The sequence below is a fragment of the Nipponia nippon genome, unplaced genomic scaffold, assembly GCF_047370975.1.
Source record: "Nipponia nippon isolate SJK-2023a ecotype South Korea unplaced genomic scaffold, ASM4737097v1 scaffold_1, whole genome shotgun sequence".
NCBI lineage: Eukaryota > Metazoa > Chordata > Aves > Pelecaniformes > Threskiornithidae > Nipponia > Nipponia nippon.
Window position 1 is genome coordinate 165,043,137 of NW_028262290.1, and position 144,179 is coordinate 165,187,315.

A 144,179-nucleotide genomic window follows, 5' to 3' on the forward strand; every position below is an offset into this window, starting at 1 on the left:
TGACACAGAAAAAAGCTCTTCTCTACCTCTTTTTTTTGTTCAGGGTTAATTTTCTATGGGATTAGTGCGTTGCATCGGTTCATGGGAGAGAGGAGGGAATGCCATGAGTGCTACAGGCATTGCAGGGGGAATTTCCTTTCCCGTCCCTGCAGCTGTGAGCTTTCAAATGTTCATTCTTGAAAACACAAGCCTGAAGAATCATAGCAAAAGCCTGAAACTGCAATAGTGAGGACTGGCACAACATGCTCCAATGGCAAAAGCCATCTGCAGAACAGTTTCCCTCCTGTGATGGGAAGGGAGTTGGGAGAGATGTAGGGATTCACCAAATAGACCCAACAAATCACAGCCACTCCAGGGAAGAGGATTCATACAGAAAAGCGTAATTTGATTTTGAACAAGTCTTGCACAAGTTAAAATTGTTCAGTGAGTAGAGTGTGATGGGGCAGATTGAGTTTTCTTCTAAACTGAGTGGGGAGGTTGGATAGAGGTGTCCTACAAGGACACTTGAACAGGTCAGTGTCAGATAGGAGTGCAGGAGATGTCCTTCTGTCTCTTTGAGCACCTCTTGGTTGGATAAATGTTTGTCTGCATCCTGTATTTCACATGATATCTGAACCTCATGCTCACTGATATCCAAGGTTTCTTTTTCTATATGATTTGATGGCAGCTGCAATAAACCTGCTGGAGAAAGCAACATGAAAGTCTCATACCTCATTCTGAGACATAACATTTGTTTGGTATGAAAGTCCCCAAGAGAGGAAAGTACCCCAGCTAGAGGAAGAAAAAGATGCTGGATGTTCTCTCCCTGAGTGCAGACAGCATTTTCTCGTGCTGTAGCCAGCTAGGACCTTCCCATGTCAGTCTTGTTATTGCTCTTGGCGGGCAGGTCAGATTTCCACAAGACAGTGGAAACGGTCTGTCAGAGCAAAAGGGCAGCTGAGTGTGTGTGTGTGTTTGCAGCTCTTGTCTCCTGAAAGCACATCCCTGACGCACCAGGGAGGCAGAGGAGTGAAGGAGGAATCAGGAATTTGATCTGGCTATGGTTGACGTGGGTCTGGTCCATGCAAGGGGGAAAAGCACCTGTGATTGCCTTGGAAGAGACACCAGTCCCCAGGCAGGGAACAGAGGAAATGAAATTACCGTTAGATCCAAGCTTCCAGGAAGGAAAAGATACAGAATCTGTTATTTCTCTAAGTCAAGCTCTTCCTTTTTTTTGCATTCTTTATGTTTTCTTCTTCTTCCTCCTTCCCTCACCCTATGGCATATGAGTAATTTCTCCCTCTTCTGCTTTTCATTTCTTTTGAAAGAATTTTCAGGCTGAGACTAATTTCTGTGTGAATAGACAAGATCTTGAGAGAGATGCCATACACTCCTCCCTCTTGTCCACCCACAGGAGGAAAGGGACAGATTCCCAACAGCTGGGTTCTGATGTCTGTTGAGGTCTTTTTGCATCAAAGAGATGTAGCATCATGTGCAAAACAGCATCAGGAGCAAGGTCTGGCACCCAGGTGTCCTCTGTCACGCACTGCAATATCAGTCCCCTTTTCACTTGCTCTCTTTCTGGCCCTGTGAGTCCTGGATCCCTGTCTATACATTGTGCCAGCACAGATGCATTTGGATCCTTCTGCAAGAGAGGTGGAGCACAGTCCTATCCCAGTCCATTGTTTGATTATGTTCTCCTAGGAATTCAGGCACGGAGCTGCTTAAATCAGGAAAATGATAAACTTAGGCTCATATCAATGGAGCTAGAAATGATTCAACCCATCAAATATCTAATTTATCCCCTGGAGGTAACTGTTGAATGGAGAAGGCAAAGGGGTAACTTTGCTGCCAGTTAAGGGCTAAACTGGATCAAATGGCTAGAGCTGACCTAGTGGCTCAAGACTACCAAACAGGGTGACCCTGCAGGCCTACTTTGCTCCACTATGCAAAACGTAGATGCCTCCGCACATGGAGATGGGGAATAGAGGCCCTAAAATCTCTTAAAGGTGCAGCTCCAGAAGGGAGACACAGCTTATCTGGGAGAGTGGGAAGCCCACGCACTCGTTTGTTTTCCTGGAAGCCTGTGGAGACCTGATGGTCTAAAGACTTTGGCGTGCTGTGCCACCAGTGGAGACAAACACCACTGAAGTCCCAAAGGATTTTTGCCATCTAATCTTAATAATGAATCACTCCTGGAGGTGCTGATTTTTCTCCACCAAATGCAATTGAAGCTGGAGTTTACTAATCCACATAGAGTTTGCAGACCCCCAGAGCAACCTGCCTGCTTTCTTTTCATACGGTGATGTCAGAAATTAGCTCTCCTGGCCTAAGGCAAAGCAGACATGTAAGTCTTGAACATCTCATTCTGGACAGAGCCCAGTGATAGCTGCCAGCTGCACACACTCTAGCAGAAAGATCACAGAAGAGATGCTGTTTCACTATATCCTGCAAGAAAAAAAACAGTTCTGCACTGGGTCTACACCCAGCCAGTATTTGTAATTTCATGGTTTTATATCCAGTTGTCAGCTTTCAGGCAGCATGACCTTCCCTGCTTCCAAGAGGGGGACCTCAAAGCCATTCCCTATCTTACACAGCTCGTTGCAAACTGGTCTGCTGAATGCAGAAGACATGACTTGGAGAAACCATGCCAATAGCTAGTGTCCTCAGGAAACATTTGTGAATGTCCCAATGAGCTCTGCTCTTTGCATATATGCTGCTGTACCTTGCTGGATAATTCCAGGGCCTGTTCCAAAGACGTCTCGCTCTGGAAACAATTAACAGTCACTCTTCCTCCAAAAAAAAAAAAAAAGTCAGGGATTCCTTGTACCTTACCATGAAACCAAGAGAGAGAAAAATATTTCCTGTCTTTATAACAGCTGGTCACACTACTCCAGACCATCCAGTGAAGCAAGGCCTCCACAATTTACTTTCCTCAACAAGCAGTTGCTAGAGGTTTAAGCAGGGCTTAAACTCCAAGCCCCTTCACATGGAAGCTGATTAATTTAGCTAGGCAAGACCTGTATGGATATAGGCTTTCAATAATTTTTTATTAAGTCAGTGACAGAGCTAGGAGAACAGAAAAGCTTAGAGGCAGGCAAACCCTTCTGCAGGTCTGAAACAGAAGCAGTACACTTCAAGCTAAGTAAGTGCTGGGAACAATTGTTCTGAGTGTAACTTAATTATGTTAACCACTTACAGAATGGATATATGAGGAGCAGGAGGATGTGTTAGCAAGGAAGAGGTGATAAGGTCATTAGTCCCTTAGGGACAGGGAAGGAATGATATGGATAATTATCCCTTGTGAAACAGTGAAAGGTTAGTACAAGGTCAACAGTGAGGAAAATTGTGCTGTGCTATAAAATCACTATCTAGAATCTATGATTTTTAGCATGCAGTGGAGCAATGAGTTGTACTTGTCAGGGTCATCGCTGAATATCCTGGTAGATATTTTTAAGGACTGGGACAGAGCTAGAGAGAATGTGTGAAGGAAAATTTTCTCCCCAATAAATAAAATGTTTCTGACCTTCCCTACTTTCTGCAATAGCAGAACTCTTTCCATTGCCTCATGGGCCTTAGTTAGTGAATCTCCGGTTTGCACAAGTTGGTGTCTCACTCCTGCCTCTAAGTCCTATGAAAGCTGCTTTCTCCTCTTGGCACTGTCCTAAGAACGTGTCTAAGTCACTTCAGTCATCTGTGCTTGACTCACCCCCAGTGGAAAAATGAGATAGAAAATGATTAATCTCCTTCCGAGGAGCATCAGGATGATGTATGGAAAGGGAAAAGCATGTGTGGTTAAGGTAGAAGCGTGGCATGAAGGATGTCAGGATTCTGTTCTCACTTCTGCACCTAATACAGCTTGTGAGCCTGGGACATGTCCTGCTGCCTTATGCCTGGCTGTAGTGTAAGCTTTTCTGGGTTACATCTGCATTGGAAACCATGACTGCTGTTGAGTCACCTAAGCAGCACAATAATACTAAGCCACTTTATGAAATACTTTGATATCCTACGGTGGAAAAGGGCTTCCACTTCAAATAGCTAAGCATCAAAAATGAATCAAATCTAGTCCTGTGGCTGCATTTCTTAAGAGGTTGTGCTCAGAGCATAAGAAACCCCAGTGCAAGAGTCTGCTAATGCAGCTCTTGGCTTTTAGAACATATTCCACTGACAAAGCTGAGTGCATAGTGGGAGAGTCTGTGTTGAAAAGGAGCAGAGGCTAACAGTCTGCATATTGACGGTGATCCAGACTATCCTATTTTAGTTGGCCTCATGCTTCATCAGAGCCAGTTTCTCTACATTGATTAGAAAGGCAGCCTATGTCAATTAGTTCAGACTCAGCTAAGCTTTAGTTAGTTAACTTTAGGCAGATGAAGCTTGTAGTTATTTAGGCTGAGGAAGCAATCTTTTAGTTCTTTTTTCAAAATATATGTGCTGTGTCATGGTTGTTCCCTTGAATAGCACACCTCATATCTGTTATGTATCTGCTTCTTTCCATGGTGTTATCGAGTGTCCACCTCATTAAAATGATCCTCACACTGTACCATTAGGAAGTGGAAGGGCAGCATGTTATGTCCAGCCCTCACAGAGCAGCTGGTGTCATAGATCACACATGGGATATCACATATTTTGGACATCTACAGTACAGACACGTAGAGTCGGTCTGGTCATCATGGGCCCTGTTTATAAAAACGTGTACTTTTAAAGGTTTATGAAAGGATAAAAGACATCCTACCCTAGACTCCATAGACGATGCAAGTGATGTACCTTGCACGTTGTCTAGGATTATCCCCTAGTTCTTCAGTCTAGATATAATATTCTAAGGGAGGCCTGTTCATTTCTGAAGCAGCTTAGCTGAGCTGTCTTTCTTGGAGAGGAGTTGTGTAGACATATGCAAATCAAGGCGAAACCTGTATGGAACATGCCAGGATACACAGCAGCTAATTTCTATCACTTTCTCAGATTAAGCTTGCTGTAGGTTTTGCTGCACTGAAAAAAAAGAAAAGAAAACAAAAAAAAAAAAAAGAAAATGCAGCATTCCACATTAGCAAAACAAGTTTCTCCGGTTAAATGTAAAAATATGGTTCCCTAGAGCAACTTGCAGGTCTGGGTCTTATGATCCCTAAGGGTACATTTTCTAAAGCCATATGCATGAGCTTAATGCTGCTGTATTGTACCTCCAGTAAAAAAACCCTGATGATTCTCAAAATGCGGTTCCAGTAGCATTATTTTTCTCCTGCTGCATTGTGGGTAATCCTTCAGGTTATTAAAACTGAAGGAAGACTGTGTTTTCCACTTTCAAAGGTATTCATCATGACCTGTTCCTCCACTGTATTTTTGCCCCTTTCAGCCTCAGTGAAATCAGTCCTGATACTGGCAACCATCCTCATCTGCTGCAAGTATGTGCTGCATGATGTATGTCCAATAGTACAGGGGGGCATTATTTTGGTCACAAGGAAACCTCCATTTTTCTCCTTTTACTTGAATCAAGAACCACAGGAGTCCAAACAGTCCTACGGAGGATCTCAAAGACACTGCATCATCGATGTAGGGCACCAGGATCTGAGTGGTGCTTACCAAGTTGCTTGCCTGCAATTAGATCCTGCCGTTCATAGCCAGGCTGAGAAAGCAGGCAAAAAGAGGTAAAATGTGTAAATTTAAATTACCGCATGAAGCTGGTTGGCTGGCTGGTTCTCTGAAAAGCATGGTGGATCACCAGATGTCAAGGGGAAGTATCCTTACTTTCTCAGCTGGAAAATGTGACTTCATAAAGCAGAATGAGAAACGAGCAGTAGGCCCTTGTTAGCACTAATTCCCTTGAAAAAATGTGAATTATATTTAAAAAAAAACCCAACACGTGCTGAAGAATCACAGATATGTCTGTGGGAGAGCCAGGAAAAGCCTGAATGTAGCAGTATCCAGTTGTCATATAGCTGCAGACAGCTTGGAAAGAGAAGAATGCACCTGCTCAGTTATTAGGTCCAGGAAGATAATCAAGTTCCAGTACCAAGCCCAAGCCCTGTTCAATTTAATACAGATATAACCAAAACCTCCTGTTTCAACACTGGGGTGGAATGGACACAGCTCCTCTTAATGCTCAGTTTTTTGCATTTAAGAACTTTTTGGATCTGGAAGTTGAGTATGTGAATGGAAAATGGATTGTGTATATATATGTGTGTATATACATATATAAATAAAAATATATGCATGTATGTGTTAAGAAGGCATAAGGAAAGAGGAGGTCCAGTACTGTGTTAAATCTTGGAATACTTTTCCCCACTGTGATATTTTCTACTTTATTTAAATACCTGGAATGTTCTGAAATACAGGACAATTTTATGTCAGAAGGTGCTTAGCCAAGGAGTCAAGTCAAATCTCACCTGCTCCTCTTGTCATACTTTCTCTCAAACAGCCTTCATTGACACATCCATGGTAGCTCTTCTTGAGGGTCAGAGCTGGATTAAAGCTTTTGATTTGACCTAGAGTTAAAAATGAACACTGCATTTGTGGACCTGCAGCAAACAGAGCTTCACGAGCACCAAAGAAATCCATTTCACAAGAGACCAAGGTGGAAGCAAAAGCTGTTGTCAGTCAGGTGCAGGAGAATATCCAAATATCCACAGCAGCCCTTTGACTTTGAAGGAGATATGTCAGTTCAGTCCAGAGACAGACCTAGCCTAGGGACAAACACTGTCCTCCTAACACCATTCCCATGACAACCTTCCTCCCACAGTAATCCTACCTGATTCACTCATGATACATTCATATGCATATATATAAACCTATAGAAAGACAATTCACAGCTCTTTCCTGTCACTGATGTTGTGGTGTTGGGATGTAGTAGTGGGGGGCACAGGGGATGCAATGAACCCACGGTATGGACCAAAAAGAGTTGCTTTTCATTTATTGTCCACCTTAAGTAGTCATCTGCATGTGTGCAAAGGACTCATGAAAACTCACTCTTTATGAGGAGAGGGGCTTTTACACCATCTTTTTATTCCTGGTTAAACTTAAGGTAAAGCAATCTGCTGTCAGGCATTAGGACTTTATCCAGGCAAGCTGACCTTTTTCAGGAGGAACATTTTACCAAGTGGAAAACATTGCCAATTAATAGTATTAAATTTGTGTGCAGACAATAATTTTCCTTGAATTTCTTGATTTTTTTGCCCTTAAACCTGTCTCTGAACTTAGCTGTTATCTTTTTGAAATCAGAGGTGAGACCTCTCTCTTCTTCTCTTTCCATAGCCTAGAGGAATAAAATAATAATAATAAAATCCTCATCAAATCATCTGTTTAGTCTCATCTCCTTGGTTTTGTTGCTGGTCAGTCTGGTGAAGTATTGAGCTGGGAATGTGAGTCTGTAGTGTCAGTGTTCATTAACGTAAATACGAGGAAATGGAAAAACATTCCAAGAGCTGGATTCACACTTACACTAAGGTCCCTTTTTACTGCTTTGGCAGTGGAAAGAGACCAAGAAGTGGGTGGGCATGTCATTTAGTAGTATGTTCCCATGTTTACAGCACAAGTACTTTCTCACCTTTCAACAGCTCTACTTAAATTTGCTAAGATGGACCACTGGAGCTATTACTGCAAAACTTTATTCATCAAATGGCTCCTACTTTGTTGAGTAGCCATATTTAAATACCTACCAGTAGCAGAGGAACAACTGGACTCATGGAAATAGGGAAATCTTGGGTCATGCACTACTTAATTGTCTCTAGACGAAGACCAGGGCTGGGGTTCCTTTCACATAACTTTAGATGCTGTAGCATCTTTTTTAAGTTGGCTTCTCCTTTTGTAATCACTGGAGGCGTAGAGAACCCACTCAGCAGAGATCATCATCTCTTCCTAAAATACTTGGTAAAATAGGTCAGACTGTCTGTGCCCAAGAAGTTTATTTCTCTCCATTGAGAACGTGGGGATCCAAGTGTGACTGGGTTATTTCCAACCAAATGAGATGACTCACCACCATCCATTGGATTTCCCTAAAGTTTGACTAATAACACCATATTGACAGCCTTGACCAGACCTTGGGAGGTCCCCTGAGACTGTTGTGTCCTAGCTGAGTCTGTCCAGCAGACATGCTGCAGGGCAGTTGGCTTGCCAAAAAGCGGTGAGCATGTGTTCCGTTGAACTAGGGATTGCCTTTGGAGAATACCTTTTCCAAGAGGAGTTTAAATCTCATTGGGCTTTTCACTGGACAGGAGCAAAGGAGGAGTTTGCACACAACCAGTTACTTGTCTCAGCAGGGCGGTGGCAAATAAAGGTAAAGATGAGGGGTCAGCTCCAGGGTCCCCTGCTCAGGGAAGGGAAAGGTAATCTTGTGAGAAAGGTCTCTGAGAGCCAGTTACTGTCCGTGCTGTTGCTGGAGGGATGGAGGGATGTGCTTCAAGGACAGCCAGCCCTCAGCCCAGCCTGGCTGCTGTCTCACAGCAGACAGGCAGAGTTTCCAGTGCACTATCATAAGCAGTGGGTTCATGTCTCCCTTGGTGTCCTCTGCAGTCTGCTGCCCGAGTGAGTGGCCTCCTCTGTACCTCAAGCCAAAGCTGCTGCTGGTTCTGAGTGGTAAGCTTCCTTAGGCTCAGCATAACAAACAAATTGTGTGGTAGACCACAGGCAAGTTGGAAAAGATGAAGCTCCACTTTAGCTGTGCTGTCATCAGTGGCCCCTGGAGAATTTGACTCTCCTGCAGATCTGATTCGTGGACAAAATCTGTGATTCCCAATCTTCTGTGGCCAACAGAAATCTGAAATCCTTCCATGTTTCTCCGAGGCCACCAGGGACTCTCGTTATCAAATTTGAGACTGAAAATGCCAGAGAAGTCTTCCAGGGAGCAGCTGTAAGGACCACCAACGCTCTGCAGCCAGTGAACAGATGCCACTCTTCCATTACAACATCACATGTCCTGTTTCATATGCAGCATCCGGATGCTACTAGCTATGTTTTAACCATATGCAGTTCTTTCCCTTACCTGTCATCATCTCCAAGTGCTTGGCAACTTTGACACAAGCAGCTGACTTGTGTGACAGAAGGAACTGGATGGAAATCATGTGATTGGTTTACATTGGAGATGGTTCTAAATAATCCAAAAAGCCCTTGGCCTTAAAATGCAGAAATCCTCTTCTTTTTTTCCTTCCCTTGTGGCTTGCAAGAGTTTAAAGACCACACAAATCCTCTGCTAAAACACTTTGGACCAACTCTAGACTCTAGAGCAACTGCAAATAGACCTTAATTCCAAAAATAGAGAATGAGCATATTGTCTCTTTTGGTTTTTCTGGACAGAAATCAAATTCAGAGCATAGGACAAGTAGGACTTCTTCAGGTCCTCTAAGTCCAGTCTCCTACCATCTCAAACTTCCAAATGTATCAGTAGGAAATCCACACTATGTCCAGTACATATCACAAGCCACAAAATGCTTCCCTACAGCCTGCCACATCTCTGCTACACAGACCGAAAGGCTCCTAGATTCAAAGAGAGAAGGAGGGGGAGATAACAGACAGCACTGAGGCTAGGCCCCTGCAATTGCAAAACAATTGTTATGAGAAGTTATTATTCCCTCTTTATGTTCACATAGTTGAAGAGTAAATCTAAAAAAAAAAAAAAAAAACAAAAACACGCCAAAACCCAAAACCCTCCAGGAAAGCAGGATGATGCTATCATAGAAGAAACAGTGAGGAAGGGGCATATTGATATCTCCAAGGGTCAGTTCATTGTAAAGGGCAAACTCCTGAACTTTAACATCCTTTTTTTTTTTTCCTGATTATTTTCTCTATGCTTACCTTCACTGCAGTCTTGTCTCCTCCAAAACAAGAATTCCCCAGAGCCCTTGTGGGACAAGTCAGTAACTCTAAGAGGCCTTTTTTCCATCAGAGATTTTCCATGGGTATTTGAAGATGTATTCAGGTCTTCATGCATTAAAATTCTGTGTACTAAAAGATGATGCTGAATGGAAAAAAACAGTCTACCCCTTGCAGAGATGCCATCTGTAGTGACTGTACTATGAGTTTTACATTTTTTTTTCTCTTTTAAGTTCCAGCTGCTGGAATTGTGTGAGTTTCTAAATTTTAGATTATGAACTAAACCAAACCATGTTTTCATTTTTTGTAATTATGGACAAAAAGGTCAACTTGCATGATAGAGGACAGACAAAAACAATCTTCCTTTTATTACTTCTAAAAAGAAAATTTTCTTGATTTGTAGGTCAGTCTTTTCATTTTCAGCAACCTTTGACCTGTGACTTTTGAGTGCTGGGGATGCTTGATTGCTTAGCAGTGCCCAAGGTTCCCACAGCACTCTCTGCATAGAGAAAGTCCTGTGCAAGAGTGTGTATCAGAGTCCTGGTTGCAGACTGCAGACAATTTCAAATTCATGTAAAATCTTATTAAATCTGTCCAAATTTCCAGAAGAAAATTAAAAGGATGTGTTTGAGAAACAACTTCTTTTCACTGTCCTAAACCACTGTGTTTTCAATTACTTAAGGTTCTCCTGCTCACTGTGGCATAGAAACTTGTGGCAATGCGACAGGACTCATTTCAAATCCTCATTTGAACTAGTGAGGTTTTGTGCTTACAGGACAGAGAACTGTATTGAATTAGATCAATTTTCTAATAATGATCTTATTTCTAATGTTCCTCATTTCTGAAAGGTATTTGGTCGAACATTCATGCCCACAAAAAGTATTAACAAAAGGATTTTTAAATTTCCAAGCATTTTTTCTACAGAAAAAAATGGAATAAGTGATGCAAAAAAAAGGAAAGAATTAAATCTTCTCCTTATTCTCAGTTTGTTTGGCTGGTTTTTTTAGGTATTTGAGTTATCTCCATATAGCATTTACATAGAATTACATAGAATTTACATAGAATTACATAGAATTTACATAGAATTACATGGAATCATAGAGAAATGTTGCAAAGCTTGGAAGGAGAAAGAGACTCAAAAGGGGAAGAAAGGAAAAATTAGAAGGAAAAATGAATGAAAATCTCTTAAACAATCCCTTATCATCAATCAGTTAAATTAAATTAGCTGCAAATCAAAAACATTCATAGGTGAAAGAGTATAAAATGTACAGGTACTACAAAATTAGTTGAAAAAGTAAAATTATGTCTTTTCTTGCTGCAGTACTAATTATCTTATGGCATTAATGAACTGTAGGAGATATTGTATTTCAAATGCTTGGAATTATTTTGTTTTCTTTTCTATCAGAATGACAAGAGTATTGCAATGCATAAGGCCAAGAAACTCACTTTTCTTTTACTTTGAGGTTCTTCTGTTTCCATTGCCTGTGAAGGGACAAAGTGGTGGGGGTTTGGGATGGTGTTTACGTGTGGTACTCTGTGGTTGAGTTGGAGATGAAAATACCACTGAGTTTGAATTCTCATTTATTTTGATCTTGTTGATCAACAACTAACCAGTGTCATCTGGAAAGGAAAGAGGAAAGTGAAATGAAGCTGGAGGGGAGAGCACAGAGCAGTCCTCTAATCTAAACTACAAATAGACCCAGATTTGATACATTATGATCAGGTAGAGGCAACTGCTGGGAAGATTTTCCTTAAGGGGTTCAGATAATATAATCCAGAGCAGAATTTAGTTCTCTTGCCAAAAAAATTTTTGCTCCGGTCTTATTAGAAAAAGCATGAAGAAAAAAAAATCAATTCTTTCCCCTGAAATACCACAAGGGTAGAACTTTATGCAGCATTTCAGAGTCAGGACCATGAGGTTTTTATTTGGAAATGCCACGAGAAGCAATGTTTCTGTGTGATACTTCCAAATGAAGAACACATGGTTGCAGGAAGTGCCTGGAATGGTGTTATCCTCTATAAACACTCCCGTTAAAGACAGCTAACAGCGTGTTTCAGAGGAAGATGGCCGAGGGGAAGAACAGAAACCTGTCAGCTGATTTACATCATATGACCTGCAAGAGTGATTATAGGTGGTTAAATGCTTCCCAGGGACTTGGATGTCTGCTAAGGTTTTCATACCTTCTGCAAAATTCATAGGGTGGAAGGAAAAGAAATAAAAACCCTGAGGGAAAAAAAAAAAAAAAAGCGGTCTGCAGTTTAGAAGATGGGTGTGACATTTTGTTGGACAATTTCATTAAAGAGGGGAAAACCTGGTCAGGGCATGTCCTCTTCCTGGTTTTGTTCTGTTGCCTTTCCCAGGCCTCTGGCTGTCCTCACCCTTGTCTCTGCTCCGTTAGCAGTTACCCTGCACGTCATACCGCAGAGGAAACGTGCGTGAGATGCTTTCTCCGCTGTTTCCCGGCTGTGACTCTCTCAGCTGGAATGAACAGATAAAGTAAATCAGGGCAGAATTTGGTGTTATTTCTCTGCAGTTACTCAGACAGTGAATTGTGTCGGTTGAGTTGTGTGAGTGTATGTGGAAAAGGCAGCGACCTCTCTGTTGACAGCCTAAGGGAAGACTTTGATTACTGCTGTTGTAAATTGAACAAGCACATTCTCCAGCCCCGTGGCTGGAGTGGCCCGTGCCTGTAGATCTACGCTCAGGGCAGGATAGTGCCTGTCATCTGGACATGTCCTTGGCCTGCGCTTACCCTCATTTGGAAGAATTCTAGTGATTCTGGACAAAAACCACACCAGGAACCTTGCTAACAATGCAATGCTAATGTGTTCATGTTTCAGCGATTGAGACCATTCCCTGGTGCTGCTTAATTTAGCAAAGTGTAGCCTTGAGGTCTGATCCTGATGCCACTGTCACACAGGTTTAACTCCCCTGAACAGAAAGAGACAGAGGTTCTTCTTTAGCAGAGGAACTCTGCTCCAGGAAGGTGCACCAGCCTTTGTGGAAGTACTTGCTGCCATAATTCATGCTAGGAGACCATAACTAGAGCAGGTCAGATTTGGAATTAAGGGTTATAAAAAGTTTTGCTTGGGCTTTCTTCTGCTTCTCCCCAGGGTGGCTACATTATGTGTGTGTGATGGTATTAAAGAGAATAGACTAAGGCTTCTGTGGTCTGGGAAGATATTATCATCATCAGGGTAGGGGAGCCAACAGGATTAGCAATAAACAGTGAGGATGAGAGACTAACACAGAGCAGTGAAGACAACTTGGACACACAGGGGAGAAACTGCATGAGAGTGGAGTTGGAAAAGGCAGTTTATACAGCTCTTCTGGGCATGGAAATAGTCTGAAACAAACCTTCTCACCAACAGGTAGAAGCAGCTATGCTGACAAAGATACCAGGGTGAGCATGGACAGCTAGCAGAGCTGTGATATTGCAGGGTGCTGTGGAAGCTGAACCATCATTGTGAAGTTGGGCTGGAGACCCAGAGGAGTGATGTCAGGGAGCAGAAAGGTGAGCTTCATTCACTTGATGGGCCTGGGGAGACTGCACCTGGAATGCTGCACTCACTTCTGGGCACCTCATTACCAGAAAGATACAGATGAGCCAGAGAAGGTATGTTGGGGGAAACCCAACTTCATGATTAATTGGCTGAAGAAAATAACTTATGAGTCATGTGCAAAGATGAATGTCTTGGCTCTGACACCACAGCATGGGGAACCTAGTAACAGTCTACAAACATTTGAGGAGAGGTTACCGGAAAGCAAAGAGATAACTTACTTAGCATGAAGCAAGGGGCTGATATTTGGACAGGGAAATGATGAAAACCAAATTGCTGGAGCAACAGCCACTCAGTGCTGGAGCAGGCTGTTGGTGGGGATGGTGGACACAGCAGGATTTTAGCTGCTGTGTCACCATTACTTGGTAAAGCTTAGAAACATGAGAAACAATTATTTTGTGTTCTGGGAAGTGAGGGAAGACTGTTGTTTATTGGGGTCATAAACCTTACTTGTGTGAATGAGTTGATGCAGCAGGGCTCTGGGAAGAACAAACAGGGAAGCAATACAATGACTTCCCAGATAAGAAGATCTGGGTACACAGTTGAAAGATGGTGGAGAAAGCCATTAGCTCTCAACAGTCTGTCCCTTTTTTGTGCTTTGTCAGACTGGGGTGTTGCCAGATCAAAGTGCTATAAAAAGACAAAGAGTGGCTTAATTCCCTCTTTGGGGAGTTACAGGGATGTCAATGACAAAGAATTTCTGCCATCTCAACATAGGTGATCACTAGATGACTGGCGAGTAAACATGCGCATTGGCTTTTATAAATATTGTGGTTTATTTCTTAAAATATGTTTCCTCTTGGATGCCTTTGCTCCAAGTAACCAGTCTTTCACCTTCACTTTTGGGAAGCCGTTAGTTGTTAAATATTAGTTATAATTTAGACTGTCACCACAAAGAGAGCAGGAAGGTCGTCTCTGAGACAAGCTGAGATAATTTTGCTTGTTATCAGGCAGGCGAGATAACATGATAGGAGAAAACAGCACAGTCTTGCCGCTGGAGCCAGAGGGCAGGTGGAAGCCTGGGCATATGGTTGTGTATGAGGAAGTCCCTTGGTTGGTCTTTGGAAATCCTGGAGTAATTGTAGCTGAGCGTCAGTAATGTAGAAGCCCCAGTATGAGAGCCATTTAAAACCAGCACCAGAAGATGGGCTGTAAGGAGTAAGATGGACAAAATATATAGGCCATGTGCTGTAGTTTTGGGGTATCTTTATTCTCAGTAGCAGCACACTTACCAAATAAGGTACTGAGGGCTCTGAGCTGTTGGGCCAAATTTTAACAGCATTTGAGATCCCACTGGAGCTCCCACTGGGCTTCATCAGCTCCCACTGATGCCAAAATTGTGAATATGGAAATTTTTTATTTTATGGATAGCAGATGTAAGTCTCAGCAAGACTTTAACCCCAGTGTGTTATGCACCTTGCACACACGCACAAAACAAGGGTCAGCCCTTTCCATGGAGAGCTGACAACACTGGGAAAAGAAAAGCCTCTGTTCCTACTGGGCAGATAAAGAACTGGGGCTTGAGAGCTTAAGTGACTTTCTAAGGTTACAAAAACTTGTCTGTGTCAAAACCATGTACCATAAGGTGTGTGTCTCCTCTTTTACAAACATTATTGCATGCTGAAAAAGTATTGCTGAGATGGGAACCCATGTCCAGCCCAACTTTCACTCACGCACTTTGGGAGAAGGTCTGTGTAGCAGTTAGTTTGTTAGGGCTCCAGGATAACTGTCTTTGAAGCCTACACCTCTAGCCATTTCAAAAAGGCCTTCTTCCGTGGAGTTCCGTTAGGCAAACTCTTAGAGACCCTGGTATGTGGCTGTCAGCCAAGGAGCATCAATGGACAAAACACACCAAAGTGTCCTTCTGTGGATATACCTGGGTGACTGAAGATGGCCTCACTCTTCATTTCTGTTCATTTGCTGCTACACTTTTATTGACTCAGCTGATGATACAGGCTCCACTGTGAAAGTGATATAGCCTGGTAAAGGGGAGCTAGTAGTGCACTGGAAAATGCTCTTGTTGCATTGACTGCCACAGCTCTTCCAGTGCGTGTAGTTTCATGCTGTTCAAGTCAGCCTCTGGCTCTAAGAGCTGCATGTTCTAAGCCTGACTGCAGATGAGACCGTCATGTCATCAGCAGAGAAATGTGGTAACACTGCGACTGTTTCGGAGGTGATGATTTCCATAAATCTCTTTTCTGTTTGCTGCATAGTGGGATTAGCCTGTGTTCAGTAACCTGCATCTTTTTAACTTCTTGTGCCTCTCAAACATCTCCTCTTCAGCAATGCATATCTATGTTGCTTTCCAGGGGAAAAAGAAAAAAAAACAAAACGAAAACGAAAACCAAAACAAAAATGAAAACCAAAACGAAAACCAAAACCAAAACCAAAACCAAAAGAGAGTCATGCCATTGTCAGAGCTTGCATTAGGGTTATTCATAGATTGAAAGGTATGTTGGAACACGGACAGGTCTGGACTATTGTTGCAGTGTGTGAACATGTTTCTGCTTATCAGCACACATGTGTGAACATGTGGGAGGGCAGTATATGACTGTGCATGTATGTGTGATATCCATTTGAAGCCACAGACCCTGGAATCTAACAAGGACGACTGCCAAATAGCACTCATCGCCAGTTCATAAGACCTGATCTTCCAGTTCCTTCTGATTTGGGTTGTGGGTAAGAAGCTGGCAGCACTAGGTTTCAGGAGCAAACCACAGAGAGAAAGCAGAATAAAAATGCAGCAAGAATTCCGTGAGGAAGGAGATGCTGCTTGATGTTGCTCACTGTCAACACAGCAAATAATAATAATTTTAAAAGTTCAAATTAAACTGAGTTTATTAATACCCATTGCTCCAGATTGTATATAATGGAGTTGTGGGAAGGGGATAGAGTGGGCTGAATGAGCAAAGTCTTAGGCCAGGGCTGCAATGCTGGAAAAAAGCAATTCAAATTCCCTCAAGTGAATTTGATGCTTGTGGAGTTCATTAAAATAAAGATGTGCCTCCTAATTTTCACAAGTAAGGAGCAGAGGTACTGCCTTCAAATTGTCATGTAGGAGAGCTCCTATAAATACAGATGAGAATGTGGCAGGGACGGGGGAAAGACATTTTTTCCTTTTTTCATTATAAAAGACCAGAGATTATTTTCATCAATACTTAAGCCCTGGAAAAAGTTTTAAAGAAATATATTAATTTCCTATGAATTTTAGCTGGAATTTGCTAAGTATTTCCCGAGTGGTTCTTCCTGTTGTCTGAGTATTTTATTGAGATCCAGACTGAAGGGGGAGAAAAAAAAACAAACACACACACACACACACACCCAGTTGTCACTTTCCATATTCACAGTCAATCTTATTAGGAGTTTAAAAGAAGAAAAATGGAGAGAGAATGAAAATCTGTCTTCCAGTAGTTGCTAGAGCATCTGGTGTTACAGAATTTTTCTCTCTAATTTGGACTGAGGCAAGAACATGTAAACAAGTAAGTACATGAACACGTGTAAACAAATCTAAAGCTCCTTGAAAAACTTGTTCTTAAGTATGGATTACACATGGTAGAAGATTGTGTCTATTTCTAGAGTTGATTCAGAAAGGGCAATGAAAAAATGTTATGTCAAAATATGTTGTTACACTGAAACTGAAAGACTTTAGAGAAAATTATTGATTCCTCAATACAATTAGGGTGGTAGTGGGGAACAGAGAGAAACAGGTAATGGTGAATGCAGTCACTTGAGAACTAATAAACTCAGTTCCAATCCATAGTGTGCCTGTGAGCTTTTCACATTTATGATGAATGCCATTGGTTGGGATGCTACAGATTATCCTGACCTACCTTGCTCTTTTTTAATGGAAAGTTTTTGCTAGGTGTTGTTTCATTCTGCGTCAGAATGAAAGTGCATTTGGAAACCTCAAATTCTTTTCTGAGGTAAAATAGCTGCTTTGCTCAGCAGTTCCCATGGTTGAACTCCAAAGCAATATTTGCTATGTTCGGAGATTATATATGAAAATTCTGCCTCTGACTGCAGCAAAACCAGTGCCAGAGCCCTTTACGCACAAGCTACATCCATGCTGGTAAATTAGACTGTGCCAGGACCCGTGTTCTGGCATTACGGTGAATTGTCATAGTTTTTAATCTCTCGTATCCTCCAGAACTGGTTGGCTAGATCTTGCTGCTTGTTGAGAATACTCCTTGGCTAGTAGTATTAATCCTGAACCATACAGGAGTGCTTTGGGATCCTCCTAGCTTCTGTGGGCCAAAATCATGCAAGGGAACATATTAGCAATTTAGCAGTATCACAACTAAATCCTAGTGCTATTAAATTACCAGTGGAGATGAAGCACACCGGAGCTAACGGCCAGTGTACTTTTCTAAATATTTACATTCAAAGTGATTGCCAACTGGAAGGGTAAAATTAATCACATATAAAACTGTTTGGCTGAAAGCTGGAGAGCCAGTGCGACCAAACAAGTCACTTCTGGCCTCCTCTGGCTATGGGGAGGGACAGAGCCCTTCAAAAGACAGGCTCACTCTGTCCTGAGAGTGTTGTCCAAGATGGGCGGGATGAATCACTCAATGGAGATGTCTCTTGAATGGCTTAGACAAGAGTCACACTTCCCAGCTGAGATTTAGCACCAACATCTGAGAGTGGAGCTGAGTGGGACTATCCACACTCTTTCTTCCATAAACACATCCTTAAAAACATCAAAATTGCTCAGTTAAGGAGGGTAGCTCATGATTCTTTTATACTTTCACGTCACCTGTAAAAGGACCACTAACAAAATGTAACATCCAGTTTTCATTTCCAACCCCAGCACTTGCTCTACATAATGCATTTCTCTCAAGATCAAAGTGATGCTAAAAACAAAAAACCTTACAGTGACCTTAAAAGCTTTTCTAGAAATTAGATCAACGCATCTGATTGATATCTGCTCTTTGCTAAGAAAATTACTTTTCAAATGTACTTTGTAATGGCAATTTGACTCTTAAAGTATATTAAAAATATTTTAAAAGTAAGGAAATTGAAAAAATAAAGAATTTTTCAGGTCATCAAGTTCTTTCTCATGATTCATTGTTTAGAAGAGCCTTTTTTTTTCTTTATGTTACATAGCAGTCATTTAAAATAGCAAATGTTGCCATCATTCAGTTATTTTATTATCACAATTTAAGAATGTAAGTGGGCGATTGTACATGAGCGGTCAAGATGAGATCTTTTACTACAGATTTTGGTAGAGTTATGAACTTTGAGGAACACAAGCTCTTTTTTGAATTAAGACCAGGAGAGATTTCAGAAAATGTTTCTAAGTATTTGTTCTTAGCAAATTTTAAGTTGAAAAAAATCCCCTTGAAATAAATCCTTTCAAATCTCTCACTCTGACTTTGTAATTTCATTATTATTAATTTTACATTTAGTGTCATACACATGTAACAGTAACATTATGCTATAACGTGTCAAACAGAGAAAGTAGAAATAAAACATTTTTCGTGACTGAAACAGATGTTTTTCTTTTGATAAATATTTTGTGCTGGCAGTGTCAAAAAGTGACAATTCCACATTAATGAAATGAAATATTTCTCTAGTCCTGAACAGTATTTTCCCTAAATTAATATTGTTTTCATATGACATCTTGGAATTCTCATGTTCATTGCTGGTTTAATAACAGCTCTTGGGACTTAAGTGAGACTCATCTCACCTGATGAGGACATCTGGTCTCTGAAGACGTGGTCTGTGTAGTCAAGAGTCTAAATTTCCCAGCTGAATTCAGCTAATCCTAAAGAAAGTAACTGTAACATGTCAAGTAAATCTAATCTAAAAGTACTTATTTCTATCTATAGGTAAATTTTATTATTAATAGATAGATAGATATTGAGATCAGATGTATCCAGTATGATCTACTTCAGGTAAACCTACATTCATTTTTATTTTTTTCTTGCTTGCTTTTGTCATTGTGTCTTTAATGATGTCTTTTCTTTGAAATAACTTCTGGAGTGTTAGATACTACTGAAGTGAAACTCAGTGGTTGCTATTTACTCACTGAATACAAGCTCTTCTCAAATCATCTCGCACTAACCCAATTTTGAGGAACTCACTAGCAAACAAACATGTTTCCAGACATGATATTTCTGTCTGGGATAGACACAATCTTGTTTTCCCTTCACAGACATTTCAGCTAATTCATTTTGCTATGTGATTAGAGTGGACTAAAAGCGTGTAGGGGGATAATTAAAAAGCAACTGTTGACTGGTTATAAATCTAGCAGTTACCAGCATTTAAATGCATTTGATTTTGTGCCATAGCAGAATTTTTGTATGTAAACGAGCCCATGCTCAGTAAAAGGTAGAAAACTCATTTTCTTCCTTGACCTCCCCACTGCAAAGAGCATCACATAGTCATGACGGGTCTGATTCACATACACTGAAATCTTTCTATGGATTTCAACAGGCTTTTGACCCAGTCTGAAATGGCTCCCATATGTGATGGGAACACCTCTCCTCTGTTGCAGCATGGTGCCTTACCCAAGACCTCCCTTCCTCTCCTATTGTCTGAAGAAGGGTTTCAAACAATCACTTGAAGAACTTCTCAGACCAATGGAAACAATAAATAATAATAATAAAAAGCTCCTTGTGAAACAGGCCTCCCAGCTGAACCGAGGGAGATGGCCCAAAATGCAGGAGTTTCCTATGCGATACAGGAGATTTGGCAGCAGGATTGGAATTATATCTCATTCCAGACAGTGAAAATAACCAAAACCATGAGGTTTTTCATGGAACAAATGCAAACCATGTGACCCGTCACAATGGAAAAAGTGTAGCTGCTTTCAGCTCCCTAAGCCCTGACACTTCTTTTTGATTTAACCACAATAATCTAAGTGGAAAATGAATAAATGTCAAGGTTTTTTTCAATAAATCTGTGCACGAGTGAGAATAGGAACCAGAATAAAAGCTTTTCATGACATAAAGTTCATATGTTTGGATCCCTGACAACATTTTCTTTCTCTAATTTTTTATTATTATTATTAGGCCTGGTTGTACCATTTATTTCAAAAAAACAAAATATTGTAAGACAGGGAACCTGCTAGCAGTTACTAAGCCTGGAGTGAAAGCCCAATTCATAACAAGATGACCTGAATCAAGATACATCTGTCTATTTTTATGACTTTAAAAAAAATATTTTAGAAATAAGTATGAGATTTACCCAGTGCTCACTTGGGCAAGATTTCTGCATGTTGAAATGAGATTGGTTGAACACGAAATCTCAAACATATGCTAGCACAAGAAATTAAATGGTCGAAGACTGTATCTCATACTTGTCTTTTTGGGGGAAATTAATGTCACGTTGTTCAGAGTCAGGAATAACACACTCAGCATCATACAACTAACAATCTGTGCAAGCAGTGGCTCAAGCACCCAGCCTTAGAAGATTGCCTTCACTGTGCTTTATGTTTCCACTTGAAACAGGTAACAAAACAAACTTGCCATGAGTATCCACACCTGAGATGACCTCAGTCTGAAGTAATGAGGTAGTTCCTGATTGGGTGAATGTATTCCCCAGAGGTCAGAATTAGACTGATTTGCCTAGCATTGCATAACAGGATGAAAAGACAGAAGTGGTGTGTTCTTCATCTGATGCCACGATGAAATCCATGCGGTTACTCTGAAAATAAATTTGTCATGTTCTTATGTACCTGACAGAATAAGAGCCTCAAGGAAGATTACTTCACCTGACAATGATGCTGAATGAATGTTATCTTTTAGATAACCTCTCCTTAGCCAAGAAAGAGTAACTTCTGGATCGCTGACACTTACAGCAGGGACTGATGACACTTTGTGACTTTGTAATTATATGGAAAAGAGACATTTCTCTGAGCGTCTGTTTCTAGAGAAAAGGTAGTCTGACATATTTCTAGAGAGGGTTAATATTCAGATAGTGTAATAAAACGTATTTAACACTACAAATCTTGCCTTGCTTATGACCTTAACCTATCAAAGCTATAAAAACACTACTGTTATATAATATCTATTTTGCCTCCCAATGCTAGCTTATTTCCTAAATCTGAGTGTCTTTGCTGAGCTGTGAATAGCCCTCCAAAGACGTATATTGGCTTTCTTCTGATGGTACGTGCAAAATAACCCACATGCACAAGTAGAAAGCCACATACATAAATTAAAATGCTGTAACAGACACAATCTTCTTGAGGTGGAGGAGAAAGCTCTGAAGTTCAGCACACTCCAGCCTCCACTCCCTGCCAAACACTAAGCTACCTTTACTGGAAAGGATCCCCACCAGGTTCCCACTAGCAGGGTTGCTGATAGAAATGCCACAGATGAGGGTCTCTGTTGCATGGGTAATATCCAGTATTTTCGGTCAGTCTCATGGTACCCAGTCATCCTGGTGGCACCTGTCCTGAGCTTTCTAGTGTCTTCTACAGGTGGTTAGTCAGTTCAAGATAAACCATTGCTGATGTGGGAAACACGAAGCTCAGAGGGTCAAGATGAAACTAATGCAAAGAAGCAACAGTCACCAGAAACAGCAAGGTAGATGGTAACCTGAAGCCTGATACATTTAGGATCCAATGCTTAGTCAGTCATTGTTATAGTCATCCAGTCACCTCACTAGAGCAGCTACCAACTTGTACCACTATCCCTTCTCCATTGCGGTTTTACACACTTATTATTTTTAATTTTATGAGTCTTCCTCAGACCAGTCAACTTTTCTCCATCTTGCTTCATCTAGTACAGTCTTGTAATACTATCTGCTGACTAGTGGATTAAGGATGTCTTGTAAAGTCTGGTCCAGCATTTTTCAGAAGGACTGCTCTGCTGTCCGACTCTCCTAAGAATAATCCAAAGCGTTTTGCTGTGTACCTATAACTAGAAAAGAAACAGACACTTGAAGGGGAATTATTTCACTGAAAGCAGACCAGTGTAGTACTGTGATAATAGCCTCTTGACCAATATATGACCAAACACTGGCACCCAAATGTGGCACTGTGTTATGTCACTAGTCTTGCAGGAACAGTAATGACATAATTAGCTCCAGCAGAGAGAAATTCTGCTTTCTTTGGTTATCAACCAGCCATTAGAGGACTTTTATGTGCTGGCACCAGGAACCAAGAAAAGAGATGAAGGCTAAACTTAAGGAAAAAAACTTAGGTTTGCATAAAGAAGAGGTGCTAGTGGGGTTGTTCACTTACTCAGACTGGGAAAAACTGGGAAGACAAAGAATCCTCCACAAGAGAAAGGAATTTTAGACAAAATATTTTCCCCATCACCTGGAAGACAATAAAACATCTGGAAAGTGTTACCAGCCAATTCGTGCGGGAACCCAGCACAGGAATGAGATTTGGAGACCAGTCAAGTGTGCTGGGAAGTGATGGAGGAGTGATGAATAGGTAAATCAAGGTGAGATAAGTGACAAGGAGAAGCACAGCAAGTAGAAAGCACATTGCCGCATTCTCTTCGCTATATGTCGGTGGTGGGTTGGAATGACTTTTTCCCTCACCTTGCTTCGCCAGGTTCTGAGGATATGTTCACTGCTAAAGGCCAACAGAATTCTCTTCAGGGGATGTTGCTGTAGGGTATAAAAGAGATTTATAGCCTTTATCAGTTTGCAGACATTCTGACATTTTGCTGTGGAGATGTAGATCCCTGTATACACATTTACACTAAATGACAGCAGGCTTGGTCTCTTCTTCTGGCTATCTGTCATAGGTGCCTCAGCAGCACTCCATAGACCTCCCTCAACCTTACAGGAGTCTGCAGACTGGAAAAAAGATATGCACACACTAGAGATAGTAGAGCTAGGAAATACCTTTTACATACATACATGCATGTTCTGAGATCTTAGCCAACAGAAAGAAAATTGATGTGAACCAGGAGAGCTTGCTTCCTTGGTTTCACGGACTGGGGTGAGGTGGGCGGTTGTAGTGTATGACAGCTGAGATCTAGGTTCTGATATTTCAGTGGAATAATTCTTACTTAACAAGCAGACGATTTCTCTTAGATGATTTCTGTGGAATATTCCCATTTACATAAATTGAAAACAGACTTAGACAATTTAGAGGGGGACTAGCCTTTCCTCACTGCCTGTCAATGTGACCTATTCTCCAACAACCATGATCAGTCTAATTATCAGAACTGGAGTTTGCTCTTCGAATGTTTTACTGTTGAAACTGATGATTCTTGGAAGACGGAAGACTTTTCCTTATCAATGAGATATCAAGATTTTTTTCCAAATGCCAAGGTTTGTCATAACTCCTAACAGTTAGTAATGGAGTAAAGAAGCTTTGACTCCTGGCCTCTTGCTCCAAAGGCAAACCAAATATCTCATAATTACTTATGTCAGAGGTGAAGTTTGGTTGGTGAATACTGGGCAAGCCAAGATTTACTTTGTCCCTCAAACAGCAGTTTCACAAAACCTGTAACATCTGAGCTGTCCAATAGGTACAGGGGAAGCTCCAGCTCCTTGTAAGTTAAGACAGAGTTACATATCCTAACTTTGCTCATTGTAAAACATCAAGAGAAAACTAGGAGAGAAAAGCAAGTAGCAAGCTGCTGTCCCTGCTCTGGGAGGAGGGGAATGCAGCAGCCAAGTAAGAGAGCAGCCTTAAAGTGTCACAAATATATTTATTATATTCAAGAGGTTGTCTTCTGCTTATACCAGATCCATCTTTTTGCCATGTTTTCACAGAAGTTAACAGGGAAGAAAATTCCCATGGACTGGACTGGTAAGATAAAATGTCACATTCATTTCTAAATGCTTAATTGTTACCATTGTGTCAAATGAAGCTTTGTTTCTGCCATACTACTCTCCATGAAATTTGTACTTCATTCACATTAAGATTAGGAAGAATTCAGCATGAAATTTTAATATAGACCTAGTGTTTGAGTGCAGGACAGAGATTTATGTAGAATTTGCTGGCCTAAATTCCTTCCTAAGTGTCCTCAGAATTGTCAGACTAGATCAGACCCAGTCCATTTGGCCAATACTTGTCTCCAACATAGGTGCTACTGGATTCAGGGGGAAGTTCAAGCCTAAATTTTTTGACAGTGTATGTGATATCGCTCCCTCTATGACTAGTTTATGAAAAATACTCATTTGTCATAACACCTGTTAGAAATTTTCCTCATTTTAACTCAGGTTGTAGCAATTCATTCTTTCTAATTTAAAGAAGTTCTTAGCTGAATATATGTGGAATTGACCAAGATGGCAGTCATCAGATGGACAAGCAAATGTGACCTAAACCGCTGCCCATGAAAACCTTATCCTAATGACTAATAGAAGCTGGCTCCAATTTATGTTCTCAAATGGCTTCACCAAGCTTGGATCAGAAGCTTTCTCCTGGAGAGCATATTGCAGCTTGGTCCCACACATGGGAACTCAACAAAAATGTCCATCCTTCCACACAGTAATTGTGGCCACAGCCACTGCAGGCACAAAGGCTGACATGGCTCCAGTGCAGAACGAGTGCATTCCCTAGGGCCGTTAGCATGCGGTTGACTTGTGGAGAAGTGACACAAAGTGTAAACAGCAGCCTTCATCAAGGCAAAATGAAAAACGAATGTGTTTCCCAGTGCACCCTTCACATCAAAGAGCCAAGACTTGAAGACTACCAGACTCCAGGACAGCGTGCGTTCAACTCCAGCATAAAAACATAATTAGCACGTTAAACTGTTACATAAACATGTTTGCATCGTTATTTACTAAGTATTACAGGAATGCTTTGTAACAGTTAATCAACTCAAGGGAGTGAGGAGAGGGAGGAAATGGCTTTGCAGGGAATAATGAAAGACAAGGATTCCAGATCAAACTTATTAGAATGGAAAAAAAAGAACAACTCCCCCCCGAAACAATAATCAAAAAAATCCCTCCAAAAACCCATACAAAAAATTGCAATCCCAAAACAACTGTCTAGAAATGAAACTTGACAAACTTATAATTCCAGTATATCACTTCTTTGGAATTACATCTACATTTTAATTGTTATATTTTAATTATTATTTGAAGGAAGGAATTACCAAACATGTTTTCAGGTCATAAATGTGAATCACCAAGGGTCCTGGAGCTTCTGGCAGAAACTCCATATCATATAGAGGTCTGGAAATAAATTTCTTTGTCAGGACTTGTCGTTGGAAGACTGTAAAATTCCTAATAGTAAAGACAATATAAAATTATGGGTTATACCAATGTGAAAGAGTATGTGGGCATGATTCTGAAAGTAAGGAGAAAAAAAGAGTATTATTTTGTAAAAAGAGATTTGCTTATTTAATTATGAGTGGATGACAGGCAAGACCCTTGAATAACATGTCATCCAAAGCTTACATGGGCTGTTTTCATTTAGAGGAGGAAAATTACTAGAACAAGGCTGTTTTTGACCAAATTTAATATAACCTATTTTAAACACCTATTTTAGAGCAAGGTGAAGTTTCAAAGACAGCTGTCCCCACAATGCTCTGTTGCTGAGAGCTAAGGTGAGGTGAGATTAATGCCAACTGCGGTGTCTCCATGAACCTCCTATCATCTCCTTAAGGGCATGCCACAATTTCTGTCCTCAGCAGCTGTTCCTGGAAGCATGGAGGGACACTCCATAGCTTGGAGGAAATGACCTTAGAAAATATCCTTTTTCTGGTTCACCTGAGGAACACAGTGGTGGCCGTATGCCTCCACTGCCAGTCAGGACAAGTTCTGCTCCATTGCAGTACAGCACAGAACATTCAGGTCAGGGAAGTGAGGAGATTTGAGCAAAGAAGATCATTTTGTCAGGTAGATCTAGTTGTGAAAAACAATGCCTTATCCTTGGATCTCACAGTGCTTGGCAACCTGCTTTGAACCTCTCTCTTAACCTGCCTGCTCTCTTTCAACACATCATGGAGCAGATTTGCCTTACAGTGGCGTTACCCATTGCTAGGATGGCTGATCTGGTGAAGTACTGAACTGCAGTACAATAAATACATGAACTCACAACTGAGATTAATGTGGTCCTTTCATATGGTTTCTGCCACTGAAAATACCAGAGAGAGTCACCTAGTAATTCTGCACTAGCCTAGAAAGGAGTCAGAGCTAGGATAAATTTCTGCTTCTGGTTTGACATGAAGACCTGGGACTGTGTCAGAGATGGGCTGACCCAGAACACAGCCCTGCAGGTAGGATACAGACATCAGTCCTCATGCAGGACTGTGGAGGGTCTCCTTTGCTGCAGTTTCCCATGTGTTTCAGAGACACTGATACTTAGTGCAGTCTGCACTGCATCATGAAGACTACAGTAAACCCATCCTCAAAACTATGTTTTCCTGAGGAGAGAGTCGGCTTGGCCACAGCAAGGTCAAAGACTACCCTTTGGAGCTTATGAGAACCACATGCCTAAACAGATAAGGTACATTAACATGTCCAGTCTGAGAGTCATTGAGAAGAAGGAGGATTCCCAAGCTCTGCTTCTAGTATACCTAATGGACCAAGACATTTTGTTCCTTGCAATTGTTTTGGGAATTTACCCCTTTCCTTCGTTCCATGGAGTTTAGGATTCGGAGCTACTATATTTCTTCCTCATCAATCAGACAGAGAAAGTGGCTGCATTTACAGACATAAGGGCAAAAGGACCTGCATGTGAAGGGTCTAGAGAACAAGTCATATGAGGAGCGGCTGAGGGAGCTGCAGTTGTTCAGTCTGGAGAAGAGAAGGCTGAGGGGAGACCTTATCGCTCTCTACAACTGCCTGAAAGGAGGTTGTAGCGAGGTGGGGGTCGGTCTCTTCTCCCTAGTAACAAGTGACAGGACAAGAGGAAACGGCCTCAAGCTGCGCCAGGGGAGGTTTAGGTTGGATATTAGAGAAAAACTTCTTCACTGACAGCGTAGTCAAGCATTGGAAGAGGCTGCCCAGGGAAGTGGTTGATTCTCCATCCCTGGAGGTATTTAAAAGACAGGTAGACGTGGTGCTCGAGGACATGGTGGACTTGGCAGTGATAAGTTAATGGTTGGACTTGATGATCTTAAGGGTCTTTTCCAACCTTAATGATTCTATGATTCTATGATGTCCCCTCTCAGCAGCCTCCTTTTGTGTGAGAGCTGGTAAAGGGTCAACAACTTTGCTGGTAAATCAAAGAATCTGTTGAAGAGCATCCCTGCTGTAAGCAAAAGCTTTTAAACGTCATTCAACCATTTGCTTGGCTTCCTGTTTTCTTACCCAAAGCAACAAGTGCTCAAATTTGACTAAGACTTAAAAGGTAACTGTGAATTAATTCCCACCCAACAGACTTGATTCAGTTAATATGAAGTTGGCACAGGGTATCCCACTCAACTGCTCCAGAAAGGCACAGATTTCCCATAGGTCCTGTAATATTCTATCCCATTTCGGCGTCCCAGATATCCATGGCATCTCCTGTTAGCAGGTCTATGTTTAGGCAATTGAATCTTAGCTGAGCTGTCAGTTGAGCTGTTGTATCTTTCTGTCTGTGCACCATCCTCTTCGCAAATTTGAGGTAGTTCAGACTGGTTTATTTGGCATTAAAAGTGGGTCAGGCTAAGGCAGATTCCATTGCATTTTCAGGGGGATAGAACACACCTATGGACAATAACCCCATTTTGGCTGGTGTAATGATCTGTCAAGCCGTGGTGAGTCTAAGCTTTTTGAGGGAAGGTCAGGTAGAACATCTGAAAAAACAAATTTCTGTTCCCTTCTCTCAACACTTCTGTGATTCAAACTGGGTATAATCTCTAAAGGAAGGTATCATGAGCAGCCATGGCTAAGAGTGTTATCTGGAACCTAATGTTCACCAAATTGCACATACATTAATTTTTTGGTTCAAAAAAGGTCCCACTATCTTTCTTGGTTTGCTCTAGGTATTTCTTTGTGCCTCCTCATTTAAGTTACGACCAGAACACAGTAGATTGTGATTCGCTGGGACTAAGCTTCATATTGTATAAATCAGTATTCACTGGAAGTCAGAAAAGTGGCTTATATTTACATCAGCTGTGAAATCATTGTGATACATGTAAACAAGCAAAAATAAAGTCAGATTTCAGAAGCGAAACTGTTCTCTTAAGACTTTGAAAACATGAAGGTGTGAATAGATTGAGATAAGTTTACAGCTGCTTCTGTGGTATGGATGCATTGACAGGGGTAGCTGCAATTGTGGAAAACAGATCCTTTCCTCCTTTAAATAATCCCAGGAAGCAAGCTGCTTCCAACTGAACATGTCCAAAGATCTTGAGAAGTTGACAAAGTCTATGACCAGATTCTTACCTGGGCTTTTTGGACTGATACCACTGGAGGATCTATGTTTAGTATGACCAGCGTGTATTTCACAGACATCACAGCTCAGGTCTGGAGGGCTGCCCATTGCCACGGGCAGAGTTGAGTTTTTAAGCACAGAATCCAGTCACTCCATTCTCCTGTGTGGGGATTGTCCTGCTCTGCCTTTGCCCTCACTCCCAGATGAAGAGTCAGTAGGTATGAAGACTTGTCCTCCTTCCGCCCATGGTTGCTGCTGGTAAATAATATTCATATAATAAATATTCAAGTGACCATTCGCCCTTCTGTCCACACACCTGATAGCGATCTAAGCTCAGAGTGGTTAAAATAACACAATGTCCTCCAAACACACACATACAGGCACGCATGCATGTACAGATGTCTTTGAAGTACTCTAGGCTTGACACAGAGCATGAGGCTGATTTCTTCTCTGTGTTTTGATTTGGTTTTGTTGCTACTATTTTGTTTAAGCATACCTTTTCTAGTGACTATGTTCTTTGTTATTCCCACAGGGAGGGACAGTTGTTTTTTTACCCCTTCCCTGGCATTTTTTTTTTTCCAGATGCTCCCCTGATATGGAATTTGCACATGTTCAAAGCAGAAATAAACAGTTAAAATTTTTTTTTTATTCTGCTTTTTTTTTCCTTTCTTGGAGCTGGATGAAGGCAAGGCTGTAAGAACACGGCATGCTTTCCTACAGCAATCATGTGAAAGCCATTACAAAGCTGCCCTTAACTTGTACCATATCCCCAGTCAGCCTTAATAAAAAAGACACAAGAAATATGTATGTGCCACTAGATTCTTGTATGGAATCAATCCCTCCTGTGTTGTGAAAACAGTAAAGGAAATTTGGTGTTGAAGGAATGTGCATTTTGAAACAAGGCCACTAGATAGATCGGGGCCTAACACCAGCAAAGATACATACTTACTCTAGATAAAAGCCTGCCTTTTCAGAAATGCTGCCCCTATTTTATAGAGTTGTTGGTCGTTACGTTAGTTTGTGAAGATCTCAGCTAACTCCAAGCTAGACAATGGTAGTTGCTTTAAATAAATATTCAAATATTCGAAAGGGGTCTTTGACCTGGAAACCTTGGAGTCTGAATGGACAAGTTGCCCAAAGGAAGGAGTAAGCTCAGTTTCAAGGTGAGGAGCTGGTGTACTGTGAAAGGAAGGGTAGGACGGATTTCAGCTCACTTTATCTGCGTGGAATTTACATGCCAAATTTTTCTGTGTAGCTGCCCCCTAAAATCATTGTAGAGGAATAAATACATTCAGAAAGAGATTCATTCTCCCTGTCTTAGTTACCCCTCTCAGGATGGGAGATACCCTCACTCTCTCTTCGACTCCAAAGTCAAGCTGGATGATTAAAGTTTAAATAGCTGAAATCAGGTGAAAACAGTTGCATACCTATAGATATCTGATATTACATAGCCCATGCAACAGAGCCAAGATCTATTCCTAGGCTCTTTTCTCAGTCAAAGCTCAGATGATCTGCAAACATCTCTGGAAATTTTCCTGTTAACACTGAACAAAAATTATTATTATTATTTTAAATCCTAAAACTCAGTCTATGCAGTCAAATTAAGAAGTTTATCCTTGCTGACTTACCAAGGATTTAATTTATTTGTATAATTTGTATCTTTTCACAATATATTTCCATGAACACTTTCAGGGTTTGCCCAGAACGACAGTGGTCTTCCCTGAGATTTACTTTTGCTTGTTAATTTTTTTCCATTTAGGGAATGACTTTCTGATAGTTTACTGGTGGTGTATCATAGAATCATAGAATGGTTTGGATTGGAACGGATCTTTAAAGGTCATCTAGTCCAACGCCCTCTGCAATGAACAAGGACATCTGCAACTAGATCAGGTTGCTCAGAGCCCTGTCCAACTTGACCTTGAATATTTCCAGTGATGGGGCATCTACCACCTCTTTGGGCAACCTGTGCCAGTGTTTCACCACCCTCATCATAAAAAATTTCTTCCTTATATCTAGTCTAAACCTACTCTCTTTTAGTTTAAAACCATTACTCCTTGTGCTGTTACTACAGGCCCTACTAAAAAGTCTGTCCACATCTTTCTTATAAGCCCCCTTTAAGTACTGAAAGGCTGCAATAAAACCCCCCAACTCTCTCAGCCTTTCCTCACAGGAGGGGTGTTCCATCCCTGTGATCATTTTTGTGGTCCTCCTCTGGACCCACTCCAACAGGTCCGTGTCTTTTCTGTGATGATAACTCCAGATCTGAACACAGCACTCCAGGTAGGGTCTCACCAGAGTGGAGTAAAGGGGCAGAATCACCTCCCTCGACCTGCTGTTCATGCTTCTTCTCATGCAGCCCAGGATACAGTTGGCTTTCTGGGCTGTGAGCACACATTGTCGGCTCATGTCCAGTTTTTCATCCACCAGTACTCCCAAGTCCTTCCCTGCAGTTCTTCTCAGTATAAACTGATCTTTTTGACTCTCAGCAGTTTTTGACTCTGTGGTGGCTTTTTATATCACCTGAAAGCACCCTGCAAAAATTACAGATAGCAACAACTGACTTAACTGAAAGGGACATTTCTATGAAAGGAGCTACTGTGCTACAGGGAACCTCAGAATTACAAGTGGTTGTATGACTATACAACAAGCATTTTAGGAAGAATATCCCAGCCATGCACCATAGGATGCATCTGACATGTGGGAAGGACAGTGAGACATTAGTTGTGACATTTAGATTTGGATAAGTGAGGGTGCTCCAGCACTGACTGACTGTGAACAGAATATTTAGTAACCATTCCTATTCAGTCAACCCTGCTTCCCCATCCCAGAATAGGAGGATATCTGAAGTAGGTACAGGAAAAAAACCCTGTAATAAGGGATGGGATCATAGCATTATTTTATTTTCCTTTCTAACCTAACTGGCAAAATGGTTTCCTAAGATCTGTTAAGCACATCTTTTTGGTTAACTGCATCTCTAGTGGCTCCTGAGATGAGAGGGATCAGAAGTTCCCAGTTGGATCCAAGAAAGTTTCTAACTAGAAGTTTGAGTTGAAATGAACTATTCCTTTTGCATTTTTGGGGGCATAGATATAGGCGTTTTATACAAACTGTTGTTTTCCAGAAGCATTACTAGTATCACTGACATGTTGATTGAAGATTGTTGAAAAGACTGAAGAGAATAGGCCATGGTGGACATCAAAGAACTCAATTCTTGTATAACCTACATTTGGTTATGAATTCACATATATTTGTAAATTTCTGTTGGTCAGAATTCTCATCTTCCCAGAACTACAGAAAGCGGAATATACAGAAAATTCCTTCCTGAAGAAACTTACTTTGGTCTGCAGCTCCTTTTTTTCAGGGTAAACAACTGTTTTTGCCAGTCTGGCTCTGCTGATCAGTCTGTTTCAGCTGTAAACAATTTCAGCCACATGATGGAGAGGAGACTAAATGTGCAAAGCATAAAGTCACTTGTGGACTAAAACTGAGTGACATTCCCTTCAAATTAGTGGCCTTGGAGGATGGAGCTCCTAGTTTATGATGACCTGAAGGATTTTCATTTCCATGCTCACGCACTGTAGTAATGAAGAACAAAGAAAAGTAGATAGCACAGTTTATATGAGAACAGTATTTTTTGTAAGTAAAATGGATTTCAGATTTTCACTGGAAGGTGTCACAAAATATATATATATATATTTCAACAGTTGAGATTAAAGATTTGAAACCCTGAAGGCAGATATGGTGAGGTTTTCTCATTCACTGTGCTATTCTTCTGCTTTTCCGTCCTGCACAGCTTCATTCTCATCAACATCTGGTAACAACATTGTTCCTGGAATCCAGGCTTGTGCCTATTCTTCCTTCTAGTTCAAACATTCTGACTTTTGATAGTAAAATTAACCACAAATTTTTTCAAGTATTCCTAAAGGGAAAACATCCCTTAATCAGCCAGTCAAATTGTTTTCATGTAGTCAAAATTAATTGTTCTTGAATGTTTTTCAAGTTTATTCAAGAGAAAAGGCAAATAAAAGCAGGCAGAGAGGATAGGGAACAAGGATGGAAAAATGTTCTTTGTTGAAGTGAGTTATTTTTGTCAAGACCTGAAGCCACAGAAGTATGGCTAATGAGTCAGTTTTGATAGCTGGGATAAGGAACAAAGTCACTGAAGAGGGTATGGGAGCAGACTCAGCAGCAAATTTTAGTTCTTTGCTGCAGAGCATGAAGGACTGAACATGTATGGATGATGCTGGGAAAGCTCAGCTGAACTAGAGTTGAGGCTTTCAAGGGGTGTCAAGGGTAGAGTAGAGCTTTTCATTCCACATTAAAAATAGAAGGATGACCAAGGAAAACTTGTGCCTGTTTCTGTGTAGGATTTAGTGACAGCAGACACAGATAAGGCTGAGATCATAGAATCATGGAATGTCCTGAGTTGGAAAGGACCCACAAGGATCATCGAGTCCAACTCCTGTCACACCATATGTCTGAGGGCATTGTCCAAATGCTTCTTAAATATTGTCAGGCTTGGCGTCGTGACTACCTCCCGGCGGAGCCTATTCCAGTGCTCCACCACCCTCTGGGTGAAGAACCTTTTTCTAATGTCCAACCTAAAGCTCCCCTGCCGTAGCTTCCTGCCATTCCCTTGGGTTCTATCTTTGGTTACCAGGGAGAAGAGATCAGCGCCTGCCCCTCCTCCTTCCCTTGTGAGGAAACTGTAGACCACGATGAGGTGTCCCCTCAGTCTCCTCTTCTCCAGGCTGAACAGACCAAGTGACTTCAGCCGCTCCTCATATGGCTTCACCTCTAAACCCTTCACCATCTCCGTGGCTCTCCTCTGGACACTCTCCAGTAGCTTTGTATCCTTTTTGTACTGTGGCACCCAGAACTGCACACAGTGCTCAAGATGAGGCCGCACCAGTGCAGAGTAGAGCGGGACAATCACCTCCGTTGACCAGCTGGCAATACAGTGCTTGATGCACCCCAAGACACGGTTGGCCCTCTTGGCTGCCAGTTCAGCTGAAGTGTGAGCTGGTTTCCCCAGCCAAGGTAGATCTCAGTGCTATCTTGTACGCCAGAAGAAAAATGCCACAAATCCTGTGCCGACTGAAGCTAGAATTGTAGCTGTCTAGTGATGTACAAATTTTCTTTCTGAGATGGTCAAATCAGCACTGAATTCATGGTCCTGCATGGTTTCTGGCATCTCTTGGAAGAAAGTTGTGTGCTAACTAAAGTCACTGAACATGTTAAAACTTCTTAAATATCCATCTGCTGCAATAGTAAGGCTTATATACATCATATAACATTCGTTTTGCTTTATATAGCTTGCAGAAAATGGGAATAAAGAGGTATTTTTAACCAGGGCATGCTGTTGGTGCATGTTCAACTTGCCGTCAACCAGAACCCCCAGATCCCTCCCCGTGGGGCTGCTCTCCAGCCTCTGCTTCCCCAGTCTGTATGTTCATCCTGGGTTACCATGTCCCAGGTGCAAAATCCGGCACTTGCCTTTGTTAAACCTCATATGGTTGGTGTTTTCCCAGCTCTCTAATTTGTCCAGATCTCTCTGCAGGGCCTCTCTGCCCTCAAGAGTGTCAACGGCTCCTCCTATTTTTGCGTCATCGGCAAACTCTGATAGTAGTCCTTCAAGTCCTGCATCCAAGTCATTTATGAAGACATTAAGGAGCATTGGCCCTAAGATGGATCCCTGCGGAACCCCGCTAGTGACTGGTTGCCAGCCCGATGTAACCCCATTTACTATAACCCTTTGAGCCTGACCCGTCAGCCAAACACTCACCCATGGCATTATGTGTTTCTCCAGCTGTATGCTGGACATTTGGTCCAGGAGGATACTGTGAGAGACAGTATCGAAAGCTTTACTGAAATCCAAAAAGATTTCATTGACTGACTTCCCTTGGTCAACTCGGTGGGTAACCTTGTGATAGAAAGAAATAAAGTTTGTTAAGCAGGAAGACACTCAAGGAGATACTCAATGTCTTCCTTGCCTTAATCTTCCAGCAGGTCTCCCAGGCCTTTCTGACTAGTGGTGGGATTCAATGAGGAGAATTACCAGCAGTGGGTCAGGGTCCAGTCGGGGATTACTTGAAGGAACTTCCTATACGAGTCTATGGGCTGCATCATAAGGTGCTGAGAGAACTTATGTCCTTGAAAGCATGTTATCATCTCTGAAAGGTTATGGAGAATCCCTTGGAGGTGAGGTCCCTGACACCTGGAGAAAGGCAAATGTTGCATCTGTCTTCCAGCTAGGCCAAAAGGATGACCTGGGGAACTCCAGGCCAGTTAGCCTCACATTGGTCCCAGGAAAAATCATGGAGCAAGTCCTCTTGTAAGATTTCTGGGCACATGGAGGAGAAGAAGGGGATTGGGAACAGTCAGCATGGATTTACCAAAAGTTATTAATGATTGACCTCATTGCCTTCTAAGATGGAATGACTGGATTTCTGGAAAAAAGGAGTGCAGGGGAGGACATTTATTTCAGCCTTAGCAAGGCTTTCAGTATGGTATCCCACAAGAAAGAATCTAGATCTGTGTTCTTCACAGCAGTGTATGACTGGAGGACGAGAGGCAACAGGATAACTTGAAAGAAGAGCTATTCAGACTGGAGCAACCTCTACAGATAAGGAGAAACTTCTTCCCAATGACAACAGTCAAACACATTGGAGTAGGTTGCCCAGACAGGTTATGCAGTGTCCATCCTTGGAGGTTTTCAAGACCTGGATAAAGGAAGACAAAGCCCTGAGCAACCTGGTCTGACAGCATTGTAGATCCAGTTGAGCAGGAGGTGGGACTAGATACCTCCTGAGGTCCATTCCAACCTGCACTATCCTATAATACTACGCGGCCATGAATTGGAATTATTATGGTGGAACCAAGTTTAGTCGGAAAATGTCAGTCTATTAAATCGGCAAGCAAAGCAAGCATAAAGCAAGCAAAGAAGAAAAAATCTCTAGTAAACAAAAACCTGGTTTTGCCTTCCTGTAGCAAATTCTTGTTGTAGAAAAAAATAGCAGGCTCGCATTCATTATTAGTTTGGAGATTCATTATGAACTTGGTAAGTCCCTCAGAAACACAAGTCCTGTTGTGCTTGGTTCTGTACAGCTGTAAATTTTATGTCTTGTTTTCTAATTCAACAGGAACAACAAAGGATGAGGCAGAGGAGACAGATAATTTTCCCAAGGCCATGCAGTTAAACAATATTCGAGATACTATCCCAAATGAGTTCGTCCTATACAGTTTTCAAAAAAAGGCTGTGATTAAACGGATTTAAAGCATTAACCAGCTGACTCCTGACATATACCTAAAGAGGTGTCCCTTCTAGCTTTGAGGTTAATGGAAACCCATTGGAAGATTAGGTTTGCCTTAGGACCTCAGTAGGATGGAGTTAAAGAACCTTTCACAGATAACTGGCCTGCTTGAGCAACAGTGTTTGACCAGCTGACCTCCAGAGGTCCCTTCCAACCTCAACCGTTCTGTGATTCCGTGATAACATGAAAGAGTTTAGCCTTTTCATTGCTTTTGTTACACAGAGTTGGTTTTGATTGTTCTGTAAATACTATGCAAACAGCTGTTTCTTGCTCTAGTGATGGCCACTGCACTTTGATCTTGGAACAAACCAGAAACCACAGAGAAGGGAAGAAAAACACTAAGTGTTCTGATTAAGATTTGGGACAAGGAAAGATTTTTTTTTTATTTGTTTGTTTGTTTTTTTATTTCTAAGCATACATATTTCCTTAGTGCATGAGTCATGAGACCTAGGCCTGGGACCCTCAGTTTAAATATTCACCATGCTGGGCAGCTTCTCTAGGGTGAAACAGAGTCTTTTCTCATGTGTGTGTGATGCAAATTTACACAGGATTATATGGTACTTGGTCTGCAGAATATTAGGCCAGCTGCATTAATAGAGTCATATTCAGCCCCATCAGATCTCTCAGTGTTTGTACACATCATTTGAAATCTAAGCATAGAGGAAGATTTTCTTGGTTTACAACTGACCCTCAATAAAAACAAAATAAACCTACTCACTGCACATACAAACATACCTCAACAGACCACTGAGAACGCTATCCATACCCTCAAACCAGGTTCATGTTGCCTCTGCTAGCAGCAATGTGCATCCTTCTGATCAGTTCCTAATCCATTGCAGTCCAAATGTTCTTAAATAGGTTACATAATGTGGATCATTGTGAATGATGAGGATCTGAAAGCTTCAGTTTAGTACACTGGTCAGGAGGTGGTGGTTGCCTTTAGAAGGGGAAGCTGATACTAGTGGTGACATTTGCTCCCAGGGCAGATGGATCAGGAAGACAATGTGCGAACATAGTCCAAGTCTTTTGGTCTGACTGAGGTGTTCAGGACCATCAGCAGTTTACTGGGAGAACAAAATTTACTCTTACCCAGTGGAGTGAAAGAAGTTGTTTGCACCATCTGAAACAGGTCTTCAGCTGGACTGCAAGTCATAATCTGGGTTGGTGCTACAATTTGCTGAGTTTCACCCTGCATGATCTCACTGTATAAGCTGTGATTTATCTTCCCAAAATTCACAGCTCCTCTGCTGCCACATCATATTGCAAACATATCTAATTAGTTCGCTGCTGTTATTCAACTTTCAAGTTTTCTTTTTGGCATCACAGAAGTGTATTTTGGATGGGAGCTGAGTGATGTTTTTGATGGGCAATAAATCTGCTAAAATTCAGTGTCTGAGATGCATAGGAGGGGACAAAATATATTTGTAAAATTAATTTTAAATTTGGCAAAATGTTTCAGCCAAGAAAAAAAGGGAAGACATTTCAAAGATGTTCACTTTCATATTTTCAGAAGAAAACTTCTAGATTTTTCATAGTGCCTGGCATCCGGTCTATAAAACATCTTCAATCTTAGATGGGTAAAAGTAGTTAAACCAGAAGTGTCTATGTAAGCCCCAGACAAATCCAAGTGCTTCTTTTTTAATCCTCCTACCTGAAAACCTGTAATAAGTCTGCCTTGATTCCACCAAAAAATCTTTTGAACCTCTTGAGTAACCTGTTTCACTTATGTTCTGATATTTTCTCCAAGGACTGGTGGTCTAAAATATTTTTTTTCTTTCTTTTCTTTCTTTTTTCTTTTTTTCCCCTTCAGCTTTGTGGGGTATTTGCCTTAAACTATGCACTGTCCTGAGAGAGACCTCCATATTGAACCAGGCTTCTTTCCTCAGCTCACAGCTGTGCAGAAACACCAGCCTGGTCCTTGCAGCAGCAGAGCTGTGTCAGCACAGGGATCCCTGGGGAGCACAGACTTCTCCTGAAAGGAGCATGGCGTCATTTCCCGAGGTAGCTCATTGCACCCTCACTACTCACTGCAGCTTTGTCAGGCCTGCTGGGGCCCATACTTTTCTGTATAGCTTGGGTCAGCTTTTAAGAGTTAACCGTGTTTATATTTAGGATGCCGTTAAATACAATGGCTGGGAAAACCTAACTGCTCATCACCACCTCTCTCTTCTGTTCCTTCCCCCACACACACCTTTTTCTTTCTCAGCCATACACTTTTCCTTCCTCTTTTTCATTGGTTCTGACATTCACTCGACCCCTCTGCAGGCTAATACAGTTCACTAACATATTTGAAAACCATCTTTTTTAAATTTTTTTTTCCCCTTGCTAAGTCAAATTTTTGCCCGTTCACTAAGCTTGTTCTGCTTGCTGAGGGGTTAAATTAGCACCAAAGTTAGCATAAAGGAGGGATGAGTCGAAATGACCAGAATGACAAAGTAGGAGGAGGAATCAAGGAGAAAGGAATGTCAGGAAGGGTTTGGTCACAATGAGCTCTTAGGTAATCTCAATAGCTTTGTCTGACTCATTCTTAACCATCATTAGGGTTCAGAGTTAGCATCTCATTAACTCACCTCTATACCTCATCTCATCAATGGAACCACTGTGCTATATCTGTTGTGTTTTGTGCCTTACAGTATGCATTTGTATCTCCACCCCACTCTACTATTGATCTTCTCTTGGAGCTGAAAAGATATGAGGCTAGTATTCTACATTATGAATTGAAGAATATACAAATGAAGGGAGTCAATAAACACTTTTGCATCTTTCTAAAACATTTCTTAAGTAGTATTTTTTGAGGTGAAAATGTGCAGCACAACACTTAACACTGCTATAAGAAGACGTAAAGGGTTTATTGGCATGTCTTCATGCATGACTAATAAAATTCATCCAGCTGATGATGAAACCATCTGTATCCTGTCTTGTTGCCCTTGCATCAGCATTGGTTAGAAAAATGAGTCATAGGCTTTAGGATCCACAAGCCAGATCTTCCTTATTCTGTGGCATCATCTTCATTGCTGTTAACATCATATGTGCTTCTGTACTTGCTGAGCTCCAGGCTGATCAAGGAACATAGAGTGCCTGTGTCTCCTTATGGTATTATACACCAGTTTAGATCCATATGGGTTAATGTTGCATTTCTTGCAGATTGTGATACCCAGACAGGCTACTGATAGCAAGAGATTTGTTTTAAAAGAAGAGCTGGAGAATTCAAGACCTGATGCCCTGGGTCTGCAGTTTGGAAGATGACCACGTTATAGACTTTGCAAGTCTCCCACAACAGGCTTCCATGTCCTGTTGTCCCTTATCATCTCCTGTCTCTCTATTTGGATCTGTATTATCACCATTTATAAATTAATGCCATAACTTAATGGATATCTTTTCAGTTCTGGGTCCAATGTGTTGGACATGGCTTGTTAATCTATTTTGGGTTTTGCTGCAGTGGGGATTACAGAGGGCAGAAGGGTTGTGTTACCTCATGGCTTCTCATGCTGAAAAGAAAGCCAATGTCTCCAGTTTGGATAAGTGCTGTGGCCTCGTTCTACCTGCTAATTGATCTATCTGGGCTGCAGCATCCTCATCCCATGGCATCTCCACCCACTGAAAGAACAAGAAGTTGAGTGGTTCACTCCAGCCTGCAGAAAGCCTCTCTGATGAGAACATGGTTTCACATAAGCCTTAGTGCTAGGGCTGGGGTAATGCTCAGGACCTCCCAGGACAACAGGAGGGAGGGATAAAGGCAGCCAAAGAAAACAGCAATAGGAGAAGGAGCACCATGTTTGTATACAAACAAGGCATATGATTTATTGTGGGTCTGCAGCACCTTAGTGATTCTGTGGTAGAATCATCTCATTGAGGGCTGTAAACCAAGCTTACCATTAAAGTATTTGTGCAATTTATACAAGAGAACTGAAGGTCTCAGACGTTACATGTAAAAAAATTAATCACACAAAGCTCAATGGGATGGTCCAGTCAGGTTGCTGTATTGGGATGCTGACTTCTGGTAGGTAATGATCCCTGCTAGTGTGTAGCCTTCAAGAGACACTAGAAGACCTAGCATGTGCAACTGAAAAGGGATACTACAATATATGGGCCAGATGTGTTACAGAAGGGTCAGTGAGGGTCCCTCATCTCCTTCCCCTGTACATACACACATCCTCCCCTCACCCTCTCACAGTCTGTTTTACTATAGAAATTATTAGTGTTGTTTGACCCAACAGTGAACAAGATCATGAACTCTTCACATATTCTCCAGAATATCCCATGTCTCAGGCTGCCACTGCTTGACACGGTAAAATAAGGAAGATGTGTCTTTTGGAAGGGAAAGGCAGGAGGAGGCTGTTGTAGGGGACAGGATAAAGGGCAGAAACAGAGGGTATTAGGAAAGCACTTGTAACTGAGATGTGCTGTGTGCTTCAGCCACCTATGCAGCCCTGGGGCATGTTTTCCTGTTGGTTGAGTTACAAGACTGTTACCCCCACCCCCTGCATGCACACGGAGCTCCTGTCTAGGGATCACCTCAGAAGAGAAACCACTAAGGAAAGATTTTGAAAGAGAATGGGAAGAAAAAGGGAGGAGTGGGCTATAATCTTTTGCTTGAAAAGTCCAACCCAGTTTTCTCAAGATCAGATTGCCATTTTGATGAGTGAAGTAGAAGAGACATACAAAACCTCAGCTATCACCAGAGCCTTCAGCCCACCCACCCTCAAGATGTGTATTGTAGGGCAACACAGAAATGCTCTGCATTAAAAGGCTGTGCTGGAGATTATGACAAGAGGAGGCACTTCCAGAATCACAGGATTCATAGACTGCCACTTAACTCCATTACCTCAGTTTCCCCATTTGTGAAGTGGAGGCAGTCATCCTTCAAAGCTCACTTTCCCAAAAGAGACTGGGACAGACTTAGGGCTGGTATCTTCTGGGCCTAGAAAAGAGAAAGAGCTTTTAATATTCAGAAGTGGGCAGTGCCCAGGCAGCATCCTCATGTAATGGACAGTGTGCATTCCCAGTCTGCCCCTCCACCTGGCCTAAGAAAGAGGCACATCTCCTGTAATTTCACCTGGGAAGATACAGCTCAGATTTCACTTGCACCTTTAGTACAAGACATAGAATCATAACATCATTTAGGTTGGAAAAGACCTTTAATATCATCAAGTCCAAACTAACACTGCCAAGTCCACCAGATTCCTTCTTTGGTTAGTCTATAGGATGGCTGGTTACAGAGAAAACACAGTCTTCGAGCAAGAAGATGAATAAAAAGGGTTTGAAATGGCTGAGCTGAGAGTTGAGCTGAGCTACCTGCTATGCCAGCTGAGAGTAAGTGTCCATTATCTACTGGAGCACCAGCAGCAGATGGGTTGAGAAGGATTTTCTGAAGCCAGACAGCTGTCTGAGAATGAGTTTCCTTTACTCTCACCTTTCCTACATGTGTAGAGACACTATATTCACTGATGTCATGAAAGAGGAATATAGATCCCTTCCAGTAATAAGCACTTTAAATTTAAAAGTGAGATGAGGTATCCCATAGGAATTTGGTTCTGAAATATATTTGAAGCTAAATATCTTTGTTCTAATAAACAAAAGTGATACACTTAAATCCTATGATACTGGGTAAAGACTGATGAGACATCCCATAACAAGCCATTGAAAGCCATGTAACACAGAGACTATGAGAAGGACAGAGTTAAGGTTATTGGGTTTTGAAGATTTCATTTCATAGCTTCTATATAACTGCATAGGTGTTTTAGACACATTTATTTCCCTGCTTTCCATACAGGTGGCAAAGATGAAGAAACTGAGGAAGGGCCTAATGGTGTAATGAAGGCTTAAGACAGAAAAGCCCTTAAAGTCATTGATTGATTAAGCTGCTCTAAGTCCTGAAAGCTGCTGAAGAACTTAAAGCCACGTTATATCAGAATTAATTGAAGGAATCAGAATGAATGAATATCTGACCGCTGAGGAAATGAGATAACAGGTGAGACAGGTACCTGCGGAGTCTTCAGCTGGGATAGAAACCACAGCACCCAGGAGACAGAGAAAATCTTTAACTTAGTTTGCTTATCTTAATTGCCAGCACTACTCTGATACAAGGACCTAAGTCTCCTTAACTGCTTCTGAACTCTTTTCTTAAGCCATGTTGCTTTCTTTTTTTTTCTTTACCACCCCCAGACAACTTCCCCCAAAAGACAGACAATAAAATCCCCAAAGAAATGCTGGAAACTAGACCTAGGGAGATATGTGGAGGTAGGTGGAGGCAAGTGGTATGTCACAGCCTTTTCCAGTATCAATAATTCCCACTCCACATGGGCAAGCCACCTGGAGGGTGTGTGGATATTTGGTGCTCTCTAGTGACTGCTCTACAAAGGCATTTGCCGCTCCTGTACGGCTGCTGGTGATAAGGGTTAAGCTCTTCAGCTTCATTAGTTTTATTTCAGTTGAAAACCACGAAAAGCCCTCTGTTCAATACTTGTGGCCAGCAAAAGTGTAGCTGGTCAAGCAGGTTCTGAAGAGGTTACTAAATTGACCTTTTCAATTGTTTTCATTTTCTCCCCTCAAATATAGGTTCCAGGCTGCTCTTGTGTAGCAAATATGTTGTCTTGGGATTCAGCCATCCTGGGAAGATCTCGCCTATTCTCTTACAAGGTAGCAGGACAATCTGCCATACATAGGCAAGAAAGCATAACAATCCACCATGGTTTTGTTTACCACTAAGCAACACTCTCTTGCAGTTCAAGAGCAGCCAAGAGGATTTGTGTGAGATCTTCTAGCACGAGAAGTCCATGATCAAGCACAGAATATTTGAGCCCAAGGGGCTCCTCCGTGGGGAATATGAATAAAACTGCTCTGAAAGTTGAAGGTGTTCTGCTGTGAGTATTGGCGCTGAGTCAATCCCTAGAGAGGGTTACAGGCTTTGGGAAATTATAATACTAGGTGTCTACTGCAGTCGATGAAAATGTCAAGTTCAGAACGGGACTGCTAGACAGTGGAGCCAAAACAAAGATGGAAGTTGGTTTTAGTGAAAGAAGAGAGTCTGAGAATAGAAAAAAAAAACCAAACAGTAAATACAATCAGGGTTTCCCAGTGTCGAAGAGTGGATGAGCTCACCTTGTCTGTCTTCACTTACTCTCTTCTATCCCTCCTGGCTTTTTAGTTCTGCTGTAATTTCATCCAAATTTGACACATGGATAGAAGTCAGAAAGACATGTTTAATAAGCACAGGCCAAGAATGCAATCCCATAAGACATGAAAAAGGCCGAACAGGAGCACCGCTGCTATAAAACCCCTAACCTTCAGGGAGAAATCTGTGCATGGAGGATCCAGGCATCTGACACAAACCTGTAGGAAAGAAAGGCTCACCATTTCTGCTATTCATGGAACAATATCCAGAAAGACCATTGTCTCACCACAGTGAGTGCATTAACAATCTGCATGACCACCTTGACTTTTCTCTGTCTTGCTGTTTATCCTCTCGGTTTATTTGAACTCTTAAGTGACACATCAGTCTGATCCTTGGGGATGGGAAGAGTTCTCCTGCGATGAGCGAAGTTAGAATCATAGAATCGTTAAGGTTGGAAAAGACCCTTAAGATCATCAAGTCCAACTGTTAACCTAACACTGCCAAGTCCACCACTAAACCATGTCCCTAAGCACCACATCTACCCATCTTTTAAATACCTCCAGGGATGGAGACTCAACCACATCCCTAGGCAGCCTGTTTAAAGTCCAAATTATGTTCTCACAATGGAGCTGATCTTGACTCAAGTAAACTATTTCATCTTTGTCCATGACTTAGGAAAAGGTATTGATCCAAGTGGCAGTCTTTCCACCTGGCCCACTGCTGTGAGCCCCATAGTAGAGAAAGCCTGACTGCGTCTAGAGCCATGTCCCATTGCTTTGGTCCTTAGGAAGGCACTAGATTTTTGGCAGCTCTTTTCTGAAGAAAGGCATTTTTCTGTTCCTGTAAAGAGGTGCAACTTTTCCTTCTAATAGCAATCTGCTATCCAAACAGTTCTTTTCATCCAAACTACAGGACTTCAATTTTCCAGATCCACAGATCTCACATGTCTGTCAAATTTGGTTCAAATTGGCTTATGGATTAAAAAAGAGACCTAAAAGTAGGCACACTACTTGATTGCATAAGCTTAATTTCCTTAGGAAAGCAGACCAGAAACCTCTCTCCTGACATGCTTTCTGAAAAATCTGGAGGGGAAAGGAAGGAAAGCCCCACCTCCCATTTGGGTCAGATGTTGATTCTCTTTCATACTGTCACCTGCATTTAAACAGAATGCAGTCTTTTTCCTTTTTTTCCCTCTTATTTTTGCTTTTTTTTTTTTTTCTCTAATTTATTTTGGCCAGATGTTAATTGCTTTAATGTAAGGGAAGAAACAAAAATTCAGCAGTGAAGATCTGGCCTGAGCCCTCTGCTTGGAAGATTTATGGGAGATGTAGGCTTCAAATGTCTGAGCCTGGAAATATTCCTTCCTTTTTGGCCCCCTCCCTCTTTCCCATCACCCCCTCGCCCCCGGGTTGCATATGCTTGTGTGTGCATAAAAGAGCTTCTCACACATCTGTCTTTATTATTGATAGACATGCTGGCATCTGATAGCGTTTAGATTTATTGCTGTGTGAGCCATGGGCTTTTTAAAGTGCTAATATTTTACCATCTTTCATGCTGAAAGAATGCCAACTTCTAAGAGGCCCAGTAGCCTTCAGGATAAACCTCTGGCTACTCACCTCCACAGCCTGAGACGGCAGCTCCTTGGAGACCATCCTTCTTGCCTGAGCTGCCAAGAAATGAAATCTGGGGTCTCTCAATCTTTAAGCATCAGCAGTCTTCAGAGTACACTGGAACTTTGCTGAGCTTGTGTACTTTTTTTTTCTCCCCCCCTCATCTTTCTCTCTCTTTCCCCCTGTGATCCAGCTGTTTATTTTAAATTTACAAGTTTAAAATGGGTTAGGCTCCCCCTCCACCCAGCTATTCCACCCTCCTCCTTTTCATGTCCACAATGGCAAGTTATTGTTGCTGGCTTAGAGCTGAATATTCTCCCTGTATCACTGAAAAACAACAAAAAATTCTAATAAAATTAGGAAACCACACATGACTGCAGACCAAACTTTCCACCAGTGTAAGTCAGCATCGTGCCATTGAAATCAACGTCAGTAAAGGCGCTTGGCCCTGTAACCAGGAGACAAAAGGGGCAGTTGCAACAAAAAAGTATTAACTTTGCAGCCCTGGGATCTCTCTCTGATCAGCCGTTTGTTAGCTCAGAAAGCATCACCAGCCAGGTTATTTTCTACCTTTTTCAGCAGGGTGATAAAGATATTTATTCCCTTGTCTCTTGTTTCCACCCACCCCCAAGCAGCAGTTTCTCTGCTTTGGAAAACACCAGCAAGTGAACATATTTGCTTGTGAAAGCAAGGCACCAATTATGCCGGCGTCAGCCAGGCATAGCATGAAACAAGTTTTATTTGCAAACCATCACAGTGTACAAACTCACCTATCATAGCAAAATGCAAAAGCTGCCTGATAACAAGGATGGCCAGAGCAGTCTCTTTTCTTAAGTGCCTGTATAAAAACACACACGTACCATATGTGTGTGTGTATGTATAAAAATATACTAATTTTCTTAGGAACTCTGTTTCCTAGTCGCAAGTCTGCACATTCGTGACTGAAACAAATAGTAGATTAATCTCCTATTACTTGCCAAGCAAGCCATGCCCAGAAGAATTGTGTTATATGCTGTATCTTTGGAAAACATGTCAATCTGCAATAAAAGCAAGCAGTCATTTGTAATGGCTCCTGATCTGCTTGGTTTGTAAGTATAACTTTATGAAGCAGGGCAGCATCAGGTCTAGCAGAGTGCTGGTGCTCAGGAGGTTTTGGGGTGGCTTGGAACATTTCCACGTGCTCAATTCCTCATCCCAGAAGGTCTCCAAATGCAGCCAGACCTCTCTGGTCTGGAGGACTAGGGCAGGAAACCTCAGAAGATCAGGCTTCCTCAGCTTCTTGCACTTCCTATGCATGGCATATAAATAACATATGGACAAACTGTTTTGATATTTCTTGCCTTACTTGCAATATTAGGCAGAGATGCTACTACTCTGCATAGCAATGGGGTCTCATGGTCTATTCTGTTAAGGCTTTTACTGTTGCCATGTGACAGAAGAGAAAATTCAGCAGTCTGCATTGGGGAAAGCCACTTTGATTTCATACCTCTCTGCCTGTGTGTGCAGGGAAAGTGGTCATTTTATCTAGTTGTATGTGTGATGTGATTGATGTTGCAATGCTTCACGTGTTCTATAGACCTTTAAGAATTCCTTATGTCATGCCTCTCAAGATGTGACACCATCTCTTAACTTCTGGGAAGGCAGTGGGATGCTTAACTTCCCACTTTCTGTCCATATTTTGGCAGATCTTGTTGGGTCAGCAGACTCGCAGTCATCTTCTGTTCTCAGTATGATGAGGGCTGTGCATGCTTTTATATGTAGCCTTGAAGATACACATGGAGGGCGGAGAAAGGCAGCACGATATTGTTCAGACCCCTGTCTTGACTCTATTCTGGATCTAGCTGGGAGAGATGCCTCTCTTCTCCCTTGTGAGTGGCTGGTCTTTCCTGCTGTGCTAAAGATTCTCTGTACCTTCTGTGTACTCAAAACAGGGCACTGTTTTCAACGAGGCACTGTTGTGCAGGGGTCCAAAGTCACAAGCCAGGGACCGGTGTATCCAGAGTGAGCACCCTGAGACTCCGGCTATCCTGCTGAAGATGGGTGCTGGTGCTCACACACCCTGTGTGACCAGTTTCATGCTTTTTGCAGTTATCTTCTCCTCCCTGTCCATTCTGGTGCAATGGCTGCTCCTGCCAACACTCCAGAAGTGTCCATGCAGAGGTAAGAATGGGTAAGGCTGCAGTTTCCTCAAGCATCACTTCAGTCAATATTAAAAGAAGGGAAAACACTGGTGGCTTCTGGCAGGAGACAGGTATCTGAGCTCAGTTCAGCCAATATGGTTCTTCACATAATATCTCAAAAAAGTGCTTGGGTGCCTAATGGAGGAGTAAGGATATCTGCCGCAAACAAACATCTCTGAAATCCACTCTGATTGAGTGGATCTATTAAGAAGCTCAGTTCTGGGCTGAGGTAGTAACTGGGAGCCCATGCTCTATTTTAGTGCACCGAAGGCTTGCTGGGGATATGAGATCGCAGGACATTAGCAAACCTTTTTCAAGCACAAAGGCAGAAAAATGCACACCCAGATGTAACCACAAGGCCATTACGCTAGATGGGTCTCTGTAACCATCTTCCTGGTTATCTCACTCTCAGGAATCCAGAGTAATGAAGCCCAAATCCTGCTCTGAGGTTTCTGAGCTCTGTGGTCATCACTGGTTTTCTCTGGACGTATACAGGGTTCAGGCTGTAGAATGCTGGAGACTTTACCTCATACTATATTTGCTGATAAGAAAAATGATAAATACCCACCCAGCAAAACCTGAATACAGTATTTCAAATAAATGAATGGCAGGGACTGAGAATTAAGCCAGACAATAAAAATGAAATTCTTAAGCTTGGAGGAACTGATTGAAAATCTTCTATTGGTCACAATTTTTGCTCCGTCAGCTTCTCTGGCCCTGAATTTTGTCATGGAATTACTCTATTACTTTAGGCTCCAAAACAAGGCAAACAATTGCAGAGGAAAGGATGGCTCAGCTGCCTTCCTGACCCACAGTCACTTCTGCTACAAGCAATTTCGAGTTTGCAGCTTCAGCTGTATGAGAAAGTGAGTGTCCTTGCCTTAACTCATTGCTCTTTCTGGGTCTCATCCAAAGCATGTGGAAATCAAAAGTTCTTTTCCTGCTGACTTCAATGGCCTTTGGAGCATACCTAGCATGTCCCCTTATTACAAGTCATTGCACTTTAAGAGTGACTGGGCTGTTATCAGGCTGCTCTTACTGCACAAACAGTCTCTGCTCTCTCACAAGCCCTGATGTCACTGGTGCTGTAATTGTTCATGGGGTCAGAGCCCCCTCATGCCTTCTGCATTACCTCAGCAAACACAGGTTTCAGCAGTGGCTGAGGGGGTTTCAGAGAAGAGGTTGGTCAGGGAGAGGTGGCAGGGCTATGGGTAGCTCAGGAGGCAAGGAGTGAGGCAGGGAGCTTTCAGGGATTCTGTGTGGTGGCAGTGGTCTGGGGGTGAATTTCACCTGGGTCCTGGGTGGGGGTAAAAGAGAGGACCAGGCTACCATCCGTCTTTCAGTAGCAGCAATAGAGACCTACACTGGAAAGAGATGAGTCTCAGCTAGAATTCACATTCTCTTTCCCTTCAGCATAGGCAAAGAAGACAGTTTGTCACCTCTTAGATACTGATCCTTTTCCTGTGCCTTCAGATGATTCTTTATTCATTGAAGGCTGTGACACCCCCCTGAGGACTTTCCTTTTATTTATAATTCTGTGTAATCTGGACTGGATCAGATAAGTGACCTCAGGAACGCCTGGTTTGAGTCTTGCCCTTACACATGGAATTTGTGTCACCATTGTTTTCTGCTCTTCACTAGCTACAGCTCTTGGTTCACACCGTCAGTTAGATCTGCCTTAAAGTGCTTTACATTGACCCACAAAACAGAGGAAACCCCTGAACGGCAGAACTAATCAAAGCGGACATGGTGGTGGGACGAGTTGGTGGCAGAAACTGATCCTTTATGTTTGTATTTTTGCTAATTTGAAATGTCAAAGGCAACATTTTCTCTCATTTTCAGTAACGCAAAACATTTCTATCAGCTTCTGAAGTTGAGTGTAAAGCCTGAGAAAGGCTAGGAGAGCCACTTGGCCAGTGTGCCCACATCCTTAGGGCTGCAAGCCTCGGTTTCTCCTCCTAATTTGTTGTTTTAAGGTGCTGATCTGCATCTTCTTTCATCCTTTCACAGGGGCCAAGCCAACTACTGGGAAATAAAATGGCTTTCTACAGACTTGTATAAAGAATACTGGGATGTGACCTTCCACACTTTTTATCTGCTTAGATTTCAACACGTGTTTCAATCTTTGTGTTTGGAAACATAGTCTGATGAACAAGGAGTCTGTTTCTGGAACCAGGGTTAGTTAGGTCCCTGGTAATATTTCTTTCATGGCACTTCTTTTTGGAGCCATCTAAGATGAGGAGCTTTTGTGGAGGCAAAACCCTAATTTATGGCTGATCATAATAAAAAAAAATCTGAGAAAAACCAAGATGAAGTCTCCGGATCTCAACATTGTGAAACTGAGCTGGAGCTCTCTGATAGTATTACCTGTACACCATACTCCTGCTCAGGCTGGAAATTCCCTATTCTGGCACTTCTGCTTCCTATCCTGACCAGAAAGAAAAAAATATTGATTTGTTATGATTATATTTTAAAAAAAGCACAATTTTCAGAACCTCAAGCACATTTCTCCAAGATTGAATGACATTTTCCATGAGGAGCCAGGTTACTTCATCTATGACTGAGATGATCAGCTGTATGGATTTTGTACAATATGAATCGGATACTTACCCAGTAGCAAGAAAGACTAGAATTTGCATTAGCGAGGAACTGTAAGGTAGGACCACATAATGGGTTTCCTACTTGATCACCTAGGGAAAGCAGGCAGACCTGAAGACATCATTCCTTGTGTGAGGTTAGCTATAGAAACCAGTGGGTATTTTAGCCACTTTAACTCACTGGACTAATTTGTCTGAAAGAGATCATTGAGTCTCATTTATTTCTCATCTGATGTTTCAGCCTCTACAGGGGTAAGAGATGTATGGTCTTGGGGAAGAAGAATTTATTATCAGCTGGATTTGAACTGAGTTGCAAACAAGCAGGTTGAAGATAGTACGACAACATTGTTGTTTTGGGAAGCAATGCAGTTCCATGTCTCTGCTCTTCCAACAGTATTCCAGTGGCACTATATAATTTGGTAACTCCATCAAGGCCAAAAGAATTATCTGGGGCACTTGCTGCCAGCAGTTATGTAGAAACAGCTTTGTTGACAACTCTTGTAAGTTTATCCTAACTTCTGAGATTGTGGATGGTACACAAACAAGATAAAAGCACACAGCTTACAAGGCCCAGACTCGCAAAGGCATGTAGAGGTCTGAACTGTGATGAAATCAATGACAAGAATAGGTGGGATGAAGCTCACTATCTTTAGATGTATGAAAGGAAGATCATAAAGTGCAAGCTAGTCATCATAGACTGCATTTACAACCAGTGAGGAAAAATACACCTAAAAAAGAAAATTAATCTGAGGTTTTTTAGATGCCTACCTTGGAATGAAATTAATTAACAGTTGGACTTGATGATCTTAAAGGTCTTTTCCAACCTAAACAATTCTATGATTCTATTGTACTGAGTTTTGAAGTGATTACAGAGGACAACCTAGGGTGCTGCCTGGGCTTTAAGATCTAACTTTAAAATTAGGTGAGATCTATTCTTCCCTAGACAATGTCTTTTTTTGTAACAGGCATCCAGTCCTCATAATCCTCACATCAATCACTATCTCATTATCATCTGGGATCTACTTTCCTAATGAACTATTGACAGTCATTAATTATTATTTTGTTCTAGGTTCTGAATTAATACATTGTGGGGAAAAAAACAATCCTATCTCAAAGTGTTTCTGAGGGTTTCATTGTGCATGTAGCCTGGTGAGCAGTACATTTGTCCCAATTGGAGACAGGGTGGTGGAAGGGATGGGCTCTTTTCTTCTTCCAAGGCAGCATCTCTTGTGCCTTTTCAGTAAGAGAGCGCTGGCTCCGATCCTAGTGACACCAGTGAATTATCACCTCTCAGGAAACAGATATCTGCACTCCAATCAAAGTTCCTTCAAAAAAGATTAGACTCAGCAGTATGAGGCTGAGAAGCGGGGAGCAGGACAGTAAGCTGTCAAACCATCTGAAGCAGGCTCCATCCATAGATGCTCAACAAGACGGAGGAACCATGAACCCCTCTAAATCATAAGTTTGCTCCGAGTCTGGGATCCTGACCATGCTCGTAAACACAGACCTGACACTTAATAATGCGTAACTACCATGCTGACTCGAATGGCATGTTTACGAGAGCAAACCCAGCAAGTACAGGAAACAATAAAACCCTTTGCCAGCATTGTATTCTGGCTCTGACTCCGTAAATGACCACGGAGCCTGACAACATCAACCTTAGCTGCATTTTAATGACCCAGCATGTATTGTTCTGCAAGCTATGGATCTCTCCCTCAGCTAAAAAAAAAAATACCTCACATGTACCTATATTTTCTTTCTGTTACTTCGCCCTTACTGTTTCCTTCTTCCTCCCTTCTTATATAGGTAAATTCCCACAATTGCAGATCCAAGTCCAACAGCTATTGTGGCTAATGTTGCTGAGAGCCCTGTGGTTTAGGGGCTGGACTAAGAGTGACTGGAATTATTCAAATTCCAGCTATGCCACAGGGTTCATCGGCAATCTTGAACAAAGTATCTAACCTGTCTTCGTGAGCATATTTCCAGTCTTCTCCCAAAGGCTGAGAAGATGCAGTCCTGAATGACCTTGAGGAAAGTTAGGAAAACAGATGAAATTCTTTCCATTTGAATATAATTTTGAGGGTCTTTTTACTGTGCTGCTCCCAACCAGCTTTCAGGATCTTGGGGCTGTTTTCTTACAAGTTAAGCTTTTTGGCTACTGTTTCTCTCCCTAAATCATACAAATTTTCAAGCTTTAAATGTACTGTTACGTTTGTAATCCAGTCAAGAAGAGAGGAGAACGCAGTTTTAGAAAGAAAATTTCACATATCAATGAGGAGATACTTTCTTAATCATCTGCTGTCTTTAAGTCTCTCTGACAGTGTTTGATTACTACCAATGTCAGGGACTCTTCCATTGTGCTGGTTGCTGTACAAAACAGAGTAAATGAAAACCTCTACTGCAGAACATTTCAGAAAGAAACTAAGCATGAGATCTCATTCTGTCACCTCAAGTGAAACAGAAATATTTTTATTTCGGGCAAAAGTGAGCCTGAACTTCAGTTGTCTTAAACTATTCAGACTCTAGTTACAATCAGTACAACAACAGTCATTTACACCAGATGAAGAGCTGGCCCAGATGTCTACAAGGAATCACTGGAAGCCAAAATAGCCACTCAGCTCCCCAAATCAAATACATAGTTAAGTGGTTACTTATTCAGTCTGACTACAACCTATTCAATTGGTGTGAAATTTATCTCATACTACTTCTGCTTGTACTCTTACATGGGAGCTGAACAATGCAACTAGAATACATGGGTGGGATTTGCTTTGCAGATTAAGATGCCAAGACTTATATGTATACATATCAGTGTTTCCATGTGAGCAGGCATCCGAGCTCCCATGACAATTAGTGGCATCAATGAGGTCTGGTTGGTGGAGCTGAAAAATGATCCAGCCGAGCAAATGTAGGTGCCTGCAGCAGGGTAAGAAGAACGCCTCTCTTTAATTTGGTCAGAGCAAGAGACATTTTACTCAACATTTATTATAATCTGAGGTACAACAGGGTATCTGACATCCACAGGAGGATGGCAAATATGACACAGGATGGAGAGGAGACGTGTTTGCAGCGACATGAGACAGGATGCCCTCAGCCACCTCAAAGGGCAGAAGATACCTTAGTCTGAGAAACCGAATCACAACCTTAAAATGAAGCAAGGCTGTCCTCTGATCAGGACTATCTTAATTTCAATAGAAAGATAGGCATGAAGCAAAAAATATAAAGTGTTAATTCCTTTCTTTACAAGCAACTTTTTAGATGCTTTTTTCTGGCTCAAAAAAGAAATTTACACCTAGTGTGAATTTCAGAGAAGATGCCAACTAAGTACTTCACATGGCAGAGTTTATTTTGTTTATGCTGTTAGTTTTGCAAAAAAAAAAAAAAAGTATACATACACTGACCAAAAATAATGGGAAATTGTATGAAAACAGACCACAGATTCTCAAGAGACAGCTTACAATTATATGGGACATGACAGAATTTAAAAAACAACACAGAGAGCATGTAGAATAAACAAGAAAAAACTATCCCTCAGGTCTTACAGATTCTGAGGGGCCATAAATATAAGATAATGATATTTAGGTAAGAGGGGGAGGTAACACGTAGGCTCTCACTACTATTAATTTTCAGGCTCAATATTTTGTGACTGGCGTAACATTGTATTTGGATGCCTTTACTCGTACAGAAGAAAATTCAAAGGACAACAGAAACACTATATACCATATAGCTGTTGCTAGCGTGAAACGGAACTTCACTGATCTCTAAAGAGCAACGTTACCTTTGTTTCTGAGGTGCTAAAAAAAAAAAAAAAAAAAAAAAAAGCAAGGATCTAATAGGGAATAAATTGGCTACCGAGAAGTGGAAGGTCCTCTTGTTTCTGACATTATAGCAGGAGAAAGATCCATTCTGAAATGGCAGCAAGGAGGTCCATACCTGTGAATATCATCTTTCCTTTAGCTACAATGGAGAGAGTCTGTTTTATTAAACTCAATTCCTGCCTATGTAGGAGTAAATAGTTGCCACCTATGTACTTCCCTGCCCTCAAACATTTTGGGGGTATTATATTCTCCTTCCCCTATCACCAAAATATCTGGATCCCATTTTTGCCTTGTCCTTGACACTTCCCAAACACACAGTAAGCTTGCTACCCTGCCATTGCAAAATATCCTAAAGTGTTCCTTATTAATTTATAAACCAAACATGGCTTCAGTCTGAGCACAACTTTCTTTGTAAGGAAGGGACAAACATAAACATTGGATGGGTAAAATTGATGTTATGAACAGGACCTCATGAAAGTCACAAGGTTGCCCAGAGCTGTGAGTGGGTGCAAACACCAATGCAGAGAAAGTGGGGTGGGAACTACTGTGTTGCAATATGGACTAAATCCTCCTATTCCTTGTGGGGTACGCACAGTACACACTCAACAGAATTTCGTGAATCCTCTAGAAAGCAGAACTGTATGTAAAAATGTACAGGGAGACCCAAGTCAGAGGCTAGCATTACTCAATCAGGTGGAGATATTTAAAACTGAGTAACAGAATTCTTACAGCCTGAGCTAAAGCAAAACCTTCTGGGAACAGCAGTTATAGGAGACCTTTGTCTTTTGTACATCCATAGAATTTGGAAATTTGGGAATTAATACCTTCTTCCTCTAGCAAGTTGGATGTACTTATTGCACTGAAGAATGAAATTCAGCATTCAAAGCCTCCAAAATCAGGCATGTGTTGACAGTAGTTGTGAGTCAGAGGACAGGATAAAATTCAATAGGATTGTGAATACTGGAGAAACCCTGTGGGAAAACTTGGATGCAATTCAATGTCAAATGGATTTCTACATTGTTCAGGAGACTTTCATTGCATCTAACTTTAGGTATCTGAAAATTAGGTGTCCGGTTTAGCCATCAGGTAGGGCTCTCTGGATGTGGGGTGGATACTTTCAGTTGATGACACATCCCACCTATTTTTTGATGGCAGGAAATTCTGGAGATCCTGATCTTTTTTCCATTGAGTCAATCTAGCTGATAAGTTTAAACTGGAAATTTTCTGATGGCTAACATTAGCCAGATAATTATTAGGCAGGGTTAATTAACTGCATAGATAGAGATGTTGAATCAGAGATTAGTTGTCAGTTCTTCAGAGACATATCTGAGTAGACCATAAGTCGCTCATTTGCCAGTTATGATGCACTATTACAAGGTTTTACAACATCTCAATCTGCTCTGTCACTAGCAGCCAGGAACCAACCTTTGTAAGGCTTCATCTGGAGAAAAAGTATTCAAACTGAGATATTGCATTTCAGGAGCAACAAGGACCCAGTCCTTCCTTTGCCTGAAAAGAACCGTCATCCACTTGGCTGTATTTAACGAAAGCAAACCAGGTCCTGTCCTATAGACCAAGAAGCACAAAATGGTCTCTATTTACGCAGCTGAAGTCTCTCCTCCCTGGAGGTGGTAGGTTATCCTGCCTATCGGGAATTACAGTAGGGATGACATTGTACGAGCTTGAACCAGGGCTCTGGTTCTCTTAGTTCACTTAGCCTAAAGTGCCCTAACCACCAAAATACAGGCTGTAGCAGAGAGTGAAAAGCCAAGTCAATGCTTCTGGTTTTAGCCTGGAAGGTCAGGTCAAACTGACATTTAAAGATGGGTCAGGATGGAGAAGCAGTTGAATGGAAAGCATAACTCATCAGCACAGTCTTTTCAGATCCCCCTCAAAAGAGGGAGGTCTTAGTTCCAGGTCTTATTTCAAGGGCTTCTTACACCACTTTTGTGAAGAATCCTTAGTACGTCTGGGCCAAACTGACCTGCCCAGCAGCCCCAAAAACATATGTAGAGAATCATGGGCTTAAATATGAATAAAATGCCCTCCAAAGCTGCCTACTTCTTCATGAACTACAGAAGGAAGTGCAAAAGATTATATAAAGCAAGGACTTAATTTGTAGACATCTCAAAAAAGAGAAGACTCCCTCTGTAAAGTGTTAGAGACAGGGAACATTTCCTATTATGCATATTTGTAACACCAATGACAGTGTGGTGACCACCTTGATGGGATTCCCACGAGCTACTATATTTCACATAATGATGAAAAAAACAAGTTAGAAAAAAACCCTAATGCCAGCAACTTCAGGTAAAATCAGCAGAGCTTTTTAAGAGCACTCACTGCCCGTGTATCCGGTGCAGGACACATTTGTTGTTCGCCATCCGAAAAATATTAACTGCTTCTTCCTTGTAAAATATTTACTTCATAATGACAGGCAAACCATTATGTAGCAGAAGTGAAAATCCATAAGGTTTGCGTTTAATAAAAAGCCATTTATTCTCTCCAGCTGACCTTTTTAAAAGCATGGCATTTCCCAGAGTAGGGGAAACAGGGTTTTGGGAACAGATAATATTAATAAAAAGCATAATGCAAACGGCAGTCTCTAAGAGGCTAAACCTTTATATCAGGTTTAGTGTCTTTAGTAACCTGGCAGTTTCTAATTAAATTAGACAGGGACATAATACAATTGAAAAGTGACGTAGTAAAGTGGCTATTACTATTATTATCATTATTAAAACATTTTAGAGTGATACTCTAAAACTCTTTACAGAGCAGACTGTCAAAATACTATGCCCCAGCAAATGATTTGTTTCACCAGAACCTTTATTTCTTCCAGCAAAAATTTTACTGGATGGATTTTAACAGCTGAACATTTGGAAAAATGTCTTTAGAGGATTAGGTGGCTGGAGCTGCTTAAATGTTCTTATGCAAGCTGGGAAAGCCATTGCTTAAAGGGCAAAATACAACACACAGCATGTCGTTTGGGCAAATTATTTCCAGGCAAAAAGTGATAACCTGAGCTGGCATTCATGATAGTGGATTCTGTGATATTGTCCCTCAGGGCTTTATCCAATATTAAAAGCCAAAGGGAAGAGATTTCCCACCCTTTCCTTTGGGAAACTCTCAGTCATCTGGTAGTTGTGATTTTCAGGAAATATATCCTAATCATCAGCCTTATTTTTCCTTCTGTCATTTTTCATCTTCCCCCACTTAGTTCTGCTTCAAACAGTATTTCTTTCGCTGTGCCTATCTAGTACATGTGTGTAGTGTATTTTCCAAGCTTGATCTCCTATTAACTCATAAATTTGTGAAAATACAAATGATATTTGGTATTTTTCATTAAGTTTCAGTTCCTAGAATCATGTGATTTTTTTTTTAAATATGTTTAGGATTCATTTGTTGTGAGAAAACCTTGAAAATGCTTCCTGTAAAATATTGTAAATCAGAAGGAAAAATACAAGATATTCAAATGGTATTGCTGTGTTAATTATAAGCCAATGTCATAATTTCTGGGATCCTTTGTGAAGACTTCTTGCAACCTGGGTGTAGTGACTCTGTACCCACTGCTTACCTGGAGCATGCACGCATCATGTCATGTTAAATCTCTATTCCTTGTGCTGGTTCTCACTCAAAGTGATCACTGAGGTCAGTAGGACCATATATACAATCCACTCTTCACAACTCTCTTGGGTCAAAAGGATGGATTAGATGATCCCTAGAGATCCATTTCAGCCTTTCTTCCCATTATTTTATCAGTCCATAAATATGAATAAGCTGTGGAAAATCTTCGTCACAGTATTGTCTACACTTCACATGACTAATGTTGATGGTCTAGATGAATCAGGTTCTTCAGTGCTAGAGCCACCTGAGATGCTTTTCTTTCTCTATCCCTTCTTGCATATTATCAATATAATTTAAATATTCATTTCTAGGATGCTCCCATTTGAGCACAATTTTCTCTCTCACTCCTCCAGAAGTTCAAGTCTTTCTCTGCATCTGAAATGCCTGCAAGTATTGCTGTGTGGTGTGGGATCATCTACCCATAGAAAGTACATCTTTGCAGCATAACACAGCACTGGACAGAAATATCTAAGCTAAACTGGCAGCAAATCAGCTACCTGAGGTCCCAAAATTTTATAACTGGATAAACACGAGAGCTAGCTGAAATACTTTCGCACTGCTGTACCCTCTGGTACAAGCATGGGGAGAAAGCAAGGTCTAGATGACCTCGAGGATATTTCCCCCTCTATTTTTGCCAGTTCCAATTTCAAAAAGACATGACAAGGTCTGGAGTTGACCTAATCCCCTGGGATTCTCACATGATAAACACATTTCACGGTTTTGTGGGAATGGGAAAAAAAGAAAATGTATGGGACTATCCAGCCTATTTAGAAAGACACAAAATTCCCTGGCTTTCAGTCAGAGCCTGAGATAAGCCACAAGTCTTTATTTAGCTCAGGGTTGTGCCTATATTAGCAACCTCCACATGCCTGCCAATATGCAAGTAGTCTATCCTGAAGTGTCTCAAAGCGCGGTCAAGACATGCGGCAGATAGCATATCCAAGTACAGATTTGTTTCTTTGATTTTTTTTTTTTTACAAACAAATGTAGAAAACCATCTTCCTATCACCAATGAAGAGCCCAGGTTCATCTCACTTAATCAAGACACTCAAGCCAATAGTCTGATCAAACTCATCTCCATCAACAGTTGGACAGGCTTTGATTGACAGAAGGACACCTGACTTACTTTTACACCTCTCAGGAGAGGATGCAGCACACTTTGGAAGTGCTTATTTCTCTCCCCTGTGTGTACAGGGACCATAGAGTGACCAACTTATGACCTTACTGGCCATCTTTCAGAGGATTTGCACTGTTGGTGTTTGGGGCCCCCCATTCTGCCCAGCCTGTGTGGGAGGGTATGTGTGTGTGGCATAGGGTTAACAAGCATCAGCCTGGCTCAGGTTTGTGGTGAGAACCACAGAAGGATCCCGTGTGCAGGAAAAAGTCTGAACAGCTTTGTATGCGCTGCTGGAGATGTGAGCCACGTTCACATCACACCATGTCACTTCTCAGCCACACCATTTGCTGTTCTCAGAATACTTTTTGTGATCATCAGACTGTGATTGTTCCTGCTCCCACTTTCTTGCTGCCTTCTCCATGTTCACAACAGGCCCAGCTCTGCAATATTCAGCTAACTCGTATTATGCTCCAGCATCCTGTCGTGGTTTAACCCCGGCCAGGGACTAAGCACCACACAGCCACTCGCTCACTCCCTGCCGGTGGGATGGGGGAGAGAATCAGAAGAGTAGAAGTGAGAAAACTCGTAGGTTGAGATAAAGGCAGTTTAACAGGTAAAGCAAAAGCAATGCGCACAAGCAAAGCAAAGCAAGGAATTCATTCACTACTTCCCATTGACAGGCAGGGGTTCAGCCATCCTCAGGAAAGCAAGGTTCCATCACGCGTAATGGTTACTTGGGAAGACAAACGCTATCACTCCGAATGTGCCCCCCTTCCTTCTTCTTCCCCCAGTTTCTGTACTGAGCATGACATCATATGATATGGAATAACCCTTTGGCCAGTCTGGGTCAGCTGTCCTGGCTGTGCCCCCTCCCAGCTTCTTATGCACCTGGCAGAGCACGGGAAGCTAAAAGTCCTTCACTGGTGTAAGCTCTACTCAGCAAGAACCAAAACATCAGTGCGTTATCAACACTATTCTCATCCTAAATCCAAAACACAGCACTATACCAGCTACTAAGAAGAAAACTAACTCTATCCCAGCTGAAACCAGGACACATCCTCTTAAGGACTGCCCTTTGCAGTTTTTTTCTTATTATTGCACACTCTTTCTTTTTTCCCTTTACCTCCTGTTATTCTCTGCAAGTCTCTAGTTTTAGAGGATATGATGTCATCTGAGGTATTTATGTTTGTTCTCTGAGTTGAAATGTATGAGCAGATGTCCTGAGGTAATGCTGTCTGTGGTTACAGCAGGACAGGGGCAAGAAAGTTGCTTTGCCTGAGATATGAAATCATATATAAAATCAAATCCTTGCAAAAATTACCTGGAAGGGTGGACTTTGGTTTGCAGGGCTGAACACGGCTCCCAGATGCAAAGAGGAAAGGACATATTCTGCCTTCACATTGAGAAGTAGGACTGTGCACACATCAGGTCATAACAAGCTGCGATCTCGCAGCAGCAATGCTTCCCAGCTGCATCAGCTACAGGTTTCAGGCCCCTGAAGTCCAAACTCACCTACTTTCTTTTCTATGAGCCTGCAAGTGTGGTGTCCTGCATGCCTCAAATCCTGTGCAGAGCAGGCGTATTGCAGGCAGCCCGACATGTGGGTAGGTGACGGGCAGGAGAGACAGCTCTGCCTGCTTCTGACTGTTCTGGGGACAGGTTCCCCAGGGCTAGGTAGACATATCTACTCTGTTTAAGGACAGAAAACTCTGTAACTGCCTCCTCCTGCCTAGTGTTATACATTCGGCCATTAACTATGTCATCCTCCTGAATTAAGTGATAGGTTTCTTTTCAGATCCCTTCTGAAAGCCCTCCAAGCTCATGAGCTTGTGAAAGTCTCTCAGGAACTTCAGTTGCAAAGATTGTTATTTGGTGATGGCTCCTCTTTGACACCTGGTTTTTGAAATGTGTCCTCCAGCAAGTTAGGTACTTTATACAGAGTTTACTTTTCTGATATTCCTGTAAGTTAAAATGCAAATAAAAATATCCTAGAAAACAAGGCTCAAGGGAATCTCAAGAAGCCATTTACTTTGTCTCCTGAGAAGGCAAAAGTTAAGTTAGCATTGGCAATCAATAAAAGTCCACAGACCTGCTCCTGACTATGTGTTCCACTGTTTCATTATTTTTATGATTAAAAAAAAATCAATTAGCAAAATCTAACCCCCACCTCCCAATTTCTAAATTGACTTTCCCTTACTAAAGTTTAAGACCAAGGTTTCTTATTCTGTGCTTAATGGGTAGGGAGGTTGGTTTGTTGTCTTTGTATGCTACTGTCTCCAGATTAGAAAAGTGGTATTATGTTTCCGTTCTGTTTATTTTTCTCTGGACTTTAAAAAAAATCTGGTCACTGGAAAGGGAAGGTATCAATCCCAGAGGGAAAACACTTGCACTTTTCCTCCTACTGAGAAACCATTTCTCAAATAATAAACAGTCTATGAAGCACTAAGTCAAAGGTCTCTTTCATCCAATCTGAAATTTCCTCAATGAATGAAACTGATTTTTGATGATCTGAGGTTGTGTCTATAAAATCATATTTACCCATATCAGGCACATTCTTACCCTCAGTTTCTTTTGATTGAATTTTATCAGTTCCTGTCTTCTTCTGGCGCTGATATTACACTTGTTCCCCACAGGCTACTTATGTTACTGCCTTCTCCACTGCTAAACATGCCACAGTAGCAATAGCAGTCTCATGGTTTTCTAGGATTTAGCATCATCCCGTTTTCAACACTGCTTAAGTATATATTGACACAATGTGTAATAAGAAAATAGTCATCACACTTCTCTTGAAAAATGAATACTGAAAAACTATTTCAAAGTGACTGCTTCTATTGAAAAATGAATACTGAAAAACTGTTTTAAAGTGGTGTTCATATTTTTGACATGAAAAAGAAAGATAACAGAAATTATCTCAAAAATGACCATTTTAAGCTGTGTTACAATAAATTTATCAGAAGTGTATAAAAAGATTGTACTGAGATGAATCAGAGTTAGAATTCACGTGCATGTTAAATTTTTGTAATAATTTATTCCTGTCTAGGAGAACTAGATTTCACCAATCCCTGTCCATTTTTGTTGAATAACAAATATTCTGAGGCAAGAACTCTGAAAAATCATTTTTTAATCTCAAAAGCTCCCAATGTTACTTAACCCTTATACGATTCTTCTCTTCTTTCTGCTCTTCCTTGTTCAAAATTAGCAGCTTTTAAAGTCTTTTGCCTACATTCATGTGCCTATGCCAGGCTGTCAGGAAAATGATCTTATACCCCACTGGTATGTTGTCCATGTACCATGCATCTTCACTTGTCCAAATGATTGTCTTGTCGTTGCTCTTCTGTCCTTGGACTTTTGCCTGATATTCCCATGCAAATGGATTTGGCCTCCCTCCACTTGTTTTCACAAGCTGTATTGGGCCATTACATTTTCTTATCCTGTTTTCTGCTGCCTCACCTTATAATATACGGAATGTGCCTACTCTAAAATATGTATTTATCAAGTCTAGATTAAAGATGACCTTTGAAAATTGAAAGGTTCTTTGAATTAAATTTGTTCCACTCATAAAGCATATAGATTCCCAGCATGGCGAACAAAAGTTTTTTAAACCTGAATGAGAACATACCATTTTGCACAAAGGTCAGGCTAAGAATAGATCCTGAGTCTCGCTTGATCAAGAATGGTTAAAAGGATTTGATTTTTTTTGCTTCATATGGGGTAGGATTAGCTTCACCTAAACCCAGAAATTCAGCTCATAGCTAAATGAAGCTAAATGTTGGGATTTGCATGTAGATGCCTTGGGGAGATTTCATCTGGCCTTCAGCTGCTGCTCCAACAGGCACAGTTCTCCCAAAAGCCCTTTGTCATGTTAGCCATATGGATGGCTCAGATTACTCAGGTTTTTCAACTGGCACTAGAGATCTATGACTACCCATTTGAGTCCAGCCCTACTTTGCGTTTAAGCTCCAAGAAAATCATGGTTTTGATTTAGCAGCCCAAACATAGCTGACTAGTGCCATCGCAAATGCCAACGGTGTCCTGTGAAGTTTTCAGATACTGCTGCAGAAAGGCACAGGTTTCATCCTGAAGTACAATTCTGTATTTTAGCTACAAAATAGTGTTCTAAATTGCTTTGACTGAGCTCTCCCATGATGTGCACCATAAGCTGGTGGTGTTTACTTCTCTTGTAATCAAGAGATGTGCCCCTTCAGAGTGCAGTCAATCTTGCCCATATAAATATGTCTTAGGTTAGATAAATCATCCCATAGGAGTGCTTGTCCCAAAGCTTAAAACAGTGGTTTTGACAGATCTTTCAGGTCAAAGCTTATCAGAAACACTTTCTACTATAGGCACTGTGTAAAGAGCAGGTGATGAAGGGAGGCAAATATCAGCACTAATGGTGCAATCATTGATGAACTGACATCAAAAAAATATAGGATTGGCAATGTTGATAAAAAAGAGCCCTAAACTATGGAGAAAGATTGTGGTCACAAGCTTTAACTCTCTTTTTATTTTTATTTTTTTCTTTTTTACTTTCAATACCCTTCCCATTTTGGTGAAATGATATGATTTTTCTTTTTAAATATTGAGCTAAATAGAGGTAGGTCGGATTTCTGTTCCTGGTATCTCAGCAACAGAATGCCTGGGAAGTGCAATTCATTTACACCATTCCCGTGCCTTGGGATGTAATGTGAAGAAAAGGAAGGTTACACAGATGCCCCTTTTGAGTTGATAACAAGATGATGCTTTTGCACAGTTGCAGATCAAGATTATGCCTTAGCAAATCAGATCTTACTGCTCATGCATCAATTTTTAGACCTAAAAATTGGGTTGGTGCTCCAACTGAATTCATAACTGGTTCTATTTTCCTGCCTTTTCTTTATTAAACAGATAGCAGTATAAGGAATTAATAGTAAACAGTGAATAATACAAATATAAAAAAATAAATATAAATATAAAATGCCTTTGATCTTTTTAGCATAGGACAACACATGAATAAATTAGTTGTTGAATTAAATACCGTGCTGGTTTTGGCTGGGGTAGAGTTAATTTTCTTCATGGTAGCTAGTATGAGGCTATGTTTGGGATTTGTGCTGAAAACAGTGTTCATAATACAGGGATGTTTTCATTACTGCTGAGCAGTGCTTACACAGAGTCAAGGCCTTTTCTGCTTCTCCCCCCACCCCACCAGCGAGCAGGCTGGGCGGGCACAGTGAGTTGGGAGGGGACACAGCTGGGACAGCTGACCCCAACTGACCAAAGGGACATCCCACACCATATAACATCATGCTCGTCAATAAAACAAGGGGAGGGGTTGGCGGCAGGGCCACTGCTGAGGGACTGGCTGGGCACCGGTTGGTTGGTGGTGAGCAATTGTTTTCATTTGCATCACTTGTCTTTCTCGGGTTTTATTTTTCTCTGTCTTTGTTATTTTTTTGCTTTTATTTACAATTCTTCATTATTATTACTATTACTATTACTATTACTATTACTATTACTATTACTATTACTATTACTATTACTATTACTATTACTATTACTATTACTATTACTATTACATTACTATTACTATTACTATTACTATTATTATTTTATTTTTTATTATGAAACTGTTTTTACCTCAACCCATGAGTTTTCTCACTTTTACTCTTCCAATTCTCTCCCCTATCCCATCGGGGGAGTGGGGAGTAAGTGAGCGGCTGTCTGGTGCTTAGCTGCCAGCTGGGGTTAAACCACAACAAATACTCAACTCTGAAGACAACAAATGTCTAGTTCTGAATTTTACCAGAAAAAGCACATCAGGCTTTTAATCTCCACACACTCAGGTAGGTCAATATTATTCTCATTATTACCAATGAATGAGCCCATTTATTATAACCATAGCCATAGCCATAACCATAGCCATAGCCATAACAATAACAATATGATCTTACTTACTAATGAGAACAATCACTTAGATTTCTATCATGACTTCCAGGTATCAAAAACTTCTGCTGGTGAAAGTCACTTCCATTATGATTATTTAATTCCCACCTATATGAAGTGGGTGAAAAAGAAGAGCATCGTAAATAATGCCTACGGTCCACGACAATGCAAAAAGCTCGTTGGCAACCTTAACTACGGGTCACCTTAGTCCAATCATCATTTCGAGTCACTAAAAAATTGAAGGAGGGGAAGAAGCATAAAATTTAGTTGCAAGGGCTCAGATGCCAGCAATTTCTTTATACTGAAAGAAGGAGGAGTGGGGAGGATGCTGACATATCGTTGTTACAGTCATAGGAAAAGCAGATCATTTTATGAAGATTTGTGCCAGAAGAACTCTACAGGCTTCACAACACAGACGTTTACCTAAGAAATAACATGTCATATATCTTTATTAACCATAAAGGCTGCAGGAAGGAGGCCACAAATACCACTCTTCTGTTTTGGCGGAGCCGTGTGGCTCTCTTGCTGAGTGTGGCTACTGTGCTCTGGCATGGAGACTAAAAGGTGGGGAATTGCTGGGGAAATGGGTGTTTCTGGCAGCTGTGAGGAGGTGGCTGAAGGAATTTGTTTTTACAGGGACTCACAAGGAACTTTAATGTGTGAGCTACTTCTCCCAGGGATGTAATGGGAATTTGTGGCAATAAAATGTGGCCTCAGGAGGGCCATTCAGATTTTATTAGCTTTTGTGGAAAGATTAAAAACTCATCTAAAGACCATCCCACTATTGCTTTTCAATTATCCTACCCCCCTGGGCTTCTTGGCCAGCATTTCGGGAAGGAATGCTGTAGTGTGGGCAGGTGATGCTTTAGACTTCCCTGGGCCACACTGATTCTGTCTCCTCCCTTCTCCTTCTTCCCTTCCCCTCTGTCTTAATCACCTTTCCTCCTTCCTAACACACAAACATGTGCACACACAGAGCTCTTGATTGTGCACAGGACTTTCTGTGCTAGTAAGAATACCCATCTGTCTCGTTTAAGATCCTAAACTAGAGGCAGACAACGGCAGAGTTTAAATACAATCAGGAGCACACCTAAAAATCCCGTTTACTCTGGGAAGAATAGAGTTGCTCGAACACATTTTATTCCACTCAGTCTCTCTGTCACTGCTGATAGACCTTCTCTTTCCTCAAACCAGCCCCTTCTATCAAAGCCTGAAAGAAAAAAGCCAGAGCTTCTTTGGCTGTCTGCTTAGCCTTAGTGAAAGGGACATTAGCAATGCAGAGACTTCTTCCCTTATAATGTCAGTATGTTTTCTACTTTGGTGCATGGCACAGAGCTACTAATTCAAATCTTTCATGTCTGTGTGGGTACACACCACTTTTTCACTTGGCAGCAGCCAAATGAATCCCTATGATGTGGGAGTGGGATGCCAGCTCCGCAGCTCGCGTTACTGGCACCAGTAACCAACCCATGGCACAGAGTGGAAGAGCTGCTGTTGCATCTCCACAGAATGAGGATGTGTTTTGGCTAAAACCAAGAGGGTAAGTGATGTTTAACTGCACAGCCTCAACAGCCTTCTAAAGACACTTGCTCATTAGTGCAATCCCTAAAAAAGCAGCTCGTTTTGATAGAAGGCTGCTGTTGTAACTTCCTACAGTTGGCTGGACTTTCATCATAGAATCATAGAATCATTAAGGTTGGAAAAGACCCTTAAGATCATCAAGTCCAACCGTTAACCTAGCACTGCCAAGTCCACCACTAAACCATGTCCTCCAGCACCACGTCTACCCATCTTTTAAATACCTCCAGGGATGGGGACTCAACCACTTCCCTGGCCAGCCTGTTCCAATGCCTGACTGCCCTTTCGGTGAAGAAGTTTTTTGTAATATCCAACCTAAACCTGCCCTGGCGCAGCTTGAGGCTGTTTCCTCTCGTCCTATCACTTGTTACTAGGGAGAAGAGACCGACCCCCACCTCGCTACAACCTCCTTTCAGGTAGTTGTAGAGAGCTATAAGGTCTCCTCTCAGCCTCCTCTTCTCCGAACTAAACACCCCCAGCTCCCTCAGCCGCTCCTCACCAGCCTTGTGCTCCAGACCCTTCACCAACTTCGTTGCCCTCCTCTGGACACGCTCCAGCACCTCGATGTCCTTCTTGGAGTGAGGGGCCCAAAACTGAACACAGCACTCAAGGTGCAGCCTCACCAGTGCCGAGTACAGGGGCACTATCACCTCCCTGGTCCTGCTGGCCACACTATTCCTGATACAGGCCAGGATGCCATTGGCCCTCTTGGCCACCTGAGCACACTGCTGGCTCATGTTCAGGCGGCTGTCAACCAGCACCCCCAGGTCTTTTTCCGCCAGACAGCTCTCCAGCCACTCCTCCCCAAGCCTGTAGCATTGCCTGGGGTTGTTGTGGCCCAAGTGCAGGACCTGGCATTGAGCCTTGTTGAATCTCACACACTTGGCCCTGGCCCATCGGTCTAGCCTGTCCAGATCCCTCTGTAGGGCCTTCCTACCCTCCAGCAGATCGACACTGCCACCCAACTTGGTGTCATCTGCAAACTTACTGAGGGTGCACTCGATTCCATCGTCCAGATCATCAATGAAGATGTTGAACAGGACTGGCCCCAGTACTGAGCCCTGGGGAACACCACTCGTGACCAGCCGCCCACTGGATTTGACTCCATTCACCACCACTCTCTGGGCTCGGCCGTCCAGCCAGTTTTTAACCCAGTGTAGAGTGCACCCATCCAAGCCGTGAGCAGCCAGCTTCTGCAGGAGAATGCTGTGGGAAACTGTGTCAAGGGCCTTACTGAAGTCCAGGTGGACAACATCCACAGCCTTCCCCTCATCCACTAAGCAGTTCTCATAAGGTTAGTAATTTGTTTCGTCGAGGCTGGGAAGCCTCCAAAGAAAACTAGTGGCGTATAGAATGCAGTCCTTGCAGCTCTAGGATTTTAGTTTTCTGCCTGAGTCTATAGAAAAGCAATATTCTAGAAAAACTATTCTGTTGAGGCATAAAGCCAAATCACTACATGACTGTACATGTATAAGGTTCATTGGACATTTTTATCTTGATCATTATATGATCTGATGGTAAGAACAGCATTCACCCTCTGTCGTCTACATTCATATCAGTCAAGGGACCCTTAGTGATTTGTTGGAATGGGAGCTTGGAAGAGAGAACAGAGAAAGATCTCAGTATTTGTACAGGGCTCCTCCTTATGACTAGAGGTATATGGCAAAGCAAAATGAAGAAAATGTAATAAGACATTTTATTTAGAGGCCTGATGTGGCTTATGAGAGCCTAAACTGGTGCTCCCTAGCTTGTAACATTCCCCAGTTTGAAAATAAAAATAAAATTCTAATAATTTCCCCACTAGATCGCAAGTGGAATACAACTCTGGCTAGTTTTCTACAGCATTAAGGAGTAGGGGAAAAAAAGCATAAACTTTGTCTTTATTTGTTTTGGAAAATCACCTGTAATGTTACTTACATGCTGTTGCACAGTGGATTTGTTTCAGCTTACATTTCAGGTGTGGAGGAGCCAATTCTTTTTGTTAGCTACCCAAATGACAAGCTTTGGTCACTCCATCCGTGGTGCTGAGGAAATCAACAGCTGACATGGCCTCAACAAGCTGGATCTCAAGACTAACTCTTCCATGGCCTCACAGCTAGAAGCTTTTTCAAGGCCCCCACATTCATGTACTAGACCAGATTGCCTTGTGGGATCCATTTGATGTCTGCTGTGCCAAAGTGTCCATCTGAGCTCCTTCAGCCTTTCCAGTGAAGGGGGAGAACAAACCATTTCTCGGGGCTGTATACGCCATCCCAGAATTGCTATCTGAAATATGCCAGTTCTGATATGTCTGTAACTATCTGACGGCAGAAACCTTCAGACCCTTCTTTCTCCAACTGTGGCATTACAGGTATTGCTGCTCTCTTCACCCTATAACAGACATTGGGAAGGGTTAGGAGCCCAAGGCAGTTACCTAAATATTGATATGTTTAGGCATCATATGGTACCAAAATAAACCTGCTGCTATCACTCCAAAAAGAGACAGGTGTCCCATAGCTCCTGTGTCACATTTAGCCTCATATGAGTGTCTTGGGGTTGAGTCTGCTCTGGACCAGACACCAAAGTTTGGGCAACTAGAGCTCCATTGACTCTAGCTGACAGTCAGTGCATAAGGAGATGCCTACATGTTGAACTTAAATTTAGGAGCCTCAGTCTGTGAACTGAACACTAGCCCTAAAGTTGTATGAGATAAATCCTCTCTCCTTGGACAAAAAGGCTGAGTCACATCTCATTTAACAGTAGACATGTTCATTTTAGACACCCACATCTCAAGCTGTTAGCCCAGGCTTTGAGCTAATGGAATATTACACATTTGCAAAGAAGGACTTTAAGAGCTCAATTTAGTTCACACCTAGAGGCATCTTGAGCCAATTGAGACGTTTGAGGGCATCTGATACATCCGCTCAAGTCTGCCAGATGTGACATAACAACTGCAAGAGACTTGTATCTTGCTGGAGCTGCAGCTGGAGGCAAAGTAAAATTATTTCAGACATCTCAAATTCCATTATACACTTATGCTAAGACAGCTGAATTAGCCCCTTGATACCTTTGAGGGAGAAAGATGAACTGCTCTCTAAAGGCAAGATTCATCTGCATAAACATTGGCATCTAGTACCACTGGAGATCACCTGGGGCTTTAAGACGTCTGCACAGGGCTGGCAGATAGGACATAGGACACATGACACACAGGAGATCTGGTCCTTTTCTGGAGCGGACACCTATCGCTGAGTGTGCTGGGGTAGAGTTAATTTTCTTCATAGTAGCTAGTATGGGGCTATGTTTGGGATTTGTGCTGGAAAAAGTGTCGATAACACAGGGATGTTTTAGTTATTGCCAAGCAGTGCTTACACAGAGTCAAGGTCTTTTCTGCTTCTCACATCACCCTACCAGTGAGCAGGCTGGGGTGCACAAGGAGTTGGGAGGGGACACAGCTGGGAGAGCTGACCCCAACTGACCAAAGGGCTATTCCATACCATAGGACATCATGCTGAGCATATAAAGCTGGGGGAAGAAGGAAGGGGGGGATGTCTGGAGTGATGGGGTTTTGTCTTCCCAAGTAACTATTATGTGTGATGGAGCCCTGCTTTCCTGGAGATGGCTGAACACCTGCCTGCCGATGGGAAGTAGTGAATTAATTCCTTGTTTTGCTTTGCATGCACACACAGCTTTTTGGTTTACCTATTAAACTGTCTTTATCTCAACCCACGAGTTTTCTCACTTTTATGCTTCTGATTCTCTCCCCCATCCCACTGAGGAGGAGTGAGCGAGCGGCTGTGTGGGGCTTAGTTGCCGGCTGGGGTTAAATCATGACACTGAGGCAGAGAGGTATCAAGAGCACAGTAGACAGCTGTGTTTGCGCAACTGAATTCCACCCTAAATGCCTATTTCTCTCCATTGTAAAGAGAGCTGTGGGTGATCAGCTCCAGCGCAGACCTCTACTTTTGCTCAGGTGAATCACATCTATGATTTCTCCAGCTTCCAAGAGGTGAGTTCTCCCTGCCCTTCTATGAAATTCAGCAGATCTCACTCAACCCCTTGTCTGCAGCCATGTGACTGCAAAGACCCACATGCCTTCCAGAACAGACACATGCACTCCACAGTCCCTGGGCTAGTCCTTCATGAAGCTTTGGGGAGTACCTCTGACACCTGGGGAACCACTGCTTGGAAGGAACATTACCCCTTTGTGGATAAAGCAATGCACTGACTGATGTCTTCTCTGGAGAGCAGAGGAAAGGTGAAGGCTTCATTTCTGTGCACTGCACGGTTGAGACCAGACTGATGTCTCAACTTGCCTTATGCTGAAAGAGCTGCCTTCTTTTTTCATCTTGCTGGGCTGTGATTGATTCAGAGCAGTCACATTAGACAGTAGAGGTTTTGCTGACCGCAGAAGCTCTCTCACTTTCATTCTGGAAAGCTTGTTATTCTCTGCCCATTTCAGTCTGGGATGGATTCACTCACTTTCACTTGTCTGTCCCTCCTAAGGTGCATTCACAGCTCAGGAATAAGGTGAGGGCAAAGGGATGGAGCAGGGACACATGCCTGTTAAAGTAGGTAAGACACAGATAACTCCCAAAGATCTGACGGATCAGTAAAAGAAGCCTTTAGCTTCGGGAGCAGGATTTTATTTTTTCCCCTGTGGTTTTGGCTGCGAAGCAAAGTGGAGTTGGAGATGGAAGTTGGCTTTTAGCATTGGTATGCTTTGTAATTCGCTACCAGATGGCAGAAGGGGACTTTTTTCTTCTTTTTTTTTTTTTTTTCCTACAGTGGCAAATGGTATTAGTTTAAGCCTTCTTCTGCAAAGCCCTGCAAGCTCCCTCCCTGCTTTGATTTGTGTCTCTCCCCCTCTATCGTGCTCTGTATAATTACATACAACCACATTGTGTTTTAGCTGTGCTGCACATTTCCTTTGCTTCTAATTGTGCATTTTGGTGGCATCTGTGACAACTCAAAGATGTAGAACTGATAACACCTTTTTGCATTTGAAAGACTGGATCTTCTGGTACACTGAATTTTTAGTTATCCTCATTCTCTCTTTGATCTTCAGCATTAGCTTCTGTAGAAACTTTTAAACAGAGCTGGTCAAAGGGCCACAATTGTGATACCTTGTAGTTCTGGGTCTTCACTGGATGGATTTGCAAATATTTCTAATAATCACTTGAACCTGGAAATGTATTTGCATGAAACATCATTTTGATTAGTAGGGCTCAGAAATTACTAATGGAGATTTGTAATTTGCTATCTGAAGAACCTGTAGTTATTTCTATATCCTTCTTGGAAAAAGATAGAAATTAGGCATAGATACACAGGGAGAGGGATTAACCACTGGAACAGGCTGTTACAAGAAGTGTGTGTTTTCCCTCTCTTTGTGCTTCTGAACCAAGACTAAACTTCTTGTTGAGAATATATCATTCAAATAAGTTATTAGGCTTAAAACAAGGTAATGAGTGAAATCCCAACGATTCTATTAGACAAGGCATAAGATTATACATATTAATAATTACTTCTTGGCCTGAAAATCTGTAAAAATATTTATATACTATTTTCACCTAAAACAAGGTTTTCTTTGTATAATGAACTTTCATTCAGGATACAAAATGCATGTCTTTTGCAAATTCCTGAGCAGACAAATCATTAGGCCTAATATTTTGACTTTAGCAGACATCTTCATCTGCTTATTGTTTTTCCACCAGACAGCAGAAACTTTTTTCCTGTTTGTCTCCATTAGGAACAGAAAACTTCAGATGCCTATGAGTTACTTACATAATCCTAGCTATTTTTCTAACTACTATTTATAGCAAAACAGAAATAAAATTTCAAAATGTGGCTTGTGATTCAAACCTTGTAATAGCAAGACCTGACATATGCAGATGCCCACGTATACTCGTTTCTTACATGAGATGATACATAACTAGCTCAGACTACAGGGTGGACTTTCAGATGGTTATGATTTAGAGAAACGAACCCAACACTTGGGACCTAGTAGACTCAATTCTAGGAGGGATATCAGGGTAGCTACCTGCCAGCATGTCAGCTCCCATAGCCAGGAGTTGACCAGAAAGTGATGCAGCTACTATTCACATCTACCTACACCTGAGCTGACAGACAGAATTACCAGAGCATCATTTATAGGTGAGGTACAGCCTTCAGGATACACCCAAACCAAGTCTCAAAGTCCTGATTTGCAATCCATAATGGGAGGCCATATACCCTATAGGACCTTCCTACTGAGGCCACCAGATGATTGGTTTTACAGGTTCCTCCATGCCAGTCTATCAGGTTCTGAGCTATTCTAGCTTACAGTTATAAAGATTTTCTCAAGCCATGATGGTCCCTATTATTAAATATGGAGGTGCCCTGTTGAACTGCAATTTTGTTTACAAGAAAGTCATTTAACACATAGTAATGAAGTTGCAGCTGTTCCTGGTGTAGAACTAAACCTAGAATCTGGACAGAACCCATCAGTATATGTGAACATAGGAAAATAAGACTGGAAGAATAGCTAGAACTGCAAATTCTCAAGTCAAATGGGGATGACATTTGGCTTGAAAATGATGTACTTAGATTTAGACATCCAAATGTAGGAGTGTAAATGTATTACTGGTGTCTAACCTCCCACCACAGCCAATGAAGAGGCAGTCAATATTGTCATCAGGATACTCAATTCAGCTGCCCACCGGTAAGCACCTAAGGTTACATGAGACATCCTAGTGTATTCAAGACATCCATCTGTGGGTAGCAGATAGGAAACAGGATTTATGGGAAACCCTTCGCCTCTTGGAGCACCAGCTGTAGGCTAGGTGGGACAACCATGGCCATTGTTAATAGCATGAAGCTCCAATGTCAGGGCAACTGAACTGTTTCCAGAGTTCAAAGGGTGATTCAGCTCACTTTGAAGTAAACACACAAGGTATGGTGCAGGTTCCTGAGTACAGCTTTCTAGTGCATTTGAGAAATCCTAAGGCAGCTAAGACATCTTTCTGGGCAAGCAGATATGACCACAGAACTTGTGGAAGATGCATTCCTCTCTGAAATGATAAGTAGGAACCAAGCAAGATACTCTAAAACTCATAGATGGATGTATAGCACTGAAAACCTGTATTGAAGCAAATGAATGACCACCAAAAGACTATTCACTGGATCTGCTTTAATTTTAATGACCATTCAGGTATATAACTTAGTCACTGACTTAGTTTTCTTACTATTTTCAGATGTTAATCTTGCGGAATAAGCTTTCATGGACAGAAAAGGAAAGAGAGCGAGCAGACCTAAGAGCACCTCTCCACCTCGGAACTGTATCAGCTGGATCTCCAGCTGCCACCACCTGATGTCACTCTGTGGATATGTCTCGAGCCAGATGACGTAGGAAACCCATCTGCAAAGTTGAAGGTAGTAGGATGCATGCATTACTTAGTTGGCTGACAGCAGCTGGAGCTACACGGATGTACGCTGGCTTCTGATAATGTTGTTCCTAATCAGCCGAGGTGCGCAGCTCTGTAAGGTACAAGTGCTTGACTTTGTATACTGGGAGAATGTGGGAGATTACGTCTTCCCCCTACCTCTCCCAGGGCTATTGAATATGCAATTTCAGAACTTCTTTCGCCTTTTCTTGTCTTGATTTAAGGTGCAAGACCTGTGAAAGAGGATTGTTCAGGGTTGCACAGTGGAACAGGTTCATTGTGCCTTGCTCACAGATATGTAGCGCTGCCCAGAGATGGAATGATAAGGTTTGGACCATGCAGAAGAACTAGAGTTTTCTGTTTTGTTTGTATTATTACAGTAGATTCCAATTAGTAGGCCCCCTAGTAAATGTCACCCTCCCTCACCTGGCAAGATTTCCTGGGAACAGACTCAGTATGAGTCATTTCATTGCCTTGAAACAATGAATAAACAGCACATCTAATCCACAGAAAGGGCATGTTAGAGGGGATGGCTTAAAAGGCTAAGCAACAGATTTAAAATGTGTAGACTCTCTGGAACCACAGCATTGAATTTAAGTAGTGTCATTAGTTCTGTTTAACTTTTATTTTTCTTTTTCCTTCTCTTTTCATTCTAAGGGTTAAACCAAAGGAGTATCAACATACTGTAATATGCTGCAGTATTTTGGACTGCTTTACAGTCCTAATTCCTGATTGCTCCAGATGGACCTTGAAAAGCACCAGACATATTTCATATAAGTGGGAATTTACCCTGTTGTCCTTGGACATATTTTCCCTCCTTCCTATTATTACGGCCAGGACAGACTGGATTTCAGCACCAGTTGATATGACCTTTGGGTGTGTAATTTGCTGAGTGCTTTGGGATCACAAGGGATGAAGGGCTCCATTTAAACACAAACTTTTTATTATTAGCTCCTGTGAATAGACTGCCCATGACAGGTGTGAATTGGTGCTTGCTTAGCTAAGACTTCCTGCTGTGCTCGCCTTGGTCATCTCTGCCTGGCCTCCAAGCACTGTCACTGCTTCCAAAGCTCAGGCTTACCTCCACAAATACTTTCATGCTTCCTACAATGGCTATTTTTAAAGGCATTACTGAAATGGAATGATAGCCTAAGGATTCCCTGTAGCCCCTAGGGATTGGCAGATACAGAAGGGAAATCCTGCTTCAGGGCTCTTCAGCGTGGGGATTGCAGATTCCTGATGGCCCATTGACTACCTGGAAGGGGTCTATGCAATATAACTCAAGCCCACAGTCAATATGCAGGTGTCTTCATCTGTAGCAGAAAATGTTTAAAGATCCAAAATTTAAAAAAACAAACAAACAATAAAGACAAAACCAAAACCATCTGACAACTACTGTCTGAGAGAGGGCTTTACACAATGAAAATGAATCCAAGGGGTCAGTCTCCCACTGTAAATTCAATCCTCCATCTTGTTGCAAATGTCCTGTGTGACCTTAAGCAACGTTCCTCTTTTTTGCCTCCTTTTTTATTTTGTTAATAACATTTTTCTTGTTCTTTGTCCACAAGGATGGGGGTCAAGCTCTTACTCTGTATGTGGTGTGGTGCCATTATTAATTGAGTCATTAATAGTAGGTAATAAGACCTACTTATTAGTAGGTCTGGGAAAGTCCTGGTTCAAGTTCACTTTTTTTTTTTCCTTTTGCTTTTAAGTAGTTGGAAACCTCATTTGAAATTGCATTGCTCCCTTCTGCCCTCAGCTGCTGGTAATTACAGTGTGATAGCATCAGTGTAAAATGACACAGACAGGCAGTCACTGGGGAACAATTCCAGGAACAGTGACTGCGGACAACTGACCTGTGAGTAGTGGCAATTCGTTCCCAGGGGCTGCCCCACGGGAGCAAGCGATGAGCAAAAATGGGGAGTCTTGCAGGCTGAGCCAGGTAGGATCCGAAACTCTTTGATGGAGGCAGGTATTTTCCCTGGGACAGCTCCACTTGTTCTAGAAGAACGGGTGAAGTGTTGTTTCTGTCTACCTAAAGGCATCACTTGATGTCAGAGCATGTCTTTGCTAGTAGCTACAAGACATTTTCCACTTATCCTAAAATCTTCTCAGCTTCTCTGTGGGATATACTCTTATCCTTGCTCAGGCTCTCTCCTGCTTCCCCCCTGACACGCACACCTGGGTTTCTCTTTTTTTTTAGTCCTTACTGTTTAATGCAGGCACGCCCAAAAAAAGAGGATATTTCTAAGCAGAATTAAAGCTGATGCAAATAGCTATGGAGAGGGCATATATATTAGTGTTTGCTGAGGATTCACATACCCTCCAGAATGGGTGAACATACCTCACATACCTCACCAGATGGGTGAACGTGATTAATCAAGAAGACAGTATCAGAAAGCTGGTTCAGATGGCATCAGACAAGCAACAGCAGTCAAATCCTTTTTTTTGGTGGCTCAACACAAACTGGAACAACATGGGATTTGTCAAAATCAGTGTCCTAGTGCTGGTAAACCAAGGATGGGATAATTCTTTTGATCAGATAATAATTCATTCTCTCATCACCACTTTCAGAATAAAACTTGATTTTTTTTCTAAATGTTTTACTATGACTGCTTCACGATATTCCCAGCTTTGCCGCAGTACTACCACAGAGAACTGCACCCTGGGCCGTACCCTGATTCACATGTACAAAAGTGCTCCTTCACAGCAAACTAGCAGTCTAAAAAAAAAGCCTAATTATGAATGTGTTCACATCTTGATCCTTAGTTATAGCCAGGTTGCAATAAAAATGATCACATCATCAATGAGAGAGAAAGAATAATTAACTATTTTAGATCAAATCACTGCCAGAGAGAGAAATGGGACTGAAGAGCCAGAAAGCAAACAGAACAGAAGGAAGTACAGAAAATCATCAGTTTGGGCAGGAGAGTAATGAACAGAAAATATATGAAAGAACTGGGGAAATTACAAAGAAAGGAACTACTTGATCTCAGAAGTACAACAGTAAAGACAGGTTTATTATTGTTATAAAATCCCAATAATGATGACACAAAGAAGAACCAGAGAATAATGTAAGTCCATGCTGACAGAACATGTTAAATTTTAATAAGAGGCATTAAATAAAAAGTTTAACTGTCAATAATACAATTACTCTGAATACACAACTGTTCTACAGCAAGACCATTGAAATCAGTGGAAAGACTCCCACCATTTTCAGATGATCGTGGAACCAGGCCTGTGCTTCTTTAAATAATAAAGACAAGAGCACTTAGCCAGGGCCTTAAATGTAGGTCCTTTAGTGCTGAGGTCCTGCTTTAAAGCTGACAAACAGCCATCTTTTTAATGTTTTACTGATTTTCACATTAAGACCTACTGGACATTTACCTCTTGACATGAAAGATTATTAACTGCCACTGCTACTAAACTCTCATTTTTTCTGAGGAAGTTGTGAGAAAACAACATAGAAACTTAAATGAGATAGCTAGAGATGTAAAACTTCAGGGGCTGGCTCACAAATGCAGCAGGCAAAGGTCTTCTCCTGCCTGCAACATATCCAGACATGATCTCTCTCTCAAAGAGAGAAAATGTGATGACTGTGGTCATCATGCAAAGGAAAAATAAACTACTCTACATCTCCATAAATATAAAAAAATAAGCAAAGATGCAACCAAACGTTCCAGCCTTCAAAGATGTGCATGATAGGCTGAAATTTATCGATGTGATTCTTTTCTTAAGATCAAGTTTTGTTCTGGATTCTTAGCTGGAGTTTCGTTTTAAGATGTGTTTGCTTCTCTGAAATTGCGAAAGCACGATGAATAATAGCAGGTCGGCACAGGTTGCATTCTTCAGAGGCTCCAGTCTAAAAGCATGTTACGGAAAAGATGGGTAACAGAAGCAGTTGATGTGGGAAGAGCTGTATGTGTTTTCTGATATGTTTTTGCATTCCTGTAGAAGACTTCAGAATTTGAACTTGGATGATATTTCCAGGTATGGTGGAGAACTGGAAAATTCCATTTCCCCTTTATGGGGTCATTCTCTTTTGCTATGAAACAATTGTGAAGTGATGGGGACTTGTTGGGATAAATCAACAGTTCTGAAACTACTAGATGAGGTAACAAAGCAAAGGTTAGATTTCACAGTGATGTACACACAGCTCTGCTTTACCCAGATGCATCTTGGAGTGCTTTTTTGATATGATCTTTGACAGAGAAAAAGAGATTCAATGATGAGTTCTGATGGTTTCCGAATTAATTTGGGCTCGTGGGACTGTAGGCAAGGAGCAAAACCAGGAATAGGTCACAGATACAAACTGAAGTTTATGCTCAGAGTCCATGACTCATTTAGTACAACCATGCATCTTGTCTTCCAGATGTCTCACATCATATAGGCACAGTTTTAGAAGTGCTGAAGACAAGCTTTCCTTGGAGATATGGCTTTGTATGCCTCCATTGAAATGGCCAGGCATCTCGGACCCTGGCTTAGCAATTCATGTGCAGATGTCTCCTTGTTCCTTTGACTGCAAAGGGACTGAAACAAATATTCACAGTTTTCCTAGACCTAAGAATGTCCCAAATGATAAACTAAACCATTCCACTGGGAGAAGTAGCTTTACCAGGAAACAGGTGGATCCATCCAAGTCTATATTTCATTTTTTTAATGTTGAATATTGTCACCAAGGAGACAGGATTTGGTATCTGTTTAACTACAACTCTCCCTACAGCATTGCTCAGGGTAATGAAGCACACAATTATAAGGATTACACAAGAGCATTGTATGAGGGTAATTCAGAGAGAAGTGAAATGCTTGTTCAGTCGAAGCACCACGTCCTCTGGAGTATTTAAATGTAGACCTAGCCCCAAAACTGTTTCGTTTGAGATTTTGGGAGCCACAGTGGCTGGAAAGGACATGAAGAAAATCACTGCTCATATATTCAGTGGAGTTGTGAGAGACTCAGTTATACTGCGGGGCAGGGAAGGAGCCACAGTGAATCCCAAATGAGAAGGGAAGAGGCTGATTTCAGTATCTTCACAATTCTTTCTCCTTCATGATCTGCCAGACTTCAGGGACAGGGGCTTGATCCTGCCAGACACTCACCCATGTGCTGATGCTGAAATGCTGACTCTGAAGCTCATGTTCATTTTGGTGAGTGTTGATTTCATAAGATCTCTATGAGATAACACTTCGGGGAAGTGACAGAAGTTTTACATGAAGTCTCAATTTTTTCTTCTGTTTCCATTTTACAGGGCTACATTATCTGATGGGAAAAAGGAGAAATCTCAAAGGGATTTTATTTATCTCTCACGGTCACTGATTTCTCAGGTGGTTTTGGCATTTGAGTTTTGAAGAATTTTCTTCTTGCTCCTTGCAGTGCTACTTTAGAAAATAGGATATCAATTTTATTTCTTTTTTTCCCCACTCAAATTTTGAATTTTGTCCTGATTTCTAATGATATCAGAATCACCCTTGCTCTTAATCTTAACTTAAGAAACAGCCTAATGTGTAAGTTAAACAGCAGCAACTACATTCCTGGCTTTGCCAACTTTGCTGGCAGATGAGTGGTCTGTTTTTGTAATCTGGCCTTTTTTATTAGCTACAGCTGAAGTCATACAATGTCTTCATGGATCAGTCCTTCTGATTGAGAGCCACTGTGGATGGGATTCATCTCATCTAATGGTAGTCATTCAAAAAATAGACATGTAAATATGACTTAGTCACCAAAGGTTTGTGCTGTAGCCAGTGGAAAAAATAGGCACTTCCAGACAGCAATTGCTTTGACTGATTTTAGTTACTTATTTTGGTATGAGGTGAAATAGACTCTTTAGTTGATGTCTGGACATCAAACACCTTTAAGAAGAGCAGTAGCAATAATGTTGACACTTGGGAGCTCTAGAAAAAACATTTTCTCATGCACAGAAAACTTCATATTTGCTCTGCAGTCAGTCTGTGCACAGCAAGAAGTGGAAATAACATGGAGGTATTGAAAAGGAGTTGTTCGGATGCACAGTACACCCACCTTATAATCTATTGTCAAGCATTGGAACAGGCTGCCTGGGGAAGTAGTTGAGTCCCCACCCCTGGAGGTATTTAAAAGACAAGAAGATGTGGTGCTTAGGGAGGGACATGGTTTAGTGATGGACTTGGCAGTGCTGGGTTAATGGTTGGACTTGATGATCTTAAAGATCTTTTCCAACCTAAACTATTTGATGATTCTATTGGTGAAGACTGTGTGCGAGTCCCTTGCATGATATGAACAGTGTTCATTAACGTGGAGAGGGGATTTTGTGAGGACTTGTAAGAAAATTTAGGAAAACTGGTGCGGTTTTCAGAAGTAGTGAGACCTGCCCAAAATTGATTCCTACTGAAAGGGTTTCTTGTTAGATTGATAGGTACAGGAAAAAGTCAGCAGTAATGCCTGGATTTAGTTGTGCACACATAGGTGTCTGGTGTTGCACTTTACCTGGTTACTAGATGCCATTTCGGACAGATGAATGTCACAGATGCAGACTTTTTTCAATAGGTTGTCTAAAATGAAATAAAAATGACCCACTCATAGCCAGATGGTGGGCTTTGAGTACAGATATCTAAATTTACATGTCTATTGTGTAGATGTCTATAGGTGAGCTAGGGTACTGATTCCTTTGTCTGAATTAATGAATTTGTTCCATTTGATGCACTATAAAGCATCTTGGTTGGTCCCCATATACCTCTTTCGAAAGACATAGTCTCCTTTAGATCCTGTCTCATATCTGCCAGCCCAAAGCAGATGTGGATATCTTAGGTCATCTCAGTTGGCAGTAGATACCTCTGGTTAAATCAGTGAATCACATTCCTACATTTGGTCAGTTGAATAGCTCTTTGGATCTTACTGGCTTTACTGACTGTTCTCCACTGATTTATAATGAGAGCTTAGATACCTACTGACATGTAGATACCTCCATTTATGTAGCTGTGAGCCGAGACCTGAATCCTACCATGAATACATTTGAAAAAAACATTCTGCCACATGCTCACTAATCATCTATGTATGGTTTAGCACTGACTATATTTCAAACTGAGCACGCTGTGTAGGTGGACATGTGTTCCCAACTGAAGCTCAAAATATAACTACAAGTCATGACATCACATGTAGGAAACAGCTAACAGATGTCATAAATGTAACCAAACAATCTATGATACTAACATTAGACTTCCCAGAAACTTTAAAGATTCATATATTTTAGTCAAGACTGGCCTTGGATACTCTAGTCTGACCCTTATGCATAACACAGGTTGGGAAAAAAAAATAAAATCATCTACTCCAAATATGAGTTCAATAAGTTGTTTGCTTAAATAGTTTTTTCAAGAAAAGGATACCATCTTGAGATGAAAGCATCAGGAAACTGGTGCTTCAGCTCTTCTCTTAGATTATTATTGTAGCTAATGACCTTAATGAAAACAAATAATAATTAAAAAAAAAAAAAACAAACAAGAAAACCTCATAGAATCACAGAATACAGAATAATTTAGGTTGGAAGTGACCTCTGGAAGTCATCTAGTCCAACCACCTGCTCAAATCAGGTCCAATTAAACTAAGCTGAAGGTGTATTTTTTTTTTTTTTTTAATTTAAATTGCATGGCTGCAACATTGTTCTTTTGGCAGGGGGAGTATTTTGGAACTAAAGAGGTTTTTAGCACTCACTATTTTCTTTCCATGAAAGTCATTCCATATTTTTATGAAGTCTTGGTGACAAGAAAGATACCTATATAAGGCTGTTGGATAATTAGTAGAGCTACAAAGCGTGAAAATACAAGTGGAAATAATATATTTTGGCCAATGTCATGAGCTGAAATGTTATTTTAACTTGGAACAAATAAAATATTGCATCATAAATGCCTTAGTCATGCATATAAGTCTTTAATCTTTGAGAACTGAAAAAAAAGGAAAAATGTTATTTGAAATCAAGTCATAATAAAATATATTATCAATAGGGAATTTTATATGTATATACAATATAATTTACATTTAATACTCTTAATATGAGGAAAATGTCAGCTGTATATGGTGGATTATGCATGTGTGTTCCTCAGAGGCTTGGTCTCAAACTTTGGTCTATAGAAGTGACATTTACATATGTAACTTTTAAAGCATTCTTCTTCAGTAAAACTCTTGAATTTATGACACAATTACAGCATCTGGAGTCCCATAGGAGATCAATCTCCACCTAGTCTTACTAGGTTTAAGACTAGAGGTTTGAATAGAAGGTGGCTCTACAGATGCAGACGTAAGGAATGAAGATTTGGGAGGCTTGGATCAGTTTGCTAAGCATAGATGTTTAATGACATTTCAGGCTTCCTAGGCTATTCACGGCATACACACAGGATTGGAGACGATACACAGGATATGTAGGAGAACCATCCTCTTCTGAACAAGTGGAGACTAGCAGGGGCATCCTGTGACTTCTCAAATGTCACAAGACACCTATGTTTATGAAACTAAGCTGAGTCCTTTGTGATTTGCTCATGGTGAGACAGGAAATTGATGTCAAAATAAAGCTTAGACTCTGATTTCCTGAGCCTGCACCTGTTCATCCTAGCCATAAAAGCATCCTTTTCTGTTAAAGAGCAAATAACTTTTGAAGAGTATGATTATATAGAGACAAAAAGAGACAATGCAAAGCCCTTTCCTTGCAAAATGAAAAATAGAGAATGAATAGAAAAGGATTTGTCAGACCCTAAGATACATAGTCAGGGCAATCTTTAAGGATCAATATTTTAAAATGCAGATAGGTCACCCTGATGTACCCGATCAACTTTAGACATATTTCTGAAAACTTGGATATAATTGCCTGCACAACCCATGTCCAAAACTAGATGAAGGTCAACTTGAGGCACAAGCTTCTTATGAGGATCATAAGGAGTGTGCAGGGCAAAGACGAGGAACATGCTGGTCTGGTCTTCAGACCACTCCTGGACACCCAGGCAGATACGGATGAACTGAACCTAGATCTCTAATGACTACAGCTGCAGCTTAGACACTTACGACACATGTAGATGTCTAGATTTAAATATTTAGAGGCATCTTCAATCTCAAACTGAATTTTTCTCTTGCAGTCAGATTTCCTTTCCCTTCATTGTCATGTTCTATTCATACTGTAAAATTTGAAATCCAGGGAAGCTGAGAAAAAATTATTGATAACTGCTGTGTGCTTTAGATAATATCATTTGTCCTCTCTCAAAGTGTTGTACTGTTAGCATGGAAATCCAGGGACAGAATCCCCTTGACTTCACAGGCAATAGGAGCTGGGCTGTCTGCCTCCAACCAATGAAGCTTGTAAACCAACACATTTTTTTTTTTTTAATAAAAAATAAGAGGGTCTCTGGAATATTCATAAACATCAATTCATCCCCAGTATCTCAAATATACTTAGAAACTTTAATTTATTGCACCTCTATTTCAATACAATGATTTTACACATCTGCTCCTTTTACTTTTAGATACTCTAAAATAAGATGCATGTATTCAGAAATAGATAACAAACAGAAAAAGAGACAATTGTTGCAGCCAACTTCAACACCTTTCTTTTTTTTCCGTGCAAAACAAAATGGTGTACATCATAATCACAAATCAACCTTCAGCTGGGATGCAGGCATCACAAAGGTGATTGTTAGAGAATTTTTAAATGAGAGAAGAAGAAAACTCATGAAAATGCATTAGTGAATACACATGAAACAGGGTTTATTTTGTGCTTCCATAATGTACAAGTTCACATTTGGTGGTCAAAATCCTGCCAAACAGTGATAGAATCTATTTTTTTGTTATTTTTGTTGAAAATCACCCTAAGATTTCACTCCTTTAGAACTAAGACTTGATTTTGGGAAAAAGTAAAGTTCAAAGTGTTTTGACTTTTTTCTTCTCCCCTTGGAAAATGTTTGATTATTTTGCAAACACGTCAGTTTCCATTGACTGAAATCTAGAGTTTTGAATTGAATTAAATTGTAAAAAAATATTACTAAAATTAGAGGTAATTATTGTCAAAATGGTCAAAACTTAAACAAATTTTATCCGAATTGTTGGGAAAAAAAGTGTTCGAACTACCCAACTTTTCTCCCCTACATTTCTGTTTTTGAAAAATGTTGGTATTCTAGATTTTTTATATCAATGAAGGATAGAAAAAGCAATTCCAACTTTTTAGACTTCGAAGAGGTAGTTAAAGCATTTCCACTCAGACCTAATTCCTCTGCTTAAGCTGTGAAAACTAAAGAAAGTCTGAGTCTGAAAGAATAGCTTCTTTATGAAAATTTGCTGTTTCTATACATGTCTCATATTGTTATTTAAAATGTTAAAGCATTTTGGATAATATTGATCCATGTCTATTAGAACAAGGGATTCATTACCAAAGACCCGCTGCTGTTAATAAAGATGAGCAGTTTGTGATGATGGTGTTAATGACTGACAAGGAAACACTTATTACTCATGGCTTAAGCTCTGCATTTGGATGTACAGAAAGATAAGTGACCTAGCACAGCTGATGGATGGTACCTCATTAAACTGTGGCACTCCATCCCTCTGCAGCTAAGAAAGTGGCAGCGGTAGGCTTTAGTGGTAATGTTACATCTGATATCCACAAAGTGGCCTTCTAAAGAACGAATGAAGCAATGGTGACCAGGGAAGGACAAGGAAGGATTTCACTTCAGTATTAAATGGATGATTCTCTGTATTGGAAGACAAGGCTTTGGGCTGCATGGGGAGGTGAGCTTACAGGTTGTGGATTTTGATCAGGCTCTGGATTTTGATGTGCTGGAGTTACACAAGAGGCTTTAAATAACAATAATGTAGGAGTTAGATCCCAGCTCTTGTTGCTTGGGTAGGAGGAAGAATACAGTACGTAGAGCTGTAGAGCCTTGCTGTTTTCTGTTTTATTGGGGTGGAGGGCAGAGACAGGTAGTTTACCATAGGTAATTTAAATTAGGCATCCTGGCTTTAGATGGAAAGCAGTTTAAACTTATGGACATGAGACAGACTGTGCCACTTACCTTTGGGGTTAGAAACCTGTCGCTTGCCTGTTTTATTTATCAGTATCAGTGTAATCTTTGAATCTGAGCTTCAGGTGGGCTAGTGGCAGACAGTGCAGGGAGGAAAGCTCATAGTTAAGAGGGCTCAGTGCTAGATTCACCTTATGGTAGGGCCATAGCTACGCCATTTTTCTATAGAAGACCTGGGGGTTTAGCACAAGTCATAAAGGCTGGTTCTTTTTCACCTTTGTAGTTTTGGGTTTTTTTTCTGCTGAGGAATTCAATTTGATCTACTGAGCTTCTAGAGTAACCATTTGAAATGCTTGAAACCTGCTCAGCAGCAGCTGTAAACTTTTTCCAAGAAAATTCAAGTCCAGTCTCCCTACTGATTCCAGTCTCTCACAGCTGGAGTGCTTTATTTTTCCTTTATCCCTAGTGGAGAAGCAAATCAGATGCTTTTTTGTTTCCTTCTTTTTCTATGAACTTCCCCCCTCAGGCTAGATTATGCCTGAGGGAGAGAGGATGAGGACAGAAAGTACCACTCCATGAGGAGTCCTGGGAGATGTTGCAATTCAGAAACATCTTCCTGAGATTCAGTTCCTTCCTTATTTCCTCCTATTTTGAGGAGTATGGGGATTTCTTAGTAACTTGACACTTGTCTATGCTCGCTGTAGTTCCCAACACCCTGCATACTAGTTTTTCTGCATTGACTAGTGAACTGCTATGGTCTGTCCGTGTTGTGTGTACAGCATGGAAATGGCAGGTATTTCTGCTGCCTGAAAACTTGCATTTCAGAAAGCAAGGACAAGATCCTAGGGGAAAAAAAAAAAAAGATATTTTGCAGCACTAAGTAAACATTCACCTCTGTCTTGTGAAGGGTCTCTTCATCTTGAGTAAGACTGCTCACACCATGAGCCCCTGCTTTCCTTTATTTCCCCCACAGAGACATAGCTTCCAAGTCAAAGTCTGGCTTGGTTGTATCACCTGAAACGTGAATGTGATGGATTATTTTTTCCTTCCATTGTTAGCACTGGCCTTGCAGTAACCTGCCTGAGCACACAGAAGCTTTAAATTGGTATCTAGTGTCAGTGGAAATGGATATGGCAGAAGTTCCTGAAGGACTGGTCTCAAACCTGGCTTATGAGCAATAAGTAGACCATGAAGCCAAGGAACTGTTCATCAGCAGAGCAACATCAAGCTATAATATATAATATTTTTTTATTTCCACGAGAAATTTAGAATATTAATAACATTACAATGCTTCAGAAAAATTGGATGACGGAGCAGTAAAGCACACTAACCACTCTGCAGCAAACATAATTTGAAATCCCATATTCTATCCCAGGCTCAGAAACCTTTGCAGGTATCTTCCTCATGGAAATCTGCTATGTCTGCTTTGTCTGCGGGATGACCCAGGCAGAAATTAATTGACAGAATTAGACTGGAAATAAGCATAAATTGGTACGGTATTTTCATCTCAGAGGACCTTCAAAGGTTATTGTTGCCTAAGGGTCCAGTTTAAAACATCCATTTAACCTCCTGTCTTTGAAACTAGAATTAGCAAGTGTGAAAATGAATCAGAAAGTCACACACCCCAAAACTGCCTTTGGCTTTGTCTGAAGTATTCATTGTGAGTTGTGAGTTGGTTTGCTCCCTCCCTCCCCATGTTTGCAGAAGAAACTCAATACCCATCATGGCAAGATATTTTGGGCTTGTTGTGTTTTTCCATGTCAAATCCCCTTCAGCCGAGCAAATATAATAATAATGCCAGTGTCACGCATCATGAATTCACAATTCACAGACCAATAGGTGAAGACTAAGCACTGCAGTGTCAAAGCAGAGGAGAGGGGATACAGGCTGTAGTTCAAGATCCTTTCAAGACATTTTCTTCTCTCAGCTGTAGCTGAACTTTTTCATGTTGCTTAAAGAGAATTTGTGTCACTTTCTGGCAGGGCAGCACCATTAAAAAACAAAACAAAACAAAAAATCCAAAAACCACCACCAAAAAAACCCTTCACAACTTAAAAATGGACAAAATGTTTGTTTTGCTTCTATTGACCACCCAGTGTAAACCTAATAAATCAAGTGATTAAATTGTTCTTAAAATATTACCCTAAAATAGATTTGCATGAACACATTGAAAGCTAGGGACCATGTTCATCATAGTAATCTATAACACTTCTTGCTTGTGTAGTGTGAAAATGCCAAAATGCTTTCCAAGCATTAATTAATTGAGTTTCACATTACGCTGTGTGAGCATGGGGATTATCCTTGCTGTATAGCTGGAGGGAGATGGCTGAATGACTTGCTCAAGGCAACCTCACCCAGCAGTCAATGCCAAGACAGGGAGCTGAATTGAAATAAGCCAAGTGCAAGAATCCGGAGGCCTTTTTCTGAAGGCAAGAAGGCTCTTGGGCATTTGTCAGTGTGTGAGCCCAGTTTCAGAGGTCACTTGGGTCAGGAATAGTTCTTTCGACACCAGTGTAGTTGCTGCATGGTGATACCTTTATGTAGGATCCAGATATACTTATGCAGCAATACTTTGAAGGCAGCTGCATGCCAATCAACAGCCAAGGAAAGAAGACCTGTTGGCATGGGACAAACTAAAACAAGACACTTGAAGAGTGACAGTGAAAACTGCCCGATGCTAACCTCCTATCTATATGTCTCCAGCTTGCTTTCCAGAAATGTGATAAAAGGTAACTCCTATATAGTCAGCAATTGAATTCTAGGAAGTAACCAGGTGGAGGAATGGTGCTTGCAGATAGTTCAAATTTTGCAGAAATTTTACAGAAAATTTTAGCTTTGTACCTGAGAGGTGGCAATGATATCCACTTATGTAAAATACAAGATTCCCAAAGAATCTATGAATACTAAAGAAGAGTTGTATGTATGGTTAAGGCAACATGTATGTTTGTTAAGGAGATGTATGATCTTATTTTCTGCTGATCTTTTTTCTTCTGTGCACCCTTTTCCAGTGAGAGCTGCTGTGTTTTGGTGTTGTATCTGTCCACAGTTGCCTGAGATGATGGGGGACTGAGCTCAACATGTACCTTCTACTCCAACCCTCGCTACAAATGATGGCTATCCCTGTCACTTCCTAGACCCATACCGAGACACGATAGCAACCATCCTTCTTGGTCTTTTTTCTGACACTCCTCATCTTTTCCTTCCCTCTGACCTCACTCCTTACCATGTCACCATTTGCATATCCCACACACATACTTTTTGAAGGTGGGAGGACAGATGTCTTTTTTTTTTTCTTTCTTTCTTTTTCTCCACCAAGGCCAGCTCCAGGAACATGTCTGCTAATAGCTGGAATTTTCCTCCCTCCTCCCTTTCTGTACTCCTAACCCTGGCCATGATGCCAGGCAGCAAAGGTTTCTGTGGGCAACTTGTATAATTCTGTACACATGCAATTTGTTTTTCAGGAAGTCCCTTCCCCTCCTGCCAGCACTGAGTCATTGGCACTGAGCAATCACCCAGCCATGCCAGAAAGAAACACTCAAGCCATGGAGGGGGTGAGGCTTTTAGTTCAGTGAACCCAGTGACCGACTCTGGGAAAATCATCAGGGGAGCAAACTGTAACAGGAGGACCCATCAATACCCACAGACAGTGTGAACACTACCAGCCAGGAATGTTTAGTTGGTTCGATGTATTTCCAAGCCTAGTTATCATACACGGGTTCATAGCCTGTTAATGAGTCTGACTTTAAACAACACTATCGTCGCTACAACTGACGTCTGACCGGTCATTGGACAGCAAATCTTTCCTCACCTTTCCTTGTCATACAGATTTATCTGATCATCAGATTAAAAACAGCATTTTCATCTGTTTGCACTCAGTGATGAGGCCTCCAAATAGTTACTAGCACTTCTCTCTAGGAAGAGAAAAATAACATTTTCAGTCCATACACAAAAAGAATCCCCACCACCTCTTTTTTTGTGTTTTCCGAACCTGTTCTCTTGAATGCTTTTACCCTTTCATGATGCAGATTGGCTCTGTTGATTTCATTAGTATGGCTGTGGCACAAAAGAAAAGTAAAGCAGTGGTGGATGATCCCTGTAAATGCTTCATTTTATTCTATCAATTTAGGATGTCATTGCCACACTATTCACTAACAGACAGTGCTACCTTCTCCCTCATATCTCTCCCTTCACAGTCCTGCTACCTCCTTTATTTAGGGTTGAGATCATTGGATGGACAGTGAGTCAGAGAAGGGAACTAATCCAAGTGAAAGCTAACTCTGTCAAGAAAGAAGAAAATAATTTTCAGCTAGATGGATGCCCTGCTTCCTCATGGCAGATCTATAGAAGAGATAATGTGAGCAGCAGGTACATTGCTGGAATGAGCACCTAGGATCTTGGAAGAAGTGGTGGGACCAAGTTATTTCAAAGCAGGTTGGATTTCAGTTGATGTAAAGAAATCAAAGTGCAAAACACGAGGCAGTTAGAGTGATACTCTGCTTGCTCCTGTGTCTCCTCTACAGTCAGGTCTGTACCTCACACACATACAATAGCCCTTCCTCCTCCTCAACGTTGCATGCCACATGCAGTCATCAGATTTTAGGCTCCTTTTCCTACCCTTCTACGTGCTCAGTGCAGGAAGAGAACTGTCCCCAAGACTGCAGGCTGCTCACCACAGAATATCCATGTACCGCAGTGGACATGTGGGATGTGTTGGGATGGTTATAGACTCAGTAGAGGGAGTTTTCTTTAGCAACTGGATGTGGACAACAGGAATTTTTAAAAGACGCCCTAGAAGCAACTCAAAAGGTGTCATGCCAAATAGAAAACATCTGGTAGAAAAAGTAGTTCAAGCCCCATGCAAGTGCCTGAGTTAGTCAGTGGCAAAGATTTGGCATCAAGTGGGGCATAATCAAGCCAACAGACATAAACAGTTTTGAATCATGCCCTGTGTATGTTGTAGATGCCACTTCGTGATTATTACTTACTGTTGAATTACCAGTGCTTACTCCAAAGGAGTATGAAATCCTTCTGACAGCAAGACTTCCACTGCTCTCCTTGGAAGAAAATGTGAGGAGAAAGTCAGGTGATAGGACGAGAGGAAACGGCCTCAAGCTGCGCCAGGGCAGGTTTAGGTTGGATATTACAAAAAACTTCTTTACTGAAAGGGCTGTCAGGCACTGGAACCGGCTGCCCAGGGAAGTGGTTGAGCCTCCACCCCTGGAGGTATTTAAAAGAAGGGTAGACGTGGTGCTTAGGGACATGGCTTAGTGGTGGACTTTGGAGTGTTAGGTTAATGGTTGGACTCGATGATCTTAAGGGTCTTTTCCAATCTTAATGATTCTATGATTCTATAATTAAAAGGGGAGAGATTTCCCCTTGATAATGAACCTGGCAGTTTCTTTTACCTGCTTCCTCTTTCCTATCCATAGGACTTCCCTGGCTGCATTCACCCTGCCACCAAGGCACCTCATTTGTCCTTACAACATTCCTCTGAGAGTTGGGGTTGTTCAGCCTGGAGAAGAGAAGGCTCTGGGGACACCTTATTGCAGCTTTTCAATATATAAAGCAGGCTTATAAGAAAGACGGAGAAAGACTTTTTCCCAAAGCCTGTAGTGACAGGACAAGGGGCAACGGTTTTAAACTGAGAGAGGGTAGGTTTAGATTGGACATAAGGAAGAAATTTTATACAATGAGGGTGGTGAGACACTGGAACAGGTTGACCAGAGAAGTTGTGGATGTCCCGTCATTGGAAATATTCAAGGTCACGTGTCAGCCCAGTGGACGGGGCTTTAAGCAACCTGATCTAGTGAAAGATGTACCTGCCCATGGTAGGGGGGTTGGACTAAATGATCTTTAAAGGTCCCTTCCAACCCAAACCATTCTATGATTCTATGAAATAGGTCTTCATATAAAGTTAGCCAAGTACATGACAGTTGCCTGTGTAACAGGAGATAGGGAGAGAGTGAGATTGGATTTTTTGAGGATGGGGGGAAGAGCTTAGTTGCATTTCTGTGTCAGACAATGATGTAGTTTGATACATGGTTTAATGCACATTTCATGAGAAGGATGTGGATGGTCAGAAGGGAGAAACCTGCCTTTTCCTGGCTGGTCTCTGTGTCAGGCAGAATCTTATAAGATGAGGAAGAAATTATTTCTTTCCTGAAAATACCTGAGCTGTCTCAGCTGGGAAAAGCTTCTGGAGAACAGGGAGCAAACAGAGAGGAAGAGAGCCATTTGGCCAAGAGCCCAGGGCACGAGGATAGCTGGGACATTTCCTGAGGGGAGCTGGAGGCATGCCTCTGGCAAGGAGCGGAACCACAATGAAGCCTCAGAAGTGACGGAAAAAAAGGGACTTTCTTTGGGATTCAGAGGGGATGGAGTTCATGCAGGAAGTGACAGGAGGTGGTGGGAAAGCAAGACAGAGGCAAAAGGACCTCCCACAAACCTCTGAAAGGCACAGTAGGGAGGACTCGTTTGCAAATCTTTTCATTTAATGTCTCATGCCGATCTGAATGTCACTATTTAATGAGTTACATTGATGACATGTTTTAGAAACCTAGCTGTTTAGATTGGATCTCTTGTCTTTTGACATGCTCTATTCAAAAAAGGCATGGTCTGATCTGTCTCCAGGCTCTGACTAACCTGGGGGTCCACCACAGTGCTCATAACCCAAGGCACGAGGCCCTTGCCAGGAAGTGAGAAATCTTCCCTCTGCCTCCCCCACTTCCCCTTCTTTTGGTTTTGCAAAAGGACTTGAAGGTAACTTTTCTACAGGCTGTAGGAAGGGGATGATATGAAACCTTCCAGCCTTCAAGGGCATCACCCTGAAGCTGCACTATTGGAGAAAAGTCACTGTTGCTGCTCTCTATTTTTTTTTTTTTTTTAAGATGAAGCCCATCTACATCTCTTGGATCCCAGTCCAAAGTATCTATCTAATTTGCACCTTGCACATAAAAGGTATCTGGGGACCTCAGTCTGGCCAGCAGCTAAATGCCTGGAGAGGTGCACATATTCTTCTGGAAAGGATAACAATAGTGGGGAAGACCATCCACTTCTCTGTGAGTTCCTCAATGCTTTTGAAGGTCGAACTGAGAATCTAGTCTAGAGATGGATATAATTATTGCATACTAATTAGATGGCTACCTCAACTATCAGCATTGAGGCAGAGAATTTGCGGATCTAGCCCTAAGAACATTGAACCCACGTCTTTCTCAAAGGTCCCACCAGGACCTTTGTCTACTGGTTCATCTTCTTTCAACTTCCAGTTGCTTCCAGTTATGTTTTTGGACTACCAAAAGAGCCCCCAGACTCTTTTAGTCTCTTCAACAAAGTACCTGAAGAAGGTCAGGGCCCGGCTTTTGTTTTTGAAGTGAGAGATAACAGTCACACTACATGTTAAACTACACGAGTCCTCTGCAACCATACATGACCAGAAGAAAACTGATTGATTACCAAGCACAACCGTCCCTGTTTACACCAGAGACATCACTGGTAGGTGTTCACAGTTTACGTTGCCAGCAGCCTCATCTCCTCTCTGGACTGGTCAAATCCCCTCCTTTCCACAGGTGACAACCCAAAAGTGCACTGGTGTTTGGCTAAAGTGGTGGGAATCCTCTGTGTGGTCTGTGTAGAGTCCCTTCCCCATGTAGAGGTGTTCAGTTGTACTTCAGGCCTAGGTCGGCCACACAAATCGGGGCAGGTCTCTCTTCTCCTTAGCCACTAAACAAATCCATAAAATGGCCTGTTGACTCTGGTTTTCTGAGCGCTCTGAGTCAGGAAAAGGACCACCAACAATTTGCAGCAAATGATGTGGAGTGTACGTTTGAGAAAAGGACTATTTTGCAGCAGCACATAAGCTCTTAATGTCCTTGGGAAAAGCCAACATAAAGCATTTTTATTACAATAATAAAACTTGAAACTTGCATGTGGTGGAAGGAGGAAGCAGAAAAAGGAGTCTGTGGCAAGTGCTCCTACAATACTGCTACACAGGCTATGGAGGAGAGAAATATCAGAAGTGAGACATACATCCCAAAAGTGGCTGCTTGGGAATAACCTTCTAGGGGTTCTTGGGAATCTAGGAGATTCATCTAAAACTGTATCATTGTTTTTATGGAAAATGCTGTCTTCTCAAAAATCTTTTTCTTCATCCTTAATCAGGGTATAAAAGCAAACATTTGGGAAAAAAAAACAACAACAAACTTTTAAGGCAAAAAGTTAAACAACATGTTTTGGAAAAATATTTTGTCATCTTGAAACGTCTTGTTTCTTCTATCTGTTTAATCTTTTAATATTAATTTACATTGGTTCATGTTGCCTCGGGTGTCACGCACAAATGCCTGGCTACTACAAATGTATGTCATAACATGGCCATCTAGTTTTTACATAGTCACGTAATTTTGTTTTACATTTGGGGTAATTAAGGACAGCTGCCTCTTAGTACTAATGAAAACATCCTTCTTTTTTTTGCCCCTAGATAAATTTCCTCAGTTCATCTTATCCTGAAATAGTTTGACAATTAGCTTTTTTTCCTAGTTAAGTTCCCTGAAAAACCTAAAAAGAGAACTGAATACCGTTCTTCAACTTGACTTCAGGCTATGGGGATGGGAGTATTGTATAAGGAAGAGTGGCTGCTTATTGTATGGTATTAAAAAGTTTATTCATGCACTAAAGTCATCATAACAGAAGAAAATGATACAAGGATGCAGGAGGGGAAAATATGACTCTTACGCAGGAGATTAAATGTATTATGGGAGTTCTCCTGGCTAAGATGTAACATGTATTAGTTCAGCCAATGTTAGGTGCTAAAGTAACTACACCCCCTCTCCTGGATTTGAACTAGTTCAGTGAAAAGTTTTTTGGGACTCTCTGCAAAGCCTTGAAAAGTGCCATAAAAATATACTGCATATGGGGTGTGTGTACTATAAGGGAATATGCTTGGGAACAATCCATGGATCCAAAGGTTAGTACGCGTCATGGGAGCAGAGGGAGGTGACTGAGTGTACCAGATTCACCCAGATTACCTGCATCCCTTTTCCAGAACTTTTTGGGGTTCAAACACCAGACCCACACCCTTGCCAGCTCATGCGAAGGCAGGTCTTCTTCAGAATTACCACCTTCTCCCATTCCTTTTTATGACCCATCACTCCACTTTTCATACACATTTATTGCAGCCAAGCTGGACTGCAATGCTTTTCCTTGGTGTTGGGGTCTTTAATGTGAGGACGACCTGTAGACATTTATTTCCATCATAAGTTGACAGAAACTCTGTCATAGCATGACAGGCTGCAAGGGTTGCAAGAAAAGTTGCGTGCCTGGGTTTGGTTTTGCTTTTTTTTTTTTTTTTTTGGTTCAGCTTCTTTTTTCCAGGATTGAACTTCATTAACTGGCAGGAGCTCACACAGACATACACATTCATGTGATTCTTCCCATCTTAATGGGGACTTTTGGGATGGCAGGACTCATGAGCTATTTCAGCTGAGGATAATGTAGCTTGCTCTTAAGGCCCCCTTGTTTAAAATAAGCCACCTTCCATGTGGTTCTCCTACACAGGGAAACCAAATCCTTTCATTGGTCAGCTGGAAATCTGCTCAGCCACCTGAGATTCATTGTGGATGAGAGTGTTTACAATGCTTGGTGTAAGTATCTCCACTCAAATGTCAGCCAGGGGCCCTGTTAAGTCGACAGGAGCTTTTCCCATTGACTCATGTCCTCTGAATGAGCCTGAAGGTGGTGGATGTTTCAATACTTCATTGTGTGGAAGGCTGATTTTGTAGTTAAGGCGCTGGTGTGGTTATAGGAGAACGGCGCTGGGTCCCTAACCTGTACAATTAAGGCAGAGACAGGGCAAGGCAAACATCTGATTTTCATCATTTTGACAGGTAATTGGCAATTCCAAAAAATGCTAGATAAAAAAAAAAAAAAAGAATTTATTAATTATGTTGATGACTCAGAAAGTAAAAATGTATGTTTTGCTTAATTCAACGTGATTTGTCATTTTTACATTGCAGAATTTTATTCTGCTTTCTCAAGCAAGCAAAGCTGCTGTGGATACACTGTGTCTTTGTGTCTTCCCGTCTTAAAATTCAATCTCAGACAATTTAAGAGAAGGCACAAAAGGTGCCGAGAACTATAGCAGATTGGTATTTTACCATTCCAAACCGTTTTATTAATGAAAAAAATACATATTTTGGGACACTGAAGCACATTGTATGATTCTTTTCAATTCACTGAGTTTTGAAAGACCCAGATGTTCAGTGCCAGGGTTTCTCTTAAATGGCACATTTCCATTTCTTGAAATGTAAAATGCTTTCTCCTGATGGCATTTCCAGTATTTTTAAAATGCTTATACATCATTTCATGCAACCCGGGATGGTTTTCCTAGCAGTGGAAGGAAAGAAAGCAGCTCTCCTATGGCTTTATGTCTGCTTGATATGTGACTGTGTCTCAGAAGACATAAGCTTTGGCTGAAGATTTTCCTGTGGTTGTGACATTTTCAGTGACTCTCTCCCATCTGTATTCTTTTGTACTTAATGTTTGAAGCCATTTTTACTGAGTATTCATGCTGTGTCTAATACCTCCCAAACCCCCCTTCAGCCCTATGGATGTCATCCTAATGTACAGAAGAGCAGTCACAGCTCATAATGTCCTTGGTTTTTCTCCCTCTATTTTACTTTTTTTTTTTAGCCTGTCTATAAAGCAGGGTCTCTGCAAACCTAAACTTAGAAAGAAAAACATACATGCTCTGGCAAAATTGAACAAATGTAATTGTGATGGGAAGATCCCAGTGGCTCAGGCCATAAAACATTTCAGAGTTCAGGAGTTTAGTCCTACAAATGAACATACACTTTACAAAGCAATAAAAGTGAAACAAAACTAACAAAGAGGCAAAACTTCCACTTTAGCATCTGTGGTGGTAACAGATCCCTTGAATCAGCTTTCCACTGCTTATATCTGAACCTTTCTTGGTTCAAGGCAGAGAACAACCTGCATGTAACTCTTTCTGGGCTTGGGTGGACCCAGGAATCTTCTCTGGACCCTCCAGGTCTCGTTCTTCACCTCCATCCCCTGGTGCAATTCAGGGAATGACACTCCGGAGGACCCAGGGATTTAATTGCACCAGATCCAGGCTACGTCAACACAGAGGCAATACACTTTGTGATTCCCACACAAAAGACTGTACATGAAATTAAGCATTACATTTTCTCAAATGTAATCTTTGGGGAAGGGCTGGACTTACCGAACCAACACAGTACAGCTGGAGCAATTATCTCATTTTAATTCAGTAAAGCAGTGTTTATGGAGTTCATACAGACTCTAAGACATCCTCTGCTTAAAAAAAAAAAAACAAAAAAACCCCCAAACTTCAGGAGAATTGCCATTAAAATGCATCTTTAGAATATAAATTTGCATTTCTTGTAAGCTTAAGTTACAGTGTATTTGGTATTTCCAAAGTTTACATGAAGAAAGATTTAAATTCCAATGAATATGTTTTTCTTCAACTCAGCACCTCTCTATAAATTGTGATTTTACTGAATATTTATATTCGCCAGCCAGAAGTGGTTACTGTGATGCACCTTATGAAACAATCAGCTGTTCCCTCCCTGTGACAGTCAGGACAGGAGAAACCACCAACACCTGTCTTGGCAGGGATCCGAATGAAATTCTTTCCCCTGTAGCCAGAGGAAGGAGGAAGAGTGAACTGAAAGGTCTACTTACTTTGGAGGCGAGCAGATTCCCAGTGCAAGGTATTTAACCTGGAGCGCTGAGCCTAAGCTGAGAGTGATTGAAAGCTGGTGTCGTTGGTGAGGTTCTGGGGGCCTTTTGCAAACAACCTGAAGGATGCAATCCTAAGTCCCACTGGAAAATAGGACTGCAGTAGTTTAAGTTGTTCCGCGCAGATGTTGAATTGAAAAAAAAAAAAAAACCAACAACAAAAAAAGGTCATCCTGAAATAGTTCTTTTTTTTTGTTCCAGAAATGAAAAATCAAAGCATTTTTATACCAGCACTGAAACATTTTGTTTGGCTTTTTTGAAGAACCACTTCACATTTCATGGGAGCACTGCTATGGAAGCAAATAGGCAACCACGTACCTTTTGCAGAAATAGCACAGAGAGGCAGAGCTTCCCTTTACTAAGCAGTTACAATGCTCGCTCCAGACGTGGAAGACTCAGCATTAGTCACCATTCCTGTCAAAGTAGTTCAGACGCTTCCTACCCTAAATGATGACAGGGTACCATCACTCTTGTGACAGAAGAATGCCAAAGCACCATGTCCAGTGAGCTTCAACCCTTTCCCACTGTGAGCTCATTTCTGGATTGTGACTCTACTTTCAGGCTCACAGCCCAAGTAGGGTCATGACCAGCTTTGGAAACCACTGCCCCAGCCTATTCTGGGAGACTATACACTTAATCTTCTTGGAACCATATGCTTAAATAGCCTTTGAAGCAGGCAGAGAGGGACTGATTTTCACACAGGTTAAGTTTTCCTAAGGATTATCCAAATCAAGTCAAAGCAAGGGTTAGACTGAAGAGGTTCTGCCTCTCAAAGGAGTGTCCTAACTATAGTGTGCTAGAGGTTTTTTTCAGAGTTGTATCACAAGCTCTCTTTTCCACTGAGTCTCTGCCCCTTAAATATGAGGAAATAAAAGAGGAAGAGAGACATAAAAAATGGGACTGACTGATTTTTTTCCAGACAGTACTTACCCTTGGTTTTTTGCTTCAGCACATCTTCAAATAATTTATACAAAGCACCAGAGGGACACAGGTATTGGGCTATGGAGATGTAGGACTGTGCGACCAAGGATCCAGATGGACATCACTGTCATTGCATCAAGGCTGTGCTGACTAATGGTGTTTCTAAAAATGGAATAATTGGTGCAACACATGTAAATCACACCTTCATCAGGTCAAAGAATTCAAGGATCTCTGCACCACAGTCTGCAGAAATTAGTTGACATGTTTATCCACAAGGAGTAGCTAAATTAGTGAACTGTCTTCCTTGATTCCCTGTAAGTCATTAACCTGGGCTGCATGAAGGAAATTAACCTTTCAGGCATTTTTCTCAATAGTTTAGAGTTCTCGTAAATTGTTTCACATACAGTGCCTATGCTGGAAAGACTTTCTTACCAGACCTTTTTTTCTTTGCTAAAAACCAATTTTCTCCTCCTTTTCTCAGCATATTTGAGGCAGGCTTGTAATACTACTGGCAAGTTTCCAAGTGTTTAATTTGGAACATGATACCTTTCATTAAAAAAAGAAAAAGAAAAAAAAAAGTCTAGCTGAAAGATCAGAAGAGTTTACACTGGAGCTGCAGTGAGCTGCTCAAGGGAGAGTTGAACTCCGGTGAACAAGACCCTGAGGGCTGGCTGGGAAAAGCAGTTTAATTCATTCTTGTTCGCCTTTTAGTTTTGGGATAAAATTGCAGGGCTGAAGTGGAGAAGCCATTGAACAGCTGTTTGCTGGAGGACATCAGCAATTCAAGCCACCCCAGGACCTATGGATAATGATGCTGTCTCTGCTCCCTATGGGCCACTATATGGGAAGGGGGCATGAAGGCTATGAAACACCAGCCAAAAAAGAGTAAAGAGACTTCAAACCACATAGGACTCTTTCCTTTGGGCATCTGTTGGCCCTTGACAGCAACCCCCATCCTCTGAAGAGTTGTCATCGTAGCATAATCACCAGCTAAGCAAATGGATTCTCCTGCATAAGGCAAAATGGATACATAAAGAAGTTTGTGTAATTTGACCTATTTTCTATGATAGTGAAAGGATCTTTTTATTTTTAAACATTTTCCCTCAATTTCTTGTCTCCCCATAAGGAAAAGCTTTAAGTCTGCATTTCTCTCTACAGGTTTCCCCTCTTTCTCCCCAACCTTCCAAGTTTTGTTTCACTGGAAGTCCTAGTTACAGAAATTCTTACTCCTCTTGGGTGCATGAGACTAACTGTGCATGTGTGGTCAGAGTTTGTACACAGAAACACAACATCCTTCTCTTAATAAGTAATGTGCCAGGTGTGAATAATAGGACAACAGCCCGGGGGTTCTTGCTCTTCCCTTCATAGTTGGTGAGGGGAAAACAATGGTATCAGATCAACCTACAGCCTTCTCCATGGGTTTTCTTGGAAGCCCTAGGTGAACTCTTGGTTGTGATACTCCCTCTTGTATGTGCTATCAACCCTCCACTTTGATAATTTGCTTTTTATTTATTTATTTATAATTTTAGCTAGCCAAACATCTTGTTGGGGAGAAGGCTGATCCCAAAACTGGGTCCTGAATGAAGGAGAAAGCAGAGGAGAACTGATGAACAGGAACACTTTGCATGAATATTAGATTACAATGAGGAGTTCTTGGTAACTACAGGCATACTAACACAAATTAGGCAATACAAAAATGTTTTTCATTAGCACACCTCCCTCTATTCAGGGAGCTCAAAGTGTTTTGCAGTAAGTGTTAATTACATCTTAAAACAGTTTTCTGATCCTGCAAGCAATATCAAAACCGCTTTTCTTACTTAAAGACCCAAACAGAAAAAATAAATTGCACACCAAAAATACAGCCTGGTTAAAGAAAGCCAGAGTTTCACCTTCCTGCCATCACTGATGGGTTTAAGTACTATAGATTTTTCAGCACTTGGAGTTGAGTACTAGGTGCAATGGCATTAAATAAAAAATAACAATACAAAATAATAGTCTGAGATTCCTCTTCTTGAAATTGGAAAGCCTTATGGGCAATGGAGATCTAGTTAGTGGACTGTGGGGGAAGTAAATTACATTGTAAACTGGGTGTCCAAAGTATATCTGGATTACTTCCTAAAGGTGCCACTTTGTGTCAAAAAAGGAAGTCTGAGGAAATTTGTTCAATTATAAAAGTCTGCAATGTAGACACCTGAGGTTAGGTGAGATAAAATCCATCCCCAGTGACTTCTCTGAGTTTTCAGACAGGCCCTCACTCCAGTGAATACAGTAATGTCTTGACCATGTTTTGGCAAATTAAGGAATTGAACTGAGGCACTCCCGGGATTTAATTTTTATTTTAGGCCCAAGAACAGTGATTTATTCTCCTCAGAGGGTCTTGTTCATTAACTTTTGAGGAGATTTCCTATATGCTTGGACCCTTCCTGGTAATATGGTCATGTGAAATTCCTGGCAATCTCTACCATTATGGCACATTTTGCTCTGTCCCAGGGGACCAAAACATCCTGTTTAGCTGTTGAGCTGTTACTGCGACACCTCTGAAGGAACTTTAGACCAGGGCGAAGTGATTTCAGTACAGCCTAAGAAATGTATCCTGCTCCCTCTGTTTATGCTGGTCTATTCACTAGGTGGGCAAGATTCGACTCCTACAAATATTTTGTCCCCAAGTATGTTTGGGTTTCATCATGTCCCAGCAGTGCTCCATAATGCATTGACCTCTCTTCACTCAGCAGAAGTCTGTGGCCACTCATCCCCTGGATATGTGCATTATGAGACAGTTTCTGCTCTTATAGGAACACAGTGTTAGTTTGGGGTTTTTTAAGAGCTCAGCCTCTTTCACTATGAGAAGACAAAGAGGCTGAGATCCATCTCACCTCATTTTAGACACCTACAACAGATGACCTAGTGATCACAAGCTCTCATGAGAGGTAATGAGAGAAATGGTCATCTTTGGGCCTATTTAATGGGAGATATCTACTTTAGGAGGAGGTAATGTGAGCCTGAGTTTCGTTTCATTAGGGGCATGATTCAGTTGTCTACACGTGGCCATTTGCCCTGCCTGTGAGCATCCTTCTTTCTAGTTGTCATTGTAGAAACCTGAAGGTCTCCTCTGTCCTTTTGCATGTCTTGGACACTCTAGAGCATCTCAAATAGGCATACAGATTCCTCTGTGTGAGCAGCTGCTTTTTAATCCAGGTTTCTACTCAGATACAGATGTCTTCAATTATTTGAATGAATATGAGCCTGACTGAATAAGGAAGAATGTTCCAAGAAGTTGTTAATTTTTTAGAGTAACAAAATGGGAAGAACCAGGTTCAGTTGTTGGCATCAGCACAGGGTTCCTATCTAATGGTGGTTTGGACTACCACGATGCTCATCTGAAAAGTGACCAGACAACAAGTTGCTGTGCCTAACCTAATTTCAGAACTACTCCTCTTTATAGTCCCTGACCTTGCAGTCTTAATTATCCTTTATCAATGGGTTCTTGAAGGAACCAGTCTGTGCTCTCTGGTGTTGAAAAAAATATTCACAGTAAGTCATATTTCTAAGACATTGTGTCCTTCCCTCCCCTCCAAAGTAAGAATACTTTGTTCCCTCTTTCATCTTGCCCCAAAATGTTCCTTCATGTTTGTGAAGCTGTTCCACACAAGAGGAAATAATTTTCAAGCAATAAATTTTCAGTTATTGATAATTGTTGGCTGTGCCCTCTAATGTAATTCTGAAACTGCAAGAGTGTTGGATATATTAGAAGAAAAAAGTGGCACTGCTTCTCTACTTACAAATGAAACCGAGGGTAGAATTTAGTTCACTGATTAGCACACCTAAAATTTGGTGTTTAGTTTTCTGTGTCTAAATGAGAGCTGAAGGATCTAAGGTCAGTGGAGATCTAGTCAATAAAATAAGATACCTGTACTTGGCCAGCTGAACGACTCTTCAGATTTCACAAACTGTGTCTAGGACTTGATTCAGCTGCTTCAAAATAAACATTTAAGCCCATTATACCTATGGCTTCGTCATGAGATGGATATCCTGATCCAGAAGGGAATGGGTCTCCTCTATGCTCTATTTCATATTTCAGATGAAATGGCTTTAGATGCCTATGTTAAGGCAACTGAATCAGGTTCTAAATCTCTCAGTTAAAAACTTGGATATAGGCACTAAATATAGGTGTCTAGGTCTGTGAGATGAAACCTACCTTAAGAATTGAATACAAAGTATCTGAGATCAGTACTAAGACTTTGCATGCTTTAGGACTGACCCCAGGAGAGCTTTTCTCATTTGCGTACTCTGACTATCTCCTGCCCTCCACATAGGTTTATTTCTTCAGGCTTTTGCAGGCAGAGTCCCTGAATTTCTTAGATAAGCTATGTTTTTCCATCTTTTGCAGCACAATTTACATTTTATGCTTCTTGTTAGAGAAAAAAAAAACCTAATAATAACACAAAAAAGCTCACCATTGCTTGTGATTCATTCCCCTGTCAAAACGCTACAAAAGTCAAGTCCTAGCAAACTCATCTGGTAGCCACGGCTCATAGAGCATACTGGACCTGCAGCTGAACTGATCTGCAGTCCTTTGAACTTCAGCCTCCAGCTGACCTTCCCATTGCCTGAGGGGTCTTGGGCTCTTTAGTGTCAACAGATTCAGTTGTTGGGATCGTGCACTTTCACTGCTCATACCAAAGCATCGCTCATTTACTAGATCTTTCAGTATCATCCTCTCACCCCTCTCCTCCCAAAAAAACCCCTTTAGACCCTAAGGTAATTAAGTCTCTCAATATATGTATTTTTTCCCTGTCCTCTCCCAAAATATGAACATTAATTTTCCCAACATGCCAGAAACACTTATGGACTTTCTGTATACCACTGGGTTTTTTTTAAGATCTGTATAAAGCACCCATTGTAAAAACATCTGTGTCACTATACAGATGAACAATAATTAGAATAATCATAGCTTGGTCATATGGAGGTCTAAGCCATTATTACACACACAAGAACCAGAGGGAAAAATACCCAAGCCAAAATAAACAGATAAATAAAAATGCAGAGTTAATGAGGCAGGGAAATCTGACATTGTAAAGGAGAGAACAAGCTGCCTGGGAAGATTTCCACCATGTACCTGAAAGGGTCACATATTACTACAGGATCTCACAATCAAATCTTTCATGAATTTATCTTACCATACAATACAGGTCAAGGAAGCTGTCATCAGTCATCGTTTATGAAGGAAAGAAGTGGTTTGGTGGGATTTTAGGGTCTATATTCAAACTACAGGCATACGGTTCAGTTGTAGTGATGATAGTGTTGTTTAAAGTCAAAAAAGCAATGCACAGTTTGAAACACATTATTCAGAGCTGGAAAACTCTATTCCTCCTTTAAAGGTAATGGAGAGAAGTAGCCATGGAGCTGATGAAGAGGTGGGGAGTCTCTCCTTTCACCTGAAACACCTTACCCTGCACCCTTTCCACCAGCTGTATTCATTTTGGAACAGGGCTACAGTGCATGTGACCCTTCTACTTTGACTGTGCTGAAACTACCCTGTGGTGGGCCTGGCCAGAACTGTTTATGGTGGTAACTGATTGCCCTAACATAGTAAAAAAATGTGTCATATGCCTTCTTGTTGGATCCCAGTGGGATGCAGGCAATAAGGTTGTTGTGACAGAAGGCGTAATACAAAGAAATAGCAGGCACTTATGCCTGCACTCACCATCCCCAAGTAGCCATAGGATGTCTCACTGAGAAAGGACTGGCATCCAGCCTGGTGTTAAATCCACTAATCTGTTGGTGGGATAAAAACAGTAAAAATAAAAATTTAAACATCCATCTGTAATGTTTCATTGAAATGATATGGGAATTATACATACCTACATCTATACATGTATCTATAACCATATGTGTATCTGTATCCTTATGCTGTGGGTCAAGGGCTGGGGAGAAGTCCATGCAGAGGTCTGGGATGACAACTTGAAATGCGAAACCACCTTTGCAGAGATCCAGGAATATGGGTTGAAGCAGGGAACCAGGGGAAGGACAGCCCTACAGCCACGAGAGCTTTCACAAACTATTTGTACTGTAGAGTGGTCACACAAGGGCAGTGGGTTGGTTGGGATGGAAATCGTATACTGTGGGAAATCATGTAAAAGCACCTACTTAACACATAGTTACTCACCACCTCCAGGAACAGGGGCCATTTACTGTTCATACTTCAGGTATGCGCTGGCTGTCCTGGATCTTGATGATCTGGGATAGCAATGGGAACGGATTTACCCAGCATCTGGGGCAATGAAGTGTTCTACTCCAGCTACCAAATGCAAAGCACAAGAAGTCTGTTGGTGCTGTTTATGTTTGTGTGAGTGTTTCTGCTTGTGCTGATCTGTGTTGCTAGTTACGTACATGCACATGTAGATATGTGTTTGTGTGTGTGCCTACTGAAATACATGCTCAGGTTCATCACTGTCTGGAGCTGGGGACATGGAGCTCATCTCTGCTGAGCTACCAGATTTGAATACCTCTAACAACTAAGAAATCTTGTACTGAAATGCTTTTGCTTTTGCCTTTTTTTTATTTATTTTAAATTAAAAATACATTTTTTTAGTTAGAGATGCTTTATTTTTATTTATTTTCTGAAAAATCCTTGTCTTCAGTGGAGAACTTATGCATATCTGTGGACAATATGACAGGAAATTTTTCTTTGAGTATTCTCTTTGCTCCTTTATTCCAAGAACCTGTCTGTTCTAGTTCATCTCTGTCTGATTACCCATCTCTCTTCCTCCTTTTTAGGACTCCTTGAGGATATGGATTAAATGAGATCTTGTTTGCAGGTATTGGCAGAAGAGGATGGTTAAGCACCATGGTTAAATATTTTTTAGTGAAGGAGGGTCTATGAGGCTTCGTCAGCAAAGAGAATGCATTAGACTACAGTTTGGATGAAGACATGTAATCATGAATGCTGTGATTGACAACGTGGAAGTCCTGAGACCAGAAAATTGCAATGTTCAGGATAGGGAACACGCCCCCAAAGTGTACAAGTCAGATCCTGTGAAAAACTCTTAGTAGGAGAAGTTGTCAGAGTTGTCCTTTTATCCACGGTTTAAAGGTATTCAGGTCCTTAATTCCAACTGATTCCAGTACTTGTGTGAGTCACCACTGTAAGGGAATAATACCGGAAAAAATCATACATAAAGACATCTGTCATACTCTACTTATGTTTAAACAATAGGGACTACATATTTATGGAATCTGACTGTTGTTTTTTAAAATAAATACTCATGAACTTCTCAATTTGCTCACAATGAGAAATCCATTTGTCCATGCCTCAGAAGAAAGAAGCATTGAGGTTTTCCTACACCTGAGGTTCCTCTTTGGAAGATGTCTAACAGCAGCAAACAGAAGGTTGTGGGAGGCAGAAGAGATGAGAACATAATTTCCCCATGTACTTCACCCTGTCTTCTTTCATCTAAGTTAAAGAGAGATCAAGTGTTGAGAGGCTAGTCACTTATATTGTTATAAATTGGAATAATCTCCACCGAGGAACAGGATTTTTGTGTTCTTTTCACATTGCAGTGCTATTTAAATTCAAGCAAAAGTTGTGCAAAGTGCTTCTATCTAAACACACCTATTCTAGAGTAAACAAGGTGTGATCTCACATGGCATCCTCTGCTTCAAAGTAATTTATACAATTTTGCCATGAGATAAACATTGCCAACACGATGCAGGCTGTCACTGAATTGTGAGCAACTTGGTGTTGTACAGGGTTAAGCCTGCACAGAGAAATCCACCACAAGGAGCCAAACTCATGTTCACTTTTAGCTTGCTCAGTAACTTCATTGTGTATCCTTTGCCTAAGACACATCAAATTTACATGGACTTAATGAGACAATCAGGCCCATGAGATTCACTTCAGAGACATGTCATAACATTTTCCAAAGAGGGAGGGGAAACGTATAATTACTTCAGTAGAACTAATACAGATTCAATAAGCAAAATGCTGACAATTACTTAACCACAAAATCTGGAGAAGTTAGCAAAAAAGACACTAGCAATTATTTAATCATAATGTCTGGAGGAGCTACCTATTAGGATATCAACAATTATTTAACCACATCATCTGGAGAATCCAGTAAATTTGAGCTCTTTTGAGTATATAAATGCAGTTTCTAGAGATCTGGTAAAAAAAAGGACAGTAACAGTTATTTAATCACAGTGTCTGGAATATCAACACAACTGGCAAACTGGCTTCAGGATTTGAAGAAACAAGCAAGAATTACCATCTCCCAGATCTCCCTGGAGCATGTACCCTTTAATGTAGAACCAAACCTGGGCAGAGGACTCCGATCCCCACAGAGTTACTGGCAGAATTTTTGTCTTGTCTGCAAAAAGAGGGGTTTTTGATTGAGGCACATGTAAGACAACCAAATAAGCATGGGTTTTAGGATTTTTCATGTATCAAAAGGTCCCAGGTAAGTCTCTGAAAATTGCTTTTTCTGTTTTGAAGGGTACTGTCATTGCTTTAATGATCTAGTTGCTAACCTGGGACTTCAAAGACACAAGATCAATACCCTGCTCTATCAGGTTGTTTCTGGGTCACAGTGGCCAAATCGCACAAACTGTCTATGCCTTCATTCTGCTGAAGAATGACAGTGCTGTCTTGCCTTGCAGATCAAGATAATAAAGAGCAAGAGAGATGTGAAGTGCACTGCAATAGAAATCTGGGAGATATCCAAGACAATTTGATTGGAAGATGGCAGTTGACCAACATAGAATGGCTCCCAAAACAGAATTAAAATTGCATCAGCAATACTTTGGGCTGAATAATATAAAAAAACTGCCAAAAAATGTAAAAGATTTCCACTAGGTACTTATTGTTATTTCAGTGGAAGGAGGTCTTCAGTTTATATAGCTTCTGTATCAGAGCCAGGCTTAAATCCCCAGCAAAAGGGTGCAAATATGAGCAAATGAGCACCCTGAGCCAGATGTGCTGACTTGCACTTATTAGATATGAAGAGTTTTGTATATCGTGTGGTTAAAAAAATGACAGAGGGCTCAGAGTGTGGATTAAATAACCCGGCTCCCTTCGAGAGTTGCTGGGAAATGAAGGCAAGTGGTTTAAAGCAAGAGAGATTTAACTCATTAATGCTTAATTCACCAAAATACATTTAAGGTTGCACCTATATTTGGAGGTTGTTCAAATCCTCTTACTGGAAAAGTTTCCATGTGGAAAGATCCACAAGGCATTTCCATTTCTGGTATGGGGCGTATGTACCACAGCCTATGTCTTGGCAGCACCCATTAGTTCAGTGACTTTCTCATCCAAAAGCTCCTGTGAAATTTGCAGTAGTGGTCTCTCTTATCCCAACCATAGATCCTGATCCATTGCATGTCTTTGTAACAGATTGATTGCTGCAAAAACGTCTGTCAGGGAAAGACTGCTGATGTACTTTTTTGCACACCTTACACTCCTGCCCTCCATTAGCCCTGTGCTCAGGGCAATGGGCAACCTGAACATGGAGGGATTCCTCCCTCCTCTGCCTGTGGCAATATGAAACCCACATCTATAATCTTAGCATTATTTTTTTTTTATGCAAAAGATGGCCCTCCTACTCCTTGAAATTAATAAATAAGTTTAAAATGAACAAAGTAAAGTTCAGTATTTTCAACAAGAAAGGCTGACCATCTTCCCAACCTCAGTGACCTTCACTTACAGAAGCCTCCTGTGAAGTAGTGTTCCAAGCCCATAGACTTTCCACTTTCTTAAAGAATGTTTCAGCTTTTGTTCTATTTGGTGTAGACTCGTTCTTCCTTCCCTAGGCAGGAAGGGGTCCACATACATGCCATGAACTAGGAGACAAACAGTTCATTGCTGAAATATTTGCTCTACTTATGTGTGTAAATAGGTACTTAAGTCCTTTAAGGAGAGCATGTAAGTCTCTTTCCTCTGTATTATCTACTCTCTGCTGTTTTTATAACTCTTCTGAAAATCTTACTCCAAGGCTACTTGGAGTCCTACTGACCTTCCCTGGCCAACATTAGTATGAGAGTAATAATAGTGTCATGCTAATACGGGATAACAGTCTTGGAATGAGCCATGGTGGAAACTCAGTGGGACTTTCACTGAAACAAAGAGGAGTCACACAAAAAGAGACACTGTCTCCTTTTCATGCCAAGAGATCCTTCCCCTCTGGCTCCACTACCACCACCACTTTGGCAATTCACCAGCAAAGGAGCAGGATGGGCTCTGCAGACAGCACGGCTAACTGAAAACAAGCCTAGGATTTGCTTCATTACTGTTTGACTCTATCCTCTGTGCCTTTCTCTTTCCCCTCTCCTTCCTTTTAATCAGACTGCTGTCTTCTCTGGCCCACAGCACACAAAGACAGTATCCTCCAACGATGAGTGCTGTGCTCTGTTCCCTCTCTTCTCTCTCTGCCACTTAGCACAGTGCTTCTCTGTCAGACACTATTGCTCCCAGATTAAAACAATATATGACAAAATGATACCCACTGACTATTGACACTGGCAATTATATAAGAATTAAATGGGCTGTGTGTTTTGGACGAGCTTCAAAGGCTTGTGGGATTCCCACACATGCTCAGAAAGCTGTGGGGTCCTTTTCAGTTCTCAGACATATGGCCACTTCCAAGCCTGCTATTTCCTATTAACATGAAACTATCATTACCCACTTACTAAATGCTTCCTGTCGCTATCCAGCCAGGAAAGAGAGCATCCAAGATAACAGCATCAGAAACCCCAAGAAAGAGGGCTGGCAGATGGGTCTGTTTCCTAAGAAGCCGTGTCCAGCAAGATTTATCTGACTTTCCGTTCCCCTGCTAGTGGGTGTGGTTGAAAGGGTGATGTAATTTCTATCAGCGCCGTCTGTTGAGCTAAGCATCTGTCATAACAAGTGTGTGAACTTCTTGCACAGGCCCAAGGTATTGCACATGCCATGGGAAAAGTTCCTACTCGTTAACAGGCAAGTCTTAAACCTGCTGCAATCCTCAGGCTCCCTCTTGGCTTTTGCTTAGCAAGTTATTTTGCAATGCTAACCCTGAATGCACTTAGACCACTGCATTGGTGCTAAAAATTCTAAGAATTGTCATTCTCATAACTTTTTGAGATGCAAAAGGCTATATAGATATTTTTATATGACATCCCTCACTTCAGCTGTTTAATATCTCAGAGGCATTTTAAGGAATGGCATGGACGGTGAGAAAAATGTTATTCCCTTTTTTAAAGTTAAACTGAAGCGTGGATTTTCTGCTGTATTCAGATTCTTAAGTCTCATGAAACTGGTGTGTGAGGCCAGTTAAGGATGACGATCGAAGTGGACACCACTTTGTGTTTCTATGCTTTTGTACAGAAACTAACAGGTCTTAGCCATTTTAATGTTTCTCCAATGAAGAGAGGGCATTTAGATGAACACATTTAGAAAATTTGGTCCTTAAGGATTTGCCTAAGAACATGGCAAAACCTTAAAACAAAAGCAGGTCTTGAAGATGATCCTCCAGCTTTTTCCCACAATGGAGCCTCATGCATTGAAACAGATGTAAGTATTCTTCCTTTAAAAAAAAAAAAAAAAAAGAAAAAAAGAACAAAAAAAAAAAAAAGGAAAAGGAAAAGGAAAAGGAAAAGGAAAAGGAAAAGGAAAAGGAAAAGGAAAAGGAAAAGGAAAAGGAAAAGGAAAAGGAAAAGGAAAAGGAAAGGGAAAGGAAAAGGAAAAGGAAAAGGAAAAGGAAAAGGAAAAGGAAAAGGAAAAGGAAAAGGAAAAGGAAAAGGAAAAGGAAAAGGAAAAGGAAAAGGAAAAGGAAAAGGAAAAGGAAAAGAAAAAGAGAAAAGGAGATAGAAAATAAAAAGGAAAAGGAAAAGGAAAAGGAAAAGGAAAAGGAAAAGGAAAAGGAAAAGGAAAAGGAAAAGGAAAAGGAAAAGGAAAAGGAAAAGGAAAAGGAAAAGGAAAAGGAAAAGGAAAAGGAAAAAAGAAAAGGAGAAAGAAAAAGAAAAAGGAAGAGAAAAAGAGAAGGAGAAAGAAAAAAATACTTTTTTTTATTCCTCAAGGACTTTTGGGTTCAGGGAGAGCTGGGCCAGCGCTACACAGCAGGGGTGCCGATGTGAGCTTTGAGGAGGACCCGCCGTGGTTTTGATTCAGGCCCCTCATTATGGTTTCAGTGGTCTATGCTGAGTCTTTCTGCCCAAGGGCTGCTTGTGGCCAGGCTCCTCAGAGCACATTGTCCCAGCCCCTTCTGAACCACACAGCATGGGCCGGATCACCCTCGGTGCTCCGCCCGGGGAAGCAGGCAGCACCAAGCCAAAAAGCATGGCTTTGCCCTCAATGACTCTGAGCGCATCCCTTCCCAAAGGTCGAGAGCCTCCTTCAAACAGCAGGCTGAGACCATAAGGCAAACACAGAGGCTGAGCTGCCTCCAGCCCTTCTGTTATTCTGTGCTTCTATTCTCGGTCTCATCTTCCCCCACGTGGACAGTGGGGACTAACCTGGATGTTGTCCATGGAGTTCCAAAGCATCGTGTTTACTGAACCTCTCTCAGGTCACAGTGCCTCGGTGGTACAAATGAAAAAAAAGTACAGGCTGCTGATGTGGGGAGCAAGAGAGAAGATAGAAATGTCATGATGGCAGTGTCTGTACAGAGGGTTAAAGCACTGGGCAAAATGATCTGTTTAATATCTCAGCCCCTGTGCAGACATGCAGCCTGTTCCTGAGGTTAACCAGCTGATGCATGACATAACCCTGTTATTACTGCTTCTGTTATGGCAAGGTCTTGGGTCTAGGTGAAATCAGACTTATCCTTATGGCGTAAAGCAGGTATGTATCTAGCAGGAGATGGTCTTCTCTGCACTCTCACCTCATCCCCAGCATCCCAGGAAAACTGGCAGAGAGAAAAGGAGGAGTTGAACCCAGTTGAACCAAGGTCAGTTGAGGAGGAGTGACTTCTAGACCTTGTACCCACAGCAATATCTACCACATCAGGGCACAAAATCTTCTTGAAAGAGCTTTTGGGAATCAGACCACTGTCCACCCTGTCTTGACCTGCTTGTCTCTGGGACCTCTACCAGCACTGCCACTATTTCATATATCCCACTCTCTGAGCAGATTTAATTAAAAGGCAGGAGCGGATTTGGGTGGGAAGAGCCCTCTTGCCATTTATTCGACAGTTATGTCTCATTTGAGTGGCACTTGTCTTTGGTCTATGTGACCCATACCGAAGACTCATTCTTCCTGGGTGGGCTTGAATCTTAAAAGGATACATTTCCAAAGGGGATTTTAGCTATATGATGGCTGAAATCCAACAGACATTGCTTTGAAATTGTACCCAGTTGTATATATACCATACTGCTCTCACAAACAATGTATATTTCCACAGGCAGAACAAATCATCCAAAATAATACAATATTGCCATAAAAAATGTTATTATAATAAAAAAATCAAGTTTCTCTAGAAAAAAAAAAGACAGTTAGATGTTTTCTATAGGACTCCTATGAAAAATCCAGCTGAAAAAAATCACATTTAAAAAATGTGAAATGTTCATTGGTTTCACCCGACAATAACTAGAGGGGAAATCATGAATAGTAGCAATCACATCCAGGCAAAAAAAGAATTGACTTTTACGCGGCAGCATTTAAGCAGTAAATATGACTGCAATTAGTACTCTTAGTCAAATACTGCCTAGTGAATCTCATTGTCCCAGAAATTACTAGTAATTTATTAACAAGAAGTTGCTACCCTCTTCCACTGCTCCTGCGCCTGTTGACACAGCAAAAATTTCTGCGTAGTGAAAACACTTTTAAATCTTTTAATAGTATCACAATATCAGAGTCTTTGAGTTTGGCAGAGACTGCTGGAGATCACCTAGTCCAATGTCACTGTTCAAAGCAACAGCAGCTACAGCAGGTTGCTCAGAACAGAGTACAGCTGAGTTTTGAATATCTACAAGGATGGAAACTCCACAGCCTCTCTGAGCAACCTGTGTTCAACAACTATCACAGTGAAATTTTTTTTTTCTTGTGTTCAAATAAAATTTTGTGCATTTAAACATTTATAATGGTTTCATTCTCTTGTGTACATAGTAAGTCATGTGTGGGTTACTTTTTTCCTTGGCAGGTGGTTCCTGCATTTGAGTTTGTGCTTACTGGTGAGACAGCAGTGAGATATTAGGATGGACATCTGATTCCTACCTCAAATATCTCTGTATGAAGGAGAAGACTAAGGAAGAAGGGGGTGAACCGAATCCTGCTGGATTTTATGGAAATATTTCAAAGAGGTCTGGAGAAAATTCTCAGTCTTTAAATGTTTTTGTGTGTTTATACTTGGAGACAAGTATATTGCTCACTCTAGGCAATGAAATCATAATGTTCCATTAACCATCTGATAAATGCTGTTAATGATATTCATAACCATATCCTATAGAAAGATCTCCACCCACTCCTTCTTCTTAGTATAAACACTACAATAACACAGCTCCTTTTTTTTGCCTTGTAAAGGAACAAAAGACTGTAATAGTCTCAAGGCCTGAGAAGGTCTCTTCCAGTCTTTTGTTCCTTTACAAGGATTAACACCAGGTTGCACCACTTCCCTGGGCAGGCTGTTCCAATGCCTAAGCACTCTCTCCGTGAAGAAATTTTTACTAGTATCTAATCTGAATCTCCCCTGGCACAACTTGAGGTATATATACTTGATGTATATATGTTAATCCAAATGCTGAATCCCACACCTGTGGTGCAATATTTTGTTTGTTTGTTTTCTTAAAACAAACCTAAAAAATCCCACTGATTAAAGAAATGTACTATAGCTGGTGCGGCAGGTAAGAGGGTGTTGGTTTTAATTAAATGGATATATGCAATGTGTAAAAGCAAGAGAGAAAGGTTTAGGTGTTCATGTGCATGAGAGCGTCTAATGATCCACTCCGCTCCTCTGTATTCTGTTTTTTCTTCACTTAGGTATTTTTTGCACCCTCTCAATCTCTACCTTCAGTAGCACCCATCTATCCCCAATGGGACCTGTCAAATGCCAATATATGAAGCTTGAACTCAGCTGATGAGCCACTGAGGGAAGTGAAAAATAGATGCCCTCTCCTAAGCCTTCCTGAACTCCCTTGGAGCCTTTACATTTTTTTGATTGTTTGTGAAAAGGTGACTGTTTATTCTCACTGTGTTTTTCTTCCGTCTTTTTATTCGTCTGTTTTTATACAGATGTAAAATGCAGCTCTTCTGTTGAAATAAGACTGCGTATGAAAACCCACAAACCCAATTATTTGGAAATGGCCCAAGCCCGTTCCAGTCTATTAGAATCTATCGGGAGACAAGTGCTGGCAAGTTTATTCCAGATACATCATCAAATTAATGGCCATCAGAGGCCTTTCTTGAAGCAAAAGGGGAGGGGGTGAAAGTTATAGATGCAGACAGGACATAAATAATATAACTATGGCAGAAAACAAACCACCATTTGTTGTTAGTTACTGTCTTTCAGCTTGAAAGTGACAAAAAACAAACAAAAGAAATTTGTTATGTACATTGAGGTTGGAGGAGTGTAGGAACCAGGCAGCTATTGAGAACATTCAAGGAAATGGGCTTTTGCCAAGTATACTACTGCCATAAATCTGTATTTCTGCCTGCTGTTTGCTTATTATATCAGAGATTTTGTTGACAGAGCAGGGAAATTCAGGGAGATAAGCGACAGAAAATTTTAAAAAAATAATAAAAGCAATATTTTTTTCTCTTTCCTTAATGAAAGGTGAAACTATCCTCAAACTGAAAGGGTGGGACTCAACAGGAAGCCAACAGACTCCCACCACCCACAAGGCTCCGGGAAAGTTATATCCAGTAACCTTAGGGTGTGGCTTTCCAAAGTACCTTGAGAGTGAAATACTTCTCACCCAACTTTAGCCACCTAGAAGTGAAACATCTCCAATAGGTAGTCCCCAGTCACCTCGAGGGGACACTTCATTATTTACGTAATTATCTACAAAAACTGGGTTGCTCTTCAGAGATGCCTGTGTTCCTCCATTGGCAAAATGGGAGTCTATATTCCTAGTTTAGACTACATACATAAAAGTTAGGTGATCAAAGTTGGGCAAGGAGAATCTCACCTTAACCTAGTGACAGACACCACTTCCATGGGTGCTTTTGAAAGGTACCTAACAAAAGCAGACCTGGGCTTTGCTCTCCTCAGTCAAATGCCAAAATCTGAAAACCCCATGCATCACCATGTATGGGGACTCTCACTAATCCAGAGGAATGCCGTATGTTGTGAACAGTCCCCTTGAGCCCAGCCAGATTAGCACTTTACAAGAGTAAGCTGCCTTCAGACTGGAACACAAGTGTTTATTTACTCAGGGTAAGATAGGTCTGTATCAAAGTTCCTATATCTACCCCTTGATTTTCCAAAAGTGCAGAGCACTTTGCAACTCTGCATCCACCGGGGATTCACATTCAGTGTAGCATATTCAGTGTAGCTTAGTTCAACTTCAGTGCCTACAAGTGAGTTGGCCACATCTCCACTGCTATCAGTAGAGATCAAGGGTGAGACCCTAGGTGCCAGTAGATGTCTCAGATGTCATGAGACCTCTACATTTAGGCAACTGAGTCACTCCTAGACAATAAAGCTAATATATCTGTACTGATCAGATTAATCTCTTTCCCAGCTCCTCTGGCTGCATTAATGAGGGGTCAATTGAGCCACCCATACATAGATGTTTCATGGAATTTGAGATGCCCTGTGGTATCTCAGACTTGTTCACAGGGCTGACAGATAAGACACAGGACCTGCAAGGCAACTGTACCATTCTGGAGGAGCACCTAAAGGTCATTTGGGTTTCAACCTTATGAAGGGTTTCAAATGGCATTACATGCATGTTTGTGAGTCACTTGTTAGAGGTATAGATCTCCATTAGTCATAACGGGACTGAGACATCTATGTCTTATGAAGATGAACATATTGCAGACTGAAGATATGTGTACTGCAGGGTAAGATGCAGAAGACCACCCATAGGCATCTGATGCCATTTTAGATGCCCTTAGTTTTTCTGGATGTCTTCACATGTAGATAAGACACAGAGTCTACAGAAGATTCATGTTGTTTTGCAGCAGGAGACTCTACAGTGATTAAATGACACTAAAAATTATGATTAGGCAAATGAAATACACCCATAAAGTATATTCATCTAGAGATGAATAACAACTTAAGAGTCTAGGCTTTAAGCCAAACCTGCTTCCCTGTGTAATTTAAAGTAACTGTGTTTCAGCAACCTGGAAAATTAAGATTCAAATTCTCAAAAAAAAAGAGAGATTTGGGGAACAGGGGGATGACTGCTGGTCCTTCCAATTATTTCACAAGATTAAAAAAACATTAAACCAGTGACTTTTAATTTAGTCTTGGGTTAAGGAATAATAAAATACAGAATTGATGAGAGATTGGGAAGGGGGTGGTGGAAATATATCTCCTCTGTAACAATGCTAAAGACAAAAGTTCTGGGGTGGTGCATGGAGAGAGTATTTGCCAAGTTTGTGAGGCCACTACTCAGAAAATCACATCACATGGATCTTGCCATTTAACTTTGCTGGGGAAGAGAGATGTATAATAAATACAAATCTTGTACCATGTCAGGACATCTGTGACCTAAAATGCAACAAAATGTGAAGGAAAAAATTGATAAAAATGTTTTCTACACATTTTGGAAAAAATTACAGGTTCATTTTAGTTCAGCCCTAAGAGACGGAGACAGGACTCTTGTTTTTCTAAACTAGTTTGATGAGGTTTAATAGCCTAATTACAAGAAAACACTCTGAAGCAGAAGGGAGTAAGTGAGGGTAGAAGAGAGTTTATCTGCTTCAAGATATGTTCACTCTAAAACAGAGCAATAAAGTTAAGAATTAGCTCTTGTGTCACCAAGCAACACATTGCGCATTCAGGGCAAAGCTGAGTAAAACTCCACTTATGTTCCTTGCAAAACATTTGAATTTTACCCTTGTGTAACCAAGACCAGAATTGACTGTGTTTTCTCTCAGGAATCAAGTCTAAAAAAGTCTTGGAAAACTCAGGACTGATTCAAATTAGTTGCAGGTCACAATGGATAAAGAAAAACAACAAGTAAAGCTCTGGATGAGGAAGAGAGGTGCTTAACCAAAAAAGCCATACGCAGCACAGTATGTTCCTACCAGAGCGCTAGGCAGGCATCCTCTGTAAGAGACCTGCTGTTTCCTAGCTAAGTAGGGATGACTGGAAGTCCCTGTGGAAATGCTGATTTAGGGCAATGCCAAGACCTCAAAGAAGAAAACTTTTAAGAGCAGGTCTAGTCATGAGTCTGGTCAGATGAAGAAACACAGAGCAGAATCATCCTGGAGGTGGAAGATGAAACCTATAGAAGAGTTATTTCACCCCAGAGAGTTCTGCACATTTAGTTGCTGATTAAGACTATGTGTATAAAGGATCACATTTCTCGCTACCTGCTCATTAACTTTAGTCACTCCAGTGGAGCACTACACCTGTGTGGAGTGGTAGGTTATTCAGGATCACGGCTGCTTTGCTTTGCTTTCCAGATCAATGCAAGGATGATGTAGCCCACCAGTGCACCTGGCTGTAAATGCTGTAAAATGCTTTTGAAATCCCACAGAGCAAAATGAGCCATGGAAGTGTCAATCATCTTCATTAAGTGTATAAGCAAGCAGGTATGATGTTGGGAATTTTCAGAAACGCGCTCACAGCTGAAGCCTGATGCCTGCAGCTATTTGGATGGAAAGCCAAATAATTCGTCCTGCTTTTATATAGAAGTAGAAGTGACACTAGCCGACTTTGGCCAACTCACACTCTCCTTTTTACATGCTTTCCTTGGCCTCTCATATACAATATTAGCAGTCAGTTTCCTGTACTGATTCTTCAAGTCGAGTGGCTAAAAATGATTAGCACTAAATGACTAATGCAAATGTCAGTGAATCAGTAACTTTCTTATGGCACTAATATACTGCAGCAGTAACACACTACCAAGCAAACAGTTTCTTTAAAAATAGTGCAAAATCTCTTCCCCCCCCCCCCCCCCCCCCTTTTCTTTTAATAATATGGAGAGTTTCAAGCCTGTGTTCCTAAATCACACCCTGATGAAATGCCAAGGTCTGGTTTCACCATGCATATGATTCTCATTTAGGAGACACATACTTAGATGAATCAACGTCAAAGGCTCATTTAAACAGAGCAATTCTGCAATGAGCTAATAACTCATGCACAGCAAGGTATTTTGTTTGCTAGCTCTAAACAAATTATGAATGTTAAATAAACATCATCTTCTTGCTTAAACTAGTCAAAGGGAGAGGAAGCACCCGGCTGCTTTTAATAAAAATGTTGTGTAAAATGAGAGAGACACAGATGGCAAGGTTTATTTTTTTGTTTTCTAAAAGGCGATTTTAATTTTGATTGAAGCTTGGTAATTTCTTTTCTTATTTGATTTCCCTAAAGCAACGTTCCAGCAGACATAGTTTCCCCAGTTTGGATACTTAGGCAATGCTGAGCTGAAATTATCATCTGGAAGAGTTTTTCAGCCATTCATATAAGATGTGATCCAGTGCCCATCAAAGTCAATAGGATTCTTTCTACCAATTCCAATAGGCTTTGCATGAAGTCTGTGGAGTTTGAGCTAAAGCCCAGTGAAATCACAGAAAGATCTTCTTGACCTTAAGAGAAGGTGGCTGAGACTCCTGCATTCTGCCGCACTTGCAAAGCAGTGGAGACTTTCTGACACAGGCTTCACCCCAAATAAAGCATTCAATTTAATGTGAAATTGTATTTAAAAATTATCAGATTTTGAACTATATAAAAAAAAGATATTGTTTTGGTGTGAAGTTGTGGGGGTTTTTAAATTTATTACCCTCTTTTACCCTCTGATAACAAAAGAGGGAAAATATGAAAGAAAACAGTGGGAAATGTTATGATTTTTTTTTAGTTCATTGTCAAAAAATAAAAAATCACTGAACCAAAATTCTGCATTCCATAGTTCCCTATTTTAGTCAAGACTAATTTTCAGCAAGAGAGGAAAAGGAAGTATATCAAGGGTATAGAAATTAAAAGAAAATGGTGACTTTGACTTTAGGCATCAGAGTTCTTTTTCAAATGGTAAACAGAGCTAGCAAAGCTCTAGTGATGCCATTTTAAATCTGCCTTGCTTTTCCCAAGTTATACTCTTTACTTGATCATTTACTTAGATGTAGTATTATGATAGTAGAGAAGCACATATTAAGAATTGTAACTGTAATTATTGAAATATTTCAAAATAAATTTGGAAAATGCTTCTGTAGGAAAATTCTTGGGGTAACATACCAAACTGACTAAATTTGGTTTCTCACTTTTGAAAAAGGGAAAAAAGTTATTGAAATATTTTCACCTTTGGAGAAAAAAGTTTTTTACATTTGACACAATAAACAATAAAAATGATGATTGACAGTGTTTTTCAAGTACATTGAAATGCTGTTTCAAAGCTTTTTCAAATATCAACATAAGCTTTTTTTCATCTTTCCAAAATAATTAAAAAGGAATTTCTAAATTCCTTTTAAAGTGAACAAAAATTGATTTTGTTACCGTAGAATTTAAATTCCAGATTCTGCTTAGCATCCCTAAGGTATAAACAGCAACTGGATAGGAAATTTAACCCTAATCTATAGAAATGAGTTTAAGCTTCACTATGCTGCAGGATGGATGCACTTGACTCAGCAGAAGTGGGTGCCTGTTCCTTTAGACTGTCAGGTCCTGTGTAGTGAACCATGTACAAACCAACTGCTCTCTTTTGTGCTGTTGACTTTAAAAGTGGTATTTTTTTCCCCCGTATTTCCTAGGTGACTGTACACCTTTTAACAGAATTTTGATCTCTGGCTTCATACAATTCTAGCTGTGACTTGAAAGAGGTGAGAGAGGGGGTGTCTTGAAGATCACTCTGCTGTTGTGATGATTCATTCCCTTGGACTACTGGAAGGCACCAGTAGATTGGTAGAAGATAAACTGAGATCGGGAGGGACAATTGCATTAATCTCTTTTCCATTCTGAGGGAATATGTTGGCTTTTTAACTAAAGGAAAAGCAGCCCGCAGTTCTGCTGCAGGAAGAATAAATCCACTCCACTAGATCAGATATAAGAAGATTTCTCAGTTACAACACAAAGAAATGTACAAAACAAACTCTAGTCTTTTGAGAGAAATAAAGTTGGATGTTTAAAGAAATAAAACATTATTCCTTCAAAGATCAACCTTTTATGTTGCATTTTTTTCAAGCTCTGTTTCAAGTGGCCAGTTAGAGACAAGTGGTGTTAAGAAAAGTACTTGCAGTTTCTCTGTGAGAAAAATGCAAGTGAAAAGCAAATAAGAATACAAAAAATGAAGTTATTCAGCTGAAAAAAATTTCCCTTCAAGAAAAAAATGTTCAGTTTTGCTGCAAGAGGGCCTTGTCTTGGTGGGGGAGAGGAGAGGTGGATAAAAACTAAAAAGAAATAAAATGTTGATGGAAACATAATGAAATAGCTTGAGTAATAAATAAATGTGCTTCTATTGGCATATACAGTATTGTTCTTTTACAGCATATTTAATGGTCCCAAAAGAGATGGAGGAGGCCTTGCTCTGCTGGAGCCCAGATCCTTGGTATCAGGCAAAGAAATCCCACCCAGAAGCAGAGCACTAGTGGATGAAAGAAAGATGTCACTGAAAAAGGGGCTCTGATGAGGGTATTAGTAAGCAGAAAGAATGAGCAATGGGAGACCCAAAGGAGATGCCTGCCCTTAAAAGCTCAGCCAGACAAAATGTACGTCCTAAATTTCATTCCCATGAAGGCTCATCAAGATAGTCTGGAAGCCGATGTGAACAAAACCAAGGCGCTCTCTCTTTCTTCTTGCTTTAGTAGTTTGTGTAGGCTTTATTTTCTCTTTTGTTATTTATGGCTTTTGGTAACCTAGGGAGAAGTGAGCACAGGGGCAGGAAGGGCACTTCCCCAGCTCCCCGCTTCTAATTGTTCAGAGGTGCCACTCCCATTGGTATTAATCAGTGCAAGACCATCAGAACTTGGCTCTGGCTCCAAGTGAAGCAAGATCCTCCTCTGTTGCCTGGAAAACATCTGCTGGGGTGGAAAGAAGGAACAACAAACACAGGAGAGAGGAGGGAGAACCAGGACACAGAGGACAGGCAGTTGGTAAAAAGCTACAGACCTTGCAAGGTCTGATCCAAAGCCCACACTGAGTCAGTGACTCTCATGACTGAGGTCAAGGAGCTTTGGATCAAACTCAAGAAGGCTGTTTTAAGCTTTCCAAAGCTAGAATTTTCAACCTGTGGCTTGCAAACCCATGATGGGTTATGATCTGGAAAAGTCAACTCACAAATTGTAGCAAAAGCCTCAAAAGAGGCTTTAAGCTCACTAAAGGATGGGGAAACCTCCACATTAAAACCTTGAGGGATCTGTAAAACAGAAAAGGTAGACCACCGTCACAGAGCATTTCACTGTGTTTTCCCTGCATCGCTCCTGTACTCCATTACCACTGGGAGCTTCCTTAAAATCTGCCACCTCAGAAGGCCAGCAGAATAAATTAGTAATGACTTGTGAATAGAAAATGAAATCATACCCAGAAATTTGGATACAATTAATTTTCTTGAGTCTTAACTCAACCAGGAACTACACTAACACAACTACAAATTTTACCTATGCAAGGAAATACTGATGGAAAAAACCAATTAAGCAAAGACACAAAACCATGGGGGGGATCCCAGAATATGGATCAGCTCCATTACATTGCTGGACTAGTTATCAAAGCTTTGCCTGCTGTGGTCAGCATATATATATATGTAAAGACACACAGAATATCAGCTTATGATCTAGGAACCAATAGTTGCAACCACACAGTTTTTCAGTGGTGGATTCAAAGCTGGGTTCAAAGCCAAATTTGCTGGACTGTTTGTCCACATGAATGTTCTTGAGTCAAGCCTCAAGGTGACCAAAGTGGGACTGCTTCAGGCTTAGCGCTGTCTAAGCTTTTGTGCATGCTCTGGGGAATATTCTGGGTGCACCTTCAGCCTAACCCGCAGTGGCAGCCTCATATTGAGCCTCTTGTCAACCAGCACCCCCAGATCCCTTTACTTGTGCCTGGCATTACTCCATCCTATGTGTGGAATCTGGTATTTAGAGTTGTTAAATTTCATCCCATTAATCATAGTCCAATGCTCCTATCTAGATCCTTTGCAAAGCTTCTTGTCCCTCACGAGAGTCAACAGCACCTCCCAGTTTGATATCATCAGCAAATTTGCTAATGGTGCATTCAACTCATGCATCCAGATCATTGATAAATGTATTGGACAGGACTGGCCCTAGAATCGAACCCTGAGGAGCACCTCTGGTGACTGGTTACTAGCCAGATGTAGCCCCATTCACTACAACCCTTTGAGCTCTGCCATTCAGCCAGTTCTTCACCCAGCGCACCATGAACCCACTCATCCCACAGCTGGGCAACTTGTCCAGAAGGATGCTGTGAGGGACAGTATCAAAAGCCTTACTAAAATCCAGAAAAGTTACATCCACCACCTTCCCTTCATCTGCTCGGTGGGTGACCTTATCATAGAAGGATATCGAATCAGTTAAACAGGACTTTCCCTTTGTGAACCCATGTTGACTGTGTCTGATGATTGCATTATTCTTTAAATGCCTTTCAATCGTACCCAGTATAATCTTCTTCATAACTTTTACAAGAACTGAGGTTAGACTGACAAGTCTGTGTTTTCCTTCATCTTCCCTCATGCCCTTCTCGTAGATTGGAATAACATCGGCTAACTTCCATTCAGCAGGGACCTCCCCAGACTCCCAAGACCTCTGGCAAATGATCGAGAGGGGTCCTGCCATAATATCTGCCAGCTCATTCAGTACGATGGGATGAATCCCATCAGGCTCCATAGACTTGTGAACATTCAGCTGACACAGCTGGTCCCTTACAATTTCAATGTCCACAAATGGAAAGTCACTGTTCCCACACTCGTAGTCCTCCGACTCGGGGGACTGGGCAGCCCAAGGTGCATCAGTATTACTAAAGGCTGAGGGAAAAAAATGCATTGAATGCCTACAGTAATCCTGTAGTTGGAGCCACATGTAATATCTTTGCTTGTCAGAACTGCATGTACAGATGTAGCAGCCTTGGAGCCAGTGAAGTTTCTCAGTGCTATGACCCAGCCAAACCTGTTAAGGTCTAAGCAGCTGAAGTCACATCTATATTAGCAGTTCTGCCAAGAAAATTTTCACATCATGGAGGTGCCGTTGTTAGCAAAGTGCCACTATAAAGATCAGCTGTCAATTCCCACCCCAAACAAGCTGCATTAGTAAAGGGGAATCTGGTTGCGGGAATAGTTCCTATGCTAAAGCCTTGTCCTCGCATAGTTATTCCAGATGAATATCATCTACCTGCTTCAAAGCTCCTTTACAGAGTCTGTAGCATAGTTTTGATGATGTGTGTCTGTCTGTAAAAAAATCTCTGGTGTGTCAAAATGGTTTATAGTCAGATGTGTAAGTGTTTGCCCAGTGCAAGGAGACCGCTGAAGAAACCCTCATGAGACCTCTGAACAGCGCTACCGTGATCACACCATGCAGTGCAAGGCAGGTTAGCATTGGATAAACTTCGAGCTGAAGCAATTATACTGATGCCAATTCTCAGCTTGCTCAGCCTGCATAGTCTTGACATTGTCTGGTAGAAACATACCTGGATTTATCTGCCAAAAATCTTTGGAAGGAATCTACTGGGGAAGTTACAAACTGCTCAAATCCCATAGATCTTTGCTCTTTCAGCTTTCTTACAGCTGTTTCCAGATGGCCAAAAAGATGAGTTTGTGAATCAAAATCCCCTGTACAATTAAGAGTGTTGGTGGATGGCATAAAGTTGCTACTACAGGACTTCAGTATAAGGAACATGTTATTGTACCAGGAATCTCCAGGCACTAATATTGTGTCACATCTATGCAGTCTGTGGTGCTTATGTGCCCTTCTTCTTGCAATACTTTTTGAATCTTTTGATCAACTACTGTCAAGTTTGGCAGAAGGCAGGGAGCTTTAAGGATCCTACAGCTATAATGAAAAAAAATGGTTAGGAAAGGGAAAGAGAATCTATGAGTTCCTTACCAAAATAAAACATGAACTTGCCCCATATTAGGCACTAAGGGGTCTACACAGGCAGGAGATAACACAAAATCCCTAATTTCAGGAGATTTCTTTTAATCCAAACTCATGCTTTAGTAGACACAGAAAACACCAACCATGAGACCTTGTGCTATAGGAAACAAAACTTCATCTGTTTCATCACTCAGGACTTATTAACTCTCTGGCTAGCAATATTAATTCTGCTTTTTCCTTTCCTTATTTCTCTTGACAAGTATTGTTTGGCTCCATATGTTTGTGTTTGATCCCTCTCCCCTTTCCTGTTTCCAGAGTATCCTTGAATACCGGGTCTTTGAAGAGCCCTTCATGAAGCAATTGCTCACGTACTTTGGATTTTTCTGTTCCAAATGGGTTGGAGCCAGTTTTATATTAAATCAAGTACCTTTTAGGATTCCCCCCAACTTCTCTGTACTTCTGGAAAGCTATTTCTTGTCAGAAGCCCAGGGACTGTGATCATTCCGTGCTTTAAGTTTTCTTATATAGTTTCATGAAGAATCATGCTGGCCATGATCCAAAACAGGTTACTATGCTGATGGACATTTGGTTGGAGCCAATTCGCTTAACCCTACCTTCATACTATGCTGAATTCAAGCACAACCCTATCACTGATTCTTACATGACCAGGCCCACAACAGCCTATTAACTTGCTTTTATTTCTGTTAAAAATTAAAATCGAATTAATGGCTTTTGAGAAGACACTTTCAGGAAAACATTTCCACTTTTAACTAGAAACAGGTTTTTCTGTTCTTAACAACAGATTGTGGTTTTCAAAAGCCAAAACTCTTTCAAAATTGAGATTTTTTTGCCCTTTTCTTTAATAAAATAAAAATAATTCCTAAAAAGAGAACCATGTCCAAATGGGACCAGTCCAGAGGTCTAGATCCATGTTCCATGTCCAGCAGTGGATACCCATTAAACCATGTAAGTGATGATGTTTAGGGTAGTCTACCTGCTGAGACAAGAATGTCTCACCAGTCCAGACCACTGCAAGCAGATTGAAGAGTGTGTTAGAAAATGGTCTGTAAAGAATTGTATGCAGAAGCAGAGAAACTAGATGGGAGGTAGACCCCTTGTCCAGAGTTTCCACATCTAGACCTCTACCTGCTGTAGTTAATCTAAGCCGAAGCAATGAGCATCACAGGACTGAAATACCTTTCCCTCAGTCTTCCCATTGGCATTAGCTTTGGAAAACAGTCAGACCAACACACAGGGAGGTAACATACCAGCAGTCATCCCTTATGCTAATAGGGGACTAAATTTTCTTCAACCAGTCCAACCCACCATCAGTAACACAAGATAAATCTGCTTTCCAGTCCTTTTTGGCTCTTCCCTCTTGAACCACAGTGACTGGATAGATGGATGAATGACTTACTTTTTATCCCTGAAAATAAAAAATAAATCTTCTATACGTGTGCATGCATGTAACTTCATTTTGTAACCCTGCCTGGAGGCTAGCTCTTTCAGGCTTGAAACATTTAAGAAGATAATTTCTAGTATTTGAAGCTACCCACTCCTGTTCACTGGGATGTTGCAGACAACAGCTGATCTCATAGTTTAGTTTGACCGGATTACATGTGGTATGAGTTCAATAGGAAGAAGCACACAAGTTCAGCAGCGTACTATTTTGTGTGCCTGACATTAGGCTCTGGGTTAGTTCATGAGGCAGTCTCTTTTTTGGGGGGGAACTGTGATCTTAGTCCCCTCCTAGTGATACCTGTTGAATGTCACTGGATATAAACATCACTGCTTAAAGAGGGCAACACAGAGGGGAAACCCTTTCCCTTCCCAGCAACTGTTGTATGCATTCTGCTTATCCCTTTTTCTTGAAATGAAGAAGAAAAAAATGAAGTCTACATGGCACACAGACTTGCAGTGCACTACTAATGCAGGGTCACCCTTAGGGTCCTATGTTTATGAAGTCCCTGTTGGTCCTGCCCAGCCAAATATATTCCCCCATCATCTTATCACATCTGCAATGACTACCTGTGCAGACTCTTTTTCAAGGCACAAAACGTATCTTTCTTTGACCTCTCCATGGGTAGAGGCTATGTGTGGGCAGTTGCTGGAGCCCAGTACATTATTGCTGGGTGAGGACAAGGTTTATGTATCCTTTTGCTACTCCAAGGCATCCTGTGATGGAGCTCAGCTTGGGCAGGATCTGCTCCTCCTGGTGAGGATGTGGAGGACATGGAGACACACGATAGCAGACAAGTCATTACAAGGATGTTTTTAAAGCTATCTGTATAGTATTAAACTCCCAGGCTTGGATGACAACAGTGTGAGGACTTAGCCTTCCTACACGTCAGTGCAAACAGGCCATGAGGCCTATTGTTTTATTGATAGGACTGGGGAAAAGGTTGAAATCAAAAGACCTGTTTTCCCACATGCTGCATCTCTCTGTGACACTCTGTACTTCATTCAAAGTGCAGGTGGGGGGCCTGTGACATCTGTGTCTCACAAGAGGGGAGCTCTTGTGTCTGCTGAAGATAAGTCATTACCATATCTTAGCAACTACTAACACAACCCTACCTACTTCCCCAAGTGACTCACATACAGACACTCACACACAACAGCTCCTCTTGGAGCTCCCAGATTTCCTAACCAAGCCTGGGTTGTGGATGATCACAAGGCTCCCTCTATACCCCATTTTATTCTGATTCACAGATGGCAAAAAGCCCTAGATCTGATCTTTTCCCTCTCCCTTATTCAGTCTTAATAGTAAAAGACAAATATATAGTCAGATCAGGAGTGTAGGTGTAAGACAGGAATAGAGAGAAGGAAAAAAAAGTCAAACACAGTTTGAATACACGCTTTACAGGACTGTTGCCCAGGTGCTTTCAATATCCTGTTTCTAGAATCCCTTCAGTATTTTCTAGCTGTAGAAAGTGGGCTCCAGCATGCCACCCCAAATTGCAGATGACCCTGTAGAACCACAGAGCTTCCTTTCTGTTTTACCTTAGTTCTCTTTCTGTGGAGTTAGGTATGGCACACAGATGAAAATGCCCTGGATGGGTCTAGTTGGAGCCAAGAATGCTGGACACTTAAAAGCAATTTCCCGTCCCTATTTCACACTTAATCAGCCCAGGGATGTGTGTGAACTATGTAAATGTTGTTGATGGCACTTTGCTTTTCCAGCTGCAAACAGACTGGCTGCTACTGCTTGAGCTAAGAGCAATGTGGTGTGGCTATTAAGACAGATCCCTTGTCCTTGACCTGGTATGGACACCAGAGGGTATCCATACATATTCTTTTCCCCTCACCCTGACACGCCTTTGGTTGACTCTCCCAGGTCTCCTACCATGGTGATATATAGATCTTCAAAGGATAAAAAATCAGCTTTAAAGACATCACCTTAGTACCTGTCCCATCAGAGAATGGTCTTTTGCCTACAGGTAGATAGGAGCTGTGACTTGGGTCCATGCAAATTTGTTCTATAGGGTATTATGAATAATTTAAGGAAAAATAGGAGAGGTTAGATTCAGGTTAAATCCAGCTTAGCAAAAGTGTGGGGGGAAGCAGAGAGGAAGAAAGGATTGTAATTTGGGATGTAATTCCATCCCTGGTTTACCACTGATTTTTTTATTGAGACCACAGGCAATGAGTTTAGAGGATCAGCTTCTGCGAGCGCTTATCTCCTTCACAAGCTATTGAAGGAGATGATTGTTTCTAACTAACTTAAATGCCTAAGGTAGGATGTTTCTGTGTCTTAAACAGCACACAAAGTTAGGCATATTTGAACAGCTGCCAAAAATTAGATATACTGATTGAGAAGATGCTTGAATTCCACTCTTGGTGTTGGACCTGTAAAAATAAGGGTGAGTCTGGGATTGCTGGTGTTGGATTTCTTTGGTTTTTGATTGTCACTAGCGTTTTCCCCTACCATATGCATATAGAATCAGTCCCAACAACCAAATTTTGAAAATGTGATGATTAGGAAAAAACAAAACAAATAAACAAATAAAAGAATCCCAAGAAAGCAGAGTACCAGAACTGAACAGCTGAAATATTTCAGCTACTGGGTGGTGTGGGACTGGAGTACAAGTTTTCCAAGTTATTGATAAGGTTGTGAAAGACTGCTTGAAATTTTGAGGGAAGTTCCTCTAAAAAAAAGATTCTCCAGCACGTTTCTACTCTCTGTTAGTCATTTAATAGTTTGGAATGATATCTGCTGTAGGCTTAATAATAAATGGAGGGAAACATGACCATTCAGTGGGTGATTTTTTTAAAATCTTAAGAAGTTTTTTGAAAAAAGTATTTATATCTAGAAGATTAATTTCAACTTGAATACCTTTTTGATAAGTGAAGGTAGGTGAAGCCCATCTGTAGAGTATAAAATTTTGCTTCCAAACTTGACTTTGATTGCCTGTTCCTATAGGAAGCTTGTCAAATACATCTGTAAAAAGTCACTTTTCCCCCTGACCACTTATAGGGATAACCAAAGTGTCAAAGCTGGAGCAGACCACACAATAGCTTAAATCTTTTACCCTGAGGCATTTTTTTCAAACTGTTGGGTCCCAGTATCCACTTGCTTTCTTAAATATATCTCAAGGAGGTTGATACTTTTCTGCACCCTTAATTACTTTGTTGGCACTTTGTGCCAGGCATCATTTTTCAAAGCTGTCCTCTGGCTTCTCTATTTGAAAAGAAATCGCTCTTCTATTGTAAGACACAACGTTCCTTCCTCTGTTGAATAATATTTTTGGGGCTAAGTTTTTTTTTTTTTTCTTTTTAGTGAATAAGCTTAAATAATACCATAGGACTGCTCCTTGTATTCTATGCAATACCTTACATCAGAAATTTCACAGTAGCTGATGTGCACTTCTGAAAGGTTGAAGAGCCATTTTTGTCTCGCCATTGAAATACACTGAACCAAAAAGGAGAGTTCCTCTAAATATTCATTGTAAAAGAAAATATTCTACAACTATTGCTACTTGCATTAACCTCAGATTTTCCAGTCGCAACAGCATAGCTTCTCTGGTGATGAGTTAGAATCATAGAATAGTTTGGGTTGGAAGGGACCTTTCAAGGCCATCTAGCCCAGCCCCCCTGCAATGAACAGGGACATCTTCAACTGGATCAGGTTGCTCAGAGCCCCGTTCAACCTGACCTTGAATGTTTTCAGGGACGGAGCACCTACCACCTCTCTGGGCAACCCGTTCCAGTGCCTCACCACCCTCATTGTAAAAAATTTTTTCCTTATATCTAGTCTGAATCTACCCTCTTTTAGTTTAAATCCATTACGCCTTGTCCTATTGCAACAGACCCTGCTAAAAACTTTGTCCCTATCTTTCTTATAAGCCCCCTTTAAGTATTGAAAGGCCTCAGTAAGGTCTCCCCAGACTCTTCTCTTCTTCAGGCTGAACAACCCCGACTCTCTCAGCCTTTCCTCACAGGAGAGGTGTTCCAACCCTCTGTTCCCCCCTCTCTTTCTCTAGGTGGCTCTTAGACTGTGGCAGATCAGCCAGTCCCGTCTCTATTCCTTCTTCACCTCTTTCTAACTCCCTGTTGAACTCTGAGGGGCAGGAAGCCAACACCTGGCTGCAGTATGGACTCCTTATAACGATAAACCTTTTGCATGAACTACAGCAGCCCTCAGGCTAGTTTAGTTTGGCAGAAGAAGATTGGCCATACCAAGGGGTAACACCAACTGTAAACTATTTTCACACACAAAATGATCTGGCTTGTCTATGTGATGTTTATCAGCGGTTCCCCAAAACTTGGCTTGAAGTACTTTTCTACAGCTCTTTGATGACGAAGCAAATGAGGAGGATAGTGCTAGTTTGACACATTGGCTTTCAACTTTTTCTGAACTGTCATTGCCTTACATGTTTTCATTTTTGGCAGGTATTCAGCATCTGCATATTGAATTTAAACATACTGGCAACAGAAATGGCACAAGATCCCCCACTTCCTCAGGCGAGGCTCCAGGAACTCTGTAAGTCTGTCATCAAACACAGTGCCCAGCCACCAAGGACTATAACAGTCATCAAAAGAAGACACTGCCTCCTGCAGTCACTCTCAGATCAATTTTCTTATAAATCCTTCATAGGTTTCCAAGACAGCCATTGACTCCCTGGGAACAGTAGGCCAGCGCTTGTTCTGCTGCAAAGGGACACAAAACCAGCAAACAGTGGCAGGAAATATCAAGTCTCAGCCAGGACCTTTGAAACTTTAGAGAAAGCAGACTGGTGAAGCTGAAAGTGTGTATTCCCAGCATGAAGCAGTGAACTCCACCATAGCTAAGGCTGGAGAATGATCCAAGGATTGATATATGATTTTTAAGGGAGCTTTTACTTCTGTTTATGCAATTATTTAAAATGTACTAGTTACCTCTGGGAAAGAGAGTGTACATTTGATTTAGGTTTTTTTAATAAATGGAATCTATCCAATTCCTTCACAAAATTTTGGGTAGGTAGGTGGTTATTTGCATGCAGCAGTGTATATATTTAAATGTTCATGGCTATGTAATAGATTCACAGATTTCAAGGTCCAGAAGATCCGACATGACTGACTTTACTCATCTCCTACTTTGCACAGGCCTTATACATTCTTTATGCTGAACAATAGTTATAATTTTGGATTCTGGGGGGTATTCTAAGATTGCAAGATCTGTTTTCATTCTAAATTAGGATGAGAAGATTAGTTCTTCTTTCTTTAACTAAATGGAAATGCATCTGTCAAAATGTTTTCCTTCAACATTTTTTATGAAAAATGAAATATTTCAGCATTCCTTGAAACTGGAATGTTTCACTTGGATTCACTGATGTGACCGGAAGTATTTTATTTGACATTGGTTCAATGGTAATCTGCTTTTATTTTTTGCTCACTGTGGCACATTGCCACTTGGAAGCCCTAGTCCCAAGCCTGCTTGTGTCATTATCACCTTTGGTACAGGTTTTATAGCTGGGTTGTCCTTCCTTAGTGTCCTTCCTATAATTCCATAGAGGCACTGTACAGTCTCCATCCTTGGACTTTTTCAAAACTGAACAGAGTTTGTTCTAGCTTTACAGTCAGCCTTGAAAAGGAGTTAACCTTTGAAAAGGCAGTTGGACGAGATACCACTGGAGGTGCCTTCCAACAGAAACATTTCCATGATTCTGTGATTAAAAGTCTGTTTAAGAGGACTGGAGTTGCTCCTTGTACAGATCTGCTAAATCTAGCTTTCAGTCTTCAGTCCCATGTTTGACCTCTGCTGAGCTGTCACGTGCACAGATCCTTCATTCGCTACACTGGCACTTTCTAGCTGTACTTGTTCTGTACTTGGACTTGAAGGCATCAATCAGGCTTCAGCTATGAGTGACTACTTGAGATATGTTGCCCAAAACACAGATTGGGCTGACACAAGATGGTTTCTTCTGGCCTTAAAACATATGCAGGCTATGCATGCTAAGAGTGATAAAGCCCCATTCACTCCCAGTTTCTTTTCCGTGCTTCTCTCCCTCTATTTCCTTGCTTTCCTCTGGGTCATCTGGAAGTTGCAGTAGGGTCTAGGAAAAGAGCAATCCTGTAACTTCCCCTACTGTTGATGCCAAGTTTGCACCAAGGACTCTGGCAAGAATGTGGCTAGAAGATGTCGAGCCAGAGCTTTCTCTCTGGAGAGTTTCCCAAAGTAATTCCATCTAACGGAACAAAAGCTCCAGAAAAGTACTGTGTTTCTTATAAAACAGATGTTTTAATGCCTTGCCAATGCGTAATAAATGGCAATGTATTCACACTGTCAAGGTTGTAAACTTAATAAATTACATTTAATACTGATATAAATACAGAAAACCACATTGAAAATAGACAAGAAAAGTAACCATGTCTTATATAAGAGCAAAAATGCTGGTATGAGATTTCACCCAGGCACATGTGGGCGTCTGTCTGTATATATCTGTATATACAAGTGAATCTTGCCAGTTAGCTGAATGGTTCTGGGTTACTCAATCAAGACTTACCTGCAAAAAAAAAAAAAAAAAAAAAATCGCCATTCAGAAGTCAAAGCTAAAGCCGTAGCACTGACTAATGGTTTCCACAATTCATCTCATTCTTTTCAGCTTCAGTGCCCTGACGTGCATATTGCAGAAGTGAAACAAGGAATAAAGCTATTTCAGGTAATTCTGACAGCAACAAAAAGGTAACATTCATAGCCAATGCTCTGAGGGAGTCAAGACTGAGTGACTGCCTAAACACTTCCACCTCCTGGCTCCAGAGACTGAATTCTAGAGACTGCTTCTCCATCATCTTGCAGTGTGTGTACAAAACAGATAAAAATGACTGATAAAAATAGCTACTGTTCGGCCCAGCCGTTTACCCTCATGTTGGACACTCATTTTACATGGGCAGAGTCTCATAGTTGAAAAGTCTGTTCACGCCTCAGACCTTTCAGACTGGACCAAGTGAAGGAGATGAGTAAGTAATAAGTTTTTTTCATGCTGGCACGTGGTGGCTGCTGGTTATATACATGGGATGCTGTTATCAATATATTTACAATTCTGCTCTCCAGTTACTCCTGCGGTCATAGTGAAATCTGTGCATTATCTGTTTTAATCTCCACCTCTGAAGCCAGACTGAATCTTTCCAAAGAAAGTCTTTTTCATTTATTTGAACATGGCTTGGATGAGTTCTTTCACATTTATGAGCATAATTTGATGCTGTTATAGATACCTTGGCAAAAAGCATACCTAGATCTGTCGTTGCAGCATGGGGGATATTTTATACCTACTTTACTCTTGTTTAAAACCTCCTAACAGCTGTGAGGCCATAAAAAAATCAACTTCATCCCAAGTCAAAACTGAAATGCTGAATCTCGGGAACAGCTGTATAAGGGAGTAGAAAATAGATCTTCCCCTTTGTCCTGAGACTTTGTGAGTACCAGTAACTCAGCATTTTCTCTGTCAAGGGCTTCCCCCTCCCTCTCACTTTGGAATTTCCTCCTCTTTGGCTTTTGTCCAGGACCTGTCTTCAGAGTGAGATATAAGGTGCATTTATTTGCTTTAGCTTTTGCCTCCTTTTTGTAATCATTTGTTTTCCTTCATCTAAGGATTGCATGCTCTTCAATGCTGCAAATAAACATCTCCCTGCTGCAAAGAAAGGTGCTGCACTGGGGAGCCTGGTCCATGTGGCATGATGTACAATCTTTTCCTCTATCAGCCAAAGAGATAGCACAGGCTCCCACTCTGGGTGAGACCTTTAGGCACTGCCTATGACCAGCATGTGCAGGTTTACCAAATGGAGACCCTTATATTTTTCTCCTGCTGTTCTGGCCCTCTCTCTTGTTTGCATTGCATCTTGCACTTGGGCCTGAGGTAGGCTCTGCCCTTATTTTTATGGGTCTGGATACATCAATGCAGTATTACAGAATTGCTGAGGTTGAGAGGGTCCAACCCAGCTGGAGAAGGATGTTCAGGGCTGTGTCCAGTCAGGTTTTGAATATCTCTGGGAATGGAGACTCCATAACCTCTATGGGCAACCTGTTCCACTGTTCAGGTACCCTCACAGCAAAAAAAGGAGTTCTTCTCTCTTTAAACAGAATTTCCTGTATTTCAGTTTGTGCCCATTGCCTATTGCCCTGTCTCTGGACATCACTGACATGATGTTGGCTCCGTCTTCTTTTCTCCTTCCCCATCAGGTATTTATAAGCATTGGTAAGATCCTCATGAACTTTCTCTTCTGCAAGCTAAACAACCCAGCTCTCTCACTCTCTCCTTGTATGACAGATGCTCTGATCCCTTAATTACCTTCCTGGCCTCCACTGGACTGGCTCCAACATTTCCATTCCGCTCTTGTCCTGGGGAGTCCAGCACTGTTCACAGTATTCCACATGTGTGTCACCACTTCTGAGTAGAGGAGAAGTGCCATCTTCTTCAACTGCTGGCAATGTACTTGCTAATGCAGCTGTGGGCCTCCTCTGCCACAAGGACACATTTCTGGCTCATGTTCAACTTGTTGTCTACCATGCAACATTTTAATCTCTCTGTCCCTGTCAAAAATTACGGCGTAATGAATAAGTGTATCAAATCTAACTCTGTGTTTGGTCTTTGCGGAACAGGGATCTCTTACTGTTCCAGAGACTTTAGCTCAAGGACTAATATCTCCTGGTTTTTCATTCAGGAGGTTGCCCACTCCAGCTCTGGAGTCCCTATGACCAACAGGAGCACAGGTCCACTTCTCCCCATCTGTTTGTGGAGCTTACACAGAAGATTAGTCTATGGTGAGGTCACTGCTTTCTGGTAAGTCACTTCAAAGGGCCTATTTCTTTCCTTTGACTGTAAAGAATGGTTAGGGTGGTAGCTTGGATAGAGACATTCACATGAGATGCATCTGTTTACTCAAAGGAAGCCTAGCCATAAACTCATGGGTCTCAGTCAAACAGGAATATAGCTATTCATTTTAATCATCAGTTCTCTGGGGCTTCTTGCAGCAAATCTCTGTAGAACCTTGCTTGACACAGTTCTCATGCCAGCATTGGCCTCCGGGCATTGCCACACAAGGTAGAGGATGAAATTACTTCCCACTGAAGTAAAAGAAGTACAGACAGAGGTGTCTTTCTGTTCAGGGAACTGTTTGTTTGCTGTCTTCACATGAAAGCTGTGTAACCATGTAAACAGAGTTGGGATTTTTGCTTGATTGCAGCAATATGCCCATTTGTTGTTTTTCCTATTAACCCTCCAGTGATGGAGCAAAGAGATTAGGAAATGAGCTACATGAAAGAATTCTGAATGATATTCCCTATCAGATCTGGCTGTTCCGGAGGTATGTTAGAAATGAGCCTTTCAAATGGGGGAAGGGTTATTCATCAGAGTCCTTTAAAACTTGGAATTTACAGGTCGAAATGAGTGTGTGTCTCTCCCTCTTTCTCTTTCAAAAGAGTATCTAAATAAAAGGGGACATGTTGACCTTAGAAATTGCCTCCTCCTGTTCCTGAAGGAGATGAGAGGCAAAAGGAAGAGGTTAGAAGTGCGAAGTGCTTTGGGGTTTGGATGTTGAACACTTCAGCCTTGTGTTGCAACACGTTTGTTAAACAACACAAGTGATGAAAAATAACATTTTTCTGCTCACAGCCCCTTTATCAGCCTTCACATCTGACAACAGAACTGCTAATCATGACTAGCTATTAACCATTAAATAGGAAAAAAGGTGACCTGATGACCCCCACGGTGCTGGAAGAAGCCTCGCAAAGCATCTAAGACTTGGCTTGGTGCTAACCACTGCAGAAAACAGCATCTATACAAAAGGATCATGTCAAAAATAACCAACATTAAAAAAAGGCATTAGTTCTGAGCAAACCTAATTAACTGCAGGCTCTGTTTCTTTCATTTTCCAACCTGCCTTATGATAAGGCCTTTATTTAAATTCCAGACAAGCCAACAGAAAGACTTCTAGTAACTGGATATGTGGATACTTTGGCATGTCTGGCAAACCAGACAGTGCCTACTGTGACAAATATTGCCACAAGAAAATCATTGACCAGACTTTGCAGGTCTGACCCAGGAAAATCTGCCACTGGATGGGTCATAGGCAAGGGACCAGTTTTTTTTATTTTATTTTATTTTATTTTATTTTATTTTATTTTATTTTATTTTATTTTATTTTATTTTATTTATTTTATTTTATTTTATTTTATTTTATTTTATTTTATTTTTTCATAAATATTTCAAGTGTCACTCAACAAGGGCAAGTCTTCTGAGCGCTGTTATAGGCTCATGTGGATATCTCAGATACACTGTCTGAAATACCCGTGTTTAGGGAACTAAAAGTCACACAGTTTCCAACAACATAGGTGTCTATGTGTGACCTCTGTGTGCTCAGCTGAGTTGTCCACACTTTGGTGTCTAGTGTCATTTGAAATACCCTAAGGCATCAGAAACATCCCCATTGGGCTCAATGATGGGACACAGGAGCTAGAGGAGAACTACGTGGTTCTGGAGCAGCAACTGGAGGTCATGAGGTATGTCCTGGGGATCTCAGCTGGAGCTAGATCTATACCTGTGTGTGCAGAACTGGATTGAGCCCAAGGTGTGAGCTCCTGTTACTGTCAAAAAAGAACCTAGTCAATACATAAATTTAGATTTCTTAATCTGTGAACTGAATCCCACATCTGACTTTGGAATACCTAATATAATAGGTATTACTACTTTTTATTTGCATAATAGAGACAGGCAACTTGCTGGTGAAACTGAATTTCCAGGCTCACTAGGTAGTGTACTCCAGGATTTGGAAAAAAACAATTTCCTTTGTCCAAAAGTTTCAGGATAGTGCTACTGCAATGCCAAGATGCACAGACTGATGTACATGCAGACACACTGAGTACACTGCAAAGACAATCTTATGTACCATCCTGGTCTCTTCTGACCCAAAGCTAGTTAATAGCTTCCCCCAAACCGTTAATAATTTTAACTTGTTTAGAATTTGCCCCACCAGAGCATGACTTAATCTTGCCTGAGTTTAGTTGCCTGAAAGTTGGACATCTATTCTATGCACGTTTTCTGAGCTCTCTCTAAAGTCAATGGAAAGGGACAGGTCTCATCTGCAGGAGATGAGTCACCCCACTCATATGTTCTGGTTAAACTTTCTCCTGAAGGACCTAATGCCCTTCCCTTGACTTCCCTTACCAGTTTGGATCTTCTACCTTACTGTGAGTTCTTCATTTATTTGCACACCTATAAGAGTTTAGTGCCATGTAAGCTGTCCAAGTGCAACCTAGCTAGTGCCCAGCTGCCACTCCAAATGGACCAAGCCTTGTAAAATTCAGGGGTATTTCAAGTTATATGAAGGCCATCCATACGACTGACATAGTCTAGACATTTAGCTTCTAACCTTCAGACAGCCAGGGTGACAGCCGGGCCCAGGGCAGCTGGATGTTGAGATGCAGAAGGTGTTTGCCATGGTGCCGGTTTCACAAGTAACGTCATATGAATCACTAAGGCAAACACCAAAATAAGAAATATGAAATCCCATTGAGTCAGGCTGATATATATCAGTCTGACTTCAAAGGACACTATGCACTTAGTAAACTGTGGAACTATCTGGAGGTATTTTATAATACAATCCAGAAAGCCAGCTGGGTGGAATTACCACAGTTGTAAAATTAAATGAAGAGGACGGTTCTCAAAGATTTCTCCCAGGACTGCTGTGAACGGTTGAATTGTCAAAGTGAAGGAATTAAGCTAGCCAAAGGAATACTAGCACAAAGGTAGAATAGGTATATACAAATATTTGCAGTCAAAAGCAAGGAGTGACTTCAAAAAGACTTAAATGCTATAAGGAGGCAGGTTAAAAACTGAGAAGAGAGCGAGCAAAACATCCTGACCTTGAGATCTTTTTATTGTGTGTAATTTATCAGCAGACATTGCCACTCAGGGCATAAAATATTGGAAGAGCTGCTCAAGATACTTCCATAGACCACTAAAATTTCAGACTTTAAAAGTAGGTTTCTAGCTTCAAAATGCAAATATTTTCATTATATTTTATCAATATTTTAATGGATTTAATTTTTTATGCTCCTTTAAAAAGACTGGATTTTAAGTTGATGGAGAATGTCAGTCACTACAGTTATTTTGTCTCTAACATTATGAAGGGAAAATAATCATCAAAAGTCACAAGCGAATAGCAAATAAAATTTTTATGAAGAAAGTATTAATTTAGAAATTCTATTTTTATTTAAAACAATCTAATCTGAAAGAAACTTTACATGCATGTAAAAGTGGACTTGAAAGAGCAGTAGAAAACTTAATAGAAATAACTTTCCCAAAGGAATCTAGATGACCTTTTCCTGTTCTGCGTTTTGGACAGGGTGCCCAGGTACTGTTTTCTGGTTACTTGTGGTGATGAAACCTAAAATTACATGTTGATTTTGATAACCCCAAATCCAGAAGTCATTACATAATCCATGAATTTGAAAGTGCTTCTCAACTATGCAAATGGTGGAAATTTAAATAAACATTTTGGAACTTTGTGGATTGTTGTGTTTTATTGATCCCTCCAAGTCTCTTCTCTTAAAAAACAAACAAAAAAACCCAAATAAAAAGAACAAAATTTAAATGCAAAGCAAAAGTTCTCTGATGGTACAAAGGGAAAGGAGAACAACAAGAGAGAAAAGAGAATAAAAGAGAAATTAGGAACAAAACTAGAAATTGAATTAGTATTTTTTATAAAAATATTTTTATTTTAGCTATTAAAAAAAAACAAACACAAACACAAAACCTTTCCATTTTGATAAAAGACAGATAAACAAGGAAACATTCCTTAATGCCAGCTTGCAAAAAACTAAGCAGCTGAAGTGTTAATCATAATGGAAAAAGAATAAGAATGGGCTTGATCAAATCTAAATTATTTTTAGTGTCCTGCTGTAGTGATAATTAATGAGGAAATTTTCAAAGCTTCAAACCATAGCTAGTGATGGGATCCACCTGATTATTTGTGGACAGTTACACCCAAGCTAATCAACTGGGTTAATCATCATTTGTACTTGAGGAAGATTTAATGGATTTAATGTATGATTTGTCCAAAGCAGAGGTCTAAAATGGGACTGATGAATCAGGCCATAGAAACTGCCATTTTTCTCCATTGGGTTAAGTGAGAGCCAAGATGACAAGTTTGTCTCCAGAGGTTACCATTGTAAAATCAGACAAGATGAATCCCATTTTCTGTTGCCTTCAGCACCTCATGTGCTAAATCCTTCATGGACATTAAATGCAAGAAGTCTGTTCAAAAGGAGACTTGCAGTACTTATAGCATTGTCTTTCACAGAAATCTGGTAAGCACGGTAACTGCGATTTTAAAGGGATGGTAATTTTGTGCTGGTCAAGGTCTTCGCAGTTTGCTCTAAAATGAATATCTAGCTAGTCCATAACATTCATCTGAAATTCGTAAAAATTTGGATGCATTCTTTAAGTTTTGTTACTTTAACGTTTTTTGTTGCAATTGAAAAATGGAGGAGAGCAGAGGAAAAGAAACTTAATGGTTGCAAATCCCTCCTCTTTTTTCCAGCTATCTGTAAGAACCAGAAAATCTGTCTGAAAAGAGAGACTGAATTGCACAGTCCAGGATGACTTGTAAAACTCATTCCACATCTCTAACAAAAAGGATCTTTTCCAGAGAGCTGAAAGTGGACAGATTCATCAAACTCCTGTTCCTCATGCCCTTTCTTACAAACAAATCCGTCTCCAGGAACCCAGGGAGTTGCCGAACTTATGTAAAGAAAATGACTTGGAGAATTAACCCGTGGTTCTTAGGCCTTCGTTACTGGCAGGAGAACTGGAATCTTTTGATTGCACCACTATTAATCAATTTAACGGCAATACAGTCATGCATTTGGTTATGAGGTCACCTTGGGTTACTAGCTGAAGCACGGAATGACCTCAGACCTTACTAAACCGCTAAGGGGATTTTGGATAACATACTTACATGTTTTCATTACATTTTGGAGAAGTCCAAGGAGGGGCAGGTGGGGAGAAAAGTTTGCTGTGTGCTTTTTCTATTGGTTTTGCTCTTACCCTAATTTGGTTAAACACCTGTTGTGTAATGGAAAAGTTTTCCCATAACTAAAAGAAAGTGACAATTTTTTTTTCTGGAAAACAGGAAAGGAATGGCTTGGAAAACAGAAAGCCAGCAGCATAAATCTCATCCCTTCCAATATCTCAACGGGTGTAATGGTCCTTGCCACTTGTATGAACTCAGAACTTTTGAGTTTAATTTTAGATGTTCATTTGTATTGGGTCAGTTCATGCATAAATGCTGTGACAGAGTCCTGGCAAATGAGCTGATCTCCTGGATGTTCTGCTGGATTAATTATAGTCTAAGATTTTTTACTGGTTATAAACGCAATTTGGGTTTCAATGCCCTCATTTTCTGGATGTTAGCTTTCTTAGTTCGCTTTAAGAAGTGCTTTAAAATAGTTATATGTGTCTTTGTTTTATTTCATAAATGTGTTAATAGCATTTAGAATGGTATGTATTATTCTTTTAACCATATTAAGATCTAAACTTACAGGTTTGTTCAGTTTGTTTTTAAAAGAAAGAAAAGAATCCCAGCGAAATCATTGTGAGAGTTTTTTTTGATAAATATTTTGGGGTGCAGTCTTTTATTAGAAAATGTTTTCTAATCTTCTACTACTTCCATAAAATGAAATTTCCCTAGAAGAACTTAGCAGGAAAGAAGCATTCCAGACTTCAAATAAATTGGGAAAGATCCTTACCTGAAATATATAATCATAGAACTGTTGGAAGAAAGTTGACCTTATGGTCCATTTTGACTTTTCCCATTAGTTTTCCCTGTAACTAACTGCACAGGGAGCTAAAAGAAAGATTTCTCGATCTATTTCAATTCAAGACAGATCAATTCAGTGAAAAAAAAAAAGAAAAAAAAAATCGTGAACATTAGTTCATGTAGTATTTCTGCAATATTGACTCAGTGTTTTCCATTTATAACTGAATAAAATGTAAACTAAGCTTTAACACTTTCTGTATCATTTTATATTCCACCATTTGTTTTATTTTCTCTGTTGTGAGCATGTAAAGTATACTTGTGGTTTTCAAAGCAAAGAAAAAAAGTAAATACTGTGTTTTCATATAGATAGGTCCCAGAATCCAGACCTTAATGTCAGCATTTCCACTAATTTTGCTTGCATCTTCTGTGGGCTCCTATAAGCCATATCAGATTGCTTCGAGAACTACACATTTTGTAAGATAATGCCTTCCCTTGACATAACAGCAGAGTGCAAGCATAGAAAAACTGGCTGTATCTGTCCGAGCAACCTGGGCCAGGATCCTCTCTCCAACACAGGATGCTAAAGTAAGTACAGAAGGAAAAAGCAGAAGAAACTCACGGTATAGAGTTACTTTTCCCCACCACACCCTCCCAGCTTTCAGCAATTGACTTTATAGACTTCCTCAGAAAATCATGTTTAAGTCTTTGCTGGATTTCTCCCCTGTGATGTGGCCTAACCCCGTTTCAGTGCTTTTCTGTTTTTCCTTTCAGAACATCTGGAAGCAACAAGTTGCTTACTTTTTTCAGAGGAGTGTGAAAAAGGGCTGCCTTTTGCCTCCTGATCACACTGGCCACCACTAACCTGCTAGTGCTGATGTGCCAAAAAGGATTTCAGAATCCACTTGATTTATACCCCCATCTGTAATTCTGATCCACCTCTGTTTACTTGGCCTTGAATCAAAGTGTATTTCATTGGCATTTACACTGAGATTTTGGAGTGAGCTGAAAACTATGAACTAGATATCTCTGATTTTAATAGACATTTTTATTTAAAAAAAAAAAAAACCAAACAGCAATTCCAGCTGCTTAATAAGTGACACAACTTTAGCAAAGAAGTGTGACCAAAATAAGCATTATTAGATAAGTTTAGACAACTTTTGTCAACTAGATCCAAGGAAATTAAGAGGTATATATTTTACAAGGTAAGACTCTGATTTGACTATTGAGTGCTCTTTGCTTCCCAGGCCCCCTTTCACTTGAACTCACAGGGATGCTTAACCAACATATCAGTTCAAACTAAATACCACCTGAAACTATGCCCATGTCTCACATTGAACACAATGCTTTGCTAGAGCTTCTCAGAAAGGATGTCCCCAGGGAAACACCCAGCCCCCTCTCAAACAGGAGGTTTCTCCCAGGAGAATCACATGGGATTCATCTGATGAAACATGAGCATCTGCAAAGAAGTTGTAGTTATACCTGAAGCTCTGCTTTATCTTTATATTTGGAAGATACTGAAGCAATCTAGTCAAGGCAATCTGGGATGCAATTAATCTCTTTGCAAAATTTGTAGTTAAATTTTTTCAGATCTGCTCAGTAAGTGGGACTCTTTTTCTCCAGTACCTATAAGGAAGCTCAGGTGTCCTAGCCCAGCTCTAAGTACCCAACCTGCAGATGTGAAAAGTAGGACTTTTGCCTGGATTACCACCCCAGTTGACTATTTTGGATCTAGCAGTGTCTCCCCTCCTCTGTCCCTATCCTTTCATCCATCTAGCACTGGCATTTTCCCAGAGTAATTCTGGGTGATTTGTGCATGGATCTCCAGCAAAAGCAAAGTGATCCCTCCCTTCCAGACCCCTTCCAGCAGAGGTGATAAGAGTATGGAAGAACCCAAAGCCACACACCAGGAGCCATATGATTGATGCTCTGTCACAAAAACTGAACAATTAATTCAGTTCCCTCTTTACAGTCCTCTTCCATACTTACTCCTCTACGATGCTCCCCATGAGGCCCTTCTCCAGAAGACTTGTTCACAGCTCTCTATTCCTTAACTCTATTTTGCCATGGGAAAAAGAGTAATTTCATGTACTGCCTTTTTTTCCCAGCAAGCTTTCTGGTAAGGGGCTTTTATCCCTCCCTGACAAGCTCTGGTGCAAACAGCGGTGGGGTCATGCCAGAAGCAGCCGGCCACGGGGTTAGCACAACACAATACTGTGACCTGGGATTTAAAGAGTCCACGTCATAATGCCTATTGCTTGATCAGTTTTTTAAAGAGCCAACAGCTGGTTCAGTATGCAAAATGGATGTCTGGCATTTATCTAACTACAAGCTTCAGGGAAAAAAACAATCTAATACAAATCATCCTGGAGAAATGCACTGTAACATCATACGATAATATTTTATGTAGTAAAACTACTGTAACTAGAGACTGAATTTGCTATCAGTTGGTGGCTTCTTCCCAGGTTTTTTTTTCCACGTTTTTAATCAAAAGACCTGGATATACTGCTCTGTATTAAAGTCTAGCCCCTGCGGATATTTTCTTGATTAAGAAAAGACATTTTTAGCTCAGCACTTGGCAAAAGAAAAATCGTCTGGAACTATTGATCACAGAAAGCTTAACAGGTTAGAAAAATGTTTGGACAAAGGGAGAAGGCAATAATAATAAATTACATCTGGGTTGATAACCTCCTTGCCAACATCTTCAGCCAGCGGGAATTGCAAATGGCAGTGATATGAAGCTCTGTATACACATCAGTTACTAAAACTTAAAGCAAAAATAATGTACAGTAAATACTGAAAATATGACTTTGTGATCAGTGTACTTTTTTTTAGAAATCAGAGTCTAAGAAATGCCTGTAAAATACTTATTTGCAGTTTTTTTCTGTAGGAAACGCTAATGCTGTTGCCAACGACATGTGAAACAGTGCCATACTAGGTCATGGATAAGGGGTCATGTTGGAGATAGCAGGTCCTACAATGGAAACATTCATGGTGGCAGGTTACAGCTGCCAAACATCTCCTAGCAGGGCCTTTTCTTCTGGGTAAAGCTCCTTTAGCAGGGTCTGGCGCTGCTGCACAGAGCTGGGATCTCCCTGCTCATCTTCCAGGAATGGAGGAAGGTAAGTCAGAATTAAATTGTGTGAGTCCCATAGTCAGCGTAGGATACTTGGCAGCTCCAAGCTACCCAAACAACAGACATTGCACTGGTATGCTACCATGTATGCCCAGGTCAGTGACACTCTGCAGTACAAATCAATGGCACCTTGATGTCAATGGGATTTAAACATGTAAACTCCTGTGTGTTTTCATTTAGGCTCTAAGCCTAAACCTCTTAAAGTCTTTTCATCAGGGCATGTTTATTATCTGCCAAAAACTCAAAAAAAAAAAAAGGAATAAAAGTAATTAATAGCACAGGGGAATCACTTCCTAGAGGATATCTCCCTTTCTACTCACTAGCCATGGGAGAACCACCTTATTCTCTCCCACCTACTTACCCATTTGTTGATCAATCTTCCTATGCCTGTCATCCACCAGTTCAAGCAAAGCCGGAACCAGCTGGGATCTGTTAACCACCCTCTGCCACTGCAGTTTCACACACGTGGTTGAAGTCAAGCACATGCTTAAGTGTTTTCCCTGAATGGTTGCTGTGATCTCTAACACTTGATCTTACATGCTGGACAATTGCAGCTGCCATTCACCTTGGAAATAGCAGTGGATTTCTAACAACTGTTGGGAAGAAGCCATGAAGATGTAACTAGCGTTGATGTACAAGCTAACAGAAACTCCATCTTAAATTCAAGGGTTTGGTGAGAAGTTCAGTAACTACCGCACATGCTCAAATGCTTTTTTTTTTTTTCTACTTCAATATAAAGCTACTTATGTCCAGATGTGTCAGACCATCACTGCTACATGTAAAAGAAAGTGCAGCGTAGCTTCAATAGGCAAGTATAAATATGCAAAAATATGTTTGGCATGGCTGTTCTAAATGCTTTAAATTTTAAAACCAACTTACTTATGATGCATTGCCACTATTGCCAGGAACAACTGACATCTGAGATGAAAACTCCTGGTCTAATTTTAAGGTCAGTGCCTTTTCATTTTAAATCCCATTTTTTAAATTGAAAACGTGTCCTTTTTAAGCCAAATCAACGCTCCAAAATGGGTGAACATACAAAGAGAAATAATAATAAATTATTATCATCACTATTGTTATTATTTTGGCTTTGTGGGGGTAATTACGTCATTCTTGTTCTCATCATGATATCTGATCAAAAATGGCCCTGTGGTGACCAAGAATAATGTGGACTGTTTCTCTAACACTGATTAGGAAGCCTGGAAGAGGGTGTGGATAAGGATTGCCTAAGCAGGACTTACACACTGAAAGAAACAGAGATAGTGTTAGTGTGGGCATTGTGTCCTGCGGGCTGAATTAGGCCTGCTAGAACAATTCCTGCAGCTCTGCCTGGATCTCTGGCTCTTCTTTCCACATCTTCTTCAGCACGTGCCCACAAATGCATCTGCTACAGGACCTGAACTTTCGCATCCCCAGCTCCATGAAAAAGTGGAGGCCAGTCCTATGTTGGGAGTGTACACACTTATCCGCATACGTGATGGACACAGCACATATGTCTTGCAATATCACCAAAATCACACTTTTTACACCACTGGCAATACTTGCACCTGAAGCGACATCTTTCCAGCCACATGGAGGGACAAGGATGGAGGACTGCTGTATATCTCTGTAAAAAGCTAGGACAGACTACAGTTGGGATTCCTCTTCCCCAACCAACACTTCCATCTGGTCTGATCACCCTTTGCTCCCTTTATACTTCATGGAGATACAATTAACACTGTGAAAGGAGTTTAAGTTGCAGAACATCTCATCTTAAAGATGTTCAAAAGAGATCAGCCGAATCACACCCAAAAGTGCCCATTTCTCTCCTTTGACTAGAAAGAGAGGCTAGGAAGATGGTTTTAGATGTAGATACCTATAATACAGACATATGTCTGTCTGTGATCAGACAAATCCCACTGCATTGACAGCGCAATAGCCGTTACTCACATCAGAAAACTAAATGTCGTCAAGCTGTTTGTATGACTTCAAGACAAGGAGTGCTGTAAGGGACGCTTTGAAAGATCAATACAGCACCTCTAAAGATGATTGCAGGCAGCTCCTCCTGTATTACAGACAGTGTGGCAGAAATTGCATATGCGTTCTCTAAAAATACAGAAAGCAATGGATGGAAATGGGTACAGAAAGCAAGAAGGAACCTCATGATACTAAATTAAACATAATTCCAAGACCATGCAAACATGGATACAAAGCCAAAATTCTCAGTTTCTTTCCTGATTATACATCACATTGATCGTAACTGAGCACCTCTAAAAAATCAGATCAATTAAAATTAGCACAGGAGAATGGAAACAGCGAAACAACTGGATATTTTAAAAGACTCTTTTAAGAAGAACGGTGTATTCTTCCACATTTTCTGCCTAAGCCAGGGTTTAAAGAGAAATATGTATTACTTTTTGTCTGGAGAACACACAGTACTTTACAAAATGTTGGCTTGATCTTTCGCTCTTCTAAGTCAGCATTGCTCCCCCTCATAACAAGTGCTCATAATGTTAATTGACACCAGCTGAAAATCCAGTCCTTTGGGTATAGCTCCTCTGAGATTCATTTTGCCTTTGTAGTTCAAAACCAAGCAGGTTAGAATGTGATGTTGATTTTTCCACAGAAAACATTGATTTTTGGTAAAAACTCGTTCAGCTGAAAAATGAAAGCTTTTGGCTAAAGCCTGAAAATACACGTTTGGAAAATGTGCAGCAGTTTTTCATTGGACTGTAATACCAATATTTCCTATACCCATTCACTTCCCTGGACAGCAAATACCTCAGAATTTTGCCTTCCTGAGAACATCATCAGACCATTTGGCACTGCAGCATCATGGGAGATGTAGTCTAACAGAAAAATTTGGCCCAGACCAGGGAAGGGGGACTTGAGGTACCAAAAATACAATTCCCTCAAGGTCCTACTGTGCTTTGTCCTTGGGAACATTTGTGGCCTTTAGGTATTTCCTTTTACTGCAAATATTGAAATATGCCATGGAAAGCAAACGCTTTTTGGAAGGATGAAAAAGTCCTTTTGCCAAGAATCTTAATATTCTATCAGAAAGCAGTTTCAGTGGAAACATTTCAGTGAAGGTCCACAGAGGCTTTTTGAAGAAGATACTGTAGAAAACATTGCTTAGTTGATGGAGAGTATTGAGCTGTCTTCCAAACAAATAACTGAGATAAAACGTGTTGTGATAGAAGATGCCTCTACTTTGGAGAGCATAACTTTATGATTTATTATATTGCGGAT